The 144,179-nt window shown below is 38.2% G+C and overlaps 4 protein-coding genes and 1 long non-coding RNA gene across 8 annotated transcripts in view; 2 read left to right on the forward strand and 3 right to left on the reverse strand.

Moving 5' to 3' along the window:
• The first annotated feature begins 10,776 nt into the window (after positions 1–10,776).
• On the forward strand, positions 10,777–39,074 carry mcm6l (MCM6 minichromosome maintenance deficient 6, like). The gene is made up of 17 exons (XM_033993801.3): positions 10,777–11,096; positions 11,779–11,925; positions 13,545–13,655; positions 13,984–14,233; positions 14,563–14,728; positions 15,446–15,591; positions 21,118–21,268; positions 22,074–22,215; positions 23,639–23,780; positions 23,868–23,975; positions 24,616–24,771; positions 25,533–25,661; positions 34,839–35,000; positions 35,756–35,867; positions 37,539–37,715; positions 38,137–38,276; positions 38,701–39,074. Exons 1-17 carry the CDS (start codon positions 10,996–10,998, stop codon positions 38,821–38,823), a joined length of 2,463 nt encoding a protein of 820 aa, XP_033849692.3. The 5' UTR covers positions 10,777–10,995; the 3' UTR covers positions 38,824–39,074.
• Positions 39,075–39,341: 267 nt separating this feature from the next.
• On the forward strand, positions 39,342–63,546 carry LOC117435312 (ankyrin repeat and SAM domain-containing protein 6-like). Of its 3 annotated transcripts, XM_034058371.3 has the most exons (17): positions 39,342–39,416; positions 40,523–41,022; positions 44,126–44,637; positions 46,358–46,402; positions 47,320–47,524; positions 49,115–49,221; positions 51,917–52,065; positions 52,520–52,754; positions 53,566–53,615; positions 53,987–54,190; positions 55,108–55,276; positions 55,773–55,948; positions 58,278–58,467; positions 59,389–59,456; positions 60,983–61,099; positions 61,614–61,710; positions 62,221–63,546. In XM_034058371.3, the coding sequence occupies exons 2-17, from the start codon at positions 40,685–40,687 to the stop codon at positions 62,268–62,270; spliced, it is 2,712 nt and encodes a 903-aa protein (XP_033914262.2). In that variant the 5' UTR covers positions 39,342–39,416; positions 40,523–40,684; the 3' UTR covers positions 62,271–63,546. The 3 variants fall into 3 exon arrangements, 2 of the variants coding, with proteins under 2 accessions (XP_033914262.2, XP_058870717.1); XR_004549160.3 differs by lacking the exons at positions 39,342–39,416; positions 62,221–63,546 and adding an exon at positions 59,743–59,786 and having other exon boundaries at positions 40,384–41,022; XM_059014734.1 differs by lacking the exon at positions 39,342–39,416 and having other exon boundaries at positions 40,386–41,022.
• A 3,915-nt stretch (positions 63,547–67,461) lies between these two features.
• LOC117394920 (programmed cell death protein 6-like) lies at positions 67,462–87,024 on the reverse strand. 2 transcript variants are annotated; one of them, XM_033993659.3, is made up of 6 exons: positions 86,851–87,024; positions 74,790–74,851; positions 70,784–70,828; positions 69,886–70,053; positions 68,441–68,550; positions 67,462–68,075 (listed from the first exon to the last, which is right to left on the reverse strand). In XM_033993659.3, the coding sequence occupies exons 1-6, from the start codon at positions 86,919–86,921 to the stop codon at positions 67,977–67,979; spliced, it is 555 nt and encodes a 184-aa protein (XP_033849550.1). In that variant the 5' UTR covers positions 86,922–87,024; the 3' UTR covers positions 67,462–67,976. The 2 variants fall into 2 exon arrangements, with proteins under 2 accessions (XP_033849550.1, XP_033849551.1); XM_033993660.3 differs by having other exon boundaries at positions 69,895–70,053; positions 86,851–87,022.
• A 12,737-nt stretch (positions 87,025–99,761) lies between these two features.
• LOC131721430 (uncharacterized) lies at positions 99,762–105,836 on the reverse strand. Its single transcript, XR_009319920.1, has 4 exons — positions 105,608–105,836; positions 105,410–105,448; positions 100,169–100,287; positions 99,762–100,009 (listed from the first exon to the last, which is right to left on the reverse strand). It is a non-coding gene; the product is annotated as an uncharacterized LOC131721430 (long non-coding RNA).
• Positions 105,837–113,881: 8,045 nt separating this feature from the next.
• The window catches only part of LOC117394832 (exocyst complex component 3-like), a 52,918-nt gene continuing 22,620 nt past the window's right edge, over positions 113,882–144,179 (reverse strand). The window contains exons 4-13 of the mRNA XM_059014736.1: positions 139,518–140,199; positions 134,237–134,354; positions 131,134–131,259; positions 126,593–126,693; positions 126,150–126,260; positions 124,066–124,204; positions 121,839–121,961; positions 119,542–119,703; positions 114,772–114,899; positions 113,882–114,394 (exon numbers count right to left, since the gene is read on the reverse strand). Of these exons, the coding sequence (XP_058870719.1) occupies positions 114,223–114,394; positions 114,772–114,899; positions 119,542–119,703; positions 121,839–121,961; positions 124,066–124,204; positions 126,150–126,260; positions 126,593–126,693; positions 131,134–131,259; positions 134,237–134,354; positions 139,518–140,199 (1,862 nt within the window). The 3' untranslated portion in view covers positions 113,882–114,222. The remainder of the gene's footprint in view (positions 114,395–114,771; positions 114,900–119,541; positions 119,704–121,838; positions 121,962–124,065; positions 124,205–126,149; positions 126,261–126,592; positions 126,694–131,133; positions 131,260–134,236; positions 134,355–139,517; positions 140,200–144,179) is intronic.

Here is a 144,179-nt window from a genome sequence, read left to right on the forward strand (position 1 = left end):
TCTGTCCTTTGAAGAGTAAGTTCCATCCTTTGAGCTTTTGATCATGTTAGTAAACCACCTTTTTAATGTAGTCCTGTTGTGCATGATTATACTGAAAAACAAAAATAAAGTTACAGACTGGTGAAGAAAACCAGCTGTTGCAAGACTGGAAATGGAAATTACCGTTGAATAGCCAATAGATTTGAAATCAGGCACAAAATAAAAGACGGTTAAACAGAACACAAACAGTCAAACAAACACATGTAATTCTGTACTGCTTCACAGAATGTTGTAAGCTTCCCCCCCCCCCCCCCCCCCTTTGGTTGTGAACATAATAAAAAATATTCCTCTGCAACCACTAGGTGGTACCCTTAAATGTATTCAAAAATGTTTTGCAGCCCAATGCAACTCTAACAAATGTCTTGTTCATGCCAGGGAGTATAAACATTACCATTTATAGAAGCTTGTTTTGCTAATAAATCTACTGTCATGTAGAAAAAGAAAAAGAAAAAGAAAAGTTCATGTTTCTCAATAGCACACACACAGAAATAGAAGTATCTATTATAGAAATAGCGTAATAAGCACATGAGCATGGGAGAAAAAGAGAGTGTGTGCGTGTGTGGGTGTGTAAGATAGAGACAGAAGCGCTGGTGTCAATGGCAGTTCTAACAATCGGTCAGCTCCACTCATTCCGCCCTAATCGGAGTACTTTAATAGGGAAACTGTCGCTCCTTATGCTGCATGGTAGAGAAGGAGATTGTACTGCCAGTGAAACACTACCATAAGGCCTTCCAGCGTAATAGTTTTAGAAGCAGAAGCAATAGGAGGTGGATCAGAATGTACAATAGTTAACTAACCACATGCTAGACTGGCATTTTAGACTAGCCTTGACTACAGGTCTACCATAACTGTCTCTTTGTATTTCTGCCACCTTACCAGAGGCCTGACCCCTTCATTGTGAACTCGTAGTGTCTTTCTTCAAACACTTCAGTTCCTCTTTCAGGTCCTGATATGACACTTTTGGTTTGGGACAGTGATGGAAACTGTGTCCTTGTTTATCACAATTAAAGCATACATATGGTCCTCTCTGTTGCGCATTAGGATTGTAAGGTGGGGTTCTTTCACCCTTAGCCTGCCTTACTTCTTGTGGTACATGATGCTGTTTGTCTCTCCCTTCATTTTTCCATGTCACTCTCTTTTCTGTAGCTGCCGCTACAGGGTGATGCATTCCATTAGCTGCATAGAAACATCACATTTTATTCATGAGATCATCATACTGTGTGGTTGCCGAATACATGGATAGGGCTTGTCGCAATTTGTGCCCTGAGTTTTGAATTAAGAGCTACTTATATGCCTGCCTGGTGGTTGTGATCTGCTGCCTGAATACTGCTATAGTTTTGAAAAGTTTCCCACAGTCTAGAAGCATAGGCAGCTGGATGCTCCCCTTTTTCTCTTACTATTGGTTGTATTTTTGCCCAGTCTGTGGCGGGTGTTCCGAGAAGGGTGGTAAAACCATCCCTTCTTTGGGCTCGAGTTGCATTTTTATTCATAATATTAGCTTAAAGTTCTCAGTTTGCTTTCCTTTTCGTTAATGTAGAAATGTTAGAAAGCATGAAAGAATATGAAATCGAGTTTAAAACATGAGAAACAGGTCTTGTAGAGGCTCTGTTAAATCAGCAGGTTTCACTAGAAAACTAAACACAGCTGCGACAAGAAATCGCCCACACAGTTCAAGGGAAGAAACCGGATGGACAAAGCCTGGACGTTCAGCCAAAGGATCTTGACTTGTAACCACAGTCGCACAAACAAGACTAAAATAGGGCAGGGAAATAAAATGTCTGTGTTGTATCATACGAAGAGAAGCTTGTAAGCACTGTAGAAAAAAAAAACTTGCAGATTAGCAGAAAAGCAAAATAACCAGCACAAATTAAAGATAACGCAACCCACAAGGGAAACAGATGGGTATGCAGATAAAAGCCCTTAACTCCTGTTATATATAAATTTGCAGCCCCCATGGGAGTGGTTCAGGGCTAGGATAAGAAACTGGTTAGAAACCAGTACTTGGTACAAGGCAAGTTTAGTTTAGGGTGTTAGAGTCCAGTGAGAGCAGAATAACAATGAACAAGGGGTGTGGGATAATAAGATGCTGTCTTACACTCTGTATAAGCTATCGTTAGAATACTCAGGTCAAGTGCTTTTGAGGAGTTCTCCTGCATAATGTAATAAAAACGGCAACCGTATCAAAAGGACTTCAAGTTTCTTTATTTTACCATCTGTTTTTACTCACATTACTTTTCAACATCAGTTTTGAAGCCTTTATCAACTTCAAAATCTTGATCAACTTCACAGCCTATTACTGTTTCACTGCCTGTGTTATTTCACTTAATTGTGTTGTGGTCAAAGCATGTTCCTCACTTCAAAGCATAGCAGTCATGGGGATGAAGGTTGGTTATGGAAAGACTATTTCACTCTCCAGGTGAATGATCAATGCAAGACTAGCTGAAGTCTTACAAACTGACATTTCTAGTGAAGTACCAAATATCATGTTTTAAAGTGAAAATACATACTTGCAAGAGTATAGCATGTGTTTCTTTTAAAAACTGGACCGATATAGTCCACAAAAAAGGGTCAGCCCTGTAAACATGCAAAGTAAAAGTTAAACAAGACACAAATGGGGCCAATTTGGCCTACACTTTTTATGTTGCTATACCACAGGAGTATTCAATTACGTTGGTAACGCGTTATATTGCGTGGCATACAATAATATTAAATAGATATGCAATTGCATATTAAATTTACATTCATTTATTCCTTGTTACTTTCCATTAACATTTAAGTCAGATTAACTGTATTTTCAATAAGGACATGTAAACAATGGGAAATTATTACATATTTTCAATAGTAACAAAACGTAATATAAATGGACATGATATGCAATTACATTTTCAGTCGACATTTGGTTAACATTTTGCAAGAAACCAGCTATTGCATATTTATTAAATAGTAATTTAACTTTAATTTAATATGCAATTGCATATTTATTGAATATCTATTTAATATTAATTTATGCCACGAAATATAAAGCGTTACCATTACATTCACTGGAGGGCCAGATAAGGCAATGTCCAAATTTGGGGGGCCACCGGGGGGCCACATGTGCGTATCATTTAATAATACAAATACAAAGTAAATACATTTATCATTGTACTGCTATCAATTGTAATTTTATTAAAACTATTACATTAAAATGGACATCTAATTTCCTTTCTTTTTGTTTAAAATTTTTACACTAGCTCACACCATCTTTGTGTCCGGAAAATTACTGCACAACGAGCAATCAAATAATGAAATCGCGTCAATCAGTGGCGGTGACATGGCAAATTTGCCATGACAGCGGCGTCAGACTTTCCATGATGAGGTGGAAGGGGGGGCAGAACAAACAATTGAGGGGGCTACACCCCACTTTGTACAGGCATGCATAAATATATTTGAATAATTGTAAGTGGACCAGGGTGAACAGGAAGCATTTAAACAGCAACGTTAAGGAAAGATAGAAGTTCCAGGATAGGACTCATTATTTGAAGAAGTTAAATAATAATAGTAAACTGTTAGGTCATGGAGTGTACAGACGCGAATGGGAATGAATATGCATACCGAGTGTGTGACTAAACTAAAGTTTATTGATTGAAGGTAGCTTACATACAGAATTTTGTAAACAAGGAAGGAGAAGGCTTACTACCAGATAAATGTTAAGTGAACATTTGTTCCTGTATTATGGCATGTTGCCAATAAATATCAGTGGTTAGGGGACATAAATACCCTGTAGACAGCAGTGACCTTTCAACCATGCGTATCTGCAACTAGCATTTGTAACAAAGGACAACTACTTTTACAAAAACCTGCCTACTTCTTCCTGAAAGAAACCATAATAAAAAATTAAATTAAAAAGCATGGCCCCAGGACTGAATTTATCACTGCTGAGCACTAAGTTCTTTGCAGCTGAAATCGGTGCAGTTTGTGTCATTGTGACAGGTTTGAAAGGAGTCCCCGTCTTAATTCGCCCTCCCGACCACCGGCAGCGCTGTGTAGGGTTGACCGTGATTGGGTCAGGAGACTGAACTCTGACCATACAGGAAGTTCCGGGTCAGGCGGCCATCTTGGACCAAGGTGGAACCATGCGGCCGTCAGGTCCCATCATTGCAATCAGCTGTGCTGTTCTAGTCGATTGGCTGACGTGAGGCAGCGTGCTGATTGCAGGGGTGGGACTTGGTAGTATTTAAGCAGTATGGTTTTGCCATTCGGCTCCCTGTCCTGAACTGAAAACACACGCTGTGCTTTGTTGTTTTGTTTTTATCAAAACTGCTGTAATTCACAGAAGCTTGAAACTTTGGTGGATTGCCGCAGTGAAGAAAGCCCAGGACAAGCCAGTAATCTGTGGAAGGGAGCCAAGAGGCGGTGAGAGGAAACCCACTGCAGTAGCACGGAGAAACCCAGTGCTTCCTTTACTGTTGCTTTGTAACGAGATGTTTTTGTTTATTCTTTTTATTTGAAACCTGAGTTTACCATTGCTGGTATTCCAGGTGGTTTTCTTGTTTATTTTCTGCAATGCTGGACTGTTCTATTTTTGTTTGTTAAAATAAAATTCTGCCTGTTACCATTGATGGTACAGGGCTCCAAGGACTAAACGACACTTCTGGCTCCTGTGTGCTGTCATTTCTGGTCCTTACCTAAAGCTCCACCCACTACCCTCCCACAGTCATTTACAATGTCTTTGATGATCTTAGACAAACAATTCACAGTGGACATGGCGGTGTGATTTTCCAGTAGAAATGCTAGTTTCTGTGATTTTCTTTATCGCTTTTATTCAAACTTGCAATTCAACAGCTGAAATCACTCCATATCCCGTGTCCAATGCATATGCTTCAGTCATAGTCACTCAAGCGTGTCATAAGAACATAAGAACATAAGAAAGTTTACAAACGAGAGGAGGCCATTCAGCCCCTCTTGCTCGTTTCGTTGTTAGTAGCTTATTGATCCCAGAATCTCATCAAGCAGCTTGAAGGATCCCAGGGTGTCGGCTTCAACAACATTACTGGGGAGTTGGTTCCAGACTCTCACAATTCACTGTGTAAAAAAGTGCCTCCTATTTTCTGTTCTGAATGCCCCTTTGTCTAGTCTACATTTGTGACCCCTAGCCCTTGCTTCTTTTTTTTAGGTCAAAAAAGTCCCCTGGGTTGACATTGTCAATACCTTTTAGGATTTTGCAATCCTTGAATCAGATCACCGCGTACTCTTCTTTGTTCAAGACTGAATAGATTCAATTCTTTTAGCCTATCTGCATAAGACATACGAAACCCGGGATAACTCTGGTTGCTCTTCTTTGCACTCTTTCTAGAGCAGCAATATCCATTTTGTAACAAGGTGACCAGAATTGAACACAATATTCTAGATGAGGTCTTACTAATGCATTGTAAAGTTTTAACATTACTTTCCTTGATTTAAATTCAACACTTCTCACAATATATCTGAGCATCTTGTTGGCCTTTTTTATAGCTTCCCCACATTGTCTAGATGAAGACATTTCTGAGTCAACACTCCTAGGTCTTTTTCATAGATTACTTCTTCAATTTCAGTATCTCCCATATGATATTTATAATGCACATTCTTGTTGCCTGCGTGCAGTACTTTACACTTTTCTCTATTAAATGTCATTTGCCATGTGCCTGCCAAGTTCTGAATGCTTTCTAGATCATTTTGAATGACCTTTGCTGCAGCAAGTGTTTGCCACTCTTCCTATTTTTGTGTCGTCTGCAAATTTAAGTTTGCTTACTAAACGGGAAACCATTATTTTTTTTTTTTTAAATATCCCCTTCTGTTGACAAATTACATAGATAAAATTACTTTTTTTTTAAAAAAACAAACAATTTGCATAAGTTTACTGGTAAATTAAAGCCTATACATGATTTATTTACACTTATGTGTTCTCTCAGTTAATATTGAAAGACAAAATACTTCCTTTTAAAATCGTGTTATACGTATTCACAGGGATGTGAGGGCTAAATAAATGTCGGTCGCCATCTGTTTATTATGGATGTTTGCTTTTTACTGCCATCAGTAACTCCATCCACAGTAATTTCTGAATGTTTTCATTTCAAATAGGTTTATAGATCTTTATATTTAGGGCCATTTTGTGATGTAAAGAGCATTAGTAAGATAGTACTGATCATATATGCTGTTATATATATATATATATATATATATATATATATATATATATATATATATATATATATATATATATATATTGCTAATCAGGGTCTGTTAGACCTTAGAAAATGGGCTTTTATTTCCTGCCATTTCATTGGCTATTACCCTTGGCAGGGGGTACATTAACTTTCAATAGATGACCAGGAAATAAAAAGTACCAGCATTAGTGCCTTTTCACAAAGACAGATATCACTGTTAAACGATCACTTTTTTTTTGTTGCTTTGATAGATGCCATTTTCATTTACTGGAACCGGCTTTATTTAAAATATATCTCAGAACCTTCAACACTACTCTTCCCGTGATCAACGAATGCTGTACAGAAATGAAGGGTGTAGCTTCACGTTCTATTGGCTCCCTGTGGCAGGATAACTTGAGTAGATGATGTCAGACTAGATATGAAACCATAACAGGCAAGTACTGCAGTGCCAGATGCAAACATGCTTGTTTCTTTAAACAAAAAGGTTGAACAAAAACACAAACACTGGTACAAAACAAAACGGCACGATGGCCAAAACAGACACAAACAGGCACGGAACACACAAGTATCACGCTGGTATAAATCCAGCATGAATAGCAATTATAAATTATTTTATATTTTCTCTCTACCTCCCAACTCTCGTTCTGCGTCTGAACACACAACCTCTTTCTCACCCGTGATCACCCTATTTATACACCTGTGGCTGGAGCCTTAATTAACCATTTAATCATTTATTCAATTCACTACTCCAACCACATTCCCACATGTTTTTACAAGGAGGATTTTAACTGCCTCCCTGTCACCACTATTCCACACACTCACAAACCCACATCCCTGTGCTCACATACCAAAATACATTAACTCCCCCGTGATACATAACCCAAACTATACAAAATAAACCAAAAAATACACCCAGGGACGGGGGTACCCCATCACACTCACACATTATACACATACTCAAAATCATACATCAAGTCATATTGCTGCAGCAGTGGGAACAATACGCTTCTGCAATATGACTGGATATGACATTTGTCCATCAATTGACATCTGGTCATATGAACACAATCCCTGCCAGGCAGTGCACTGCACGAGGGTCAGCAGCCATAAAGAGAGAAAAAGAAAAAAAATGGTACGGCACAAGAGTGAACACCCGGGATGCAGGACATTTGCTAGGCTATTCAGACTGTCCCGGCCATATAGGGACTGTTGGCATGTATGCAACTGTAGGGAGAAGTGGAGCGTTCTTGCTGATTACTGTATATTCTTGTCAGATTTGTACAGATTTTCTGGTGGATTCGTTCCTGCTCGGCGCCGAAATATGAATGTTTTCATTGAATGCTCAGCTGATTCAAATCACCTAATGAAATGAATGCCTTTTTGAAATGCTATTTGACTGCTTGGCATTTACTATAGGACCTCAAAATCTATGTTACACAGCAAACCATCACAGAAAATTAAGGAGTTTATGTACTTTACTAGAATTTTTACATGAGCATCAGAATTTATGATGCAAAAAAACAACCTAGGACACGTCCTCTCTTAGTTACTATATATATATATATATATATATATATATATATATATATATATATATATATATATATATATATATTGATAACAATTTGCATTGCTGCCTTGTCTTTCCCGCCGTTTGTGTGTCACCCTGCATGAATCTGTGAGTAAAGAGCATTTTGTGTCTAGGCAGTACTGGCGAGCTGCCTGGAGTGTCACGTGCACAGTGCAGCGGTATGTAGATGGGGGTCTGTGTTTGCTGCACTGTGATTTGTGTTTGGTTCCGCTGGTCAGCTGCTTGCACGGAACCGAAGGTCTGAGCGATTGGTCAGTGTGTATGTAAATGTGCCCTTGTGTGTGTGAGCCAATAAGACTCGGGGGGCAGGGGGGGGGTCTCTATTTAGGAGCTGCCTGCGAGCAGCTCGGGCTGTGTTGTTGTGTCCTGACGTTGAATGAATAAATATCTGAATGAGATCTTGCTGCAGTCGTCTGGCTCTTGTTTGTTCCCCTGAAACGCTACAATACAATGCAACCGGGAGGTTACAGGACCTCATCTGTTTTTGATCAACTCTGAGGACAACCCATTTTTTAGTCCTGTGCGAATAGTACTTTTGATAAATCAGCAGAGCATGTGTAGTGACTGGTAAAAGATACCTCTGCACATGCGCACAATGAGCAAGATACATTGAATTCTATGGGGAACAGAATTCGATACTGCACCAGGGTCCGGGTACATAAAACTACATTAGACTAGTCTAAACAGCTAGACTGGTCTTAGTTTTGTCACTTAGACTAGTCTAATACAAGTTAGCCAGTTGCATAAAAATTAAGCCTGACTAAGTCTTAGCCTAAAAAGTTAGTCTTCTCACCCTCAGGTTAACTTAGAATTTAGGTCTACGTTTCCATGGAAACCATTAACTGTCAGAAACAAATAATGGCCTCCCACCGTAATCTCTGGCCGTATGAACACTGTCTGAGGAGAGAGAGAGTTTAAAGACAGAAACAATCCACTGGAAGTGTACTCTGACACTGAGGTAATTGAAAGGCTTTGTTTACCAAGGCAAACCATTCTAACAGTAGCAGAATACCTGGAATACTGCTTGGAGACAGTGGACATCAGCTGAAACCTTGTTTACTTACACCATTCATCAACCCAACAAATGAAGCTATAACAATGCTCACGCAAAATCAAGAAATGTGATAGAGAGGTGTTTTGGTGTGCTGAAGAGAAGGTTCCACTGTCTACATGGAGAACTGAGGATTGTGCCTGAGCGAGCCTGTAACATCATCTGTGGTGCTGTAGTCATGTATAACACTGCAAGGTAAGAGCAAATGTGCTTTCATGTTAATTTTCCTATTATGACAGGTGTAATCACATTTAAATGTAAATGTAGTTTGTCTTTAGTTAACTATTTGTATAGATACTCAAATAAGTATAAATAACTAATTAAAATAAATATTGTGGAAAATAAAATGTTGCTTACTTTTTTCAATGCAATACAGTACATTAAATTATTGTTCATGTAATGACAGGGAACTTGCACTGCCAGACCCAGAGGGACCAAATGGTGTACCTGAGTATGAAGAGGATGAACTGCCTGAGCAAGCAGGAGTGGATGAAGATGGCTCAGGAAGATACATTTGACAAATGACTGTGGAGAATTGTTTCTCCATTTAATGTTTTACACATTAGTATTTTCAAAGCCATATAAAATCTCCCGCATAATGTAAAACCACAACCCCCTGTATAAATTCCAAGTGTAAAACAAACCTGTTGCACCTCAGGGACTCTGATTTTTGCCTGTAGCAAGCCTCAAAATATCCTTTAGATCTTCAGCAAATGTTATAATGGTTTGCCTTTGGTAAACAAAGCCTTTCAATTACCTCAGTAAGTGAAATAATAATAATAATAATAATAATAATAATAATAATAATAATAATAATAAAACAACTTAGCTTGTAGTGATGTATTATACCTGCAATTACTTTTTATTAGGATAATACTTTTTATTAGGACAAATGTAGATATATTCAAATGGAACTTGTATTTAATACCTTAGTACATTTTCTGAAACATATCTAAATAAAGACCAACTGCACTCACTTAGTATTTTTATTTTAATTACTCATAACATTACTCACACATTTCTATAAATTGCTAACAATTACTATTCGTAAAAAAATGTACTAACATTTTACTAAAACATAGTAAATATTACTGTGGAATTGGAATTGGAACTTGGAGATTTATATATATATATATATATATATATATATATATATATATATATATATATATATATATATTATTTTTTAAAGTTGTATTACAAATAATTATTAAAACAAGTGTGTTGATAATCTGTTGCATTAAACTTGAAAGTTCTGACATTATTGCTATTTCCATGTGTAGTTTTTTTTTAGTCTCATTTTTCTATTTCTAAATTTAGCTTCCTCTCCTAAATAATTAAATTGTGGTATTGTTTCTCCATTATCATATCCGTGGTGATTGATGTTTTCTCTCTCCCTCTCCCGGTGCTGCACTCAGGTTGCTCCTGCTGTATAGCTCGCTGTATTGGGACCTCGCTTTCTTGCACTAAGTCTACTGAAATATGTGGAGTGAAAAACAAAAAATAGCTTACTTTACTAAAGCGTTATTTCAATAACTGTTTCAGGTTTTGAATACTACTTATAGTAGTGTTAATATCCTTTCTTTTAACTTTTAAAAAATGCTCAATAACACATTTAAATTAAATAGCCACCCAATCATGCATTTAACGTATATTATGAACAAAATATTAATGCATTTTAACGTATTATCAATATTTATCTAATAATAATACCTACTGTCCTTTATTTACAATTTGTGTATTCAGTTAGCATACAGCTAGGCCTATATACAACTCGCAAAATATAATAGAAGTGTACATTTTTGTGTACACCGTAAACTTAGTGTGACTAATGAAATCAAACTTCCGGTTGTTACAAATTGCCTGATTTATCTCGCAGGTCACGTGTAGGTTCAACGGAACCAAATTAACCTTGGCTTTGTTACTTGTTTGCCTCATTTGGTTCAGTCGAACCAGCTGAAGCTTCGTTCCCATCAGTTGCGCACTGTATTACACACTGATGTCAATAAATACGATTGCCGCCATGGGGCGATAGTTAAGAAATAGATAAGCTAGCAGTCAGGTGAGCTGCCGAGAGGGGACTTGACTATTGTTTTGGCGTCTGGCGCTGGAAGATTGTCTTTTGAAGGATGGAGCTCGTGCAGCCGGCTGAAAACACTGCAACAGGACTGCAAGTGAAGGACGAGTTATCTGAAAAGTGTCAAAAACTTTTCCTCGAATTCTTGGAAGAGTAAGTGTTGTAAATGAACATGTGAAATAATTATATTTTTGTTCATTAAAAGGAAATTAACCAAAATTCTTCTTCCGTAAAACAAGCTTTGCTATTTATGCAAATTTTAAGTACAAAACACAGACGATGGCAAACCAGTTGAATTTTAATTCGGGTTTAATCGCCTGTCTTTTTCTTGCCTTGGTAAGATACTTTAAAGTATTACAAATTGCAGTATATCCAGCATGCAGGGGGCTTACAGGATTAATACTTCCATTTAACTCAACTAAAGCATACATCTGTTCACTTTGTCAGGTAGTTGTTGGAACTTTTTTTGTAAAACATTTAAACTGTTTTCTTAACTCTCGACATAAAATACCTTAACACCTTTAGCTTTCTGTCGTTCTTTTGCATTTATACAATCATAATAGTGTGCATTTCTATATAATATTCAAGTTGGACAAATTAAAACGTAATATTTTGCTTTTATAAATGGTTTAAATAATGTATTTAAATGCTTATGTATGATCTATGTATAACTGAACAATTTCAATGAAATATTTTTATATGATCTTTTTGTTTCTTAAATGCAACTTTTTAAATGTGGATTTTCTTTCTATAAATACATCATGATGAATACATTTTGGATATAAGCATTGTAGCTCAATATTAAATCTGTATTATGTTCTTTCTGACAAACTAGGTTTCAGAACCCAAATGGAGAGATACATTACCTTCATGATGCAGAGGAACTAATTCGACCTGAAAGGAATACACTGACTGTGAACTTTACCAACATAGAACATTACAACCAACAGCTGGGAACAACCATTCAGGAAGAGTATTACAGGTAGCCTGTAGTGTTCACGGTTCTTGCAATTTTAGGCATCCCATAATGGAAGCTTAATTGCCATTCAACTGTGTTAGCAGAACACTAAGTTATTGTCTTAATAATTGGTACACAGATTTTTTTTTTCCATTACCATTGTTTTCCAGTAAAAGATTACTGTTTTACTGCCCTATCTATTTAACCTCACCTCTGGCTGTAGCAGTAATGCAGACCACACACTTTGGTATTCTTGCTGGCTTTGCACTTGGGACAGCTGTTCGTTTTTTTTTCTGTCAAGTTACCTTACCAATGTTGTCCAGTACTAATTAACTCTCTCCCTGCCCCTGTTGTAACCATGAGCCATAGCAATGAGACAGATCTTTTTCACACATCCATTTTACATTGTGTATAATCTCCCATCAGAGATGCTATTGCCTTGTGTTATACCCATGAGGATGCTTTGTTTTCTCCATGTGAAGTGCAAATTTTATAAAGGTACTAAGATGTGCTAAATTGTAATCTGAGAACTTGACATTAGCCATTCATTCATATATAGTACTGTACTGTATTTACAACTTAATCGCACCTTTACATTGACTATTGGTAATTAGTAGGTTTTAAAGAAATTAGTTACTCAGAGGTATTATCGTTAGACCAGTTTGTCAGAGTAAACGCAGCAAAGCAGCATTTTATATTGGGCCTAGATGTGGTCACTTTTCCATAGAGGGGCAGGTCCTTGAATAGCTTGGTCAGTTGACCTCCGTGCCACTTGGAGCATCCTTTCCTCAGTCAACTTCTAGTATCAAATGGAATAATGTATCCACCTACCCTTAACCCTTTGTGGTCCTATGTCGGACCTGGTCAGACATTGCAATTATTCCTAACCGGTCCAATGTCGGACCCTGTCCGACATCATCAAAAAGACGCAAAAAACAGGTTTCTAGTCGTTTTTTCTCTGGAAAAAGCTGAGAACCATTCAATGGCCGAGTGGGCGCGACAGGAGCCGAGACAAGCCGGAAAAAAGGGCGTATCTCATGATTAGTCATACTTGCCCCTGGGATCAGATAACAGCGGCCATAAGGAAACAAGCTGGCTGTAACTGCGTCAGCGCTCAGAGAATATCACAGACATTTGCAGAGCTTTTTTGAGATGTTATAGTAATAAAATAATGACTTGGATCGCATTATTGAGGTGTTTGGTGATAAAACGAGTGATCAGGAGATGATTGATTGGTATGTATGACTATTATTATTTTTTTTTCTTCGCATATGTGTTGGCTATAGCGAACGAAAGGGTGGGGCGGGGCTGGAGATGCCTAGTGAGTGCTTTGTTGACGTGCAGGGCCTTTTAAACCTGTTTGACTGTGGAAAAAAATACTTTTAAACAGCATGTCTAAAATTAACTGCGCGTGTGAAAATAAATTGGACCTGACGCGCCTGACACGCACTTAATAAATGGACTGCAAAGGGTTAAGGGAAGACCTTGCTTCTGGTCATTTGACACTGATGCATCAACTTTGGTGGTGTATCCTAGGTTCCATCTAAGTCATGCTAACAGAAGGATACAGCAGACATACAGACAGAAATGGTGTAATTTTGTTTGCGTTTAACATATTTTTATTTCTTTCTTCACTGATTCAGGGTCTACCCCCATCTCTGCAGAGCTGTGAGAAACTTTGCCAGGGATCATGGAAATATTCCTGCATCTAAAGAGTTCTATGTTTCTTTCTCGGATTTCCCAACTAGACAGAAGTAAACCACTTAATTTATTTTCAAGAACACTATTTTAAATTGAATTGGGACTTGTACAATTAAGCTCTGTTATACAGAGTTGTAAAATATGCATTTTTTTATTATGAATTATCAACATTTTGAGTGATTTCATTTTAATAGAATATTATATTTTTGTACATATTGGTTACATGAGTAACCCCCCCCCACCACAAAAAAAAGTTGGTTTTGATGCAAAAAAAGTAGTTGTGTATTGTGGATAACCTTACTGTAATAATGATTGTGTTGACATTGTCTTACGTATTTAAGTGTACAATATTAAAACTACAGTGTATTGTTCTGCTGACAGGATTAGAGAACTGACCGCTGCAAGGATTGGGACACTGCTTCGTATCAGTGGACAGGTAGTAAGAACTCACCCGGTGCATCCCGAACTTGTGAGTGGCACTTTCCTGTGTATGGATTGTCAGTCTGTTGTCAAAGACGTGGAGCAGCAGTTCAAGTACACCCAGCCAACTATTTGCAGAAACCCAGTCTGTTCAAATCGCCGCAGGTTTATGCTGGATACCAACAAGTCCCGTTTCGTCGACTTTCAGAAGGTTTGTGTTTTTTTGTGTGTGTGTGTGTGTTATTATATATATATATATATATATATATATATATATATATATATATATATATATATATATATATATATATATAATATTATATTATTATTGATTACACACACAGTGGTTTGCAGAAGTATTCACCCCCCCTGCAAAAGTTCTTTCGGCAATGTTTTTCAGTTAACTTTTTTTTCTTTTTTTTATGGCAGTTATTGAAACTCAAATGCTATTAAGTAGGGAAAAAACTGCTAGATTGTTGCATTCTAATGCCAATTCTTAGTACAGCTGATAATCTTCAGAGTGATTGCCTGTCTGAACAGGTGCGAATTCAGGAGACACAAGCAGAGTTGCCCAGAGGTGCCATTCCTCGCAGCGTTGAGGTCATTCTGCGGGCAGAGGCTGTCGAAACAGCACAGGCTGGGGACCGATGTGACTTTACTGGGACTCTCATTGTAGTACCAAATGTGTTTGCACTTTCAGCTGGAGGTAAGTTCAACTGTTTGCATCCCAGAAAATAGAATGACAGTAAATCTATGAATCCAGGGATTTTAATTATTTTTATAGCTTTTTACTACAGATTCAGCTTGCACCATTTTGTTTAGAGATATGGGTGGGTGAAATTAGATTACAATCCTTAATTACTGTGTTTATGTAAATAATAAAATAAGCTTGGCGAGTACCATTGTATCTCATTTCAGTTTGTACATGCTCTCCACTTCAGAAATATGACATGGCGAGTTCTGTGAGTTGTACCCAACCACAATGAAAGAAGCTTCCAGGTGCATTCGCTGAGTACCATCCACCATGTGCGCCCACCTATAGCCATATTAAGCCTTATGGCACTGTAATTTAAGCAGATGGGATGCAGTTAAAACAGTGATGGCAATGGGAATTGGTCTGCAATCGACCGTTTTTAGAAAGAGCATGTTTATGACATTTATACCCGCCATGTTGCAAATGCAAAATTTAGAGCATTAGTAACATGTAAAAGTAGATCACCATGATCTACGTTAACGTCAATTTTCTTGTTTATTCATTATTATAATACGGTTGTAAAGCCCTGTTTGAAAGGGCCAGAGTTTCCCATCCCTGCTCCAGTGTGACTTTCGGATACACTGTACGACTCTGCCACATTACATTTTAGTGACACGGCTGCTTCCTTTTTACAACCACTTTTCTGAATCCTGGCTACCTGTTTTATAGGGCCACGTACCGAGACGAGCAGCAGAGTGACTGGACCAGAGGGTTTCCAGGCAGATGGTGTCCAGGGTTTGAAGGCCCTGGGTGTTCGGGATCTTTCCTACCGACTGGCTTTCCTGGCTTGTAATGTAGCACCCACTAATCCTCGGGTAAGCAGCACAGGTTCAGCATTCATCTCATTACCAAAGATTTAATTTTTGTGGTTATCGCAAAGATACTCTATATACAGTAGTAATAAGAGATCCAAAAGAAAATGTTTTAATACATTCTCATCTGTTTACCTCCTCCTTTTTTTAATTTATATTTATATATATATATATAATTATACAGTACCAGTCAAAAGTTTGAGTACACGTGCTTGAAACCAGGTTTTTCATGATTATCTATGCTTTTAACTGTATAAACTTGTCTATAAACACTTAATATTTCATTATGATACGTGTACTTATATAAGTTGATTATAAGTGAATTGCATTCAAAAATTGTATTTTTAAATGAAAATGTAAATCTTGTCAATTTCAAAGAAATGGTCACCGAAAGCAAGGGGATTTCAGTCTGAAGCCCAAGTCAGTTAAAAGTCTGAAATGTGTATAACACGGTGTTAGAACACTGGCCTAAGTATAAAAGTGTCTTTGTGTCTTTATCTACACAGAAAGAGTACTTGGAACTGCAAACACAAGTCAAAAAGGAAGTTAGAAAGGCCAAGAGAGATAGAAATCAATATTGCTAAGGGGAAACCAATTCCAAAATGTTTTTCCAATATTGTAACAGCAAGAGAAAATTCAAAGAGGAGGTTAAATGTCTAAGAGACACAAATGGCAAAATCATAGATGAAGAAAAAAACAATAGCAAATATATTAAATGATTACTTTTCACAGGTTTTTACAAAGGAGGACACGGACAACATGCCCCACATGTCGACCTGTTCCTATCCAATTTTAAATAACTTTAGCATAATAGAGGCAGAAGTGTTGAAGGGACTAGGAACTCTTAAAATAAACAAATCCCCTGGGCCGGATGAGATCCTCCCAATAGTACTCCAAAGTTGTTATTTACAAACCTCTAACCAAGATCATGCAACAGTCTCTTGACACGGGGGTTGTACCGACAGACTGGAAAATAGCAAACATAATACCGATCCACAAAAAGGGAGACAAAACCAAACCAGGTAACTACAGTCCAATAAGCCTGACTTCTATTATATGTAAACTTATGGAAACTATAATGAGATCCAAAAAGGAAAATTACCTATATGGTAACAATATCCTGGGAGACAGTCAGCATGGTTTTAGGAAAGGGAGATTGTGTCTAACCTGCTTGAATTTTTTGAGGATGCAACATTGAAAATGGATAATAGCAAAGCATACGACATGGTTTATTTAGATTTCCAGAAAGCTTTTGACAAAGTCTCGCATAAAAGATTAATTCTCAAACTGAACGCAGTAGGGATTCAAGGAAATGCATGCACATGGATTAGGGAGTGGTTAACATGTAGAAAACAGAAAGTACTGATTAGAGGAGAAACCTCAAAATGGAGCGAGGTAACCAGTGGTGTACCACAGGGATCAGTATTAGGTCCTCTGCTATTCCTAATCTACATTAATGATTTAGATTCTGGTATAGTAAGCAAACTCGTTAAATTTGCAGACGACACAAAAATAGGAGTGGCAAAAACTGTTGCAGCAGCAAAAGTCATTCAAAATGATCTAGACAGCATTCAGAACTGGGCAGACACATAGCAAATGAATTTTAATAGAGAAAAGTGTAAAGTGTTACATGCAGGCAATAAAAATGTGCATTATAAATATCATATGGGAGATTCTGAAATTGAAGAAGGGAACTATGAAAAAGACCTAGGAGTTTATGTTGACTCAGAAATGTCTTCATCTAGACAATGTGGGGAAGCTATAAAAAAGGCCAACAAGATGCTCGAATACATTGTGAGAAGTGTTGCATTTAAATCTAGGGAAGTAATGTTAAAACTTTACAATGCATTAGTAAGACCTCACCTAGAATATTGTGTTCAGTTCTGGTCACCTCGTTACAAAAAGGATATTGCTGCTCTAGAAAGAGTGCAAAGAGAGCAACCAGAATTATCCCGGGTTTAAAAGGCATGTTGTATGCAGATAGGCTAAAAGAATTGAATCTGTTCAGTCTCGAACAAAGAAGACTACGCGGCGATCTGATTCAAATATTCAAAATCCTAAAAGGTATAGACAATGTCGACCCAGGGGACTTCTTTGACCTGAAAAAAGAAACACGGACCAGGGGTCATAAATGAAGATTTAGATAAAGGGGCATTCAGAACAGAAAATAGGAGGCACTTTTTTTACACAGAGAATTGTGAGGGTTTGGAACCAACTCCCCAGTAATGTTGTTGAAGCCGAAACCCTGGGATCCTTCAAGAAGCTGCTTGATGAGATTCTGGGATCAATAAGCTACTAACAACCGAACGAGCAAGATGGGCTGAATGGCCTCCTCTCGTTTGTAAACGTTCTTCTGTTCTTAGATGTTCTCCGAGTTAACTAGCATGTTACCTAATTAACCTTTTGTCACCAATTATTGTTAACAGGTGCGGGTCCATGATTACTATAAATATAGGTAGACTGAATGTAAGGGAGCAGAAAATGGCAAAATACGCTCAGTTAAGCAAAGAAAAAAGACTAATTTAAGAAATGAAGGTCAATCTTTAAGACAAATTGCAAGAACTTTGCAAGTGTCTGTAACTGCTGTGGCCAAGACCATCAAACGATTTGAAGAAACTGGCGCTCATGAGGACCGAACAAGGTCAGGCAGGCCAAGGGTGACCTCAGAATCAGAGAACAAGTTAATTCGAGTCACTAGTCTGCGAAACTGGCGATTAACTGCCCCTGAAATACAAGCTCAGCTAAATGCTATTAGAAGTACAGATGTTTCAACATCAGGTGTTCAGAGGAGATTGCGTGAAGCTGGCCTAACTGGAAGAATTGCTGCAAAGAAACCATTGTTAATAGTGCAGAATAAGAGGAAGAGACTTGCCTGGGCCAAAAAACACAGAAACTGGACGTTTGAGGAGTGGAAGTCGGTCTTATGGACCGATGAGTCAAAATTTGAAATATTTGGGTCCAACCGCCGAGTATTTGTAAGACGCAGAGAAGGTTTTCACATGAGTTGTGCATGTGTGGTTCCCACTGTCAAGCATGGAGGAGGCAGTTATTTGGTCTGGGGGTTGCTTTGCTGGTGACAGAGTTGGTGATCTTTACCAAGTCCATGGCAAGCTCAACCAGCATGGCTATCGTAGCATACTTCAGAGGCATGCCATTCCATCAGGATTACGGCTAGTTGGGCAGTCCTTCATTCTTCAGCAAGATAATGACCCAAAACACACCTCAAAGTTGTGCAAGAACTATCTGGCGAAGAAGGATAGTGAAGGACAACTCAATCTAATGACCTGGCCTGCCCAGTCTCCAGACCTCAATCCCATAGAACTTGTATGGGACGAACTGGACAGAAGAGTCGAAGCAAAGCTACGCACAAGTGCCCTACATCTCTGGGAATTGCTGCAGAAGAGCTGGGAAGACATGTCAGGTGATTTCCTGCTTAACCGAATGCCTCGTGTTTGTGAGGCTGTTAATAAGGCAAAGAGTGGCTATTTTGAGGAATCCAAGATTTAGAGACAATTTTCAATTTTCTTGAACATTGCTTTGATACTCCTTATGTTTTTTGTTTTGTATATTGTAACATGTGTTTTCATTTAAGTATTTACAGAAACGTATGCGACGTAAAACATTTGTCAATTATGAAAAAAACCTAGTTTCCAGCAAGTGTACTCAAACTTTTGACTGGTTGTGTGTGTGTGTGTGTATAATATAATATATATATATATATGTACAGTGCCTTGCAAAAGTATTCAGACCTCTGACCAATTCTCTCGTATTACTGAATTACAAATGGTACATTGAAATTTCGTTCTGTTTGATATTTTATTTTAAAACACTGAAACTCAATTATTGTAAGGTGACATTGGTTTTATGTTGGGAAATATTTAAGAAATAAAAAACTGAAATATCTTGCTTGCATAAGTATTCAACCCCCACACATTAATATTTGGTAGAGCCACCTTTCGCTGCAATAACACCTTTAAGTCTTTTGGGGTAAGTATGTACCAGCTTTGCACACAGTGTCAGAGTGATTTTGGCCCATTCTTCTTGGCAGATTTGCTCCAGGTTGTTCACGTTGGTTGGACGACACTTGTGGACCGCAATTTTCAGATAGTGCCACAGATTCTCAATGGGATTGAGATCAGGACTTTGACTGGGCCACTGTAGGACATTCACCTTTTTGTTCTTGAGCCACTCCAATGTTGATTTGGCCTTGTGCTTGGGATTATTGTCCTGCTGAAAGGTGAATTTCCTCCCAAGCTTCAGTTTTTTAGAAGACTGAAGCAGGTTCTCTTGCAGTATTTCCCTTTATTTTGCTCCATCCATTCTTCCTTCAATTTGAACAAGATGCCCAGTCCCTGCTGATGAGAAGCATCCCCACAGCATGATGCTGCCACCACCATACTTCACTGTAGGGATGGTGTGTCTTGAGGCATGGGCAGTGTTAGGTTTGCGCCACACATAGCGCTTTGAGTTTTGGCCAAAAAGCTCCATCTTGGTCTCATCTGACCACAAAACCTTTTCCCACATCACAGCTGGGTCACTCTCATGCTTTCTGGCAAACTCCAGACGTGCTTTCAGATGGTACTTTTTGAGTAACGGCTTCTTTCTTGCCACCCTCCCATACAGGCCAGTGTTATGCAGAGCTCTTGATATGGTTGACTGGTGCACCATTACTCCACTCCCAGCCACTGAACTCTGTAGCTCCTTCAAAGTGATTGTTGGCTTCTCTGTGGCTTCTCTCACAAGTCTCCTTCTTGCTTGAGTTTTGAGGGACGGCCTTTTCTTGGCAGTGCCTGGGTGGTGTGATGCAGCTTCCACTTCCTGATTATTGATCCAACTGTGCTCACTGGGCTATCCGAACACTTGGATATTATTTTGTACCCTTTCCCCAATCTATGCATTTGTATTACTTTATCTCTAACTTCTGTAGAATGCTCTTTGGTCTTCATTTTCCTTCAGATTCACAGCCTGACCAATGATCCTTCAACAGTGGGGTTTTTTTTTTAAATCTGCTGATCTTTCTGTTGGGTCTATTTTACCAAGTACAGCATTACTGGGGGCCACCGGGCAATACTATAATTACAGAACCGGTCCTTCAACAATGATGTAGATCCTCTGCTCTGACAAACTGGGGGGCTTAGCATACTAGAAATAAAGGCAAGTCAACAGATTACCCAGTAATAGTGCACACTGGGTCCGTGGGGTTACATTTATTTTATTTATTTTTTAGAAGGTGTTTAGGGTGATAAGTGAGCTTTTTTATGCTGCATAGTAGTAGAGGTAACTGGGGGGGGGGGGAGGTTGAGACAAATGCCAAGAAGTTACAGTAAACAGTCTTGGAACTGCTTTTGCTGCTTTCCCAAAATCTTCAGTAGCAGAATATTAAACAAGTTTATATATAAGAATGGTTGCCCAAGTAATGGGGTTCAGTTCAGTCATCCAGAAGTGAGCAAATGTTTAATTGCTAGTCATTTGCACAACTTATTGGTGAGCCAACCATGTATAACAAATTAACACAAGTAATGTTTCAAGTTTGGCGGCAAGGAGCTTCGAGAAGAAGACCAAACTGCTGAAAATATTAAGAACCAGATGACTATTCAAGAATGGGAACAGGTTTTTGACATGAGTCAGGATAAGAACCTCTACCACAACCTGTGTACCAGCCTCTTCCCTACCATACACGGTAAGCCATTTTCTCACTTTAATCTGTGGTAAACATTATCTTTTAGACCTGTTTTTAGTGTTATTTGGTTGGCATTATTATTTCCCTGCGATTAGTTCTACATCCGTAGTATATGTTGTAGGAACTCTGAAGTAGAGTTGCACCCAGGCTATAAAAACCCAGTTACAGCCTCTGGGGATCTGGGCTGAGTGAGTTTATTGGTGTTCAAGCCCTTCCTGGAACAAAGGTATTAAACATTATTCCCAATGACACGGTCAGGTGTTTTGTGCAATAAAACCGTGAGTTACTTGTCTTTGATTTTAAATAGATATACAGTAGGGCTCTAAACTGGCAATAAAAAGGGCAAGGCCAGAATGGCCTTCTGTTCGCTAAATTTTGTAGAGGGCACCAAGGCCACTAAACTTAAGTCAGGGCCAAAGTGTAGGATGTTGCATCATGGGTTCATGGTTTAAAAACCGTCATGTTACAGTATGAAAGCGGGTCATAGCGGCTGCCTATGGGTGCTGCTGTACTTGTATGCTGCTGGTAATTGATTAGTTTCACACACTTCCTGTCTCTACAGTATACTGTACCCAGTATGCATGTCAATGTGGGACCTGAGGTCTGAAGAGTATACTCTTACCTTGGGTAAAGTAGTCCAAGACTAGTTGCTAATCGTGATCTTGGGAACCAGTTCTAGACGGGTAGGAGCTGGTTCTCTTAGGAACCTTTGTTTTGTCAATAATGCTCTTGGTTTTTTATCTGAGATATTTACATTATCGCTAAACCACAGGAGACTCTTACGGTTTTGTGTTTTTGATTACAGGGAATGATGAGATAAAGAGAGGCATCCTGCTAATGTTGTTTGGGGGGGTTCCCAAGACCACAATGGAAGGCACTTCATTGCGGGGTGACATTAATATTTGTATTGTAGGGGACCCAAGTACATCTAAAAGCCAGTTCCTGAAGTAAGCCAGCTCAGTACATGTGTTTTCTAGAACAGTTACTTTTATTCATATTTATAATCAGGGGTTCACATAAGTGGTACGCATGCGCACCAATAAAATAAAATGCAGACTTCCATGTTTAAGACGCGAATCTGTACTGTCAGTCCTTTTTTAACAGGAAAGCATTTTGGCTGTGACCCATACCTGCCTAACCTCACGATTTTCCATTGAGTCTCAAGACCATAATTAAATACCAGTCCCCATATTGCTAGCGCTATCATTGGCTGTTTCAAGGTTTTATAAAAAATAAATGGAGAGCGATAGGTGGAAACTCAAGTTCGTAACATGAATGATTTTCTTTTATTGGACATTTGAAGCAACCAATGATAGAAGGGATCTTGATTTAGCTGTCCATTCAGAGAAGAGGGATGTAGTTACGGGGAGTGGCAGTGTGAAAGCTCACTGATGCTTCGCTTCCCAAACTCGGCGTGGATGAGAGGAGGGGTTGATGTTTGAGAGCCATTATATTTCAACGTGAGTTTAAAAAAAAAAAAAAAAGCATTTTACTTAAAATAATACTTAGTTTCCCACAGTTATATCCTTTTTATAAATACCGTTGTGCCGTCAAGCTAACGTGTTCAACACCAATACTGTGAAGACGTTTTTTTTACTTTTGAATCCCAGGGCTGGAATTTGGTGGTAGGCTATTGAAATAAACAGAGAATGCGTGGTGATTTGTTCGATTTTTAATAACCAGCAATCTGGACTCGTACTTCAACATCCATAAACTATTGTTGTCTCTGACACTGTCATTAACCAAAGTTTAAGGACCATGGTCTTGTAAACATGACGTAAATTTTTTTTTTTTACTTACAGGGCCACCGTACTTTGCAGTACAGGTTGGATAGAACTTCACTGCATGATTGTCTGTCATGTGATTTAATGTATATATTAAACACACATTTATTTTAAGACATTTTATAAATATCAAAAATCTAGCTCCAAATTTGCACTCCTGATCTTTGACATCCAAATTGTTTGAACTGTCAGAGGAGGTGAAAACCTAAAGTTATGTGACCCCCTGATTATAGTGTGTGTGTGGTTGTTTTTTGTTTGTTTTTAAATCTTTTTTGTTTTGAATTTAGGTGCAATTTAAGGAATACATGTTTAAAATAAATTATTACATAGAGGAAACCTCAATCTTAAATTATCCTTTATTTTTATATAGAATTGGTTTATAAAGGCAGTTACAACAAAATGTAATTTGCACTATTTGTTGAATCATGTACTGTGTGTGCAATACAAGCAATTGAGATTTTTTTCAGTGTCCAAAGTTCAATTATAATATTCATATTGCCCTTCTATGTTAAACAGGCTTAACAGAATCTGCTAAAAATGCATACAAACATTTTTTTAGTGTCCCTGATATTATTTTCCCCTTTAGACATGTTGAAGACTTTTCTCCTCGAGCAGTCTACACCAGTGGGAAAGCCAGCAGTGCTGCTGGTCTGACTGCAGCAGTTGTGAGAGATGAAGAGTCTCATGAGTTTGTGATTGAGGCTGGGGCCCTGATGCTGGCAGACAATGTATGTGAGGTTGCCAATAGATTTCCCTGAAACATGGCAAAACTAGTTTGAGTGGCTAAATGTTGTACATTTCTGTGATTTGATCAGGGTGTCTGCTGTATTGATGAGTTTGACAAAATGGATTTGAAAGATCAAGTGGCAATTCACGAAGCTATGGAGCAGCAAACTATTTCCATCACCAAGGCTGGAGTAAAGGTAATTCAGCTGATTTTAACTGAATTGTAAGATGTACTGTAGATACCCCAGGACTTCATGCATATTATTATAACCGTGAAGTAAACCAGCCACATCCCTAAATGTTTAGGGTAAGCCACGAAATGTAGTTACACATCCATAAGTAGTTTTCTATTCAGAGGATACCTTTTTTTTTAAAAAAAAAAAAAAAAAAGAGTATGCAAAAAAAAAACAGGGCTATTAGCCTGAGTATCGGCATCTCAGCCTTTTGAATTAAATGGAAAGCCAAAAGCTGGGCATGAACTGATAACCTCTTGGTTCAAAGGTGAATGTCTTAAAATTCAACTAATGTGTGAACTCTGTAGTCAGGAATTCTGGTTGGTTTATACATTTTTGTGTAATTTTATATATATATATATATATATATATATATATATATATATATATATATATATATATATATATATATATATATATATATATATATATATATATATATATATATATATATATATATATATAATAATGAACAGAGTAGCCACACATGCCATAAAGTTCTTCAGGTGTGTTTGTGCTGTATCAAAGTAATGGTATAAACTATAGTATTGTCAATCACATTTTGGTTGGATACAGGCTAATCGTTTGATCATTTGACATCTAGGCCACGCTTAATGCCCGCACATCCATCCTGGCAGCTGCAAACCCTGTTGATGGAAGATATAACCGATCAAAGTCCTTGAAGCAGAATGTTAATATGTCTGCTCCCATTATGTCAAGATTTGATCTGTTCTTTATATTAGTGGATGAGTGCAATGAGGTAAGAACTTACAGCTATTTGAAATTCATAACATGTTGACAATTCTAATTGTTTTCCAAATACAGTATCAACATGTAAGTGACAACATACAATGACCAAGAAATAATTTCTGGTAGTCTGTCAAGGATTTTTTTTTTTTTTACAATATATGTGATCATGTGTAAATATAATCAATTACAGAGAAATATCTGAATGTGTTCGTGGTATCTAAGCAAGAGCTAAAACCACTTTGCAAAGGGCACTCATAACTTGTCTTGTACAGTATACAGGGTTCAGCACCATCCATAATTCTACTGGAACATTTAATAGCTGGCTGAAGAGAGACAAAAAGCTAAACGTCTGTGGATGTTAAGATTTCAGCAACTTTACTAACAGACAGAATTGGGCCAGTGCTAAACTAGTTTTGTACCTCCGAAGGACAATGGATGAAGCAGGAAGTGGTGTTGGTGGCTCAGTTGGCTGGCTTCTTCTGGCAATGCCCCACCTTGGAATTAGGGGGAGCATTGTTGGTGGACATTTAAAGATTTCATGGTACTCTTTCAGTCAACAAATATGATTTTGTGGTGTTGAATTCTAATACAGGTATAGATCAGTGTTTTGGCCTTGAAAAATAAAATAAAGTTCCTTCACCCCATCACAACAGTCAATTTTTTTTAAAAGCCCTAATCTAAAATGTAGCAACCTGTTGACAATATACTAAGTAAAAGTTTAGATGTAGTATTTATCTTTCATGCTTGTAAATAAGTGTTACAAATTCTTAGGTTACAGATTATGCAATTGCCAGAAGGATAATTGACCTGCATTCCGGAAACCAGGAGTCCATAGAACGAGTGTTTTCTACTGAAGATGTGCAAAGATACTTACTGTTTGCTCGTCAATTTCAACCAAAAGTAAGTTTTATCTTTTTTTAACACCCCACCCCCCCCCCCACCCCCCTTGCTGTTATCTTTAAAATCAAGCATACTGTGTTTTCCTATTGTTTAAGTCCCTTTCACACTAGTATGATCTACCCGGTCAGGACCCGGTGTCATGTGGGTTGGTTAAAGCAGGGTTGACCTGGGTGACAGACGCAAGTACACAATGCACATATCCATGCCCCAGAAGCAGCTTGTTACTGATGGTTCAATCCATAGAAGCTTGGATGGAAACATCTGCCACATTTAATTAGAGCAAATGTTTCTACATCCCTCCTGCAATCTGACTCCATGCTGTGTCTCCGTCAACAAAAATATGGCTAAACAGAATAAACAGATGTTCCATGCGGAAGTGAAACCTTCACGCAGGCATGGCTGTTTGTTATTGCGTCAGCTCACGAACAGCCGTCAAGCATTTTGTCTCTCAACCCGGGTCAAAGCACGTCACCCCACGTCCTGAGGTTAACGTGGTTTCAAACTACGCAAGATTCTGACCTGGTTAGCCAGGACATGGATGACATGACAACCATGACTACAACAGTAGCCTGCACTAATCGGTATTGGGCAAATTAACCATTAACATTGAATGGGCACGAATGCAATTCAAGCCCAATAAATCAAGGAGCATCTCTATAAATAAAGGTAAAGTAGTAGATAAAATGTTCTTCATTAATGGTGAGGCAATACCAACAGTGTCAGAGAAGCCAGTGAAAAATCTTGGGAGATGGTACAACAGGGATCTAAAGTACACAGTTAGTGTGGGAGAAATTGGACAACAAGCAGTGGAAGGGTTGAAGAGCATAGACAGCAGCGCTTTACCTAAAACTGGTGCTTTCAGTTTGGTCTGCTGCTGTGGCCACTGACTGTGTACGAGGTTGCTTTGACAACAGTAGAGAAGCTGGAAGCTTTAATCAGTTCATACGTCAGGAAATGGTTGGGAGTTCCACACTGCCTCAGCAGAGTGGGACTTTATGGTAAAGGAATACTGCAGCTACCAGTATCCGCTCTAACCGAGGAGATTAAGTGCACCAAGGTCCGACTGAAAATGACATTAGTAGAGTCACGTGACAAATGCGTAAGGGAGGCAGCATCTGTGTTAAACTGGAAGAAAGTGGGCGGCAAAGAAAGCCGTGGAAGATGCAAAGGCTGCCCTTTGAATCGGTGATATTATGGGGCAAGTTCAGCATGGAAGAGGGGGTCTTGGTCTCAGTCCAGCTCCTCCTACATGGCACAAGGCAGCCCCAGCTCAATGGAGGAAGCTGGTAGTCAACGATGTGCAAAAGCAGGAAGAGACGATGAGGTGTATAAAGTCTGTTTCCCAGGCCAAGCAGGGAGAATGGATGAGATGGGAGAGTGTGGAACAACGCAAGATTGGCTGGCAAGACCTATGGACAATGGAACAGAGCAGGATCAGTTTCCTCATCAGGTCAACATATGATTTTCTCCCATCACCACAGAACCTAAACCTCTGGGTGGGTGAGGATCCCTCATGTCCTTTGTGTTCACCTCCAACATTTAAGGCACATTTTGACAGGATGTAAGGTGGGTCTTAGCCAAGGATGGTTTACTTTGGCGCCATGACCAAGTGCTATGATGTCTGGCCTTAGCATTGGAAGACAAGCGTAACATGACCAAAAAGTTGCCACCAGTTCCATCAAAGCATTACACACAAAAGACAATATTCCTCCATCCAGGAGAGCAACCATCAAGAAAAGGTGTTAAAGCCAATCCTCGCCCAGGACAACTGGAAGCTGCTAGAGACTGGAAAATGCTGGCAGATGTTGGTCAATGGCTTATTTTTCCACCTGAGATTGCCACCACTAACCTTCGACCAGACATTGTTTTGTGGCCTGGATCAGCACGCCTTGTTCATCTGGTAGTGTTAACAGTGCCATGGGAGGATGCTGTGGATGAGGCGTATGAGAGGAAGAAACTTCGGTATGCTCAACTAACTGCTGAAGCGGAACAGCGAGGATGGAGAGTCTGAGTTTACCCAGTGGAGGTGGGTTGTCGAGGATTTGTGGCACACTCTACAACCCGGTTTCTCAGATGTCGGGTTCAGTGGTCAAGAGTTGCGTTGCACAGTGAAGAACTTCTGAAGCAGCAGAAAGGAGCAGCAACTGGCTGTGTTTCAGACGGAAAGATTCTGGGTGGGGATCTCAAGCACGATAGAAAGAAAGCAACGCTGATGTACGGGTAAGTAAGCTGGGCTGAGTTGAGTTGGGGATGGAGTGGGGTGATGCTGGGACGCCAGAATCACTGTCGAGCCCTCTTGAGGTGTTGCGGGCTAGTCGACAAAACACAGAGGATAGAAGGTGCCCACTTGAAGACCCCAGAGATGTACCCTACTTGGCTCAATCCCGATGATTGTCATGCTGATGCGCTGGGGAGACCGCACTGTGGTTGATCCCCGGAGCCAGCATCGCAGCTGTTGTGTGTGCTGATGCGCTGCGGAGGCCAAATAAGCTGATCCCTGGAGCCACACTTCAGCCATCAACACCAGGCAGAAGGATATCTATGTTTTAGTTGGTGCTTATGTTGGTGAGAGCCAAGTTCAAATCAGCATGAAGTTAATATCTACTCTCATGTAATGGAAATCAGCCCTACACTGTATCCTAGGGTACAGCAGACGTTTAGACGTCAGATGATCAAGTAACGTTCAAATGTGGTTCTCTCTTCACAAACCCATTATCACCCGATTTATGTTGGCCAATCAAAGTCTGGTTATTGTGGCAATTGCTGGATGTGGTAACTACTAGCTTGATTGGAAACTAAATTGAAAGACTTAGATAAAATATAACATTTAGTGGATGAGGAATGGGGAGAAAACATAAATCAGTTTATGAATATACAAAAGAAAACAAATGTATTGATGTATTCAAAAATAGCAAAAGTTGGTCAGATGAGGCAGTGGACGCATAGCGCTGCAAATACTGCTGCATTGAGGTACGTGTTCACGCTGCCAATAAAAACATAATGAAAAATAAACGACACATTAAACTAAAACAAAGTGAACCGAGAGATGAGCAATCCATTTATGCAGCTTTTACACATGCTTTAATAAAAGAAAGCACAGAATGACTGTTAATGAGTTTGTCAGAGCGCTGTGCTTTGCTGGACAGCCGCTGTTTATTGCAGAGAGGTATGTATTGGTGACTTCATGCAACAGTACTGCTGTCCATCCGTTAAAACACTGCCTAACGCTGACAGTCTTAATCGTAAATATTTGACTGAAAATGGTGATGCTTTAGTTGGTAAACTTATGGAACGTATTGATGGAAATGTCCAGTGTTGTGTGTGTGTGTGTGTGTGTGTGTGTGTGTGTGTGTGTGTTTTTTTTTTTTTTTTTGCACCATCCCGTGCTGTCAATTCTTTTCTTTTTACGATTTAAGGTGAATAAACCTGTCTTGTTTTGTGTGGATGTCATGGTCATAACTTCTGCAGATACTGTTATTGTCAGCAAAGCGATTGCCCAAATGTTTGCAAAGTACCAACTAACTTAGGGTGAAAAATGTGGCTTTGACTTACACAGATTCTGCTTCAAAATACATGCCAGGGACATTAAACTTAATCGGAAACCAAAACTGCTACACATCATATTCCACATGTAAAGTGTGTGTACTGAGATTCTTCTCCCTGATTTTCACCAATGTTTCAATTAAACAGTTTTTTACCAATTGTATTGTTTGTTTGTTTGTTTATTTATTTATTTATTTATTTATTTATTCATCCCAATTAATATATCTAAAGTTTGTTTGTTTTATACATGAATAGTTTGGGTATTTCTCGTAATTGTTAGTCTGATTTTAAGGATGTTAAACGTCTTGTTCCCAAATCCAATAGCTACGCTATTATTGGGTTAAATGCATTTCCAAATGGAGCTGATCATGTCCGCCTGCCCTAAGCTTTGCTCCAGTACCAGTAATTGAGCATATGAATATGAATAAATAGAAAAAATGTCAATACAGACTAGCTGTGGTGAGCCTCTCCGTGCAGTGTTTAAATGTTTCTCGTTCAGAACTTTCTAAAATAATAATAGGTGAAATAACTGTTAAGACAACAGATTTTAGGACCACAATAACAATGCTAGGAGTCAGAACCAGAGCATGTGAGCGGAGTGGAGCGCTCATAAACGCTGCTCCTTGCTCTATTCCTCTTTTGAAACAACTCTCTCCAAGGCTTTTATTTTCCCCAGTCCTCTGGTCCGGTGCTTATAATTCTGCAGCCAGCTCCGCTCCACTGCTAGTGTAAATCGCTTCCAAAATGTAGAGATGTACGAACCAGTTCCTTTGAAATCGGATACCCAGTTCCTGCTTTGGAGCAGACAAACCGGATACAAATATCAGAGATCAGGTTCCAGTGAGGTACTATTTTTAATAAAACTGATTTATTAAAACATTAATTTCTGTCAAATACATTTGATAACTATAATTAACACATTAACAGGGTTTTTAAAGGGTGGGGTGTTGTGTGTTTTGTTTTTTTTAATTAAATTTCCCTGGAGAATTCAATCTCACTTTTACATGAAGTGATGAAAACGCTTTGGGTAAAGTGAATCTTCTGCACCGCAAAACAACCCTAAGCCAAACCCGACACTTTCAGCTATATAAAAAAAGTAATTTAACCCCAAGCCAATGGGGTCGTGTTTCAGCTTGGGATCCTAACATGCGGGCGATTTTCATAGATTTCACATTATCGTTGGAGCACTGCAAAAGCTGCATTGTTTATGGATCATATCTAGGGCGTCTGATTTTTTGGATGACTATTTTTCTAAATTCGGGTGAATGCTTTTTAAAAAATAAGAATTGGGTGAAATCGGGTGGATTTTTTTTTGTATATATAATCAAGGAAGAATAAATATTTGGGTAGAAATCGGGTTTTATTTAGAAAGAAATAAACAAATGCTTAAGCGCAAAGTGTTGACGACAAAGTTGTTGTCAACAGTTTTAAATCCTCAACGTATGTATATTTCCACACATTGGGGTATGCAAACTTGGGTGGCGCTTGGCCAATTGTGCGCCGCCCCCTGGGAGCTTCCGTCCTCGGTCGGCAAAGGAATAGCCTGGACTCGAACAGATGACGTCCAGACTATAGGGCGCATCCTGCACTGTACGCGAGTGCTTTTACTGGATGCGCCACTCAGGAGCCCCAGAAGCCACATTTCTAATAGGTAAATCAGCTTGCCGTCATCGGAGACAGTTCTGCACTGTTGCATTTGAATCGCAGACAACTGCGTTTTATTCATATACAGTATGTGCCTATTCAGGGAGTTTTCGGGTTTAACCCGAATGCAGAAAAAAGTATTCGGGGGGGGGGAGAAATTGGGTTAAATCGGGTAAAACCTGAAAATCAGATGCCCTAATCAAGTCTTGTATGTACCATGTCAAATATTTTTCCCTTGCAAAACATCTTTCGGAGCGGGAGTGGCGCCAGAAGCTTTTCATGCTCGCACTGTTCAGGCGCTTAACCCATTCCACTCCACGCTCCTAGCAAAACGGTCCCGCTCCACTCCACTCGCATGCTCTGGTCAGAAGTGGGTTTTAAAATGCAAATTGTTTATGACTTTACTGCTGACCTGCACATCAACAAAATTCTTATACTTAGGGCAGCAGTGTGGAGTAGTGGTTAGGGTTCTGGACTCTTGACCGGAGGGTCAAGGTTCAATCCCAGGTGGGGGACACTGCTGCTGTACCCTTGAGCAAGGTACTTTACCTAGATTGCTCCAATAAAAACCCAGCTGTATAAATGGGTAATTGTATGCAAATAAAAATAATGTGCGATCTGTATAATGTGAAATCATGTATAATGTGATATCTTGTAACAATTGTAAGTCGCCTTGGATAAGGGCGTCTGCTAAGAAATAAATAATAATAATTCAGTTAATGTTTGGAAATGCTAATATTTAGTTGAAAATAAATAATTAGATAACAGCCGCAAGGATATAGTGTGCGACGGAGCGTTTAGGGAGTAACCAAATATGTTGACGTTCCTGTTAGAATACACGCCATACTCACTATATCCTGTGTCTTTTTAAATAGTGTTCAAATGTTTGTCCTCCTTTAACTATGTAGCTAAAATATATATATAATATATATATATATATATATTGGTTTGTAATCCTAAAATGGGAATACTTAAACACATTAGGATTATTATACACGCAATTGGTTTTACTATCAACACTGTGTGCCTTACCGATGTTGCTTCTTTAGGTGGTGATCTAAATGCGTGAACATATCTGTCGTGTTGCTGCTCTTTGAAAGAACAGCTCGACAATTTACAAATTGGCCCTCTCTCTTCAATAACCTGACCATCATCATTTAAAAAAAAAAAAAAAAAAAAAAAAAAAAATCCCAGATAACTGATTGTATCCTTCTTGTAGGAGGAAAGAGTTTGTTTCTGTTCTTCTCGCTATCCTTCACATTTGTGGTGCGCTGCTCTTGTTGATTTTTGTGGCTACATAAAACCCAGTGAAAGGTTCATTATCGCCATCCTATTACAGTTTTTTTTTCTGCATTCTGTCCAGTTGATGCGTCCGAGTGGGCAAAATCATAAATAAAAATAAATTACAGCGATAATTAAAACTATTGACGATAGAATAATCATTAGAATTTATATCGGGATTATCTTTTTTTGTCGTCCTATCGCGACACCCCTAAATGCATGGTCTGAAATTACTGCATTTGTTTTCATATACATATTTTATGAAAAGGTATTGGATGCAGTGTTAAGGCTTCCTCAGTTTTTGGTACCCCCCCCTATACAAATATTTATTTAATTAAAAAAAAAAAAAAAAAAAAAAAAAAAAAGCATGCCACCCTAAGCTCTGAAAGACTATTAATTATAACCCGAGGGCTGAGTACACAAATGATTACAAAAGTGAGACTGCTTTCTGGAATACCATATTATGGCCTAAAGACCAGTGACATGATTTTTTTTTTTTTTTTTTTAAAAGGAGCAGCGTATGAGATTTATGGGGCTCTTGAGAATATTTGGGGATTTGTTATTTAATACAAGACTACAATTTTAGTTTATACAATTGATGCAATTTTGTGAAATATTTAATTAATAATTTTGCTTAAAAGATCTAATAGCTGACATTTCTGCTTAACTCCACTGACCTGAATTGCTTGTTATTATGAATGCTTTGATTTACAATATTTAGCTTCCTTTAGGCTCCTCCTGTTGTACTAGTGTAACTGAGTGAAATAAACTCCTTTTATGCCTTCACATCACATATTCAGGTAATTTGAGCATGCATATATTAACTTCATATTAAGATGATTTGTTAGGATGCTTATAATTTCCAGTCAATTTATTGTAATTAAGGTTTGTTCAAATATTATATAAGTTAATATGAACAGCTGACCTTGTGTCTTGAAGCTGAGCGGTTATGACACATTATGGCAAAATAATGCACTGGAATGTTTTGACTGGATGAGAGTGGCTTCCTTATTTATAATGCAATTACTTTGATAAGGGTCTGGGATTAAATTGATGGCGCCACTGTTTAAAATGTGTTTGAGCTAGGAAGAAAAAACTTTGTAACACCAAATACTCTTGCAGAGCAATCCTGGATCAAAAAATACTGCTTCTGTAGTATGTCCATTTTTCATATTTATAGTGCTACCTGTTTTAAGGCTACTTTTTCTAGGTTAAACTATTAAACTGCAGAATATTGGCTTTGATTCTCTTGTAAGTTGGTTTGAAAATTACTTACAAGATCACACTCAGAGTGACTGATAGGACTACATTTGACCTCAAAAAGCAGGTTAGTCAAGGTTCAATTCCTGGTCCATTTTGCTTTTTTTTTATCTATATAAATTAATTATTTGTTTATTAAACAGACGCCTTTAGCCAAGGCAACTTGCAGAAACTAGGGTGTGTGAACTATGCATCGGCTCCAGAGTCACTTACAATTACGTTTCACCTGAAAGACGGAGCACAAGGAGGTTAAGTGACTTGCTCAGGGTCACACAATGAGTCAGTGGCTGAGGTGGGATTTGAACCGGGGACCTGGTTACAAGCCCTTTTCTTTAACCACTGGACCACACAGCCTCTCTAAATGATGTGTAGTTGTCTTATAGTCCACATTTAATTTATATGTGGATGATAGTCCTCTGTCGGTGGATGTTTGAGAGATCCAACAATCTTCAAAAATACTTACAAAATGAACTAGTAAAATAGCAAGTTGGTTTTAAATAAAATTAAAATCATGCTATTTGGATCTGCACCTAAATAGCGCAATGTTAAAGCTAATCTTGCTCTTGTATCAAACTGTAACACTATATAAATGACTTGGTTTCTGGGTTTGATTCATTGCTAAATTTTCAATACAATATTGCACATCTGGTATGCAAATGCAGAGTAAAAACTTGGTTTTCTATACAGACACAGGCAGTGTTTTTCTCAAGAAGATTATTTTTGACTGGTAACCCAAACGAAATGACCTTTAATAGACTAAGCTGCTTCAGTATACATAAGTGCATCCCATACAGTTCTAACAAAGTTGGTTCCCATCTATATAGAGTTGCAAGATTTATACTGAATGCAGATTTACATGCAGCACCTCTGTATTCTCTGACACTTAGGGTGACTCAACCTGGAGAATATAAGACTCTTTGTCTAGTTTATAAGGTGTACACTGGAAATGCTCAGTTACCTTACATCTGTCAGAGGCATGTAACTCTATCTATGCACTAGATCATGGTTTGCCTACTTTTAAAATCTAATATGGGCCAACATGCCTTTTGTTCATCAAGCATCTCCTCTTTTAGAACTCATTTATCTTCAAACATAAAAACATCCTCTTCGCAATACCTTTTTAAAATTACTCATAAATATTTATTTTAAATCTGACCAGGGTTATAAATCCTGTAAATACTGACTGACCAGGACCATGAAAATTGTAACATCATTTTGTTTTTTTTGATTATTGAGTGTTTTTGTCCTGTTTTCATTCATTTGTTTACTTTTGCCATTTTATGTTTGTCGCCTTCTCTTGCCAGGACCACCTTTGTAAATGAGAAGTATATCTCAAGGGTTTTATACTGGTTGTATACATTTGAAAATGCAGTTGACTCCTGAGCATGTGTGTGTGCCATGGTAGAAATAGCTACTTTCAACATTTTCCTCTCTGCAAATGATCTACAGATTACTAAGGAAGCGGAGGAGTTTGTCGTGGAGCAGTACAAGCGTCTCCGGCAGAGGGATTGCAGTGGCGGGATGAAATCTGCTTGGCGCATTACAGTCAGACAGCTGGAGAGTATGATCCGACTCTCTGAAGCCATGGCTCGCATGTACTGCTCCGATGAGGTAAGCACAGTTTGGATTTATACATGTGTGTAAAATTGCAAACAAAATACTTTCAGGATTTAGGACAAAAACACCCAACTGCCAAGTGCAGGCTATCTGCATAAATAAATACTTGCATTGCATCAGAGGAGAGAAATGTGGCATTCTATATTGTTAATGGATATGATTTAAAGTTCATGGATATGAGTATAAACAGCAACATGTACAGAAACAGCCCAGTTGAAAAGGGATAAGCTGCAGTGATATAAAAATAGTAAAGTGATATAATGTAGGTCTTATGTAGCATGCATGTGGGTAAAAAGATGAACAAACTAGACTAAATATTGACAAATCATTATGAATGAATATACAAGTGAGAAATGACTTGTATTAATATCATGAAGTAAAGATTTGTATGTCAGATAATTAAGACTGTTGTAATGCAATTATTGCTGTGTATTTTGGGGGTACCTGTTCACTTCCTGTGCCGTAGGTCACATTGTCCAATTGTGCACAGAATGGAATTGGGTACGAAGAAGCAGCAGCTTTTAATCTGTAGTGCTGTACTTGAAACATCAGCTTGTTCTGCTGCAGATGTGTAAAGAACCAGGAAAATAACAGAATGCAGATATTTTCACATCTAGCTTTAGTTGCAGGCAGTATTACAGATTAAGTACATTTGTAAAATTGCCTTTTCACTGTATCGCTGAAGAAAAGCAGAGACTTAATGTCAAGTTTGATATACAGCTGAATTTTGGTATTTTATTGTTTAAAAGGTGCAACCAAAGCATGTGAAAGAGGCATTCCGCCTGCTAAATAAGTCCATTATTCGTGTTGATTCCCCAGACATCAATTTTGATCAAGAGAACAATGAAAATGATGTAAATGGTAAGTTGTTTTTTTTTGCCTTTTTCTTAAACTCTCCCATGCTGCCTTTTTTTAAACTTGGATTAAAAAAAAAAAAAAAAAGTACATCAATGATTTAGCAGACAGTCTGTCGTTCTTTTGGCGGAGATTCAATGGATGTAAAAGAGGATTCCTCATGCTATACTTGTTTTTGTCTTTCATTCTTTGTGAAGATGTTTGATATCTGAAGGTTGGGGTTTATTTAATCTACCCTGACTTGCCATTTTATGCTCTTCTAATCAATATTTGAATTAAAGAACTGTCACTCCCTACATCTGTCTTTGTTTATACAACCTAGATCAGTGTTTGTCAAATGTGGCCCCTAAGAACTCCCCAGACACCCCCAGACTGTTGTCAGCCATGGTAACTGGTATTCAGCTTTCATTTAGCACATATGGCTGTCGTCCGTGGAACTTGCATTTCTATTCCTGCTTACCCTTCCATTTTAGTTAATATTTTTATTATTATTATTATTTTTTTTTTTATTATGTTTATTATTTATTTCTTAGACGCTCTTACCCAGGGCGACCTTATAGTCATAAACAAAAAATCAATTTCAAGAATCACAGTACAAGTATTGATACAATTAAGAGCAAGACATAATACAAGGACTTCCGTTCTAGTAAGTACAAGTATATGACAAAATACAATTCAATATTAGAGCAGATAACCGTGTCAGTGATAGTTACATCAGGATACGATTAAATGCAAAATACTACAGATTGAATAACACTTGGGCAGATTACAGTACTCTGTAAATTACAGGATTAAATGCAGTAAAATAGGGAGCAGATAAGTGCAAGTAAAGCGCATTAAGGAAGAGTGATAGTGTCCAGAGGAAAAAGAGACGTTCTACAGGTGCTGTCTGAAGACATGAGTCTTGAGGAGGTGCCGGAAGGTGGTCAGGGACTGGGCAGTCCTGACATCTGTAGGAAGGTCATTCCACCACTGCGGGGCGAGGGTGGAGAAGGAGCTGGCTTTGGAGGCAGGGGAGCATAGAGGAGGTACAGGCTAGTATAGCACAGAATACCACAAAAATCATCTAAGATTTGGGGGCAACCAAATCTAGATTCCATTGCCTATGCATTCATCTGGAAGAACAGATTTCCATTTCCAATTAACGATTTATTTACTAGCATTTTCATACTGAAACAAATCTTTGTTTTTGCAGCTGTAGGGTTTTATTATTCTTTCTAGCATTAGGTGTTAGTTGAGGGCAGCTCTTTTGTTTCCAGTTTAATTTAAGGGATAAGTACATTGCTGTAGCATGTTGCTAGGCAACAATGGAGGGGTGTGTGTGTGGGTTTTTTTTTTTTGTTTTTTTTTAAACCTGCTTATCTTTTAAATCATTTGTAGACCACTGAAAGTTAACTGAGAGCCGGGCTCGTGTTTCCCTGTGAAGCATTTTGTCAGTAAGCAGTGGTTTTATGACAGCTGTCATTTTAAATAGGGTAATCTTTTTTACATTATTGAGTAATAACAGAGCTGACTTCCATAGAAAATAATAGAGCAGTGTCTGGTTGTTATATCGTACAAAATGGATTGGGTCAATAATGCTGTATTACAGTGTTTATAAGAAGAAAAAAAAAAAAAAAAAACTCAACATAACAAATATAATTTATTTTCTAAATGTGTTTAAAAAATCTCCTCTAGATAAAGCTATTAATGACGAGGCCAACGCTGCGAATAGTGAAGACGCTATGGAAACTGAAGAGGAAGCTGTCAAGCCTGAAAAACTGAGTTCTCAGAAGCCTGCTGTTAGGATGTCATTTGCAGAATACAAAAAAATCTCAAACCTTCTGGTTTTACACATGCATAAGATGGAGGATGGTGAGTAATACCCGATTTTGAAATGTCTACTTAATGTTTCAAATGTTTTCTATGATAAAAGCCGTAATTGGCATTGGCTTCTTGGCTTGCAAGACTGGAAAATTCTAAATATGGGAGGCAAACTGATGTTGCCCTTGTGTTGCACATTACGCCCCCTGTGTCTTCTGTAAATAACTCATACTGAAATTATTTAGGGGCATACTCAAGACTAGGACTAATTAACGGAGCAATTTTTTTTCCCCTAGACTGCACAAACAGTCTGCCTTTTGATTTGGTGTTATTTTGAAAGAGTTAAAATTCACAACCATTCAGTTTTGAAATATCAACACTTTGGCACCCTCTTGTGTCTGCACTGCTGCAAATGTCTGATTTCAGTTTCTTAAAAGCAAAATGACTTTATATACTGTAATCCCTGTTACAGCTGATGATGAGTCTTCATTAAAAAAAAGTGAGCTGGTCAATTGGTATTTGAAAGAAGTGGAAAGTGAGATTGATTCAGAGACGGAACTAATTGCAAAGAAGAATTTAATAGAAAAAGTTCTTCACAGACTGATCCATTATGTAAGTATAGAAGAGGTATTTTTGGGTTGACTTCTATCACACAAATATCATATTTCTACACAATCAGCAAATAAGTTATGAAATGCAGTTAGTTTACTTTCCAGTATTACAATGCATCCCAGCTACAGTGTCACCATGACTGATGGTAGTCCAAAAATGTGCCATGTTTCTATTAATTGTACACTGTATGTTCCTAATTGGTGCAGTAGCCCAGTTCTTAGCAGACTCCCAGTTTTTGAATACTGATTACTATAGTGATGAACAGTCCCTTTAATCAGATATACCTGCATTTACAACATGATTAATCATTTCAGCTTGAAATTACAGTACAGTATTTTTTCCTCAACCGCCATCAGCTCTTGACTTTAGAATTGGTAAAGTGGGCAGTTCTTTGTATTAAGACATGTGTATCTCTTCACTGCAGGATCATGTTATTATCGAGCTGACCAAAACAGGACTGAAAAAGGTGACTGATGAAGGGGAAGAGCCTACCATGGAGGAAGACCCGTTTTTGGTTGTCAACCCAAACTATACCCTGGATGATTAACAGAACTTTGATTTTTCTCAATAAAACAGTTTTTCTCTTTTCTAAAGGCTGCTGATCAGTATTGTATAAAATGCATTTATTAAATGTACAATTTTGGTATCCAGTGTGTGCTGTGAGGCTGACTAAACATTTGTTTATAAAAAAAAAAAAAAAGTAATTATAACTTTACCTGTATTTTGTGGATACCAGAAACCTGTGAATTGACAGATTTATTAAAAAAATAACAAAATAAAGCATTCATATTTTCATAATCTGCTTGAGGTTGTGTTTCTTTTTTTATGTTTTTTTTATATTCAAAACTATCTCTGAATACAAACAAAATATGCACCAAAACATATTGTAAAGGAAACAAACTGATGTCTTTTGGTTCTGGTGTTTATATTTACTATGAGATCACTAGTTAATACCATTAGGCCTGGTAAAAAGATGTGCTAGATATAAACTACTTTTTTTTTTTTTTTCCCCCTGTAAAGCGGCACTTAGAGAAAATATACTTAAGATAATGCAGTACAAATTCTCAGTAGTTTCTTGAGTCTCCTCGGGAGACAGGAGATCACTCCTCTGTGTCAGAGTCCAGTCGGGAGACTTGGCAGGTATGAAAATGTGGTTTTACTTTTTAACTTAAACAGAACAACAAACTATTGTTCAAAGCTGAATTTGAATGATTTCATATATTTTGTATGGTCGTACAGTTATTCACTTCAAATGCCCACAAGATGATTTGATCACAGTAAAATATTTACAATAAACAAAACCGTGGATTTTGTTTTGGGTGAATTGCAAAGGGGTTCTCGGATGTTCATCTCCATCTAGCCATTTACGGCAGTGTATTTTCACTTTAAAACACGGAAGTGTACAAAACAAACATGTAATTCAAACAGCAGCAGAAAGAAAACCTACATTACCAGGGGTTTAATCAAATATTCAGTTTCTGTTTAAAGGCTTTTCGCAGAGATTTGGGAATATTTCATTAAAATACATTCTGGTTGTTTTTTAGGAGCGAGACGAATAATATTTATAAACGACTCACAGTTCACGAGAGACCTACTCAACTCTGCTTATTTATCAATGGGCACTTCCGTCACGGTGCGATATGAAAAATAGCTCTGGGGAAAATGCTCTATTAAACATTTGAAGTTTTGCCCAAGGTCTCGAAGAAAACCCCAACATCGACAAGTTATGAGTCTCAAAATGTTACATTATTTAGTGTGTGTTTAACACAAATATTTCTACATGTGTTGAAATTGTGGGGTTTTTTCGCCAGCATTTGTTTGGTTCTATTTTGTAATATATATATATATATATATATATATATATATATATATATATATATATATATATAATGATTTTTTTTTTTTTTTTAAACCCCTGAAAATCCGGATGTACGTGTATCAAAACCCTAGTTTTGTCAACTCACAAGCGCCAAACTAGTGCTTTGTTTTAGGTGGATATCTCGGTTTCTCCTGTAACTTCCCATGTTATCTGATTGGCTAGCCCGAAAGATTTTCACAAACCATTGGTTTCTAGTTGTGATGGTTTCAAAGCGTTTTGTGTTGACACTACGGTCGATGTTTGCTATTGGTTACCCCTTTTGTAAATCAGTATGTGAATGAATGCGCTGATTTCCGGTAACCGAGCAGTCGCTAAATCAATACTAGTCTAATTGGAGCTGCTGTGATTTTTGTTCTGTTTGTCTCAGTGTCATATCAGGTTCTGCCACCTTTCATCCTGGAGAGTAAATAAAGGCAATGTCTGTTCAACAGCTGCCAGCGGTAGACATCAGGAACTGCAGGGAACCAGTTTTAGGAACTCACAGGATTCCAGAGAAGCACAGTATCATTAATATTGAGAAACACGTGAAATGGATTACGGAATTCCAGCAAATTCGCAACTTTTATTCCGAGCATGTGATGAGGGTGATTACGAGTGTGCCAGACGAATCCTAGAACCAGGTGCAGCTGAAACCGCGACACCGGGAAGGCTCCGTTCCGATGTGGTCTCCGAGTGCAACGCAGACAGCTCGGGCCCCAGGTCAGCTTCGCTTGTCCCGGTTGATTGCACAGATGAAGAAGGAAACACAGCGCTCCAGTTCGCAGCTGCTAGTGGACACGATAATCTAGTTCGGTTCCTGCTAAGGAAAGGAGCTTCGGTGGACAGCCGGAATCACTATGGTTGGACCCCGCTTATGCAAGCAGCAAGGTGTGTATCATCAGTTTTGTAATGTAAACTGTTTCTTAAGCACGTTTTGTACTGAATATTGTTTGATGTCAGTGCATCCTACATTTTCAATGACTTATTGCAACAGTTCTGAAGGATAGATGCGTGCACGTTTAAGAAGTTCGTGTCTAACTTAAATGTTTTTAAATATACATTTTTGGCTGTTGGATATGTAAACGCCGACATAAGGTGTGATTTGGTAGGAATGCACACCGTTTTGATAATGAATTAGGTTTTATTGTAAGCAAGCAAAAATAAGTGACCATTTGCCTGAAATGAAAAGCAATCTACGTTTTCTTAATATTACATTTCCCACCTTTCTAATAACATTGTGTGTGTTTTATTATTATTCCTGTTATTATTGTTTACCAAGCCCAATGTTCATTTTCAACTTGAGGTGAGGAAGTTGGAAAAATGTCCACTACCTGAGTGCAATTTCTGTGCCCTTTTTAAATGAATGTTTTATAGGGATTTAATATGTACTTACTCAGATTTAGATGTATAGAAATTACAATTGCACACCTCACTTAACATATCGATATACCCGAGTCCTATGTAGGGTTGCCACCTTTTCCACTGACCAAACCCGGACATATTTCTCAGTCACCCATGGTCTACCAAAACTTCATTATACTGTAATACAGTTTAACACAATTAAGCAGGTTGGTGATTCCCAGTCCTTACATAAAATATGCCTTTACAGGTAACAGAATGCATTATGCTACATTTAGTATTTTACTTAACTAATATGAAATCACAGAAACATCACAATTTATAATCTATTTAAAAGCACAATACTTGCAAACAGCATCCATCTACCTGTAATTTTAGGCAATTTGAAAACAGAACAGAAATCATTATGCACGTACCTTATATGTTGTTCACGCTGTGCCCCTTTTTGCACAGCATAGTCCTTTTAGTTCAGTCTCCTTAGCTTAACCATTTAGCTGTTACTCGCTGAAACTGATTTTACAGGAAATCTACTGATTCTAGTTACTGACGCTTCGTAAAACAATTTTTTTTTTATCACTGTACAGAATTATGATATTCTTATACCAAATATGTCATATACATATCTGCACGCACCTCTGCTGTTGCTTTCAACAGCCTCACTTCCCCCCCACCCCCTACCCCCTACCCCCTACCCCCTCCCCTCTGACTGTCGGAGTCCCTCAGGGCTCTGTCCTGGGACCCTTGCAATTCTCCTGATACACCTCACCCCTTGAAGCTCTTATTTCCTCCTTTAACTTCCCCCATCATTTTTTTGCTGACGACACCCAGATTTTCTTTTCGTTCCCCTCCTTTACCCCTGACTTTGCTGCCCGTATATCAGCTTGCTTGGCTGCTATCCAATTTTGGATGGCGTGCCAATACCTCCTCATCAATCCATTAATCCATTTCTTCCCTTCCCGCTCCTCACCCCCACCCTGTCCTACTATCTCATTCCCTCCCTTGTCCCTCATTCCATCCCCCTCTGCTCATAACCTCGGCGTCATCTTCGACTCCACCCTCTCCCTCTCTGATCATATCTCGGCCATAACACGCACCTGCCGTTTCCATCTATTTAACATCCGCAAAATACGCCCCTCCATTTCCCTTTCTGCTACTAAACTCCTAGTCCACTCTCATCTTCACCCGTCTTGACTATTGTAATTCCATCCTCCTTGGCCTTCCCTCTTACGCTTTTACACCATTACAACAAATTCAAAACGCCTCTGCCCGTATCATATTTAACCTCCCCCACTCCGTTCATACTTCCCCTCTCCTCCTTCAGCTTCACTGGCTCCCTGTTTATTATCGTTGTCTGTTCAAATTCCTTAGCCTTGTGTATAAATCTCTTCATGATCTTGCCCCACCTTATCTGGCTGCATTGATTACCTACTATATTCCCTCACGTCCCTTACGCTCCCAGTCACTATTGTTCCTCTCTGTCCCACCCTCACCCTGTGCCCAATCCCATTTCCGTTCCTTTTCCCTTGCTCCCCTTCATTGGAATTGACTCCCACTTATCAGAAAACACCCACACTGCGTAGTTTCTGCTCCTCCCTCAAAACGCATCTCTTCTCCCTAACCCATCCTACTGCTACTTCTGGCCTCTGATCTCCTGTTATGACCCTGCTTTCCTGACCCTGACCTAGCCTTTGGCCCTCTGCTTTCATTCAAGCAACTATTCTGTCTCCCCACCCTAGCCCTATAAACTTAAATTCTTTTCATCCATTTTCCTGGTTGTATCGCTTTGTTTAAACTTGTAAAGCGCCTTGGCTAAGGGCGCTATAGAAATGTAACTAACTAAATAAATAAATAAATATACAAACAACATAGAAATACTGTATATAATTCTGGATCACCGGTGGTGCACAGTAGGGATCACAAATTCCTAGTATCTGGCATATCATAAATTTATATCTTTCCAATTCCCTTGACTGGAAGTAAGAAGTATGCTCTGTGGTTGCAAATACATTACATTTTGCAGTGGAAGATACCGTTTTTGCATTAGCCGCAACCGTTGTTTTGACCGCCAGTATGTAACCTGCTGGGGTCACGTGACTGCAACCCCTCACTGGGATTGCTTACATTACGTGGATATGTTCGTTATTCAAATGGTGGGGACAAAGTAGAATGTACAGATCAGTACTAAACAGTACAGATCTAATACTATAGTGGAAATTGTTTAAGCAACTAATGTATGGCAAAGAAAATATTATAGGAAGGTTGGTGTTATGCGTTTCACTTAAAAACCGCATATTACGTCTGGGTTTGTTAATTCCTGCCACACAGACACAGATGCCAATTCCCGGACTGTCTGGGTCATATGAATGGAAAAAAGACTTAAATTGTTACACTCCCACCAGGTGTCAGTTCTGTGAAAAAGGTTAATAAACATAACCTGCATTACCAGTACATAAAGAACACTTCTCAGTGGTCACTGGACACGCACATTGTGTCATTTCTAGTGTTCATAGTAGATGCATTGTGTCATTTCTAGTGTTCGTAGTGTGTGTGTGTTGCATTTTGTTTTTAATTCTTATGTTTTACTTCTATTGTGAGCAATGTATGTTAATGGTATTTTCCCTTTTCCATTTAGATTTGGCCATTTGAATGTTGCCCACATGTTGTTGGAAAATGGTGCTGAAATAAATGCCAGAAATAGAATCGGGGCCAGCGTCCTTACAATGGCATCAAGGGGTGGTCACGTCAGTGTTGTGAAACTGTTAATGGAGAGTGGAGCCTTTGTCGACGATTACGATCATTTGGATGTTAACATGGGGAATAACAACAATAACAATACCAAAGGAGAATTCCCAGACATCACTGCCCTGATGACTGGAGCACAGCACGGGCATGAAGCCGTCGTGAGGTTGTTGCTGGAGTGGGGTGCGGATCCAAATTACTGCATCAAAACAACAGGATGGAGCCCACTTATGCTGGTAACACTTAATGGGAAAGTAAGTGTGGCACAGCAGCTAGTGGAACGAGGAGCAGACCCAGACAACAAAAATGTGCTGGCTAAAACCTCATTTGAGATTGCACTGAACTATAAACAAAAGGAGATGACAAATTACCTGGATGCCATAACCACTATCCGCCCACAGTCAGGTAGTATATGTTTTTCTTTGATTGTCTTTGAGGCCAGGTTGCATATTGACACTATCAGTAATGTGTAGACCAACAATGGCACTGATTTGACTTGCAAGGTGTTTACATTTTTCTACAGGGATACATGAAGATTTCTAAATAACTACTGTACCTCCAACTTCTTGTGGACAATTGACTAATAGATTTATTAATTGTTTTTAGGACAGCAAATATGACAGACTTTGAGAGAGCTGGTAACAGGTGCTTCCGTATCACAGACACATGCTATCAGCTCTCTGTCAAAGTCAGTCATAGCTGCTGTCCTGCCTGGTATTGTGACAGAAACTTACTTGGAAGAGGAAGATGCAGATTTTATTTAATGTTTTAGCCAATTGGATCTTAGAGCCATTCATTTAATATGCTGCAATGGCACACATTCAACTCATATCATGTAGTGTAGTGCCATGGTTCAGTTCAAGCACAACACATCTGTTTTGTTACTAAAGTTTTGTCCGCCTCCTTAAACATGAGTAGGTTTCTGGAGCTGTTTTTACTTATTCAAATATCCTCTAGTAACCAGATGCTGCTGCTTGAATATGCCATTTATAAAGAATGTACAAATGAATCTCCATATTATTGTCTAACTTTGGAAATCACTAAACTTACTGCAGAAATAAAAGAGCCGTTTGTTAAACAGCTATGTATTTTATAATGAATTGTAACCCCATACCTCAGGAAAATACAATCTCCAGCCCTGGATTACAGTATAGGTGCAGTAACTCTAAATTTACAAAGCTGTTATCTGTTAAGTAACAAGCGATTGAAACAGGTAAGGCCCAAAAGTAAGCTTCCAAGATGCTCTAAGGTGTTGTATGTCATTTGAAAAATGAATGAAGAAATGCATTTATTTTACTGAACTAATGTTCTAGTTTTGTCATTTTATTATACAGAAAATAGCTTTTTCATCCATTTTGTTGAAGCTGTAGAATTATGTGTCTAATGTCTTGTGCAAATGAATCATCCTATTCAGAGAGTGAATATGCAATTGTTAACTCAGCTGGGTGTTAACAATCCTGTCCACATTAGCAAGTAAATACATTCAATACAGCAATAAACCTCAGCTGGTATTGTTTAAAATGTAGATTCTACATAGAAATCCTGATGTACAGTACTTCCAGGTTGAGAGATATGTTTTACTGCCCCCCCCCCCCCCCACCCCCCACCCTTTTTTAATGCATCCTGTAAATCTTAAATTTATTTTTAAAATGCAGATGGATTAGTGTTAACAGTTTTATTAAAAATATGTCAATATGGGACTTTGCACTCTGGTTGTAAAGGGTTCACATATTTGAAGTGTGTCTTTACCTGTTGCCTAGCACCCAGAAAGAGTCTCTTCCCAGAAGAAATTACCCCATGGTTGGGGGAAACAGACTGTGAAGTTAACACGTGTTAATGTAGTGAAGTCTGCTTATTATCATTTGCAGAATATATCTCAAGTCCGTTTGTATCTTGCAGAATCTGACGTAGAAATTTTAATTGCGTTTGTTTCATCCCGTCTGGACTACTGTAACGCCCTATTGGCTGGTCTACCTTGTAAACTTATCAGTCGCTTACAGCAGGTTCAGAATAAAGTATAAAATAATTATAAAAAAGAATCCGTATAAAAATGAATGACCACCACTAGGGATCTTTCAAATGAAAAATAGTTAAAGACTGTTTTGTGTTTAATTGTCTATTTCAGGAGAAGAGAAGAGGAGGCCAGATGTCTTTCATGCTCTGAAACTTGGTAAATCCCATAGCATTTACCTTATTTTTGTTTTTAACACTGTCGGTCTAAAGAGTTAATCTGTCTGTTTAAATATACCTGTTATCCCTAATGTGGAATGAATTCCGAGCACTTAAGAATTGTTATGAATGCCAGTTGAAATAGTTTGTTGTTGTCGTGTTTATGATTCTTAAAAGGTTCTCGGGATCAATTTATTTCAGTTGATTCACCGTCAGTGAAGTAAGAAGTCTGCTGCCTTTGCATCAGTGATTTATTACTTTCACAAACGATTTGGCAGGAACCAGTATCCCAAACTTGTTTAGTGAAATGTAGTTTCCAGTTATTTGGAAATACTGAAGTATATTGTCAGGAATTGACTGTGCAATAAAGCCAAACAAATAGCAGCACGTTTTTTTTTGTACGCATCAGCAACAGAAAGAGTACCAGTAAACCTGACTAAGCAATTAATTCACCAAAGAGAGAAACTAGTGACATGTTTAAATCTTAACTTAATTTGGTAAATGTTTGAGAATTTAGTTTCAGCCATCACCAAGATATAACATAAAATGTGTGTACCCTAAATTTTGGTTTTGTACCCCTAGTTTATATACAAAGAGGGTTACACTCTACCTCTAAATGAAAATCAGTGCAGTGTGAACCCTGCATATATATGTAGGTAGAGTAACATATATATTTTTTTTGATATCTAGATGATTTTTGGCTTGTGCTTTGTTATGCTTATTAAGAATATTTCTTGGAAATTGTTTTCCTCTGAATTGTATGAAGCTTTGCATGGGAGTTTGTTATACAAATTTCTTGGAAGACTATCCAAGCATTCAAAATGTGTTATTACTTTTTTTCACAGGGCATATGCAAGTTCTTAATTTGATTTTTTACTGAATAATTATGCCTGTCTCATTGCTGTATTCACTCTCCAGGAAACTGCCAGTTAGTTAAGGAGATCTTAGATGAAGATCCTGGCCAGGTGAACATTGCTAATCCTGATGGCGCCTCTCCCCTGATGATCGCTGCAGTGAATGGGCAGCTGGATGTTGTTCAATTGCTTGTGGATGGAAATGCTGACATTGACAAGCAGGACAGTGTTCACGGGTGGACAGCACTGATGCAAGCTACATATCACGGGTACTTTTTAATTATACACTTATTATTTTCTACCCAGTTTGGAATAGCCAATTATTTTTAGGCTCAGCTCACTGCTACCAACCCTGCGCTGACTCGGGAGGGCGAAGACGAACACACGCTGTCCTCAGAAGTGTGTGCCGTCAGCCGACCGCTTCCTTTACACACTGCACGCCCACCGTGCAGCCGCTTCGGAGTTACAGCGTCGGAGGACAACGCAGCTCTGGGCAACTTACAGGCAAGCCCGCAGGCACCCGGCCAGACTACAGGGGTCGCTGGTGCGCGGTGAGCTGCGGACTCAAAACGGCAACGTCCAGCCTATAGGGCACATCCTGCACTCCGCACGCAGCGCCTTCACCAGATGTGCCACTCGGCAAATCAGTTGCTATTTTGAGTATCTAGGTGTTGCTATGCAGGGTAGCAGAATGTTCAAAATCTTCTAAGCACAGGCTCCAAACCTTCCAGAAATAATAATTATCCATTTATAATTAACACAAGTTATAGGCTAGGCTTAACATTTCTATTTCACTTCGAATCTGTTAAGACAAAAAACATAATTCTTTTAAAACAACATGATTGGCTGTGCCCCGCTGGGACTTAAAATACTATGTTATTACCATGGTATGTTTACTACAGTAACTTTTATCTGGGGGAAATCTAAATATGATGCCTAGCATTACTTATACGTAGGCTTGCTACTATTCGATTTTTATTTTTTTGCCAAATCAACGATTAATATCAACGTTTGTTTTAGAAATAATTTACGGGTTTTTTTCGATTTTTTATTTTTCAATTCAAGAAGAGAATGGGTGAAATAGACCATTATGCTTTTAAAAAGAAACAAACAGACATTTAGCGAAACCCCTTTATCATTTTCAACATGCAACAAAACCATGGTAACCAACATTTTTATTGAAATTACCAGTTATAGCTCCGCTGTAACCAAATGTTAAGATAAAGGTCCTACAAATGTTTATCTTAGTTTATTCACTACTATTATAAATATTATCACTGAGGGCTCTATTTCGAAGCAATGGAGCAAGGTAAAGCTAAGGAACTGTTTCTTGTTTTTCTATAGAGCAGTGGTTCCCAACCTTTTTTCAATGTAGGGATCACCTTGGTGTTTGGATTTTTCCCACATATCACTTGCCACACATTTTTTCACTACAATATTGTAACTGTATAAAACCAGTAGGTCGGCCAGGGTGTCCTTGGCTCAATGTGCACCAGCAACCCCTGTAGTCTGCGGGCTTGCCTATAAGCTGCCCAGAGCTGCGTTGTCCTCCGACGCTGTAGCTCTGAGGTGGGCCTGCAGTGTGTAAAAGAAGCGGTCGGCTGACGGCACACGCTTCGGAAGACAGCGTGTGTTCGTCTTTGCCCTCCCAAGTCAGCGCAGGGGCGGTAGCGGTGAGCTGAGCCTAAAAATAATTGGCTATACCAAATTGGGGAGAAAATAATAAAAATAATTGGCAACTACTACATTTAAAAACAAAACAAAAAAATATTTTCAGCACCAAGGGGTAAGTAGGTTTTGTTATTTGGTTTAATTAAGCTAATGGTCTCTAATTATGTTTTTAATCCTATTTCTTTTAGGAATAAAGACGTTGTTAAGTATTTGTTAAATCAAGGTGCTGATGTCAATCTTCGGGCCAAAAATGGATACACGGCATTTGATCTAGTTATGCTGCTTAATGATCCAGGTAAATGAAAAATTTAAAAAGTATTCAGAGCTGAGTGGATTATCCCAGGGCAGAAGTGGTCACAGCTTTTCTGTGCATATATATCTGTGCATTATTCTGTGATAAGTTATTGTTTCCCCTTGAAAGATGAATTTGATTAGTTGTCTCCAGTTTGTACATAATTTTTTTGTAGATCACTTCATGTTCGGAGCTTAATAGACTAAAGAAGTCATTAGCTGAGATGTTTGTGTACTTAACTTAGTTTTACCTTGTGGTCTCACTTACCATTTGCCACTGTTCTAATGAAAAAAACACAGTGTATTAACTTAAACAAAATCCAGCAGTATATTTTACTAATTAGCTTTAATGGAACCTATATTCATTTTATGATTGCCTTATTTTTTTGTTGAGGATATAGATATGAAAAAAACATTTCTGTATTAAAAAAAAAAAAAAAAATTAAAAAAATTAAGGGCAATATTCATAAAGCATTTTAGGATCTCTTAGACGCGTGTACAATTTTTAGCTGTGCCTGTGGTTATTTTTAATCGCTTATTCATAAAGCATGTTTATCTCTGCATGCGCTTAAGTCTGTTCTAAATTTTAGATAGGGCTAACTAAAATGCAGTACAATATAATTTATTAAACAAGACTAGGGCTTGTTAATTTTAACAAATCTCTATAAAAAATCAAACTTATTTCATCGAAAGTATTCGTTCAGGACAAGTGTTGGCATCCTTGCTTTAGTATTTTGTGTGGCCTTTTGCTTTTATTATGGCTTTCAGACATTTATAATAATTCTTAACCGGTCTTGTTGCTGAAATCTGGGCCCATTCAGTCGTGCATAATTCTTTCAGCTCAGACAGATTGGATACACAATGCTTGGCTACAGCTTTTTTTCAGATCAGTCCAAAGCGTTTCTATTGGATTGAGTTCTGGTGATTGCAAAGGCCATTACAGAACTTTTGTCTTGTTTTCTTCAAGAATTCCACAGTTGACTTCACCGTATGCTTTGGGCTGTTGACGTACTTTGCAGAATGTGTTGTACACAACTGCATTCATTCGATCTTCAATCACATGAATGTCTCCAGTCCCTGAACTGCTAACTGCTGTACAAGTCTTTCTTCATTGAAGGCTTCCCTTTTTTTTCTCCAAACATACTGTGGTCCATTTTTGGGGAAAAGTAGCATTTTATTCTCACTGGTCCAGAAAAATCTGTTGAAGAATGCTTCAGATTCCTGTTCATATTTCTTGGCAAATTTTAGAGGGTTTGTTTTATGAATTTTCTTTAAAGCTGGTTTGCAGTGAGGTCTAAGTGTATACAACTGTTCTGTGTTCAGGTGCCTTTGGACAGTTCTTTCATGTACTATTGTGTCTGGTGCTTTTAAATCTTTCTTTAAGTCCTTGGCTATAAATCTTCGATTTTAGCTGCTTGGACGATTCTCCTACCTGCTGTACCCATCATTTTCTTTGGATATCCACTTCTTTCATGCGTTTCAGTAATTTTTTTTCTGTGGTACTTCTTGATTATTCCTCTGATTGTGGATTTTGGTATTCCACATTTCTTTGCTACTGTTCTGCAGCCATTTCCTTTGTTGTAGTTTGCTACGAGTGCTTTAATCAAACGTGAATCCAACTTGTTTGTGTTGACCATCGACCCTAACCCCCCGCACACACAAAAAAAGGGTCCTAAAAATGTCCCAAAATGTAAAATGTGCTGATTGGAACAGCATTGGTGTGCAAGCATAGCCACTTGTATCTGAAAGCACATAGCTAAGCAGTGCCTGTATCACATTCAGACATGTTCTTCTAAAAGGGTGTTTTAAAATACTGGTTGAAGTTCCATTGAAAGCCCTTTTAGCCTATTAGCTTAACTCCAATTTTGTATGCGTGTAACTCTTTTTTTTTAATATATAAATTTAGTCGTTGCCAATTATTTTTTTATTATTTTCTCCCAATTTGGAATGGCCAGTTGTTTTATTATGCTCAGCTCACAGCTACCACCCCTGTGCTGACTCGGGAGAGCGAAGACGAACACGTTGTCCTCCGAAGCGTGTGCCGTCAGCCGACCGCTTTTTTTCGCCCTGCGGACTCACCATGCAGCCACCCAAGAGCTACAACGTCGGAGGACAACGCAGCTCTCGGGCAGCTTACAGGCAAGCCCGCAGGCGCCCGGCCAGACTACAGGGGTCACTGGTGCGCAGTGAGCGGAGGACACCCTGGCTGACCTAGCCCTCCCTCCCCCTGGGGGCGCTTGGCCAGTTGAGCGCCGCCCCCTGGAAGCTCCCGTCCTCAGTCGGCAAAGGAATAGCCTGGAATCGAACTTAAGACGTCCAGACTATGGAGCGCATCCTGCACTCCACGTGGTGCGCCTTTACTGGATGCATCACTCGAGAGCCTCTATGCGTGTAACTCTTAGCCACGTCTAAAGTTAAACGTCTGTTAAACACCCTTTATGAATGCGATCCTTACATTTTCTGCCCACATACTGTCCATTGGAATAAGAGGTTTTGTTAGTTTTATTTCGATTTTTTGAGCATTTAGATTTATTAATTGTTGACTGTGAGACAAGACTGATTGTACATTTCTTTATTTATTGTTCATTTACAGTACACAGGTGTTCATACAGAATAAACCATATATTGTTGTAAGTATGATCTTAACTGTTAGGTTTAAGTATTTTCATTTAATGATATGTTGTTTTTTGTTTACATAGATACAGAACTTGTGAGGTTGCTGGCCTCTGTGTGTATGCAAGTAGACAAAGACAAGGGCAAGCAGAAATCCAAGTCATCACTACCACGCTCAAAAAGCAGGCTGTCTTTAAACATACCTGTGCCTCCGGATGATAAAGGGGGGCTAAAGGTAAGAAACCATTTGTGGAGATCTAAAAAGGGCAAGCTCAAAGAATCTTTCAAGTTGTCCTTCAGTAGGGTGTCAGCCTCAACCAACAGGGGTCTTGGGCAAATGAGGTTCAATGTTCTTTTGGAAAAATGAATTATAAATAAAAATACACAGCAGCCCATTCACTTAGACTTGAACCCTTTATTAAATACAGAGCCAGATGTATCAAATTCTACGCCAAACTGCAATCTGCATATTTTATTTATCAACGAAAAAAACAGTTTTGGTTGTTTGGAAGATTCATACATGAGCATAATATTACCACCCATGGTGGACCCTTGTTACCTTCTGTTTTATTTTCCACTAAATAATTCAGATACCTTAGTCATTAACTGGTTTCAGTGATCTGTGCTTTTATATTAGTGAGGAATAGTTCCAGAATTTTTCAAAGCTCTAACTTGATCTGATTCTGCAGTCCTGGTGGAACAGAATGTCCAATAGGTTCCGGAAGCTCAAGCTGACTAGGACACTGAGGCACGGCTTCTCCACTAGTCGTCTGGCACCGTTTCCAGATGATACTGATGTGTCCCTAGATTCTACAATGAAGGCAGACCAGAAGAACAGTGGGAACAATGGACCGATAGTGCTGCCTCCACTCTTAGGAACTGCTGACATGACCACAGCCTGGGCAGTGAAAAGCAAAGATAGCGGTAGGCAATAAAGAAAAATACTATTGCTGCTTTTTATATTCTTACTTACATTTTTTAAAGCAGGCGGACGCTATTGATAATTCATGGCTACAATATTTTTTTTCACTGTTTGCTGGACAAGTAAATGTGTAGTGTGTTTAGTCATAACGCTACAAGGTTAAAATCAATGTTCACTGGGACTTTAAGACTCCTCCTAGTTCGTTTTTCAGACAGTTTTGATTTAAATCTTGTTGGAAGTATCAGACCTACTTTGTTTTTACAAAGTCATTTAATTATGGTACCTGACCTTTTAAAAGTCTTACCCCACTTTCTGATAACTAAAGTTAAAACCAACAAATACAATTGCATCAACAAGATTATACACTTAGTACCTAGTATAACACATCAACAAGATTATACACTTAGTACCTAGTATAACACATCAACAAGATTATACACTTAGTACCTAGTATAACACATCAACAAGATTATACACTTAGTACCTAGTATAACACATCAACAAGATTATACACTTAGTACCTAGTATAACACTAAATCTACAGTAAATGTTAGTTACAACATTTGTTAGCAAAATCCTTCTTGAAGCAGTGTGTGTTGAGCATGTGTGTTGCTTCTGATAAAGGACACATGAAAATTTGGTACCCAGGGTAATCCTGTGGAGTTAGCAAGTATGCAGTACAGCCTTGCGTGACCACTGACAATATGATCATATGAAATTGAGAAGGCAAAGGGATGGATTTTCAAAAACGGCAGAATATTACAGTTTTACCCCGGGACCATTGAGTTGAACTATTGTCTTTCTTTTTTTCAGGACTTGGCAGTACTAGCACAGAAAAGGATGATACCCTAATAACAACTATGGTATGTCTCCACATGAGAAAAAATAAAAACTGAATTAAGCTACATGTTGCGGTAGAAGAGGATGTTGGTTTGTCCAAATGTGTATAAGAAATAATATGTGGTGTTATGTTACTAAAGCTTCCTTTTTTTAAGATAAAGCATCAAACACTGCCCAGCATACAAGTCTCTTTAAATAAACACGTTTTGTTGGTATTATACAAACCCACCAACAGGTAAAAAATATGTATTCATAGATTACATCTACAAAATGTATTATAGCGTCTAATAAGAAATACCCAGGCATTAGTTTAATCAAAGCCAGGCTGACTTCCAAAATATTAATAATGTCAGTATATTTTGTGGTAAAAGTGCTATCTCATTAACGCTTCCAGCTCAGAAACGGTGCTCCCTCCACCCGACTCCCCAACGACAAGCTGAAAGCTGTGATTCCTCCATTCCTTCCTCTCTCAAACTTCGAACTGTGGGACTCTGACCGGTCGCGGATCAACAAAGAATGCAAGAGCGAACAAACAAGGCACTCCATGCCACAGAGACCTGGTAAAGGCAACTTCAACAGCAGCGGAAACTCTGACATAGTAAGCAGGGTTTTATTAAAAGTGTTGTTATTAATGGGATTCAAGGACGTTATTAATGGGATTAAATGATGCATCACCTAGTACAGCATAGGGACAAGAGTTATGTGAGGGCACAGAATAAACTCACAGGCTCAATCCTGCTGTGTATAATGAGGTGGATGATATATTGCCTGTGTTATTGAAAAACAACAGCTCCAAAGAACTGGAGTCTATTTTAATAAACAATTAGTTTATTAAAAAAAATGATTGGATAAAGATGAGATTATATATTAATATAAATATTACTCCAATAATATTTGGGTCCTCATGCTTTTTAATAACTCAGTGGAATATAACAGTGATGTGTGTGTTTGGGGGGCACCTCTGGTTAATGACCAAAAACAGATGATTACTGGTAGTTGTAATGAGATAGTTAGGCACTGATGGTACTTACAAAGCAGGTGAGGATAATGCCTGCACAACTTCACAAAAAAATCACACTGGTGTCAAGTTTAGCGCAAATGTAAATGTCCATTTGTAACATGTTTGTTATAAACAGTGGATTCTGACACCCCCTTGCGACCATTGGATTATCTTGTCTGCCCTTTCCCCTTTGAGTTTCAGTTTTGCTATTTCTTCAAAGGAGTAAGCAGGTGAAGACTGTCCAGAAGAGCAAATACTTTAATAAGATGGGTCCTATTTACTCTAACACTGGAAGAGAATGTGCTGAGAACTTTCTAACCTCAAAGATTCACTGAAGTAAAAACAAAGTGAAATAAATATATCTACATTTTTTAAAGGTTTTGTTATTGCCCCTTATAATTCTTTGTGTTCTTAAATTTAAACCTTGCACTGTTACTTGAAACATAAAAAGTATGTTATTTAAAAAAAGAAAAAGTCTGTTTCCAAAGTTGAGGTTTGTGCACTTTTTATCGCAGACGTCTGTTAGCCGTGTTGTGGCCAGGCCAATTAAGTTTCCGAGTATTGTCAGAAGTCCATCCTCTCCTTCAAACTCTGGCAATTTCAACTACTCCCCTCACTCTTCAGGAGGTTCCAATGGTATAGCTGGCATTAACAGGCATGGAGGTGATCCACATAATCGATCAGGTATTTCATTATAGTATTTTAAAATCAGTGAATAACATGAAAGATGCCAAGTAAGAAGCTCTCCGCTGACTGTCAAGCGAGTATAAAGCATCACGTTGGAAGGTGGATTTTTATACTCTAGACACTATTGGCATGAAGCTTACTTGTACTGTAAACCATACATGTACCAGTACAACACCTAAAACCTGTAAAAAACAAAAATAAAACAAATCTCTTTGCAACACTGCATTGTAATAGAAAATCGTAGCATGTAGTAATATTTTTAGCATGGATTTATTGATTTTATCATGAGAAATAATTTGATGAGTTTGGAATATATGGCCAAACTTAGAATTTGTCTGTAGATATTCAGTTTTGTACACCGCACTGTAGCTGTATATAGTTTTTATAATTTGGTGCATTTTTAGCTGAGTTGTGAACTTCTGTATAGGTGTTTGCTGCCTTTGTGCAGAGAGCATATGCTCTGTAATAGTGCTGCTGTCTCACTCTTTCCCAGGTGGCAGTGCTGATAGTGTCCTATCACAGATTGCAGCCCAAAGAAAGAAGGCAGCTGGTTTGTCGGAACAGAAAGCTCCCACCTTGGACAGCCAGACACCCACAGTTCCAGATATCAGCTTGCCCAGCCTGCATGGTACCCACAGCTTAGTGGGCAGCAGCTGTCACAGTGAAAAGGTATCACCTGGAACAGAACATAGAGTAGGGGGGATGAGGTGGAATTCTCAATATAGATAAGGGAGGCTATTATAGTGAACTTACCAGGGTCTGGATCTTAATTGTGGACCTCATATCGCTGTTATTTTGTTTAGTCGAGTAAATGAATGTGATTAATATAGAGATCAACACAGAGTTAAAGAGCAGCATTACATGTTAAAATAGACCACAATGTAAAAGCCTAGGTTGGCTGCATGTGTATTTGTATTGAAAGTGTTCTGCTGAACAACCCACATATTTTTTTTCAAAATATGCTATGCTTAAGAATCAAGTGAAAACTTGTTTCCCTTTTTTTTTGGTGGGGGGCGGGGGGAAGAGAGTTTCTTTCTCAAGTTAAGTTTCATAAATTATGAAATGCAGCAGTACATATTTCCATATATTTGAATGTATTATTTGTGCATTTCTTGTCTGTGATGCATATTCTATAGAAATCTGTTCAGGCTGCCACCTGCTGCATCTTATTAGAACCGCAATGTAGTTGGTTTTATTACTTCTTTCATAGAAAACATGATTTTTTTGTCCACATTACTGGTATTTAATAAAATATGTACTAGACTGTGGCTATAGAGGTATCCAGAAATAAGAATAACTACTACAACTGGGGGATACAGAATACAAAGGGGAAAACCTTTTAAACAGCTAGTATCATTTTTAAATTATGAACCTTACACGCTGCTTTCAAAATGTTTTTGTGCTGTTTTTCACTTTTTTGCTCATACCAGAGCGCCCCACATCCAGCAGGCTGAGCTGAAAAATATGTTGTCATTTTTTTTTAACTTTTTTCAAAAGTAGCTGCAAGAGTGGATGTTCATCTGCAAACTAAAGAGTGTAGGAATCAAGACTTACCTGCTCACCGCAATAGAACTAACCTGGCATTCAAATATTGCCACAACATTCTGTGTGCTATTTCTTACATTAATAAATGACTGACTACCGTGTGCACATGTTTTATTAGACACACACAAAATAATAGCATTTTTACACGCACCGTTTGGAGATTAGCCGAGGGGTTCTCAACCTTTTTTGAATCAAACCCCACCCTGCCACAACAGCAAGATTTGTAAATCGCACCTCAGAAATCAAGCAATCGCAGTGAATTATTTGCCAGATTTCCAGTACCTCTTATCCTGGGTACAGATGTCATCCCTTTCATAGAACACCACACCTACTTCCAACATTCAAACATCAACACAAAATAAAACACACATACCCAGGGACCGTTTGTAAAATGGATCATCCTATGAACTTCACTGTTTCTTTAAAAAATGTTCTTAACACTAGTTTCTCCAAAGAAAATATTACTGAAATCGCTGCAAACGTTTAAAAGCACACATTTCTCCAGCTGCACTTCAGTTTTTTAATAAATAGTCTGTTATTCCAGAATAAATAAGTACCAGTATCAGAGGTAAAATAAAACCATACATTATTTTTTTTAATTGTGAGTTTGTGTACATTAAGAAAATGATTTATATTTTTTTATTATTACTATAATTACTGTATTATTAGAATGCTCACCATGCCCCCCTAGAAAGTTTGACATGCCCGTCCCTGGTTGAGAAAAACATTTCTGAATTTCTGGTGTGTACAACCTTATAATGAGATACATATTTGAGCTGAATGCCCATGTGTCTGTGTACAATATAGGATACAGTAAACTCGTCCAAAGTCTGTTTTCACTTTCACTATGAGGAGTAATTACATTTTGAAAATATGACCTGCTTCGGGGGGCTGTATTTGATGAAAATTTTGGATGGTCTTTATTTCCTGTGATTGACATTAAATATGTTAGTCTAACTGGTATTTTACAAAAATGTAAATATAAATAAATAAGATAGATTGGAATTGCCCGAAACTGTCCAAAATCCCGAAAAAGTTATAAAAGCTATTTCAAGTGATTTGATAAGATAGAGCACAGCAAATTCCAATGCATCCAATGCGTCTCTCAGGTATTGTTATAACTAGGGGTGGGCACCAATGTCGATATTTTGATATGATATCGATAATTTCCATATCGCGATATCGTGGGATTAAAACAAAATTCATGTACGCTCGCAGAGACATACTGCTAAAAATAAGATGCAACAAACCCTATACGTACCAATCATTGTTGGTCTCGCAAGTAAATACCACACATAATTGGCGTCCATTGATTGGCGTTTTTCTTTTTCTAAGAGCCTGATTAACAAACAACCCGTACACCCTCTCTCATGTGCTCTACTCCCGTTTCCTTCACCTGTTGCCACTCACCGGCCAGTCCCTTACCGGAAACTATATGTCCTTCATTTTATAGAAATCGGACAACAGAAAGAGGCCTCAGTCTGGGACCTCCTCCACGTCCAAGAGCACCTCTCCCACGCTGACCCCTTCAGCCTCCCCCACTCCTAAAGGCCCCCAGGCAGAGTCCTCCTTATCCTCCTCCTCCTCCAATCGACGCTCCAAGAGCAGCGGAGGCTCAAGCAGTGGCACCATCACCGACGAAGGTAATGCAGCACTAAATACTGGCTTTTAGGGTAACCATTCAGGCCCTGAGTAACCTTAACCAGGATTAACAAAACGGACATGCTTGAAAATGTCACTAGGTGCCTTTCTGAAAAAGGTTCATTGAAGCCTTGAATTGGGTTATGTGTTTAAATTGTTGTGTAGCGATGCAGGAGCATTCCTCAATGATTACTGGCTCTAGTTCCTTCACTGTTATTTTAGATGTCCTTAGCAGTACTGAAAAATGAGCTGATTCCAGATGGCAGTAATTTTGTTCAGAGGTGGAAAGGCTTTTAAACATAGCCTTGGACCATGTGATTCTCACTGGGTACAATTTAAACACTATTTTACATTGTGTTGTACTCTATATTTCCAGTAGGTAACGTGTATTAGGTACATAGCCAACATTATACTGTGTTTGTACCCTTCATTTTCCAGGATGATACTGTCATAAAACATGTATTTTTAAAGCAAAAAGTTAAATAACAAGTAGCAGTAAACAAACACACTTTTGCACTTAATTTCAAGAAAGAAATAACCATTTCAAAACGTTTAAATTGGTCAGGAAGTGCCATCTACTTGAGAGGTTGTGTGACACATCAAGGGTGTTATAATGTGGTTGTATAATCCACTTGTAAGACTGCACCTAGAACACTACAAAAAATGCAATCCACCGAACAGCAAATAGACTAATCCTAGGGAGAAAATATGAGTTATGAAATAGTTTGTGGGAACCTAGAGCCCTAACAAAGCAGGATTAGGGGAGGCTTGAATGTAATGCAAGTTTTTAAAAGTTGTTTTACATTTCTACACAAATATAGATATTACAGTTCAGCCAAGACTCATGTCTTTTATGCAATACATTTTACTCTTGTCAACCATATGATCATTTGATGTTATCCAACTGTGTGTTTTTGCTACAGATGAACTCTCTGGGATCCTAAAGAAGCTTTCTCTGGAGAAATACCAGCCAATATTTGAAGAGCAAGAGGTAAGACTGATTGCATCAGAGGACTATGCTGTGGACTTTCTGTTCTTTTCAAATACCCAAACGCATGCATTTTGTTTTAGTCTCTTTCCTTTTACTTCCATTTTTTTAGTGAGTCATTAAAATTGCCAACTTTAACTTCCTTAAATGGTGTTTTTTTGCATTGGCTAGTGTGAAAATGCAAATAGAAAAGATTCACATTTGCTTTGTTGGCTCAGATCAGCGAAGCAGTTATGTTTCTTTGTGCTCTAGTTCTTCCTCTGCTTTCTTCTGTGCTGTCTTTCTGCAGTCTCCTCAACAATCTGTTCTGTTTTCTGTGGAGGCCTCATTTTGGTAAGTGCAGGTTCATTCACTGGTCCTAATTGTTAATGTAGATCTGATTTAGGGCTTCACTCAGCAGCGAGTTGTTATTACCAGATACATAGATGTTGCAGAAAATAATGTAGAACTTGAACTAGTGTAACATATTGTTAGTGTAGATATAAAAAAAAAAAAAAAAAAAGTACTGGATATTTCTACTTAAATCAAGTAATCAGAACTATCCCAGTTCTAACTGTGATATAGTAAAGCTGCTGTCATTAGTATCTCTGATGCCTGTTTTAATATATTATTTATAGTTATGTTTTCTATGTGTATTTTTTTTTTTTTAAGAAAACATTTAGTTGAAAGTCCAGTTTCTTTACAATCTCCAAACTAAATTTTGCAATAGGAATCCAAATAACCTCACAACTTGAAACCTATTTCCCAGTACTACTTGCAGTATCAGTGTTATTATTAATTTCTTAGCAGATGCCCTTTTCCAGGACGACTTGCAACTGTTACAAGATATCACATTATTTTTACATACAGTTACCCATTTATACAGTTGGGTTTTTACTGTAGCAATCTAGGTAAAGTACCTTGCTCAAGGGTACAGCAGCAGTGTCCCCCACCTGGGATTGAACCCACGACCCTCCGGTCAAGAGTCCAGAGCCCTAACCACTACTCCATACTTTTATACACAGTACTTTAATTTTTTTTTCTGGACTGATAAGTTTACAACCGTCTAAATAAAACTGTTTTTTTTTTTTTTAAATCACGTGGGGGCGTTTTGCTGTTTAAACAATAGCATGACATCATGAAATCGCCGCTGAAGTCTCACAAAATTTTTTTTTTTTTTTGGTGTGTATCACAGACAAGAACCTCACCTCTTTAGTGTTTATATCCCTTTGAGACCCTATATTATAATGTACACTTTTTTTATAAAACGGATGCCATTGAGTCTCCAACATGTAGTAATCCATATGTAACTGGAACTAACATTACCAACTCCATCATTCAGTTTCATAACCTTCTCCGCTGCTCTTTCTGCATGAAGGGAACAGTTTGGGTTACATCTTGTTTCAAGTTACATCAGTCCTTATAAATTGGATGCAAAAGACTTGATTCCTTATATATACATATTTTCAACAACCCTTTTTTATTTTATTTTTGTAAAGTATTAGATATTATAATGGCTTGGTTATAGGGTATAGTATTTGTTTCTGCAGGTGGACATGGAAGCATTCCTCACACTCAGTGATGGGGATTTGAAGGAGCTGGGTATAAAAACAGATGGGCCTAGACAACAAATCTTAGCAGCCATCTCGGAGTTAAATGCTGGAAAGGTATGCCTTAAATCTCAAATACTTGCAATTTGATGTATGCAAGAAGTCACTTGGTTCAATCAAACACTGTTCATCATTAAAAACAGTGATTGAAACACTCGTCCAGCTGTTAGATGAGTTACCTGTTGGGCAGTTCATGTATTCCAGTGAATCAGATTTCTTTAAACAAGAAGATCTTGAGTAGAAAGCTCATACCAAAATAGTGACTAAATTGTACTTATACCAAATACGTTTGCCAGTCAGTATAGATACCTTGGCAATAACTTCCAAGATAAGAAAACTACTTAATGCATTTCACTAAGGTAATGCCCCAATGCTTTAAAATTCTCTACAAATCCTGCTTGTGTATAGAGAGTTTTTAAAGTTATGGATGGTTACTTTCCCTTTCATGGGCATCAACATTTATCACAAAATGTAATAACTAATTTAATAAATGCCTTCAAAAGAAGTAACAATCTGGGCATTCCTGGGTCTGTGGCTAAATATATGATAAATGTGATGTTTATTTTTATAGGGCAGAGAAAGACAGATTTTACAAGAAACTATTCACAACTTCCATTCTTCCTTTGGGAGCAGTGCCAGCAATCCTCGACCACCTGGTTATCCTCGCTGTAAGTAACATAAATGCATTGTACCTTACTGTAAGCTTTCTAAAATCAAGGTTGTGTGACATTTAAAGTTCCAGATCCATAGAGACAATATACTTTTTTTAATGTTTGGTAAACAGCTGTATTCTTTGATTTCCTGACACAGTTATTTCCATTACCAATGTTACCTTGTAAAAAGAACCCTATCATTACCACATTGCTTTAAACTATTGCCATATTAATGATACAGAATATATGCTTTGCCAATGGTCTCTATAATTGGTACACTTTGTGATTTATCACATTTCTTTAAACTAGTTAATTTAGGTGCAGTCCGTTTACCATTTCAGTGCCAGTGTTTTTAACATCTGAATATATCTATGCGCTTTTTTACATTTCCATTTGACTTCATGTTAGATTATGCTACCAGGGATTTTTGTTGAGAAAAAAACCCAATTTCTAGTTATTTCATGCCTCTAAATACATTCAAATAATTGATGAATTCTCTGTTTTTCTTTAATGTTTTCTCCAAAGCACCAGCAGGCTGGGTTAGACAACAAGTGCGGACGTCCAGCAAGAGGTAACACTCAACAGGACCAAGCCCCTGCGGGGAAATTGTGAAATCAGAGTTATGGGTAATGGAGCCCAGGTGAAAGGAAGACTGCTCTCAAGCTCTTCTCAACGCCAGTGTTTCAGTGCATGAGACTGTGCAGGAAGACACTGAAGAAAGCCTCCAATGTGACTGCATGCCCAGACAAGATTAAGGACGTGGACATCTCCACCTGTATTGGATACAAATAACAGCTACAGGTGGTGCAGGATTGTCATTTTTGGAAGAACTTGTAACAGAGTGCTAAGGAATGTTCTGCATCACAATAATAATAAATAAGATGAGAGGTGGTGTTGGTAAGGAATTCAGGAAAACCTGGATTTGGTCTTTTAGGGTTCTTTTGAAGAAACCAGCACAAGTGAAAAGACTAGCAAGATACAAATGATCCTTAGCGGCTAAGTGAACATGGCAGAAGACAGCCTTTGAAACACACCCTGGGGGAACCGCCACAGGAATGCTATGATGTAATATGAGCATCAAAATAATGATCTACAATCACAAGTATACATAATGCTGTATTATAAAAGACACTGTTCTGTGACATTATTTGTTTTCTGATGGGCTCCCCTTCCTTTTTGCTAACTATTCTTTGTTGTAGCTGACCCATATTCATCGCCTGTGTTGATTGGATGACTTGCAGGATGATATTAACTGGCGATCTAGAATTGTTTCCATGGTCATCCTGGTTTATGTCACAGTATCTTACTGTTGTTCAGCCCTTCCTTCTGTTTGATAGCTGCAAATGACTGAAAAGGTTGTCTAAAAAAAATTACCAGGACTTTTAAACAAAGAAATTGAGCGAATAAGTACAATTCTTTTGGAGCAAATTTTTTATTGAAAAAAGAAAAGTATCAGTGTTTTGTCTTTTCAATTAATGATATAATTATCATTTCTCTTAAATTTGCCTTTCATCTTGAAATGTTCCAAAAACTTACATATGCCAATATACCAGATTGTAACCATTTCTGGTTTACTTATGGCTTTTGTAAGAAGGTAAAAAGCACCCTAATGATTGGAATAATGTAATTTTCTTTTAATCAAATCACATTTCTTTCTGTATGTCCTATATGAATTGGGTTTGTAGTATTAACCAGTACATAACACTTTTTTCATTACAAAATACCTGGACAAAGATTGCAGTTTCAGTAAGTCTTTCATAAATTTTAAACTGATAAAAGGTGTTTATAGAAAGTGCTCATTTTTGTATTAAGTGTTACTGAATGTGTAATTAATTAAATCCATAATCAGAAGCTGTGTATCTTATTTGTCTGTATATCTCTGTAGGTAACTGTTGTTTTATAGTCACAGTGCAGAAAAAGACAAACCATGATGCTTTCAAGAAACTGTCTCTAGTGTTAAATAAGCGTTACCTGTATGTCCATTTCAAATCAGACCGCAGCCAGCTTCTTCATTTTAAGAAATTGATTGTTGCAGTGGAGCCATTCAGATCTGTGTTGTCCTCCGGCACTATAGGTCTGATGGCTTTACTGTGGATCTGCAGTACGAAAAAAGATGGCTTTGCAGGGGCATGTTTCGGAGGACGCGTGTGTCAGCCCGTTTCCCAGGAGGTTGCAGCGGTGAACTGGGATTAATAATAACACAACTGGCAATTCTAAATTGGGGAGAAAAACTGGGTAACATTTAAAAAAAGAAAGACTTACTGTTTCCCTTCAAATTTAAGACACACTTTAAAACCAAATTTTTCTTCACAAAAATGGCCTGCGTCTTATATTCGAGGATAGTGATGCGTGTTTTAAAATTGCCAACAAAAGATGTGACTGGTGAGTACGCAAACAGCAACATGACTGACTGCGGAGAGAAGATGAACAAAAACGTCACTGCCCGATTTCAAATCAACCATACAGGCAGCCATTTTCAAAGTTTCATTAGGCTCAGTTCTAACAAACAGTACCAGCTTGGACAGATTGGTAATGCTGATCAGACCCCTCTATTTTTTTTTGACATGCCAAGCAAGAACAGTTTGAAAAAGGGAGAAAAGCAGGTGAGCAATCACAACCGGAAATGAGAAGCAGCACATCACTATAATGCTTTGTGTAACAGCAGATGGCCACAAACTGCCTCCATACATTGTTTTCTTTTATGCATAATTGATATTTGTAAATGCATCTGGGTCATGCCACGCCAACTCAATCAGAAAAGGGACATTTTGTTGCCCGTCCGTCTCAGATTTTCCTAGAAAAATTCACCTGGCGGTTTTTTGACATGCCGAGATCAGAAATGCTAGACGTTATTTTTTTTAAAAATGACCTTTTTGACCTGGGTGCATTTAGATGCTACCATCATGTGTAGCACCTTGTTCTACTCGTAATGAATAGGGCTTTTCAGAAAAAAATACTAGGAGCACCCTACTCACTTCTAGCAAATTGCCAGACGAAGGGTAACTGACCAGTTTTATTCGGACTTCAGCCTAACCTTTTACCCTGTAGGGGATGTCGGTCCTAAAATGTAAATATTGCTGTAAGAACCTTAGGAACCTTAGTCTTCCCAAATTTTGTGAAAAACACTTGATTTCAAGTCCCACCACTGGTCATTAAAATTTGAATTTTTGCAGTTTATACCAAGTTTAGGCCATAATAACTTGGGGGGGGGGGGGGGGGGAGTGCTCCAAAAAATCACCCAAAGATATGTTTGGCTAGATGATGAGATCTGCAAGTATCAAGCAAAATATAATGATATCAGGGGATTTGGGATTTTTGGCAGGTGTTTGAAGCTGCATTCGTCATGCATTCAAGCATTGCTTATGGCCACTTTGGTGAGGCTAAAGTGCCCATAGTTCTATCCAAACTGGCTATTTCTTCAACTTTGCATTCTCTGAGGATTGATCTAGAGGAAAAAGTAACAGTATGTGCTTCCACTGGCACTAGCTTGGAGCTGAGGGGTTATGAACTTGCATGGGACTTGGGACTTTTGTTACGATGACACATGTGAAACTACCAAAAACCTTACTTAGTTGGGTTTTAAAAACTAAATTCATGATTTTTCTTTAAAAAGAAAAATAATTCTTCCCTGTTTACAGCACCGTTTAAATATACCTGTCTCTATCATCGAAGACTTCCTAAACCAAAGACTTTCAGTGGTGCCTGAAATTGACTGATTGACTAGCATGAGAATGCAGCAAATGGCCTTTTCACAAATGGTTGGTCAGTCAATCAATTATCCCCCTAGGTAGGCACTACAAATTATGAAAAAAAAAAACACTTTACTATCACTTTTTTGTTTTTAAAATCCAACTAAGTAAGGTTTTGGTAGTTTCAAATGTGTCATCATAACAATGACGTCCCAAGTCCCATATGCAAGTTCATAACCCTTCAGCCCATCCAAGCTAGTGCCATTGGAAGCCCACATTGTTTTTTTTCCCCTCTAGATCAATCCTCCGAGAATGCACAACTGAAGAAATAGCCAGTTTAGATAGATCCCAGGGTGTCGGCTTCAACAACATTACTGGGGAGTTGGTTACAGACCCTCACAATTCTCTGTGTAAAAAAAGTGCCTCCTATTTCTGTTCTGAATGACCCTTTATCTAATCTCCATTTGTGACCCCTGGTCCTTGTTTTTTTTTTCAGATCAAAAAAGTCCAGCGTCAACATTGTCAATACTTTTTAGAATTTTGAATGCTTGAATCAGATCACAGCGTAGTCTTCTTTGTTCAAGACTGAACAGATTCAATTCTTTTAGCCTGTCTGCATACGACATGCCTTTTAAACCCGGGATAATTCTGGTCACTCTTCTTTGCACTCTTTCTAGAGCAGCAATATCCTTTTTGTAATGAGGTGACCAGAACTGAACACAATATTCTAGATGAGGTCTTACTAATGCATTGTAAAGTTTTAACATTACTTCCCTTGATTTAAATTCAACACTTTTCACAATATATCCAAGCATCTTGTTGGCCTTTTTTATAGCTTCCCCACACTGTCTAGATGAAGACATTTCTGAGTCAACATAAACTCCTAGGTCTTTATCAAAGATTCCTTCTTCAATTTCAGTATCTCCCATGATATTTATAATGCACATTTGTATTGCCTGCGTGCAGTACCTTACACTTTTCTCTATTGTCATTTGCCATGTTTCTGTCCAGTTCTGAATGCTGTCTAGATCATTTTGAATGACCTTTGCCACTCCTCCTATTTTGGTGTCATCTGCAAATTTAACAAGTTTGCTTACTATACCAGAATCTAAATCATTAATGTAGATTAGGAATAGCAGAGGACCTAATACTGATCCCTGTGGTACACCACAGGTTACCTTGCTCCATTTTGAGGTTTCTCCTCTAATCAGTACTTTCTGTTTTCTACATGTTAACCACTCCCTAAACCATGTGCATGCATTTCCTTGAATCCCTACTGTGTTCAGTTTGAGAATTAATCTTTTATGCGGGACTTTGTCAAAAGCTTTCTGGAAATCTAAACAAACCATGTCATATGCTTTGCAATTATCCATTGTCGATGTTGCATCCTCAAAAAAATCAAGCAGGTTAGTTAGACACGATCTCCCTTTCCTAAAACCATGCTGACTGTCTCCCAGGATACTGTTACCATATAGGTAATTTTCCATTTTGGATCTTATTATAGTTTACATATAATAGAAGTCAGGCTTATTGGACTGTAGTTACCTGGTTCGGTTTTGTCTCCCTTTTTGTGGATCGGTATTACGTTTGCTATTTTCCAGTCTGTCGGTACAACCCCCGTGTCAAGAGACTGTTGCATGATCTTGGTTAGCGGTTTGTAAATAACTTCTTTCATTTCTTTGAGTACTATTGGGAGGATCTCATCCGGCCCAGGGGATTTGTTTATTTTAAGAGCTCCTAGTCCCTTTAAAGCTTCTGCCTCTGTTATGCTAAAGTTATTTAAAACTGGATAGGAACAGGTTGACATGTGGGGCATGTTGTCCATATCCTCCTTTGTAAAAACTTGTGAAAAGTAATCATTTAATATATTTGCTATTTTTTTTTTCTTCATCTATGATTTTTCCTTTTGTATCTCTTTGGTACAAATGGCATGGAATGACCCATCTTTATTATTTATAGGGTGGGAAATTTGGGCTTAAATTCGAAGGAATACTGCATTTAGCTGCATAAAACCAAAATAGCAAAAAAAGATAAATTGGATGAGCTTCAGAAATTAGACAATTTGGATAACACAAAATTCTGATTTCAGCTTGATCAATATTTTATTTTAAAAATAAGTGTACAATATTTAGTAATTCTACAATATAAGGCACCATGCATAATGAAAAAGATTAAAACTATGGTTATATGAAAGCATGTATTCCCCCTACCTGGCTTTTGTCAGCTTCATGGTATAAAATTGTTATAGTTCCATAGAATATATAAATAGGTTAGACTATAACATAAGTAGCTATAAAGCAGGCTTTCTACCTAAAACCTACTTTCAGAGTATTTATATGTAAACCTTTGCCAGAAGAGATGACATCTGTTTTAATATTGTAGTCTGGTTGCTACAAACACATTTTCATGCAAATTCTAACAAAAATGTACATGCCATTAAGTGCTGACATTCGTATGTAAGTATATGCTACTTATTTGAAAAAAAAAAAAAACCTTCCATACATTTCATTTGAGATGAGTGCTATAAACATGGTGAACATTTCAGATTTGGCATCCCGCACAGTCATTGGTCCCAGTATTTTCTTTTTTTTTCTATACAACATTGAAGACCATGGATAAGTACTGTTCATATGACACTTGAATCCAGCCATCTTGATCTGTATCATATCTTCTGAATACATCTGTCAATCTCTGAAAACACACAATATTGATCATATACATGTTAATGAAAGAAACAATGCGAGTTACAGTACTTCTTAAAACAACTGAATTTTAGAATATGTAAAAATTCTTCAAAATGCAGTAGCTGCCAAAAACAGGCTTTCCAACATACACCCCCCCCCCCCCCCCCCCCCCAAAAAAAAAAAAACATGCTTTTTTTTTATTTTAGTCATAGCCAACGGTTTTTTTTACCCCAGGTTTTCTCAATACCAAACTGAGTCTCCCTGTCCTGTCTCCCTGTCCTGTCCGGGGGCACAGACAGCCATCTTTAAAAAAGCATGCACTACATTACAGTATATACAATATCTCCTGTAAACCAAGATGTGTTTCCTTACCTGCAGTACAATACAACACTGAACAAAGTCATCAAAAGCCACCTGGCCCCTTCTCTGTCTGTCAAACTTCTGAATGAGAACATCATAGAACTGATCGGTGAGACGATAACCTTAAAAATCAAGAATCATTTACGTCATTAGTTAGACCGACTATCGCATGCTACTATCAACATTTGGCATTATGGTAGTTTCCTTCATTTAAACACAGTATCAATGTTAATCTTACAAATAAATATTTCTCCACATTCAGATAATTTGCATAGACTTGCCTGTTAACTCTATAAAGCCCTCTTTGATACTGAACTCAATAAATACAGAGATATTTAAACATTTTAATTATTCCCTGTACTTCTGAAAAGTATTGGCACAAATTATGGAAGCAACAAATAATTTACACAAAGACTGGGTGGGGATTTGATTGCCCATTTGTCCTCACTCATATCCCTTACTAAATACCTGTGATTCAATATGAAGTCATATTAGAATGAAGTTGCATAATATGAAATCATGCAAAAAAATTTAAAAAAAAACACACTTAGCAGCACAAAGAACTTGCATACATAGCAAAATATAAAGGCTCAAAACCTCCACAAATAAAGAACGGCAATTGAAATAAAGCTGTTATAATGGTGGCACATTGATAGCCTCTCTCAGCCATTGATTCTGCAAGTCAACATGGCAGAACTGAGTGAAAACCCCCAAAATGTACCATGTGCACTATATAGAAGGATAACTCCAATTCCTGCTTGATATCAAAATAAAAGGTAATCTAAGAACTATTAAATCACATAAGGTGCAGCTGACAAAGGGTTAGAAACGATTTCCATCCTATCATAAGCAAACTGTTAATTGTGTAGGATAGGTTAAAGTAGGCTACTACAGAAGAAGACATTCCTTGTTTATCATTTTAAACCAGGGGAAGGCATTCAGTATCTGAATCTTAATATATTATATATTGGCTTTCATGATACAATATGACATCAAGTTAACTTCTTTGCAAACAAGTACAATAAAATTGGGCCTCAAGACTAGCTGAGGTCAGTGCAAACAGAAATCCTCTGGCTGTGTTTCAGTCACTCAAGATCCTAAAAACTGGATTTTCCACGAAAGCTATAATAAAGAAATATAAACTCTGACAGGGGAAGTGCTTCAAGGAAGGAAACTACCATTTTGCCAGATTGGAGTAACATTGCAGTATAAAATCGATGATTTTACAATATTGTGGAATTTCAAAGATTACCACAAAGTAGGTCAGAGGCAAAATTGTCTTTATAAATATCTATACTACAAGAACAATAATATCTTATAAGTAACAGAAATGTATTTCTATTAGTTAGTGTTGTCACTTTGCTTGGCTGTCAATAACCTAGCTACCTTGAATGGCGGTACAGCTAATAAGATAAGAGTACACTTAATTGATATTACAAGCAAAACTCAAAGCCTACTTTGCTCACCAAACCCAGTCAGTGCTTGCTTGAGTTCATTTTTGTCGATCAGCCCAGAGTTGTCTCGGTCGTATGTTCGGAAGATGTTTTGCCAGTCGGTGATATATTTCCATACACCGGCAAATTCATTAAAATTCACTCCACCTTTGTTGTCCCTGTCAAACATGGCTAAACGAAAATAATATTTTTTTTTTGACTGCTTAAAACATACAGGGAAAAAATACAATTCACAGTTAACATTTTAATGGTGAGTGTACCCTTGCACATCAAAAACATGTGTAAGTAGCATCCTTCAAAAATAAAAAAAAGATGCTTTTAAAAATAAATATGGAAAGCAGGAGTAATCAGAATGTTGTGTTTTCAATTCTCAACTGGTAATTACTTGTAATAAATGGAATGCAATGTACTGCTGCTGCAGGTCATGTCAATAAGGGGATTTATTGATCAGGTCCAATACATTTCATAAAAAATAACCCTGTGGTAGTTATTTCAGTGCGTAGAGTCTGTCAAGTTATTACAGTAAACAAATACAGTAGCCATATTGTGCCTGGAGTCAATGTGGGACAGTATGTACTACTCTGTCCTATTTGAAATGTTGTAGCTTCAGAACTTGAGTTTATATTTTCAAGTGATACACTTTATAACTACAATAATTTACGGGTTTCATTTTGCTGTTTTTTTTTCGTAAAGTTGTTTACTGTACTTTGGCTAAACCAAAATGAAATATGTGTTTGAGTACTCCAAGAATATACACATCTTTTGATCACAAAAAGTCTGGGGTTTGAAAAAAAAAAACAAAAAAAAACACATGAAATGGCAAATGTGTGGTTGATTAAATAACCATTGATTACAAGAACCGTTTTTCTCAGTGTGTACATTTAGACAATAAAAATCTTACAAATGATTGATCTGACTGTCACTGGATTAAAGGGGGTCCACGTTCCTAAAAAACAGAAAAAAAAGAACAACATTAAAGGAATATAATAAAAAATGTTTAAGAAAGACTTCATTTCACAATCTGGAAAGGAGGTCTCAAGGGGACTGAATGGATTTAAACAAAAAAAAACTTTTAAAACAGCCAGCCCACATTGTATATGGCTAACATAAGCAGCTGTGCCCATATCCTTTTTGCTTTCCATGCAGTGTTCTATCAGTTTTAAAATGATGAGGAATGACGAAACAACACCCCGAGATGTGCAGTGACATATTAAGTTATAAAAAGTAATTCCTTGTGAATTCCTTGTGTTCTTTATGAAAATGTTTAATCCCCATGCCAAGTCACTCATTTTATTTTTGTACTTAGTTTATTTTACTCTGCAGGGTAAGGGGTATGGGGTAAGGTACAGTTAACTTGCACACTCAAAAACACAAAATTCTACCAAACTTCTCATCCTTAACCTTTATTAATGAATATAAAAAAAAAAAAAAATGCAGAATAACATTCTAAACTTATTCACAAAAATACAACTACAGCTCTCACACAGTTTTTTTTTTTTTTTTTTAAAAACACCCAAAAAACAAAAACTATCCTTAAACAGGATATCTTTGGCAAATGTGGCAAATCATATTTTTAAACCCTTGTTTTTTTCCCCTTCAACAGAACTAACTGAACTAAACGTCATGTTACTCCATCATTCACCTTACCTCATTTACAATTACAATCACCATGTATTTATCCATGTGCAACTTTAGTCCGTGCAACATCATATGCGACTTACACCTAACTCCTAAACTTAACCTCTAAACCTAATATCACTACTAAACTGTTACTATTATTTCAACATCGTTTGTTTTGTGCCCTCTAGATAAATTTATATTTCTGAGTGTGCGAGTTAAGTGTACCGTGATCGGGGTATGTTCCTGCAACATATTTAATCTTCATTATTTATACTTTATATAAGCATCATTTTGAAAGCTCTTTTAAATCCAGTGACAGAATAAATGGTTGAAATCACACTGTTACAAGTTACACTGCATTGCTAAGCACATTAAGTTCTTGATCTAAAGAAAGTCCTTTTCTGAATTCAGCTCTTTAGGTTAAAAACATTATTTTCTATACATTGTACTTTTGATATCAAATACTCCATGTTTATTTCTCATAGTAATAGCCTTTATGAATCCAACATGTATCCAAGACCTGTATATACACTGTAGTGTTAATATTATGTAATGTTATGAACCCCTTTGTAGTCTCCATCGCCTATGTTTGATTCCCTTAGTGGTCTCTGACATGTTCGATTTCACTCCGTGTCCCTTCTTCGCTGTGGAACTACAGTATTCCGTCATTAAACTGCACCAGTAGAGATAGTCAAGCCCTTTGCGAACCTGCCATTTACTCACACAGCTTGTTCGGCAAGTTGTTCGCTTTGAAGACAGCAGCTTTGTTAGTAGCACTTGAATGAGAGGAGGAAGAGATTTGCACTTTTAATATTTCCACCAGCCCCATTATGCTTTCTTTTCTCATACAAAATCTATTTCTACCAAGTGGAACACACTGAATTAAAGAAACACAGTTCAGAAAACCTTAGTAAATTTTATTAAAAAACACACACATGCACAAACTCACACAGTTAAGTAATATTCTATGCCTGTTACAGCACCTGTGCAGGAAGTTAAACCTAAAATTTCTGAACAGAGTTGTACTGTGCTAAGAACAAAGAGTGTTCACTTCTCTGCTTATACAGTAGTCATGGAGCACAGCAAAGCAAGCAGAAATACTTATTCCACATTCAGCCAATTCGTATTCCTCCCAAAGCATCATCAACAGTAATGTTCTGCTCTGAAAAATAGTGAGGTGCAAAAAGCCTTTTATGAACATGCTCCTTTAACACTGGCTACACAAGCAAAGGATTTTTTTTTTGTCACAAAATGTTACGGAATTTCTACTTTAGGCACCAACATGAGAGAAGAAGCTTAAAGAACAAGCTGGTATGGGTCTGAAATATCAAGTTATCTTAACTAATGGAATCATATGCGTCCCTTCTTAGCTATGTAACTACGTCATTCCATCATTAAAATGCACCAAACCTCTTAGAGATAGTCAGGCCCTTTGCGAACCTGCCAGACTTCTCTCGGTTTACTTACACAGCTTGATTGACAGGCTGTCCGTGTTGAAGATAGTGGCTTTAATTGGAGTTTTAGCTGTCACTCTCTCACACACCCACATTCCCAGAGTGTCTGCAGTTTGTTTTTTCAGCCCAACAAAAAAATGTCCTACTACATGCAAGTCATTAATTTAGCAATATCTTCTTTTTTTTTAAATTAATATATGTTTGCATTGTAAGCAACCTGTTGGCATATTCATTGCAGATGTTTACTATTTTACCATGTGGTGAAGTTAGCTATGTTGAAAATAATAACTACAGGTTCAATAATTACATGTTAAATTGTGAAAGAAAATCCATTTGGTTTACACCAGAGTACCTAAAAGTAACAACATATATATATATATTTTTTTAAGTGCTGAAAAAAATGCCTCCTAAAAAAGGTAGAATATATTTTTTTTTAAAAATGAAAATGTAGTAGTGTGTTCTGGTGTGTTTTTATAGCACTATAAAGACTGGAATGGGATTAAAGTACCCCTGTGGCCTGAAAGGGCTCTCAAATATGTCTTCTCTCTATGTTCAACTAGTACACCAGTGTGTAACCATTAACATGCTCCCCTCACACCTTCTCCCCATTCTGGATGCAAGAAATACACCAGTAAGAACACGTAGAGAAAAACTAGCATGCCTTGCATCCACTGGGGTCAGGGGCAGATTACGAGTTACACTTTTGTGTACTGGTTGAACAACACAGAAGACATGTCAGACAGCCCTTTTGAGAGTTTTTTAAAGTTGCCCGGGCCAATCTACTTTCGCCAATGCCTTCTGGATGAATCCCGAAGTTGCCACTTTTTTTCGGGACTTGCCCGTGTCCAGTCGGGCGAATCTAGATTGGCCCAGAACTTGAAAAAAATTTTCAGCAGTTTTCAGTGAATTTCGGGGCTAGCCCAGGTGAGTCTAGTTTTGCCCAGTGCTTCAACATCAATGCTGGGCCAATCTAGTTTTGCCTATGCCAATTATTTGGGCGAGTCTGGTTTTGCTTTTCTACACTCTCCTCTGAGAGGTACCTGCCTCACCTCCACTTCTGACAACAATGGAGCAACAGTGTTCTGGGTTTCCAGCGGCGGTGCAGAAAAGGCAGGACACCAGGGCTGGTTTTAATAGCAGTTAAAAGCACTCTTTATCAGCTCTCTCTCCCAAAAAGAGAAGTAAAAAAAAAAAATCTTGCTCCTCCATACGCGTTACTTCTTTTTTTCAAATGATCAATATAGTTTCCAGCTTTGTTGCAACATAAAATGATTTGTTTCAGAGGTACAGTTACAGTTAAAAAAGAGTCGACTTCACTGCAGAGTTGGCATCCCATGCGTTCAGACCAGGATGTTGACAGTGTGTGTTTATATAATTTTTTATTTTTTTTTGGGGGGGTCCAGGGGCCAGGTCTGTTATAGCCAAAGGTTTGTTACAATGAAAGGCTTTACAGTGAGGGTGTACTGTACTTAAAATGAAAACCTGTAACACTTCTCATAACCTGTGATTTCACCCTATTTGATAAAGAGAATTTTGACGAATAGTATTTAAAACAATGCACAATGAAAATAATTGAATTTATTTAAAATAAATAAATAAATAAATAAATAAATAAATAAATAATAATAATAATAATAATAATAATAATTTCCAGCTGCACACCCTGGCTGTGAATCATAACTTTGCCGTAAGCTAGGATTTCCTGGCACTTAGTTTTCCATTATTAACAGGTGCTTTTACCATACTGTCAGTTTAATATGAATATTCTACAATTTTCAACATGTTTTAAATACTGTCAGCTATCCGTTGACTTTTTTTTCCCCCCACACTTACCATTGGACAAGGCCTGCTGAAGTTCTGAATCTGATATCGATCCACTTCTGTCTTTATCCACTCTGCAAATCAAAAGGAAGAATTATATTTAAACCCATGAAACTAAGATTCAGACCCCTTGTAGCTTAAACGCAACAGGTAGGCCAACGTGACCATGGAGACTGTTGAAACAGACCTACTGTTAAATACTTTCTCTGACTTGCTCTCCATTAAGAATTGTTATTTATCAGACAGAATGTGTCTAAATAGGACATGAATATTTATAATATAGAGCTACAGGTTATTTTGTCCAGATACGCAGAGTTGCTAACACAGGAACACACTTGTCCTTAGGCCTAGAATATTGCGTGAGAAGGTATGTACAAGAATGTATGAGAAAGGAATCTATGGTAATCAATTTAGCACAGTGACCTTGTAAAGAGAGAAGTTTGTGGTTGATTGCACCTGAGTGGAGTAACTGCTGAATAACTCATTCTAGTCCTGACAACTATAACTACCAAGATAACAGAAACAAACTGTACCAGTAATCATATATCAGGCGTAAAGGCATACACAGACAAGAAGTTCCCAATACCTCCAGATCATCAGATGTAGTGCCTGAAAGCGTCTACCAGTGTATGGGTAAATTGATCACTTACTTTCTCTCATGTTCTGCTAGTGGCACATTATTGTGTAACAAAGTAGTTAATTCCAGGTTTACCCTGATTTTTAAACCTTACATGTCAGCTAAGTAATTCATGAGTTTAATGCAGATTCTACTCCAGTGTAAAGTTTGCGTATGCATAGCACTCATGTTGGTGTCAACGCTAAGTTAAAGCAGTTTAATGCTGTGATAACAAGCTGAATTTAACGTGGTAGAACTGCAACTGAACTCAAAACACTGTACACCGCCTCTGAGTTTATGAAACCATTATCTCTAATCCCCCAACTTTTCTTTTTGATAAACCGTTTACCTTTGGTGACTTAAAACCATTTACCATAACTATAAATATTTGTATTAAATAATTGGGCCAAATTACACAATCTACATCCATTACAATGATATATTTAAATAGATTTATCAGCCTTATGAAGCCCTGCAGACGCTTGATATAAGGGGCTTCAGTGTAAACTCCAAAAGTCCTGCGTGGCACAGGCTCACAGCAGTTTATTTTAAATTGTCTTTTCCGTGGCTCATTCTCCTGCAGTCTTGGATGAAGCCGAATTTAAAAAAGATTCTCTCCACATCAGCTGAGCCAGGCGGGGCACTGAAGATGCGATAAGCAGCACAGTGCAAATTTGGAAAGTCATGTGGGGGATTTTTTCAGAATTTAAAACAGTGATGTCGCCATTGTCTGGAGAAGACATTGTCATCTACACATAGAATTCACTTTCCAGTTTATACCGTTTTTCTTTTTCTACCCATTTTAGCATTAAAATGAGTTCATCAACATAAACTGCAATTGCTTTGAAAGTTGTTAACTATCCGCACAATCTGTAAAGCGTGAAATGTGTACAGGGTGGGGTGAGATTCATTAACCGTACATACAGATAGGCACGTGCGTGTGTGGATATCTTCCACTACATTACCTTACTTTAACAGACAGCTTTGCATATACATATAGCCTAATTTATTATTAACATACACATCTAAAGAAATGTATTGCATTTTCTTAATATAAATCATCTATTTTTATGCACTTGAGTGGTCCAAAATTCAGGTAAAAATCAGTAAAAAAAACCCTGAATAGTTCTTTTTGAAATCTGTATAAACCGAAAACGAAGGGCCCTACCTGTACGTTACACTACATAGCTTTTTTATTGAACTGGAGTATACTTCTGAAGTGAGATTTAATCTATAGCTTTATAAAATATGTACACATATTTTCAAGTGTATACCTATGTGACAATAGTGACTCCATATATCAGGGCTGAGGATTCTGCTACATTATATTTATAAACATACCACGTGGTTACAAATACTGCATAGTGCAATCCTGTCATCACACTACTTTCAGCCTGACAACTAGTAAACTCTAGGCTATCTGACTAATCTTCAAAGTCAAGAATTCCCTGAAACATAATGAGATGAAATACATATGTTTGAATCAAATTGGATAGCTTTTAAAGACTGAAATTGGATAATTCAAAGATCAATTAGGCTGTTTGGAGCTCTATTTAAAAAGACAGACTGAACAGGCTGAAAGTGCTGTCATGTGAAGGCAGGGTTTGAGATAGTTGTGTGCTGGAACCAAAGAGGATGACAAAACCCATCTTATTGGCCTGACCCATGAGGAAATTGTGTTTATTTTTATCTGTGCAAATACATTTTCCTTAAAATAACTAGTTAATGTACTATTTTAACAAAACAAACTATAATACAGTAAAACCTGTATTTAGAGCCTCCTGAACTAAGCAGTCACCAGAACAGATTTTCTTTGTTCAATAAGGAACAAACTGTCTTACTGTAAGCAGATACAAATGTTTGGGCCATTTCACATATACGACAGTTTAGGTTACAGTACAGTATGAGGTACATATACTACCCAAACTATATATATACATATATATATATATATATATACATATATATATATATATATATATATATATATATATATATATATATATATATATATATATATATATATATATATAGTTTGACCTCAGATTTGGAAGTACTGTAAATTGATTACAGCCTCACTAGGAAATATTCTGTAGTAGGGGCACTTACCTAGTAACACACCTACATGCAGTCACTGAGGCAATACGAAAGGAATGCATTTGCGTATAACTGTAAAATGGAGTCATTTGTGCTTTTAAATGCACAGATATTTGTTTTTAATGCACAAGACAGTCCTCACTAGCAACCGTCTGAGTCACTACCACCTGACTTGATCTGAGGCCTGGATACCAGAACAACACTAGCTAAACTGAAACTGTAAGAAGAATGAACCCTATTCAGGTTTCATTCTAGGATTTCTATATCATTTTTTGAATAAACATTCCCGTTTGTCTGCATTAAGTGTTTCTGCTATGCAATGACTGCATTAGAAATATACAATACATTTTTCAGACAGCTTGTCCATTTCAGATGTATGGTGATTAAATCAACTTTAAAAAATAAAAAATAAAAAAAAATACTATAATGGTGCAGAGATTAAACCCATCTTCCCCATTTAGTACAGGAAAAACCAGTGGAAGTGCTTGAATGTATTCTTGGTTGAACAATAACATTGATCATATACACACTAAACATACTTTTGTCCATGAAAAAGCACAATATTCCACCCTTTGCATATTTTGTTGAGAGGACTAGTGGAAACAAATGACTAGATCGCTTCCCCAAATGGAAAAAAAGTGTAATCCCCCAATGACAATTTTGTTTCTATGACAACTCTGGCATCTCTGCCAATAAACACATCCAACACAAAAACAACTAGAACTTTGAAGAGCTGTCTATTTGTTATCCAGTAGTGCTATCAATCACAGACAGTTTTGTGCCATTTAACATTGGTATTATGTAATGTTAGGTTACGTTTTGAAATTAAATCATACCCTTGGCCTTATGCATTTTAGGGCTGCAACGAAGGGTACATTTTGACCTTCGAAGGTTCGGAACACATTACCAAAGAAAGGTTCAAACCATCAATGGTACTAATTTACATAATTTACTGGTGACGTCACCATAGCTACTTGTTTATATTTGATTGAAAATCCTATTATTTTACAGGTAATCCATGTAAATGGAATAAAACATTCACATGTAGTTTAAAAATATGTTATATAGAAAGGTAATCACGTTTTTATAATTTAAATAAAATAAATAAATACATGTTTATTTAAACGTAATTGAGGCCGCTCGCGATGTATACAGTAGCTTGCATTGCACAACTACAGCGGACTTAGGCAAAACAAAACTATTTAACAGTCACCGTTATCAGTCACATTTTACTACTACTAAAAATATTATTATTATTATTATTATTATTATTATTATTTGAACTTACGACCCCAGAAATATTATTATTTGAACTTACAACCCCAGAAATATGAACTTTTAGTGTTAGTGTATATTTTGTATGTTTCAAACGTATTCTACCATAGCACTTCTCTTAGACTGTCTTGTACATTAGGTACTCTGCATGTATTTTACTGAAGCAATACAGCCATAGAGGTACCAGCCCACTGCTTTGGATACTATATCCTGCTCCATACACTGCAGCGGCGCCATGTAGAGTATATGTATACGATTTGGTAGCGGATTTTAATAACAACTTTTGTTTACGTAATATGCATCACACAAATATAAAGATCGAATTTTGCATGGAAGTGACATTTAATGTGTGATTTATAGTATTCACACATTGTCGAACAGTTTCTGTTAACAGGAAGGAAAAAAAAACACATACAGTGCATGAATGGCGTCTGACGAACCTTCGAAGTTTTAAAACAATCTTCGAATACTTGGCTAGCGAACGAACCTTCGGACACAGCCCTAATGCATTTTAATGTGTATTTGTACAAAATGATATCCAAAATAGGAAACAAATACAATCACAGGTTACACTCTTATTACCTTTACAAAAAGGTACCATGAGATTACAATGGTACTGTAGTACCACGGTAAGGCATGGTATTTCATAGTGCAAGACAGTACAAGATGGTAATACAATGGTACAAGCATTTAGTACCTTTGGGTACCAAGGTATTACTACTGTACTGGACAAGATATAGAGTAAGTACTATGGCACATCATGGAATACAATAGTACACCCTGAGGGCACCATGGTATTACTACTGGACAATATACAAGTACCATGGTACAGCATTGAATAATTATCTGTCCAGGTGGGGTACCACCACTATATAAAGACTTTAATCAGTCGACAGCAAGTCACAATCCATCACAAGTCTCATTCAAAAACATGTCATAAAACCGATATCTGTTCTGCCCATATAATTTTAAAGTCGGATTTCAAGAACATTGTCACACGCAGTTGTACCTGTAATTTAGATATCTGAAAATTGCATGAAATACCTTTTCTAAAGCACTGGAAAAAACAGATGGAGACTAATTACCAAGTCAATTCTTTCACCACAAGTCCTTCAAAATGCTCACCTATAACCCATGAACGCTTGTTTCAGAACTTTGCAATAATCAATTTTTAAAGATGGCAACAACAAATAAATGAGGTCAACAGTACCTCTGCAGCCCTATGACAAACCACTTGCACATAAAGATTATACACATTTTATGGTTTTAGTTTTATGAATTTATTTATTTATACACGTTTTATGGGTTATTTTGGTGTAAACTCAAACCATTTGCTAATATTGTACAATATAAGTGAAATCTCTTCTATTTCAGAAGGAACATGCACTTAAAAATCACTCAAGAATTTGACAATTGGACAATATTTCAATTTTAATGCCCCCAGCAAGCGTGGTACATTTTGCATGAATTCTACAGAATACCTACCTGGCTATCTGTACAGCATTCATAGGGCTACTGGCATTCTAAATACATTTTTTAGATCCTCAAAGTCACTCCAAAATGAGATGTGTTTTTAAGTACGATGCTCTCTTAGTTGATGAAGAGTTGAGATGCTCTCAGTTGATTATGTTGGAGAGTTGAGATGTTCTCTTAGTTGACAATGTTGAAGAGTTGAGATGCTCTCTTAGTTGATAATGTTGGAGAGTTGAGATGCCCTCTTAGTTGATGATGAAGAGTTGAGATGCTCTGTTAGTTGATAATGTTGGAGAGTTGAGATGCTCTCTTAGTTGATAATGTTGGAGAGTTGAGATGCCCTCTTAGTTGACGATGTTGGAGAGTTGAGATGTTCACATTTGTTTTGTAGTTGTTGGCATCTTTTCCAGTACTTTTTTTTCTCAGTTTCTTTCCTCTTTTTTTTTAAATCATGGAGTTTTGATTCCATTTTATGTTTATTTTCCTTTATTATTTTTTCTCCTGAAGTTTTTTTTTTTTTTCTTGGTGGTGCACATTCAAAGCATCTGGTGTTGAAGTATTTACCAATACCCGAGGTATTGGTTGGAGCGCATTAGAATTTTCTGGGCTTTCTGGTGGCGATATAGGTTTTCGAGTAATTTAGTGCTCGAGTACTCGAGAGTTAAAAATGTTGAGTACTCGAACCTAATGCCACTGTACAAACAAAAGTTGTTTTTAATTTAAAAACGAAAGTACATGTGTTGGCTCTTGTGCGTGTCATTCGGTGCAGCACAGAATCCAGGTTGAGCTGCTGCAGCCTGCTGCTTTGCAGTTTTCATCGTAACGTTTCTGCTGAAGTGCTGTGGCTAGCATCAAGATGAAATCTCTCCTACTGATAATTTCCCTGGTGCATTCCTTGTACAAAACGAAGGAATTGATGGCTGCCAGGTCCAGTAGAGATAACAGGATTGTGTGTGTGTGTATATTTATATATATATATATATATATATATATATATATATATATATATATATATACACACACACACACACACACACACACACACACACACACATATACTGAGCATCAGAAGAAACTTATCACTTATATTTGAGCATCAAAAGAAACTTATCACTTATATTGAAAAATGACAAACTTTGTTTTAGAGCAGGTGCAGTGACTTTTTATTGTGCTGATTAACAACTGACATCACGAAGATGCTGCAAAAAGATCTGTCGACCTTGGGCAGGTGTTGTGACTCTTGGTCTTCCAATTCGTGGCCTGTCATTGACAGAGTGTGTCTGGTTATACTGTCTCACCAGGTTTGAAATTGCTGTCTGTGAGCACCCAAGAAGACGAGCCACAGTACGCTGCCCTAGTTCAGCCTCAAACATGCCAATTGCACGAAGATGCTGCTCTCTGACAGACGTAGCATATTTTTTTTTTTTTCTGTGATTTTCTTTATTGCTTTTATTCAAGCTTGCAATTCAACAGCTGAAATCACTCCATATCCAGTGTCCAATCAACTGTCTCACTAATTAGGTGATTAAGTGCATATACTTCAGTCACAGTCACGCAAGCGTGTCATGGTTAAGGATGAATGATCGAGTGATTAAAGAGAAACCAAAAACATTTCGTCAATGTCCATCATTTATATACATTATTTTTTTCGAAAATAAATGTGTTATAATAGTGAGTGATAAGTTTCTTTTGATGCTCGGTATATATATAGACCTATGAAATCAGTATTATTATTTTGAATTTTGGGATTTATTTTTTCCTGATTTCAGATTTTTCGGTTTTAAAAATCTGTAATTTGTTTTTTATAACCACAAGTGTTTGATACATTGACATCAATGATAAAGCTAGAAATGTATGAAAAAATGACACAAAAAAAACCCTTCTAAATGGTTTTAATTAAACACCGTGCTATTTCAATGTAATATTTTGTTTGTTTAAACTGATTTTGTGGTAATCTCCTCGGGTGCCTAATTCAGTATTTTTCTCTGAATTCCCCGATTCCATCTGTGTTCTCCGCAATGCGGATTTCATAGGGCCCTATATATAATATATTGAATATTCAAAATAAAAACATGTATTAAAGTCAGTCAAAATTACGGCTTTGTTGCTAGGTGGGCGGGCTTATAACTTCCTGCTTTCAAACGCCGTCAGGGTATTTATTTAGGAAAAGTCATAAACGGACAACCATATAACTTTCAGACACGCAGAGTAATTTAAATTTGAAATCCTCAACCCGTCAAAATGACTTCCGTGGTTAAGGTGGTATACGTGAATAAAATATTGTAACAACCCCTGGTTGGCTCAAAGCAGGAGACGGAAACGGGATTCAGGCGCTAACAAAACTACTTTATTAATTAAACAGGGTCCGTGTTTGGGTCAGGACCACACCACAAAAACAATAAATCCTTCCTCCTGTCTCTATCCTAAAAACTTGCTCACTTTCTCGCTCGCTCTATTCCACACACACACACACAGGCTCCAGCTTTATCAGTCCCCTCACACACAGAGAAGAGAGCAGACCACTACTCTCATGGGGGGGGGGGGCAAAGCAAGGGCGTCTAGATGACATGGTCCACACCCAACAGCGACTCACCCACACCCACACTACCAAGACTAGTAGTATGGTCCCACCCCGGAACAATACAGATAACGTGAATGCACAGGACCAGATGACACAAAAGTCTGCCAACCTGAACTGACCGGGTCGCTACAATATATTGAACTTACATTCATGAAGAGATATTATTTACATTTTTTCGAGTACTAAATTACGGCTCGAGTAATTATAATTATTTCGAGTACTCTAACTCACCCCTAGTTCGGTTTCCTTTTTTTTCTGGATTCTTGTTGTTTTAGTTTTCAATATTGATGCTTAGATCTAACTTTCCTAGGTGTGACAAGCTTCTTTATCTTTCCTTCTAACACATCATTTCTCAATAGTTCTCGGTTTCATATGCTGCTTTTCTGATAGCATAAGCTTGATTTTTGCCCTTCTTTATCATTCTGCTTTTTTTTTTCTCAATTGATTTACCTTATTTATTGTATTGCCTTCAAAAACTAAGAATTTGTTACCGACTGATATTCTCAATGTAAAGTTTATTATGCACGTACACTGTATTGTAAGTGTAAACACGAGGGTGTTTAAAGATTACACAGAAGAAAGAATTCCTCTACAACATCCCAAAACAGAATAAAAACAAGAGTAACGTTATCTGTTCTGCTATATTCAGTGTGACAGTGTTAATTAACAGTATACTAATTTAAAAACCACATCTAAATGTAAATTTAAAGTATTGATAAATCAGTGTAAAATGATAATAAATTGCTGGCAGGCTGTATTCCAAACTCCACCTACAGTACAGCTGAGCAAAGACGCATTGCTGCAGTCAGATAGGTACATTTACAGAACCAGGAAAACCTACTATTAACACACCATCCTACTATTAATATTATAAAAAGACTAAATTTCCTGATTGTACAAATAAATAAATAAATAAATAAAATAAAATAAAATGAAATACAGTACTTCTGCCAGACAATCAGGAATGGTATTTTGTTACAATTAATCAATTTAGCAAGGTTTACACGCATCTAGACAGCAAATAACTGATGTAACAGCAAACTGTGGTATCCAGGGATGGAAATAAGACTTCCATTGCGTATCAGTTTTATCCATTCCTGTTACTAGGAGTTTAATAGAACACACCTGGCTTGTTACCCATACATTGTGGCAAATCAAGCTTGTAGTAAAACCTGGAATGGGTGAAACAGCTATGCAATAGGAGTCTTATTTCCATCCCTGGTGGTATCTATGTAAATGTTATTAGCTAAACGATCTACAGTACTGTGTGTAGTTTGGTAACATTGTAATTGTAGACACCTATTGGGGAGACTGGACCATATGGCAAGATAGAAAGGTATTCTAGGTCAGCCATTTCAGTTGTTTGAAATAATGTACTAAAATAATCATGTGTCAGCAATGTGAGCAATCTGGCACCTGATCACTTTATAGGTTATCTAAACACAGAAATCAATCTCACCTGAATCTGTATGTCTTGAATTGATTTACCTGTTGAAAGAGATCCAGGCAACCATAAAGGGAAAGCAATTTACCTTAACCAGTTCACAGCATGTTTAGCATGTGCTTGACGCTCACTTTGCTGGCACATGATTATTTTACTATATTTTTTTCAAAAAACAAAAATGGCTTACCTAGAATACCTTTCTGTGCTACCATAGGTACCAGTCTCCCCAAGAGATGGATACGAACACAATGTTGCCAAACTAGGTATACAATACTGTATACAATGCTGTGGATGCATGACATAGTTTAACTTAACCCTTTTCGGTCCTTTGTTGGACCTGGTCCGACATCGCAAAAAAAACCCTGTTTTAACAGATCATGTGTCGGCTCTGAGTGGAGAAAGTTGACAGAGGGTGTTTCCCAATCGTCTCTGATCGGAAAGAAGGCGGAACCAGCCAAGTATCTCTTCAAAAGCCGGAGAAAAACGATTTAAACAGAGAACCGCAGAGACAGACTTGGAGAGAGCATCATGGCAGAGAAAGACACGACAGCCTGAAGAACTTGCAGAGATGATGTAGGAAGAAGGCAGCGACTATGAGAAAGTAGTTCAGATGAAGATTTCGAAAAATCCAGTGAAGGAAGACATTTATGAGTGACGAGTCAGAGAAGGAAAATAAAGAAAGCGATCACGACGAGCCAGACGTGGAGGGGGGTGAAGACGCGCACTTGTAAGCGCAGCTAGTTTTGTGTTAGATAGGTGTCTGCTTTGAAAAGTATCACACACTGGATACTTACAGATAAATCTGTGAATAGCATGTACACCAGTTATATTTGTTAACTGTTGTTGGTTCAGATTTGTGCACTTTCTTTTGTATTTTGCAGTTCTCAAATAGTTATAAAATACATAATTTGTTTTTGGTTATTTTTTTCACTTCTTTTCATTTGTTTGGGGTGTCATTGATTTACAATAAGTCTGGAACCTGAGTGATTGCTCTAAAGTCACTAACTCAGCAAAACCAATAACTGATTTTTGTTACAGGTTTTTTTTTCAATGTTCTCCTCATAAATAGTAAAAAAAAAAATGAATAAAAACTTGTTTTTGGTTGAAAAGAATGGTGTGATACTTTCCTCTGAGTATCACTTTGATTATATAGTGATTTGAAACATGTTTTATGTAAATAAAGTCACATTAAAGTCACTTTAATGCAATTTGAACAGCACATGGTCTAAAGTGTTACTTTGTTCCCCAAAATTAAAATAAGACCTGACCAGCCTGACAGGGTCAAAATAATTGGCCTGCAAATGGTTAAATAATTATGATTTGTTACCTAGATCCACCAAAATCTACAAAATAGCATTACTGAGGTTATAAACAGTAGAACACATACACATTTTACCACCCTTTTCCCCCCAAAACATAGCTTTATGACATATTAAAAGCCCAGCTGTGTATCTGCTATCCATTTTTAATTCTCGGGTGCTGAATGGCTACTATTTCTGTCCTGACGTCCCATAACTCATTAACCATTTACCTTGTGATGATGACAATGCATAAAGAGAACGCGATAACTACACTGGTTCAGGAGTAATCACAAGTACACGATGTCATTAAATTGCACTTTTTTCTACATGTGGCTCCATCTCATTAACATCTATGGGTAATGCGTTGACATGTTGCTGTATTAAACTAGAAAAGCAGTTCTGTGTGTGCAGCGAGTTTCAACAAGAAATCTAACCTCTCAAACATGTCCCCTTTTCAGTGCTCGTTGAGAGCTAACGTTTGGGGATTCTTCCTAAAACACTTCCAGGTAGACCCATACGTTCTCAAAAAAATCTGAGCCGGTCCATTTGATGTCGAATGACCCTGCTGTTAATGTGTTTGGAAAGAGATATATATATATATATATATATATATATATATATATAGATATATATATATATATATATATAGATATAGATATAGATATAGATATAGATAGATATAGATATAGATATATATATATATATATATATTTATTTATATATATGATAGATAGATAGATAGATAGATAGATTGATAGTGTAAACACGAGGGTGTTTAAAGATTACACAGAAGATAGGATTCCTCTACAACATCCCAAAACAAAGTAAAACAGAGTGACGTCATCTGTTTTGCTACTGTACATTCAGTGTGATAGTGTTAAATAACAGTATACTAATTTAACAACCACGTCTAATGTAAATTTAAATTACTGATTAACCACTGTAAAATGTTAATAAATTGCTGGCTGGGTATATTCCAAACTCCACCTAACACAAGTACGTCCGAGCAAAGACGCGTCGATACCCGCTGCCTGCAGTCAGATCGGCACATTATTACATAACCAAAGAAAAATCCCCAGTGAATACACACCAATCTACTACTAAGACCATAAAAAAGACTACATTATCTGATTGTTTGGCAGAAATACTCTTATTATTTATATTTAAAACTCTACACACGATTTCAAATGACTTAATTTAATGAAATCATCGCCTACACTATTCAGAACGTGCTACATTAACTACATGTTAATCATTTACCTCGTTAAAAATGTACATTTCCTTACCTTTGAAATATATTCCATAGAAAGCCTTGATCGACCGGACTGTTATGCTGCGGTCGGTATTGATATGCCATTTTAGTTGAAATTTCAATTAAAACCAAACTGATAACTACTTTCTTCAGTCCTTCCACTCCAAGACAGACTCAACACTGTGCTGAATTACTTCCTGCTCCGGGGTTCAGTGATTCGTCAGCAGCCTGATAGATTCGTAATACAACGAATAGACGCGCATTTTCCAATTCATGGTTCGCTTATTGACTCAAATAATCAAATATTGCAATTACTTATCCTGTACAGTAACGCTGTGAGCGTTTGCGGGAAACATACACGTAGTACGACAATAATATTTTCTGCACATGATATTGCGCTTAGATTCGCAATACAACGGTAAAGTTTTGACGCAGTCGTCACGGTTACACTGACAACTGATGCAGTGAAGCCCAGCAAGCAGAGATCGATCATGTGACAGTGAACCATTCGCTTCCTGGTGTTTGAATGGAATGATTTCCATATGACGGTGGTACGTAGTAATCCATACTTAATAATCACGTTGTGTTACTGCAATTTAACAGATGTATTCGTTGGTTATAACTGCACACGATGCCTGACATTTCTAGGGTGCTGTCGAAATAAAAAATAAAAAAATAAAAAACGTTGTTTATTATTAATTCGTTGATATCTATTAATAATGCTTCAGTTATATCCAGAATACATTTTAATTAATAATATTAAACCACGAAACTAAATAACATTAATCCAATAATCTATTAAACAACTTATCTTTATTTTCACCCAAACATTACTTTACATTTTTAATGTTATGTTCAACATGTTTTCAACAGTTCTATTAATCATCCAGATCCAACTTAATATATCAATTGTACTAGTTTAGACTGTGTGGTGTATATAGTGTTAAATAAACATGTGCCCACAGAATGCAGCGTTTAACTCTGAACTCCGAAACTCGGACCTTGCACAGTATTAGAACACTTTAATAATGTTTTGAAAAACAAATAATATTATTACAGTAACCCGTCGTGTATCCACGCTAACCGTTTATCCTCCATGATCAAGCGCCTCAGCAACGTCACCCATGTACAGCGCTAATGCAAAATGGCTACAGGAAAGCGAAATAGAGTTGTGTTTACAACTGAAAGGTTTTTTTTGTTTGTTTTTTTGTTTTTTTCCCCCTAAACCTATAAATTTTGCTACTGTGTAAATCACCCGACACTAATGTAAGTGTATAGAGCACTGTGGCAGGGCAGGAGCCCTGCGCATGAAGAGTTTTTTTTTGTTTGTTTGTTTTTTGTTTGTGTGTGTGTGTGTGTAAATGTATGTTGTAAATAGTGTGTATTTATTGTAATTAATTAATAAGTACCTGGCGCTCCTGCAGAATTCGAAATTACGTTAATTTGGTCTGTGGCGGGCACATTTCACATACTTACACACCACAGCCGCAGATCTTTTTTTTTTTTTTTTTTTTGGCTTGGCTTGAGTTTAAATGATTTTGCCCCCTCTAGTTTTATATCCAAATACTTTACTGTACACTTTGCAATCAAGCGATCTGTGGTAAATACTGTATTATCTTTATACACATCATGTGGAGACATTTTGAAGTTACCAAAAAAGCCCCTGGAAGAAAACAGATGGGTTTTTTTTATAAAGGACTCTAAGGGACAATGGAAATCAGTACTTCATAAACGAAGTACGTGGTAAACACAGTAAGTAGTACCATTTTTAGAATTTATATTTTCGCAAAATGTAATTAAAATTGTATATTGTAAAAAAAATGTGTGGTAGGAACAATTAACTGAAAGTTGGAGAGTGTCAAAGAGCATGAATAAAAGGTGCGTGATGCCGGATGGTTCTACAGATAGTGCTGTCATGGAAGAGGAGCCAGTAGTATATGTTGATTGTTTTTGAAGTTTCTTTTGTTCCCTTATTTAATATATTGAACACACATTGCAGCACATGTTAAAACTGCATTATAGTGAAATATCAACAAGCATTATGCTGGGCCGGTAAAATGTCTGTGAGGCTGGTGAATTTTTCCATCCACTAGCCCTGGTGGCTAGTGCATGGAAAAGTTAATTTCATGCCCTGCTCCTGGGAGTCTGACTGTTGTATGTGATTACCAGGTGTGGAATTTAACCAGCAGGTAGGTGTGTTCCAGTGGGGCGTCAGGTATAAAAAATTATTCACCTCAGGGCTGCTGTGAAACCAAAGCCAACTGGGCTAAAGAAGCTGAAATTCACCGTCGTGTGACCGAAGAGTGAGTAAGCAAGTCAAAACCGGCAACACCCGGGCAACTAGCCAGAGTTCATATTAAACAGAGAAGATCAGTTCAGAGATTGCAGATCCCCAACAAAGTTTTCATACACTGTGTTGTACGTACTCTGTTGCTGGTAGTGTCACGTGAGCTGTTCACTGTTGATATGTAAATAAATCCTGTTTGCCTGCGGGGCGTATCAACTTCAACCTCTGTCTCGATCTCCTGCCTGTCACTCAGCAGCGAATGCAAGCACCCACACAGCAGATGGCTACCCTGTCACAAGCATTAATAACCTGTATCTTTCTAAACAAGGGATTTAGGGGAGCTCCCTAATAGAAGTTGAATCTCAAAACAAGAATTTTATGAATATAGTAATTGTTACAGCTGTGTAGAATGGTATTTAAAACAGGATTCATTTGTCCTCCCTTACTCTGGTCCCACCACAGTTGGATACACAACAGACAACTGTATTATTATTATTATTATTATTATTATTATTATTATTATTATTATTATTATTATTATTATTATTTATTTGGCCAAGGTGACTCACAGGTGTTACAGGGCATAAAAGTATTATAGTGCAAGATTAATATTTAGTTTACAGTAAGTGCAAATAATATTACTAAAATGCAATACGAACTAGGATGCAACAAGTAAGAATTACAGCAAGTTAAATATACAAAGATGTATTAATAGTGCAAGGATAGTGCATTAGCTGAGGATCCAGTAACGTGGTGCTTAGGTCAGGCAAGTCCAGTGCACAGTAGGAGGTGTAGCTCAAGATCTACAAGTGCAGTCTAAACAGGTGGGTCTTGAGGAGGCAGCGGAAGGCAGTGAGAGACGGAGCAGTCCTGAAGTTCTCTGTTAGCTGGTTCCACCACAGAGGGGCTAGGGAAGAGAAGGAGTGGGCATGGGAGGATGGAGAGTGGATGGAAGGCATGACCAGTCAACCTGTAGAGGAGGAGCGTAGAGGGTGAGAGGAGGTGTAGGGAGACGAGGGATTGGAGGTAGGAGGGGGCAGTGTGGTGGAGAGAGCGGTAGGCAAGAACAAGGGTCTTGAATTTAATGCAAGCAGAGATAGGTAGCCAGTGGAGGATGCAAAGCAGAGGGGTAGCATGAGAGTAGCGAGGTTGGGAGAATAGAAGATGAGCAGCAGAATTATTGAATGAGCTGGAGGGGGTGGATAGCCGAAGCAGGGAGACCAGCATGGAGAGTACAAGAGCTTGGACCAGGAGTTGGGTGGGATAAGTAGTGAGAAAAGGACGCATTCGATAAATGTTGCTAAGAAAGAAGCGGCAAGTGTGTGTCAGGGAAGAGATGTGTTGAGAGAAGGAGAGGGAGGGGTCAAGAATAAAACCTAGGTTTTTACAAAAACAGCATGCAGATATGGCACAGATAGCACATTTCAGCTTCTTATTGGCATACAGCAAATGTAACACAAATTGAATAAGTAACTGGGGTATTTCAGGGGCTTAATTGCTTTGGACCACTTATTTCAAAGTTGGTTCTCACAAAGGGGGACTAGGTAACCCATATGTATTTATCCCGAACCAAAACGGATTTTGATGCACTACTACTACTTAAATTACCAGCTTTCCGAAGCCTAAATCCGGGAGTCACAATTTGCAGACTTAAGGGGCGTTCACACCGGACACGGCGCGGCAAAAACAATTGTTTTCAATGAAGGTGGTCCAAAGCTGTGGCAGAGGGAAAGGGCACTCAAGCGGCACTGCAGAGTGGCATGCAGGAGATAAAATATTTTCAACTTTCGCCGTGCTGTGACGTAAACAACCAGCAGCCAATCGGGGGAAAGTAGGAGGTTCCTTTGCGATGAAGAAATAAAAAAGAAAATAAAAAAAGGAGGAAAAGCTCATGGTTCTGATTTCAGATTTTCCAGAGTTGAATAATAATAATCATTAAGTAGGTTTGAAATCTGCCATCATCAAACCGGAGCTCCTGTTTCAGCCGATGATATTCACCGTACCTTTCTCTTTTCTTGAGGCCGTCATGGACCCACAGCGATCTAACATTTCTTTCTCCAGTAGAGCAGGGCGATCGCAATTATCTTTCTTTCTTTGCTGTTCATTGCTCCAGGTATTGTACAGTTCCACTGATTGTTGCCACTTTTACAGTTTCCCCCCCAATATGATATGATGGGATGGCAGTAGTTGCATTTTTTAATCATGTGTATACGATAATGCTCAATAATATCAATTTATAATGATGCCTTTAACTCACACTCTCTTTGCCTAACAAAACTCACAAAGAAAGAAAGAAAGAAAATATCTGAATTTTTAAAAGCAACATGTTTTTATTTTATTTTAAACAAGACAGTTGCCTGATATTTTGGGTAATTGTGGGGAGATTATTATGGGGGGGGGGGGGGGGGGGGGTTAAAATTAGGTTTTATAAAAAAAAATTATAATGTTTTGCTCCTCATTACTTGAAAAAAAGAGTTTTCCCTTCCCGCTGGCATTTACTGTTTGTTGCTTGGCAATCAAAAGTCACTGTACATGCAGCCATGACGTAACAACAGACCCCCCACTGACTTTCCCCTGCCGCATTCGGTGTGAACAGTGGTCTGCAGCAACTGCAGAGCAGCACGCAAGGAGGCGGCATGCGCGTCGCGTCTGGTGTGAACGCCCCTTAACTCAGTGTGTGTTTCCACACTCATTCAGTCTGCAGTACCGAGGTGTGAACTCATATCATATAGGAGGCTGTGTGGTCCAGTGGTTAAAGAAAAGGGCTTATAACAAGGAGGTCCCCAGTTCAAATCCCACCTCAGCCACTGACTCATTGTGTGACCCTGAGCAAGTCACTAACCCCCTTGTGCTCTGTCTTTCGGGTGAGACGTAATTGTAAGTGACTCTGCAGCTGATGCATAATTCACATGCCATAATCTCTGTAAGTCGCCTTGGATAAAGGTGTCTGCTAAATAAACAAATAATAATAATAATATCGTAAGAAAACAACCGCAAGTTTAATTTTATTTAATATATAAGTCATTCTAAAAACAATGGCAACTTTCCTTCTATGAAAACTTTTCCTCACCTCGGTTTAATAATATTTTATGTGCGGAGTGTCTAGATAAGTCACTGCAAGCTGACTGGCAGGAAACATATTTTGTGTTTTAAGTTGCAATAAGTGAAGTCGATCTGCGCTGTGTGCTGAATTCAACTAATATCTCTAGTTGTTGTTTTGCATTTTATTCTATATATATATATCTCAGCTCCCACATAAAATACTAATGTAAATAAAAAGATTCAATGTGCATTTTACTATTGTATCGTCATGCTGCCTCGCAGTAATTAAGCAACACTATCAATGTTGCAAAGGTTTAACACTTCATTTACAGATTAATTTCTTTAAGTTAAGGGTCAATTTTACAAACTTTGTCCTGTCTTACAGTGTCTTGGGGATTATGGGGCCAGTTGGTTTTTGATTTACCTCGGTCCATCAGGGTGCTGCTTAATTACAGTTGAGCCTATGGCCAAACACAGACGTTCATGAAAAATGGTACAACTAGCCAAAAGTGGGACAAAATAAGATTTGACTAAACTTGTGGGGACACCGGAACATGCTACCTAAAAAGAGGACTCCTGGGAAAATCGGGAGGGTTGGTAGCATTACTACTACCAGTACTACTACTATTGCTGCTACTACTACTAATAATAATAGTAATCATATTATAATAACAATAACTTTTGAATATTTGTGAATATTGTATTTTCTATAATAATACACCTAAGCTGCCTTGGATAAAGGTGACAGCTAAATTAATAAATAATAATAATACTAATAAACACAAATGTCTTCTCAGTTCATGAAAATTAGTACTGTGGTATAATTAAATGTAATTTTGGATCATTCATAAGTCATATATTTCCTCACAGATACCTTTAAAATAGTTTTTATACTTTTCCAAAAGGTTAATGAACCATGGCAAAATATCTAATTTGTAGGTTTAAAACCTAATCATATAACAACGACAGCATATGGATAAATCACCATCTACAAAGTGGCAAGATGGCTTGAAGGATGGAGGAGGTTTGTGTACCCACAGCTGATAGTACCTTTAGGGAATATAAACAAACGAAAAGCCAACAAGATCTGCTATCTGAAGATGAAGAGTCTGCAGAATACCTAGCCTGAGGAAGAATGTAGTAAACTATTACCAAGAAAGTAGATTTCAATGTAAAACTGAAGCTGAGTGACAGACTGTGGCTTTTTTGTCTGCATCGGCTCATCTGCACAATGACAGTAGTTATTGTCTTGGTATGATGATGATTGATTGGGTGGAATGTGGCTGCAAATCAATTTCCAATCAATCAATCATCTAACCTACTGTTTAAAAGAGAGGTGATCCTCAATAACAAAGGGCAGCAGGTAGGAACCAGATACACACAGAAACGGCTCAGTGTGTTTTGACGGACTTGTAGAAAATAACTTGCTTATGGGATTTTGCAAACCCAAAATACTGTCTTGATCAAGAGAATCATTCTTAATCACAGCTCAGCTCTAATACTGATTGTGGCTTTTAGAGAGCGCCAAATACTCAGTTTTATGCACGAGAACCCGCATCATAGTAGTACTTTATAACAGCAGTAACGTGCTGAGGACATTAAAGGACAGGGGCTCATTGAGAAAAAATGTCACTTTTCAAGCATCACAATATTTTTATGACTGAGAAGCAGGGCGCTTTTGGGTCATGTAACGGTGTCAGTCACTTTAGAGTATTTTCCATCATGCCTGTGCATGGTAACCATTCATTTTACAGTTTCAAACCAAAATTAGGCACTTTTAGGTTTTGCAGACTACAGAATTGCATTTAAAAAAAATAAATAACTAAAACAAAAACTTTTATATTCAATGCGATTGGTGTTGCACTTTACAATTCATTATAAATTATAATTAACTTTATAATCAGGCAGCAGTGTGGAGTAGTGGTTAGGGCTCTGGACTCTTGACCGGAGGGTCATGGGTTCAATCCCAGGTGGGGGACACTGCTGTACCCTTGAGCAAGGTACTTTACCTAGATTGCTCCAGTAAAAACCCAACTGTATAAATGGGTAATTGTATGTAAAAAATAATGTGATATCTTGTAATAATTGTAAGTCGCCCCGGATAAGGGCGTCTGCTAAGAAATAAGTAATAATTCAAATATATATTCTCCCCATTGTTTAGCTGCCAAAATGTGAGAAACGTCATCAGTACGTCCATCTGTCTGCTTTTATTACATAGCCTATATTGTTCTTATACAAACAAACACAGTATAAAGCTAATTTTATACGAATCATATGCAAAGTTTGAAATATGTGAGTGCAGTTCACGACAACGTAGGAACCTGTTAAAAACCTGTTAATTGCAAGATGATATTTCCTAACTTCTACTTTATTTTCAATTTGCGCGTTTTTTATGTGAAAGCGTCTTCGAATTGAATTAGATAACTTATCTAAACACTTTATGTAGGCTTTTTTCTTTGCTGATCAGAGCTGAGCATAAGGCTGGGTGGTCCAGTGGTTAAAGAAAAGGGCTTGCAACCAGGAGACTCCTGATTCAAATCCCACCTCAGCCACTGACTCACTGTGTGGCCCTGAGCAAGTCACTTAACCTCCTTGTGCTCCGTCTTTTGGGTGAGACGTAGTTGTAAGTGACTCTACAGTATAGTTCAGACACCCTAGTCTCTGTAATTCGCCTTGGATAAAGGCGTCTGCTAAATAAACAAATAATAATGAGGCTTGTTAAACTATGTATGCCTTTATTGCCTTGTACCATACGACAGAAATCAAATGCAAGTGATAATAATTAAATCTCGATGTTGTTAATGATCATTTTAAATTAACATTCAAACATCAGTGGGAACATAGAAGACACAATGATGCAATATGACATACAGACATAAAAAAAGCTTCAATCCCAAGCAGTAAAGTGCAAATGCATTAGAAGGTACATAATATAACATCTACTGAGGTTAATGGGTCAGTGGTTTTGTACGTTTACCAGAAACTCCAGCACCTAATATAATAGCAGCAGAATTATATGTATATAGCAAAACAATTTTTTTTTTTTCCAACCCTGTTTGTAGATTCCTTATACGGACCAGTAGTAGCATTGCATTCAACAGAACAAAACAATGTAGTTTTAACAAAAAAAGGGAATAACTTTTCAGTCCTTCTTTTTTTTTTGGAGCGAGAGAAACAAACAGTATGGACTTAAACCATTCTTGCCGGCTGCAAACATCCACGTTTGAATCTCCTTCATCCTCCCACATTATACATGTACAAAAAGGAAAATTTCTCAAATTTAAAGAGTCATACTGTGCACATTTAAGACAGGACACTTTTTTAAATTGCCCCTAAAACTGAAATAAATGAATACGTAAATTGAGACTGATTCATACATTTTATCCTGCAGACTGATGCCTGAAGTAGTAGGAGTAGGAATGGATCTCTCCCAGGAGGTAGAGGGCGTGTGGAGCTGCTTGCGTGAGAGACTCAGAGACCTCTGCTGTAATCGATAAAGAAATGCCTATCCTTCATAAAATAACAAAATTAACTGAAAGCAAGCTTCTGTGTGCCTCTCTTCCTGTGTGCGTGGGCCCGTCCGCCTGCATGCAGTTTTTGTAAAATGTCTCAAACAAACGGCGGCCTCGTGGTGGCCCCAATTCTGCTGGGGACCCTATGATATCGTGTAATTTGCATATAGGTTAATCCGGCCCTGTATATATGTATGGGTTCGTTGTACCTGTCTTTTTTCAATGGCCCGTCTAGGATTTTGTGGTAATTCTTCCTCGGCACAGTTTTGCTTTTTCTCCAGAGTTACTTACCTGAAAGGGGCCAGGCTTTTAGCGGGGTGACTGTTTCCTGCCTGTAGTTAGTTTAACATAGGGGAAGAAGGACGCTATTGCCATTCTGAATTCCTTGTGTTATTATGGCTTCACTGAGGCAGTATATTGATAACAGGTTTCAGAGGGTTGAAGGCTATGTGAATACCATTGTCCTTCAGCTGGACAAGGCAGTAGTTGACTGTCTCCATAGGCGAGACGAATATTGGGAAAATGAACTTAAAAAAACTAGAGAGAAGGGTAAGAACACCGAAAGTGTCTATAATACCCCTGTAACAGGGGGAGACCTGTACTGACTCTTCTGATGTGTTCGAAGTGCTGCAGGAAGGAGGCAGCAGCCCATCAATATTCGCCTGTCAGTCATGGCAGTGACACGGAGAGGTGGGAGAGTGGGTGTGTGGGCTTTCCTTCTCTCTGAATGGCTGAGAGGTGGGTCTTGGGGGAATTGCTGGACCTATAAGTTAACATTCTGCTGTTCCCTCAGGTCTGCCCTCTGAGACGTACTAGGCTTGCGGAAGCGCTGGTTCGAGAACTGCGGGGACGGAAATCCCAATAACAAGAGAAGGAAGAAAACGAAAAAGAATTAGCGGTAGCGGGGAAAACTTTGGGCAGCCCCGATAAATATTTGTATAACAGGCTGAGGGAGCCGTGAGTGTAGGACGGAGACCCGGGCCGTGCGGGTAGCGACGGTTGGGGTGAAGCTGCCGAGCGCAGCACCTTTTATTTGTAGTTTTGTTTATTGTGCTTTATTTTTCCTGTTCCTTTCGCCTTTTGATTAATCTTGTGTTTAAGCATCTATACTCTGTACCGCTCCCGGTATAGTTGTGGCTCTGTCGGTACCATCATTGGTACGGCAGACCACAGACAACAGCGCCCTCTGCGGGCTGAAAAGAAATTACGCTCCCATAATAAAACTGGGCACCTGTGCGGTGTTCCCAAATTAATTTTGTTTCTCCTGTGTGTCAGTGAACTACCCACCACCCTTTCACAACCCCCTTATTCTGAACAGCATTGTTCAAGCCAACCGGTGGGGTGATGGAAGTTTGGTGATGTGGGGAGGAATCTCCTTTAACACAAGAATGCCTTTGGTGCAGATTGAGGGCAACCTTACTGCTCAGCGATACATTGACGTAGTCCTTGAGGCAACAGTGTTTCCGTTCCTGCAAGCCAATCCGGAAGTGTCGATTTTCCAGCAGGACAATGCAAGACCACACAGTGCTAGGATTACAATTGCACGACTTCAAGAAAACAATGTCGAGGACTTACCGTGGCCAGCTTTTTCTCCTGATCTGAGTCCAATAGAACATCTGTGGGACCAAATCAGCAGTGCCATCCACAGGAGACAACTGCGACCAGCCAGCCTTCACCAGCTGGCTGCAGCTGCACAGGAAGAGTGGCGGAATATCCCACTGCAGCCTATCCAGAGGCTGATCAGGTCTATGTGTCAACACAATGCGGATTGCGTTAATGCTCAGTGAGGTCATACCAATACTAACTTTGTAATGTTTTCATTCTGACAGTGTGTTACGTTTCATACTGAAAACTTATCATGATTTTTTTATCTGTATTTTTGTTCACATTTTCTGTGATTTTGTTTGATATCTATGTTTAAAATATTTGATTAAATCCATTAGACCTGAGTGTTCCGAGGGTCGCAAGGCACTGTATATATACAGTGCCTTGCAAAAGTATTCAGACCCCTGACCAATTCTCTCATATTACTGAATTACAAATGGTACATTGAAATTTCGTTCTGTTTGATATTTTATTTTAAAACACTGAAACTCAAAATCAATTATTGTAAGGTGACATTCGTTTTATGTTGGGAAATATTTTTAAGGAAAATAAAAAACTGAAATATCTTGCTTGCATAAGTATTCAACCCCTGTGCTGTGGAAGCTCCCAGTTTACACCGATGAAAGAAAATACACTAACGAGGACACAATTATCTTACCATTGGCCTCCACCTGTGAACCATTAAAGGAGCTACAGAGTTCAGTGGCTGGGAGTGGAGTAATGGTGCACCAGTCAACCATATCAAGAGCTCTGCATAACACTGGCCTGTATGGGAGGGTGGCAAGAAAGAAGCCGTTACTCAAAAAGTACCATCTGAAAGCACGTCTGGAGTTTGCCAGAAAGCCTGAGAGTGACCCAGCTGCGATGTGGGAAAAGGTTTTGTGGTCAGATGAGACCAAGATAGAGCTTTTTGGCCAAAACTCAAAGCGCTATGTGTGGCGCAAACCTAACACTGCCCATGCCTCAAGACACACCATCCCTACAGTGAAGTATGGTGGTGGCAGCATCATGCTGTGGGGATGCTTCTCATCAGCAGGGACTGGGCATCTTGTTAAAATTGAAGGAAGAATGGATGGAACAAAATACAGGGAAATACTGCAAGAGAACCTGCTTCAGTCCGCTAAAAAACTGAAGCTTGGGAGGAAATTCACCTTTCAGCAGGACAATAATCCCAAGCACAAGGCCAAATCAACATTGGAGTGGCTCAAGAACAAAAAGGTGAATGTCCTACAGTGGCCCAGTCAAAGTCCTGATCTCAATCCCATTGAGAATCTGTGGCACTATTTGAAAATTGCGGTCCACAAGCGTCGTCCAACCAACCTGAACAACCTGGAGCAAATCTGCCAAGAAGAATGGGCCAAAATCACTCCGACACTGTGTGCAAAGCTGGTACATACTTACCCCAAAAGACTTAAAGCTGTTATTGCAGCGAAAGGTGGCTCTACCAAATATTAATGTGTGGGGGTTGAATACTTATGCAAAGCAAGACATTTCAGTTTTTTTATTTTTCTTAAAAATATTTCCCAACATAAAACCAATGTCACCTTACAATAATTGATTTTGAGTTTCAGTGTTTTAAAATAAAATATCAAATAGAACAAAATTTCAATGTACCATTTGTAATTCAGTGATATGAGAGAATTGGTCAGGGGGTCTGAATACTTTTGCAAGGCACTGTATATATATATATATATATATATAAAGAGATCCGGGTCGGGTCATTTAAAACCCAACGGGTACCCGGGTTTTCAGGTACTCTTGCTGACCTATCTTATATATATATATATATATATATATATATATATATATATATATATATATATATATATATGGGGTCTGTTCATGTCGTTATTCATGACCTTATTCATGATGTTATTCATGCACTATTCATTACTCCTATGACCCAATTCTTAACCCCCCCACCCCTCACCCCCATAATCATAACCATATTCAAGTTTATACACAGTTCATAAGGTCACAGGAAGTAATCAATCAAATCTTTAGGTAAATAAGTTGTTCTCCAAAACAGTCTATAGAGGCATCACTTTTGAGACAAATTTAAATCAATCATGTAAGAGAGAACCAATTTACACTATTATTATTATTTATTTCTTAGCCGATGCCCTTATCCAGGGCGACTTACAATTGTTACAAGATATCACATTATTTTTACATACAATTCCCCATTTATACAGTTGGGTTTTTACTGGAGCAATCTAGGTAAAGTACCTTGCTCAAGGGTACAGCAGCAGTGTCCCCCACCTGGGATTGAACCCACGACCCTCCAGAGCCCTAACCACTACTCCACACTTACACAAAAGTATGTGCTACATGCTGCAGTGGTTTCCAGTTGTGCATGTAGGTGTAGTCATTAAAAATGGAAGTGAATAATAATATGCTAAATTGTATTTACTGAAACAGGGTTCATACAGTCATGAAAATCCTGGAAAAGTCATGGATTTGAAAATTATGATTTCTAGTCCTGGAAATACCCTGGAAAAAGAATACATTTTAAAAAAGTATTGGAAAAGACATGAAAAAATTGCTGAGAAAATGTTTAATATTATATGTTTGTGAGGGAGGAGACCCTCACATTTGTCTCAGTATGTATCTGGACATTTTCTGCAAATTGTTTTTTAACTGTTTGTGTATTGTGTTGCTGAACCTTGGGTCTAGTAAGGAAAATAATAAAAACAAAATTCACTTACCTGGGGTATCAGGACTGGAGGCCTGTGGTTGGGAGTGTCCTGAAAAACAAAAGAGAGGGTTAATCAAGAGTACCGTTTAGACAGTTGGTTTGGAAGGGTGCACACTTCCAGAACAATGTATTGCAGTACTATTGTTAAGCTAAAATGAACAACAGTTATTTTAATATGCATGTTTTGATATGCAATGGTTTAGGCAACCTGAGTTGGGTGTGGTGGTATGGTCCTCCATCTTGACAGGAAGTGGGGAACCAGCCATGTTGGTGAGGGAAGCTTTTATTGACTTCCCTGGGTACTGACTTCCTGTAGCAGGGCAGTACCTGTAGAAGATATTGAAAGGGGGGATAGTTGATTTTAATTAAGTTTCCCTCTGTTTGTTTTAAAGCATAGTATTAATGCATGTGTTAGATTAATGTTTAGTATATATACATATTCATTGATTTTGTTTCTTTTTGAATACTTTATTTATTATTGATAACTGTTTGCTGTTTTGTTCTTATATAACCACCTGCATAATGGTTTATCCTGGGGGAGGGGTAGGCCTGGAAAGGTATAAAGGCTGTCACTTGGTTCAGTCAGGATCTTCCTTTTGTGTAGATCAGAGAGCAGTTTTGCAGCTCTATGGCTGGACTCATTTATTGAAGTCAGTACCTGTGACTATAAATAGTTATTTTTGGTTTCCACTTTTTCTTTCTTCAAGTTGTTTGATATTTGGTTCAATTAGCTTTTTGTTTAATTATTGTTCTTAAATAAAAATAATTGGTTTTACATCAAACTTCTCTGTGCTCTGCGTGCTTCCCTGCGAATCAACACCAGCCGCTGGCTGCACTCTCCAACATTTGGTGGCAGCGGTGGGATGCATCAGTGGCCAGCAGGAGGCACTCTAAAATTACATCAGCACAGAAGAGAGGTGGAAAGCAGCAGAAAGTTTGCAACATGCCTGCAAAGCGGAGAAGAGAGAGACCAGAGGATTCTGAAGAAGGAGCCATGGCAAGTGGAGTTGCAACTTCCCAAGCTGCGGTGCAACCAGTATCTGGCGGTGATCAAGTGGTGAATGAACTAGCATTGATGTTCAAAAGCTATCTTGAGGTGCAGAGAGCCAGAGAGGAGCGAATAGAACAAGAGAGTGTCAGACAGGATGAAAGATATCGACATTTACATCATCAGTTCACCCAGCTTCAAGGAGAAGTGCATCACAGCCTTCAAGGAGGAGTCCTTGAGAGCAGCAGTGAGGGCAGAAGAGTAGAGGACACTTCTGCTGATATTAGGCAAGGTTGGTCCAGGGGCTGGAGAGAGCCAAAGCTGCAGAAACTAGAAGACTCAGATGACATAGAGCACTTTCTAACCACATTTGAGCGCATGGCGGTGGCTTGCGCATGGGAGAAAACTAACTGGGCTGTGAGGCTGGTTCCACTTTTAACAGGGAAAGCCAGAAGCGCCTTTGTGGCTATGCACCCTGACGAGACATTTGACTATGAGAAAGTGAAAGCTGCTATACTAAGAAAATATGAAATAAATACAGAGACTTACCGTCAACGATTCAGAGCGTTGGAGGTCCAGGAAGGGGAGACCCCAAAAGAACTCTATGTGCGTCTCAAAGAAATGTATGAGAAATGGATAAAACCAGACAATCACACAGTGCAACAGATCGGTGAAACTATCATCCTGGAGCAGTTCCTGAAGATGATGAATCCAGAGGTTGGCACCTGGATTAAAGAACACGACCCATCAACTGCTATGGAGGCCGCCCATCTAGCTGATGTCTATGTCTCGGCTCGGAGAGGAATGAAGGCCTACCGTTACACCAGGGGGTCCGTAACACCAACACCGGGTAAGTCTGCAGGGTGGAGGAAGGGTTGTGGTCCATTTGTTAAAAATCAGTTTCTACCCAATCAGCCTGGTAAATCTGCTAGGGAACAAGTAATATGCCATCACTGTGGTCAGGCAGGTCACTATAGACCAGAATGCCCATTGAGGAAACCTAAACCATCAAACTTGTGTTATGTGCCTAGACCTACTAAACCAGTGGAGGAAAAGTGTGTGTATGAGAATTTAGTGCAAGTCTCTGTTAATGGTAAATGGGTTCAAGCTCTTCTAGACACTGGGAGTTTCCAGACTCTGGTCGTGAGTAGTTTGATCTCTAGAGGGAGTTTGAATGAGGGAGCTAGCATTAGGATCCTCTGTGTGCATGGTGAAGAGAAAATGTATCCGACAGCAGATGTTTATCTGGTTATTCAGGATCAGACATTTTTAGTAACTGTGGGTGTGGTTGATGAGTTGCCATACAGTGTAATTTTGGGGAGAGATATACCTATACTAGGGGAGTTGCTGGGAGTAGCTAGACCCTGTAATGTAGTGACTACTAGAGCACAGAGTAGAAAGCAACTTGAGTCTCTGAATCACTTGCCATTTTTTGATGCAGAGATTGAAACATCAGAAATAAGGCCTAAGAAGTCAAGGATTCAGAGGCGCCAAGAAAAGTTGAGAGGAACCACTCGGTTAACGCAGAGTGACAAGTTGAGTCAGAACCAACCTCCTGTGTCTGTGGAGTGGGAAGTTCCTGACAACCTAGAACAGTTACAGAGAGCTGATGGGACATTGAAGTCTCTGTACACGAGATTGTCTAGTATTGAGGGGGAGCAGGGAAGCCATCATTTAAACGATGCTTGGTTTGTGTTAATTAAAGGCCTACTGTACCGTCAGAGTAAGGAAGGAGAGCAACTGGTCATTCCCGAAGCCTTAAGAAGGAAGATTTTGACGTTGGGACATACAATCCCCTGGGCGGGTCATTTGGGGAAGCAGAAAACTCTTGCCCGTATTGCAAGTCGTTTTTTTTGGCCAGGCCTATACACAGAAGTTGGGGATTTTGTTAAGTCTTGTCCTGAGTGTCAGTTTTCATGTGCAGGGGGGAAGGGGACTAAGGCCCACCTCTCACCTCTTCCTATAATCAGTACACCTTTTGAACGCATAGCCATGGATGTGGTTGGTCCATTGGAGAGGAGTAGATCAGGCCATAAATATATACTGGTCATATGTGATTATGCAACTCGCTATCCTGAGGCATTTCCCTTGAGGAATGTCAAGGCTAGGCCAATAGCTAATGTATTGATACAATTGTTTTCAAGGGTAGGGATCCCAAGAGAAATTCTTACGGATCAGGGTACAAATTTTAGATCGAAACTATTACACCAGGTTTACAGGCTGATGGGAATTAAAAGTATTAGGACCACACCTTACCACCCTCAGACAGATGGCCTGGTGGAGCGTTTTAATCGAACCCTGAAGGCGATGCTGGGAAAATTTGTGTCCACGACAGGAGGAGATTGGGATCAATGGATACCATACCTTCTCTTTGCCTATAGAGAAGTCCCTCAGGCATCAACTGGGTTTTCACCTTTTGAACTCTTGTATGGCAGGCAGGTGCGAGGGCCGCTGGATATCCTAAAAGAGACCTGGGAGTCGAGCCATGCGGAAGACCAAACGGTTGTTAGCTACGTGCTGCAAATGCGCGACCAGCTGCAAAAGATGACGACATTGGCACAGGAAAACATGGAGCAAGCACAACAAAACCAGAAGGCCTGGTATGACAAATCAGCACGTACCAGAGAGTTCCAGCGTGGTCAAGATGTGTTGTTGCTATTGCCATCTCAAGAAAACAAGCTGCTGGCTAAATGGCAAGGTCCATATAGAGTCTTGCAGAAGATGGGCCCGCTGACTTATGAGATTGCCATGCCAGACCGCCGCAAGACTAGGCAGGTTTACCATGTTAACCTATTAAAACCATGGTATAGTCGTCCTGAACAGCCTCAGCCGCATCTCTTGATTAGAGCTGTAGAGGAGGAGGAAGATCGGACTGAGCAATACTTTCCTACAGATGAAAGGTCACATGGCCCAAACTTGAGCCATCTATCAGCAGATCACCAGAGAGAGATCTCTAGTTGTTTAATTCCTGGCTTGTTCCAAGAAAGACCAGGATACACTAGACTAGTGGAGCATCGGATCCCATTGAAGGATGTTGACCCCATCAGACAGCAGTTCTACAGGGTGCCAGAAAAACTGATTCCACGGTTGCGTGATGAGTTGGAAAGTATGAAGTCCTTGGGAGTCATAGAAGCTACCAGCAGTGAGTGGAGCAGCCCCGTCGTACTTGTCCCAAAGAAGGATGGCAGCCTCCGATTTTGCATCGATTTTCGGAAAGTCAATGCAATGTCTAAATTCGACCCCTATCCTATGCCTCGAATTGACGAGATGATAGAGAAGGTTGGGAAAGCCCAGTTTATCACCACCTTGGACTTGTGTAAGGGATATTGGCAGGTTCCCTTAGCAGAGGATTCCAGAGAATATACAGCCTTCCGTACTCCTTTTGGGCACTATCAGTTTACGGTTATGCCGTTTGGGCTTCATGGGGCCCCTGCGACTTTTCAAAGGCTCATGGATCGAGTTCTACGAGGTATGCAAGACTTTGCAGCAGCCTATCTGGACGATGTGGTTGTTTATAGTACTTCCTGGGAAGATCATCTGACACATTTAAAAGTTGTGTTTAAAAGCATCAAAGATGCTGGACTTACCATCAATCCTGCAAAGTGTGACATTGCCCAAAGAGAGGTCAAGTATCTTGGATACCACCTGGGTAATGGGGTCATCAAACCACAAGTGGCAAAGGTGGAGGTAGTTCAGAACTGTGGTCCACCCAAGACCAAGAAGGAAGTGAGATCATTCCTTGGCTTAATAGGATGGTACCGTAGGTTCATCCCTGATTTCTCCACCAGAGCAGCTATCCTCACTGATCTTACTCGGAAGAGTGAACCGAATAAGGTTAATTGGACTGTGGCCTGTGACAAAGCATTCCAAGATCTTAAGGAAGCTTTGTGTAGGGAACCTGTGTTGCAGAGCCCAGACTTTTCTAAGCCCTTTGTTGTCCAAACTGACGCTTCCAATGCAGGACTTGGAGCTGTATTGCTGCAAGGGGAGTCAGAGAACTTGAGACCAGTACTGTACATTAGCCGGAAATTGTTTCCAAGAGAAACTCGTTATTCCACAGTTGAGAAGGAGTGCCTGGCAATCAAATGGGCCCTTGATTCACTACGGTACTATCTGATCGGCCGTGAGTTTACTTTGGAGACAGATCATCGAGCGTTGCAGTGGCTTGGGAAGATGAGGGACTCCAATGCGCGTATCACTCGTTGGTACCTGGCAATGCAACCATTTCAATATACAGTAAAGTACAGGGCAGGAGCCTTGAATCAGATTGCAGACTTTCTTTCTCGTGTCCCTGTAGAACACGGGAAAGCTTAAGGAGGGGGATATGTGAGGGAGGAGACCCTCACATTTGTCTCAGTATGTATCTGGACATTTTCTGCAAATTGTTTTTTAACTGTTTGTGTATTGTGTTGCTGAACCTTGGGTCTAGTAAGGAAAATAATAAAAACAAAATTCACTTACCTGGGGTATCAGGACTGGAGGCCTGTGGTTGGGAGTGTCCTGAAAAACAAAAGAGAGGGTTAATCAAGAGTACCGTTTAGACAGTTGGTTTGGAAGGGTGCACACTTCCAGAACAATGTATTGCAGTACTATTGTTAAGCTAAAATGAACAACAGTTATTTTAATATGCATGTTTTGATATGCAATGGTTTAGGCAACCTGAGTTGGGTGTGGTGGTATGGTCCTCCATCTTGACAGGAAGTGGGGAACCAGCCATGTTGGTGAGGGAAGCTTTTATTGACTTCCCTGGGTACTGACTTCCTGTAGCAGGGCAGTACCTGTAGAAGATATTGAAAGGGGGGATAGTTGATTTTAATTAAGTTTCCCTCTGTTTGTTTTAAAGCATAGTATTAATGCATGTGTTAGATTAATGTTTAGTATATATACATATTCATTGATTTTGTTTCTTTTTGAATACTTTATTTATTATTGATAACTGTTTGCTGTTTTGTTCTTATATAACCACCTGCATAATGGTTTATCCTGGGGGAGGGGTAGGCCTGGAAAGGTATAAAGGCTGTCACTTGGTTCAGTCAGGATCTTCCTTTTGTGTAGATCAGAGAGCAGTTTTGCAGCTCTATGGCTGGACTCATTTATTGAAGTCAGTACCTGTGACTATAAATAGTTATTTTTGGTTTCCACTTTTTCTTTCTTCAAGTTGTTTGATATTTGGTTCAATTAGCTTTTTGTTTAATTATTGTTCTTAAATAAAAATAATTGGTTTTACATCAAACTTCTCTGTGCTCTGCGTGCTTCCCTGCGAATCAACACCAGCCGCTGGCTGCACTCTCCAACAATGTTGTTAAAGACTATTGTTTTGTTTTCTGTGTCTCTGTCTGTTTCCTTGGCTGCGTCTGCAGATTTTTAATTTTTTTTTACGGTTGCTAAGTAACAAACTTGGCAGCGAAGGCATATACGTCATTGCTTAACCTTTGCAAAGGGCAATACTAGGATGTACAGTACGCATGGGTGAAAAATTTAAAATGGCCTCACCCAGGTCCATTCCTATGATTCGTGTAGAAATGCCAAAAAGTGTATGTTATATATATATATATATATATATATATATATATATATATATATATATATATATATATATATATATATATATATATATATATATATATATATAATATGTATTTATTTTTTTATTGTGGAAAACTGTAAAAAAGTTTTACAGGCACTTGATTTTTGTGACCTTTTAGATTTTTTTTCTCTTGTTGAACTGTAACTTGATTGATACCGTAGGCGCCTAAGCCATAGGCCACAGAGGAGGCAAACTACTGGTGTAGTGTTATAAAGTGGTACATCGTCACAATGTGGTATACGTACCAAAACTTGACCCATGTAATGTTAGAAAGTCGTACACCATCACATTGAAAGTGGTATGCTGTGAGATTTTGCTGTGAGACTGTGATGTGTTTTTCTATTGTCAAACATTTACCATTAATTATACATAATTTTTTTGGCAAACCGTTAATTATACATACTTTTTTTGCAGGAAACTGGAAACTGAATTTATCTAAAAAGAAAAAACAATTCACGACAAACAAGACAAAATGAGAAGTCCACCGCAAAGTTGCATCAGTAAAAAAAAATGTACAAGACCCAGTGTATTGCATATGATAAATATTCACATACTATTTTCTTAATGGTTGAATAATATGATAAATTAAATTAAAAAAAAGATGCAAAAGATCAAAAACAGCATAACGTACCAGATTTGAATGGGCACTTGATGTTTAGAAGTGGTTTAGGCTTGCACAAGCAAACACACACGTTTTACCCTCGTACCTGAAAATAACACTACAGCGCTATACATTTTGCCCCTCTTTGTATACACACTATTATTTTGTTATGTTTCTGCCTTTAAAAGGTTTAATGTAATAAAAAACGGAAAGTCATTCAGAAGACAGCAAAAGTCTGACAGTGATGTTACATACTGTATCATTACATAATGTCAAAACCATATGGAGTTTACTGACAGCACAAAACATTCTAAAAGTTTGGGTCAATAAGATGAGATACATTATCCTTTGACTATTTTGAGCATTTCTGTTGGACATGGTTTATTGTAAAGAGAAACCAATGTTGATCCAACATTAATAAGGTCACCCTTATAAAAGTTTCCCATAGTAAAAAAACATAGCAAAGTGGAATAAATCATAGTAAAAGCATGGTCAAGCTCAGGTAAGCACTTTAAAGCCCGGAGAGGTATGGTAACTTTGGTAAATTAGTATAACCATGGGAAAAGCATGGGAAAACCACAAAATGTTCATGCAATAATACCATGGTAAACATTTATAAGGGCAATGATAAACGTTTAAACTAAAAGTCTTTTTCAATGTGTTCCTTTTTCAGGTTGCATGTAAGCAATACAGATTGAAATTGAAGACTTTCACTGTATTTTGTAGGATGTATAGTTAGATGTGGTTAACCTATGTGAAACATTCTTCAACAGCTCTGACAGCAACAATAGTTTATTCAGTTAGATTGAGCCAAGTGCTTGAATTGAATTAATTATTTGATAAGTTAGTTGAAAATGTGAGGTAACCTCTGTTAATGAATGCTGCTTTGTTTTTTTCTGAATCACTTTTTTCTGCTTTGACACTTCTTGGTGGTGTTGTTGAAGGTATGGTTGGGATTTTCTGGAACACACTTACTTGTATCACCTGACTTGGAGGGATATCCGCCAGAACTTCTCCACTTCTACATGCTGCATTTGACTGCAAAGAGTGAGTGGAGCTCCTGCTGCTTCTTATCACATCCTTTGCCTAATGCAAAGATTTGGCCTTTTGCTGCTTCCTACACACTGTGATTTTTGTCAGCATTAACCAAGTTTGCACTTCACAGGTAAGACTAGATCTCACTAACACGGATGTTTTCCCAAGAGCCTGAAGAGCTGAGAAACATTCCAAACCCAATTGCATTTCAGTAGTGACAAACTTGCAAGAAACCTGGCATCTTCTATTCATATGCATTAGCTTTGTTTTTGCATACAATTGTAGAGATCAGGTGCTCTGCTTACAGAGCGAATGTAACAATGTAGTTTTGTATACCGTAAGAAACCGTAAACTAAATCTAGCAGTACTTCCTATGGTACCTTTGTTTGTTGCTGCTAGTATTGCCCTCCCTGACACTGTCAATTGAACAAGGAGCAATGCTCCTCTTCCTGTGGTTTGCTGGACAGGTAACCTGTTATTTTCTGCTCTTTAATCACATTCTGTATGTTCAACAGTAAACCTGAAGGACTGAAGCTTTTACACTATACCCTCCCAATTTAACAAGCATCCACATTCAGATGGTGAGATTTGTTCTCTTTAAATCGTTTTTGTAAGAGTTACTCTGGAGGGCAAGCCCATCGTCCTCACCCGTACACTAATTACTTCCATGTGTGTGTTAGATAGCTAGACACCTCCCTGCCAATAAGAACTGCACACACTGTTTCAGTACCTTGTGATTGAAGTGCATGAAGGCTAGGTTCAGTTTTATTTCTAATATCCAAGTATTATTTATCTTATAATTATTTATTCATATTTCTATTATAAATTTTTGAGTCAGTCATGCTAAGTGCTTACTAGGGGTGTAACCAAAGCCGTAGCTAGCTATGAGGCAGGCACACGAGGCACGGGTCTCGGTCAAAATCATACTAATCATTATTTAGGCTCTCTTACATGTTGCTTTGCTGCAAAACAAAATGCATTTCATCCCTAGTTGCGTGCATGCATTATTTCCCAAGTCCCGCTGATATCTATAGCCTCTTCAAACTATTTGACTGGCATTGCAGACTACAGTGACACCGCTCAGTTCACACAGTGCACGGGCAAGTGCCTCAGTGATTTTTCATGGCTATGGCCCTGGGTGTAGCTAACATCACAATATGATATGTATTATGATCTGCAGGTTGCAATACAATATGTATCACAATACTTCTGATGAATGGCTACTAGTATGTTGTATAATACAATCAAACGATCATTTAATGATGTACTATTTTGTTAAAAGACATTTAAATGAGGGAGAGTCAGAGTATGTATTCATACATACTATAAAACACACATTCATCATTCAAGAGCCTTTGCAATGAGCTATGTTGTGCTTTTGATCTTCTATCATACAAACAATACATATCTTTATTACAATACAATATGTAAAGAAAGTATCACCTCCTGCCTTTCAATCCTGGGTCTCTCTAATGCAACTGCCAATTGTGACAAATTGGGTGGTGGTTTTATGAAATATACTAATGTGCACTGGGGACAAAACTGAGACCACCACTTACAACTAGGGCTTGAACTCAGGCCTACTAAATTAGACATCAGCACCTCTAAGTCTATGATGTTACTTAAGATGGAAAAGGGATGAAACAGTGTTACATTGGTTCATGTGATTATGTAGCAGTGCTTTGCAATATTTTTAGTTCTGCTAAAAGACTTTATATATTTATATTCTTTGTTTAGGCACTGTGGTTGGCACCTGCATACTTCTTATAGTTTGAAGGACAGAATACTTTTCTACTCATCTGGCTGAAAGGATTGTTCTTTCTCTTCATCAACTCCCTTGTTCTGTACAGATAATCTCTCATTACAAACTGAGGAGTGCTCTGCAAAAATATTAAGTGGCTAATATAAATAGACATTTTTGAAAAACCGTAATAGTAAATAACGTAAAAAGAAAATCTTGAAATGGTAGTGTATTTTTTTTTTACTTACTCTTCAGCAAGAATACTTAATATTGTATATAGTTATGTTGTTATCAGTGGTCATATACCAAAGGCTATTACTGGCACTAGAAACTGGCTACTACAACAAGGCCATTATAAATGATGTCCCCATTTTATATATGGTAACAAAAACATGAAATTTATTATTTTAACAGCAAGCCCATTATATCTTTACAGTTGCTTTCTCTGACAATAAAGAACAAGCAGCACACAAATAATATTTGAATGGCTTCTTATCACTGTCTCAACTCCATACTGAATTTGGATGTTTTGCATTTTGATTGCTTTGCAGACAGGAAAGAGATGCCAGTTCTCTTTATTTAAACACTACCCCACAACTTCTCTTATAAAGGGATGATTACGTATATAATCTCTTCAGACCGTCCCTTCCCTGGTATGTTCTGATTCTGGGGGCCGTTTCCCAAAAGCTACTTGAACCAAACTAGCGTTGTAAGTCCATCATAAGATGAATGGTTTGAAACTGCAGTGTTTCCCAAACATTATCGAACTCCAGTAACTCTTGAACATCTACTTGAGTCAACAAGTGGTCTGAGATAATTGTAAAATGTTCGTGGATGTATTTACGCTTTAAAAAAAAAAAAAATATATATATATATATATATTATATATATATATACACACACACACACACACACACACACACACATACAGTACATTTAATTGCACAGCCCACTGCTTTAATCATTGTGGATCTAACTTTATGCAATCGACGTGCATTTAAATTGAATGAATGAAAAATAATTGATTAGTATTGCAAATATGATTAGTGCAGTTTGGTTTACTGTTTGTGTGTAAATAAAATTAAGTTTTGTAGACTGAACATGTATGCTTTATTGACTATCAGCAATGGTGAGTCCTGGGGCTGCTTCACTGGTTATGGGAACACTGGGTTTGACAGGAACTCTGCAAAAGAAAAAGGGGGTGAGGGGTGTAGGGGCAGAACTTATGTACATGCTTTATTACACACACACACACACACACACACACGCTAGAAAAATCTTGACGTTTTTTGCAGTTGTCTTTTCCTTCTCTTGGAGGGCCAGTATTTGAGGCATTCATTTTCTGAGCAATATCTGCCTACTTTTTGTTTGATTTATAAAACTTTTTTCAGTTTGCCAAATAAAATCACCTTATTTGCTTGTATTTCTATTTCATTTTTTTTTAATTATATTTTTTGTAAGATTATTTTGCCCCCATCTTCAAACACTTTTTTTTTCTTTTGGCTTTTTGTTTTCAAAAGCAAACAATCCTTAAGACCACTTATATGTGTTTCAAACATGCCTACGCCCTTAGTGCGAATCAGACACCACCATACGATGCACTTCAAGATCGCTAGTTAAATTGTAGTTCCACGTGGCGTTTTGGGAAAGGCACATGGAAGACCGATCGAAAGCAGCTGCAGCAAATCGTAAGAATCATCTTCCAACACCAAGTACTACCATTATCAGGAAACGGCCCATTGATTAGTAAGTCATCATTTTGGTAGATTATATAATTTGGTCAGTTCATTATAGTTAAACAACTGTAAAAATATTGGTGCTATACATTGGATAGTCTTCAGGTGGCAGTCACTAGTCACTGACATGTAAACCTGTACAAAGGTGGAACATTTATTTTGACATCAAGCATTATATAAATACCTGTGCAGTTGAAGAATAAAACTGCCATTTCATTTCAGATAAATAGAATTACCTTGAGAGCAGGTTCATTTTGCCAAGTGGCTATATAGCGCCCTTTATGGAAACATCATTGTTTTACAGTGTATTTAGCTTTTTTTTGCTTATATAAGTATGTTAAAATGGTTTTATTCCTCTCATATAATGTGCCTTTGCCTCTGGACTTGCTTCAGAATAGTACCAAGAAATGTGAAACTATTACTTCTTTGGACCTAAGACTTTTCTATAAAACAGATTACAGTTTGACCACTGTAGTGAACCTGACCCACAGAAAACATGACATGTTGGAGCACCAGAAGGAACAGTAACATTTCATCTATAGCATTCCATTTAAAGTAAGTAATAAATAAATAAATAAATAAATAAATAAATAAAAACCCAGCAGCTTTGCACCCATTAATATAATATTTTATATTGTTCTCGATCAGGAACCAAGCTACAATATATAGGGCAGCAGTGTGGAGTAGTGGTTAGGGCTCTGGACTCTTGACTGGAGGGTCGTGGGTTCAATCCCCGCTGGGGGCACTGCTGCTGTACCCTTGAGCAAGGTACTTTACCTAGATTGCTCCAATAAAAACCCAACTGTTTAAATGGGTAATTGTATGTAAAAATAATGTGATATCTTGTAACAATTGTAACTCGCCCTGGATAAGGGCATCAGCTAAGAAATAAATATAGTATATGAGAGGTCTATCTAAGGTTATGCTTCCAGTTAGAGAACAGTGTAAACTATTGTATCAATGAGAAAATAGCATATTTTACACGTCAGTATCCATATATTTTATTCCTGTAATGACTCTTACTCATAAAAAGAAAGTTTATTTTATATTACCCGCCAATTTTGCCACTTTCATAGAATCCCATCATTTTATCATTGATTTTAAAATGATAAAAAAGTATATGAACCACAAAAGAACATTTCATAAAACTCTTAAGATTTATCCTGTTTTTTTGTGTATGGAATTCATAAATGGATATATAGATGATGATGGTAATAATAATAATAATTGTGTTAGTGCTAATAAAAGGTAAGAGAATGGATTTAAAAGATTATTAAGCACTATACAAGTCTGAACTGGCTAAAGATAGGCCATAATGTTTTCTGCCGTGATTGTCAGAAGCAAGAAATAAAGAGAAAAAGTACAGTTTGTAAAAACATTACAAAGAACACTGGGGAGTGAAAATGAAATCAGAGCAGGTACAGCGAGTACAAATGTTGAGAGTCATCCCACACTTCCATTAACATCTCAATAGGTAAACTCTCCATAACACTGTGACTGCAAATCAGGCGATACGCCAGACTTTTAGAACTACAATTCAAAGTCCCACTAGAAAGATAGAGTGCAGTTCCTTTGACATTTCTCAAGATTAAACATTTAAAAACTTAGTGTACATAATGACCCAAAGAGCTTAAAATTGTATATATTATAACATAACTACACAATCAAAATGCTCCGATTTCATGGAGCCATCTCCTTTGGGGGGTTGAGTAAGTTTTTGCCAAAATCCATTTGTTCCCATGAGGAAAACACTGATGTTTAATTTCACTTCTCCCACTAAAACCGGATGTGAATTCCTTTAGTTTTTTTTGGTTTTAGTTTTGATATTTGACTCGCATCATACTACAATGAGTGCTTATTTTGGGACACAATGATAGAGATTACTTCTTACATACTTAGGTTGAACTGCCTGGTATATTTTACAGAATGAAGGAAAAAACGATAAACAGTCAGATGCTGACGACAACTAAATGTCACCCCACACTAGACCAACCTGATAAGACACCGACACAGTGTCTTATCGGGTCGGTCTAGTGTGCGATGGCCTTAAGTCAATATCAGACCAATTCTTCCATATAATCTTAAAGCCATGGCTCAACAGGAAAATAAAATATTAAAATCATGGGTTAAAAAATGGTGTAGGTGTATCTAAAATGACAGTCACCCCAAGTAGGGCTATTGTTGATATAGTATAAAACTGTAAATTAAGAGAAGATCCCCCAGAGACTGAACATACATGCACCAACACCAAATTTATTTGTGAAAATTAACAAATGTTTTCAAAATGTGCCTTTTTAGTCAAATCACATATGAAAAAAGGTGAAAACTATTTTCTGTACACCAAGTATGAAATGTTAACAGGTAATCCATATATAATCTTTAACTAAAACAGTAATTCATTAAATCTTATGGCACCTATATTATGTTTCAACAATATTAAAATCTCACAAGTTTCCCCTTACCCGCATTTAATTTTCAAAGTGCACACACAAATACAATTCATTAAAATCTGTTGATTCTTTTCCCTCAAATCCATATTGTAATTCAGAATAATGTATTCTCATGTTCTCACTACTATTTAAGTAGTTTATTCACGGTCATAGTTGGGACAACAATATCTCTGAAAACTGGCTGTATATTTACAGTCGACAAGGGTTTGTTTTGATTCAGAGTTTCGATAATCATCTGCTTCATCTCCCGATTGGCATCTCCACGCACCGCCAACAAAGCTAAAACATGGTCTTCCCTGAAGATTAGAAGAAAACAGTTGTGGATAAACTCACAATGTCAGCAGAGACAGCAGGTTTCACAAACTGAACACTTTCATACATTCTAATAAATTAAACCATACAAACAGGTTACAGCTGCTTTGAGACAACACACTATTGTTGTTTATTTGTTTAGTTTTTTACTGTAACATGGCAGATAAATTGGTATGCCGTCACTGTAGGGCATGCTACACAAAAATAAAAATAAATAATAGTACATTGCCTGAAAGCAACATTTTGCAGTAACAGCTTAAGTTGTTACACTAGTTTGTTTGGAATTATGTAAGTGGACATTTTTTAAGATTAAGATGTCAGCACGATGCACCAGTTATAATTTAAATTGACGCCAACTTACCTGATATCCGGGTATTTAGAGACAAGTGTAGATACTTCAAGATACAGCAAGGTAGGGTCAGTGAGTTTAAAAACTTCTGCCAATGCAACAATGGTATCACACAACCTATCAGTATCCTCACCTAAACCCTGTAAAGGCAGAAAGTATTTAGCTTTATTTATAATCAGAGAATACAGATAACAAATATAGAAAAGGTAGGTGTTTAAAAAAATCTCTCTGGCATTCGATCCATTCTAGTTAGAACTAACTCCCATTCTGTGGGCTGCATTGAGCCTTGAATCACACAGAAGAGGTGGTATAAAACATGCAGTCTGTGGAACTGAAGCCAGCATCCTACCAGCATGAATCAGCCTTGCACATCAAATAACAGTGTCAGCCAGTCAATCCAAAATGGACTGATTAAAAGATACCGTAGTAGGTTAATAAAAGATGAAACAGTGCCACCATGTATGAAGAAAACTGAGTATATTAGTCAAATAAACGTTGCACATACTCAGTCAACAAGCAGTTGCAGGGTATATTTTTGGAATGCAATATGTTTCTTAAGACTTAAATGATGACAATCAGGACAACTGAATTAAATGCAACGACTGCAAGAATGAAATGGAATTAGGATCAGCGATAAGCAACTAACGTAATTTGTCACGTCTGTTTGAAATAAAAATTAAGAGAAACAGAATCAGGCTCAGTCAAGATATGAAGGTAAAAACAAGTGGCATTGTTTTGCAATTAATAGCTTTTTCTGAGTGTAATTAGGAAACAGAATCGGCTCATAATACATTTAAAGGGACGTCATGTGAACCCTGAAAACTTAAAGACCAAGTTATAATTCAAATGCTTCCCTAGCATAATTATTTTTTTCAAAACTTGTACTTTCTCCTAAGCAACAGGAATTAGAAGTAATAATTACTGTAGGGAATGGGTAATACAATAACCTGCAATTCACGGTAATACCTGCGATAAATTCAATTTTCTTTTTTTTTGTGTGTGTATTAAAAATAACAACTAAATAGGTGAACATTACTTAGCAACACTTTTTAATACTCATAGAACATCAGAGCATTGTTTAAGTATATTTATTGAAATGATAAGGTGCCACGAGGTTGAATGAATAGGCCCCTATAAAGAAGGAATCATTTATTTAACATCAAATTCCTGACTCCTGATCATTTAAATCATATAGTTGAATGAAGTTATACATATCATATCATAGAATAGACCCTATTCGTTAACTCTTTTTTTAAGAATTAAATTACATTTGGATATCCATGAAAATGTTCTAAACTATTTTTGGATTCTCCAAGTAAAAAACGTTACTTTTTTCATGAAAAAAAGACATTGAAAAAACGAAGTGTAAATTGTAGTTAAATAACGTTAGGTTATTATCATAATCCTGGTTCCCTGAAACAGAAACGTAACCATTACCGCATGGGTGTTTACCTCCTAAAAACCCGGAACCTGAATATTCTATACCACAGCTGCTCAGATCTCAGCGTAATTTTTCCTTCAAGCCTGCTGCAATAATGGACGCAGCAACCTTGAAGGTTAATGGTTACATTTCTATTTCAGGGAACCAGGGTTATAATAATAACCTAACATTCCCTTTCAAGTACATAATGTAACCATTACAGCATGGGTGAGCTGTCGCAAGGGCAATATTGCGAACGACTGGAATGCTACAAGGCTAAGCCAAGAGGCTGCCTTGTGTGTTACCATACGGAAAAGCTGCCTTTTTCAAAACCAGAGTGTGGCAGGATGACAGAGGTTTGAGGCTCAGAGACAGTGAAAAGGGCAAAATAATGATCTTTATTAAACAAAAAATAATCAAATAAATAGGCACAAGGGCCAACAAAAAGGTTCAAATACAAATAATACACGTGAAAACTTACAAAATAAATGGTCAGGTTCCAAGGCTTTTCAAACACAAAACTCCCCAAAACCCAGCACTGCCAAACAAAAAAACACCCCTACACAATGGGTTTCACCTGCCCTTTATATTCTGTGGCTGGAGCCCAATTAACTAATAATTAACAATTAAGCACTTAAGGCTCCAGCCACATTCTCACATGTATTTTCACAGGGAGGGACTTAACCCCCTTCCTGCTGATCCAAACCAAAACAAGAATCACAAAAAACATAATGAAAACAGTAAAAATAACAATAATAACAAACACAAATTTATAGGGGCGAGCTAGCACCCCATCACACAGGGTTTTAAGGATCCACAACATTAAGTCTGTAGAAACTAGTGAAGGTACGGGGATTAGCCCACACCACGGCACTGCAAATGTCCTTGACAGATGCACCCTGGAATAAAGCTCACGAAGTTGCCTTGCCATTGGAGGAATGGACAGTGAGCTTTTACTGGAGGGGCAAAGTTGGCTAACTCATAGGCAGTCCTGACTATCTGCTATCCATTTGGACAGTGTCTGCTTAGGACAGGGCTTGACCATGGGACTTCGCCCCATAGCAGACAAAAAATTGTTCGGACTGCCTCCAACTTTTCATCCTGTCAACGTGCAGAGTGTCACTCTGTCAGACTGGAAAGGAGGTGGATGGAAAGCCTCCAATTCCACAGACTGGTTGACATGGAATGCCGAGATCGTCTTCTGCAAAAAGGTAGGATTGGTATGGAGTGTAAACTATGTCCTGGCCGCCGTAAAAATTAAGAAGGCTCTCACTATGGAGAATGAATGCATCTCATTCACCCGCCTTGTGGAGGTGATAGAAAGCAAAAAAGCCGCTTTGAGCGATCAATAATTTCAGCTTAGCTGAATGCATGGGCTCAGATAGAGGCCTCCAGTTTAGCCTCCAGTGAGGAACAATGTCTTTCACAGGTGGCCAACTTTCACAGGTGGCCAACGAGCCACTTTCAAAATCGCTCTGCCAGGAAGTGAGCTCAAGTGAGCTCAATTTTGACATGGCAATCCTAAATGGCTGCCAGATAGACCTTTAAATGTAGAGGGGGATTTCCCCTTGTCAAACAGGTACTGCAAAAATTGCAGTATCACTGCTAACTGCCATGGGACAAGTGGTGGGGTTGAACGTCCCATTTGTACCTGTACCGGGAACGTGGGGACGCTGCTCTGGTATTTTCTAGGGTGTCAATACCCAGACGGCTCAAATGCAGCTGTTCAGGGGCAGACCCAGAGCTGTAGGCTTGATGGGTCGTGATGCCATAAGGTCCCCCGAGCCTGATTGTAGCGCCTGGGCAGTCTCCACGGCTGTCCGCTCAGGAACTACATCAGGGATGAAAACCAGTCTTTTGGGCCAATATGGAGCTACTAGGAGCACCCTGGCCTGGTCCTAACGCCAGTGGGTCCCCGCCTCCTATTATGGAGAACAAGAGGGGACAATGGGTTGATTCCTGGGAAGCAAAGAGATAAATCTCTGCTCTCCCAAACCTCTCCCAAATGAGGCTCACCACCTCGGGGTGAAGCCTCCACTCTGAGGCACTGGGAACTTTCCTTGACAGGAGGTCCACCGCCCTATTTGTCACCCCGGGCAGATGTACTGCCCACAGTGACAGTAGATTCTCATGTACCCAGAGCAAAAAATGCTCTGCAAAAAATGCTGCAAGGCCTGGGAAACTGCCTGAAGCTCCAAAACACTGATGTGGAGACCCTGCCATTCTACACAGAGCCCCAGCCCAGGCTGGATGCGTCCATGGTGATGACTTCCCTTCTGGTGACACTGCCCAGCGCTACGCCGAAGCATAGATGGGCCGGTTGTTTCCACCAAGAGAGAACCTTTAGACCATGATGAGACCCTGCTGTTGAACCAGGCCTGCAGAGGGCGCATGCGCAGGCGACCCAAAGGAAGGGTCTGGAAAGCTGCTGCCATCAAGCCCAGAAGTTTCAGGAACGTCACTACCGTAAGCGATCTATTGAGCTGAAAGAGCTCCAAACAGGCGTCTATTCTCTGGACTCTGCTGACCGACCGACAGTGGACAGCATGGACCTGGAGTCCAAGCACACTCCTAGACAGAAGGCTATCTGAGAAGGCGTGAGCTGGCTCTTCACATGATTCACTGTAAGGCCCAACCGTTGAAGGTGGTCGGTGACAAATTCTATGTGGGCCTCTGCCTGTGCTGGAGACAACGAGCCAGTCATCCAGATAATAGAGCACGCTGATGCATTTGCGTATCAATGGGGCCAGAATAGCTTCCATGCACTTCGAGAAGGCATGGGGAGCTAGAGAGAGGCCAAATGGCAAGACACAGAACTCATACGCTGTTCCCTGAAAAGCAAACCGTAGGCACTTACTGTGCGCTGCTTTTATGGGGATGTGGAAATAGGCGTTTTTGAGATCCACTGTGGTGAACCTGTTGCCTGGCCTGATTGACCGCAACAGCTGTTGATTTTGAGCCTACTTCGGCTCAGATACAGGTTGAGCTATCTGAGGTAGAGGATCGGTCTGAGGCCGCTATCCCGCTTTGGCCTCTGGAGGGGGTCTATCATGCAAATAGCCAGTTTTTGCAGCAGCGCTGCTATCTCCTAAGACACCAGGACTCACAAGTTAAAACTTTGTGAACAGGGCCCAATATTTCCTAATTCTTCTGTTTGACCTAAACTTGATGCATTTGCTTCACTTTGGGCACAAAGTGAATTTGTTCAAAAGATAAAGCTGTTCTCCAACAATGAATATACTTTGACACAAAAATAACTGATGGTTATCCTGTCTGAGTCGGTTAAGCTATGAAAGCAATGCCTTCAGTATGAAAGCCTAAGGACTACGTATTGACGACTATGTGAAACATCAAAAACTTACTGCTGAAAGTTTCCTAAAAAGAAATTTAAACTGTTCCGCTTCCTTGATCATTCTTTCTGCTCCCTCTTTTCGCTCATCTGGATTTTTGAAAGATATTCTTTTTTGCATGACTGCCTTGATGTACTCAATGACCACCCTCCGATGGGCATCAAATGTCATCTCCTGTAATAAAAACAACAACAACAACGCTTTAGGTATAACAGTGTCAGGAGTATTAACATCAAAAAACTTTCTCCTTGTACAGTAGGCCTGTATACAGAGACATTTCAGATGTAAATAAAAACACACCTGAACACAGATATATGAAATGTTTATTCTGCCTAAACTAAAGGAGTGAATAACTCTTTGAAGATCGCAGGATATCCTTACATGTGATTAAACTTTAAATTGCTTACCTTTTTTTTTTTTTATACCAAGGGCATCCTTGTCTGACTCGTTTATCTGATAGTTATTTAGCCAATAGTTATTTTCATGAAACTATGCGTCTATGTGTGTGCCATCCACTAGTTTCCAGCTTTGTATTTGATCACTGCATTCTTTACAGTAGCCTGCTTATTACCTTCTACGGTACAAAAAAATATGATTTTATTCTGCATCTTTTATATATTAGGCTACCACTACTGTGCAACCCGTTGACTTGTAGAATCCATGCCTGAGAGACGAGAGGCAATTTGAAGTAAATGCACCCCCCCCCCCCCCCTCCCCCTTTACAGGACTTTGGCATTATATTTTTCAAAGGATGGAGCCTACTGTTTTTTTCTTATGTATGCCAGTTCTCTTTGAACAATGTTTATTTGTATTTGATTAAATGACTATAGCTGCTTTTTTTAATTGATAAAATATGCTAAGCACTTCAAAACTGCATTTATTCAATATATAACTTTTTAAATACTATAAACGAGTTTTGTGTTGTTCTTTTGCGTGACGAATCCCTGACAACTTCTACTGGATAAACCCAAACTCTCCACCCCTGCTGTTCCACCTCAGCATACAGGAGTTTCACCCTCGTGTATGCCTCACCCAGACCAAAACTGAAGTCGCGCGACACGGTTGCAAACTCGGTATGGGCCCAAGTTATGATTAAGCCCTTGTTTTTTTCTCGGTTTGCTCCACCTCCTTCCACTTGGGAGTAGTATTACATTTGGTATTCTGGTGGAATATCACAGGGAATCGACACAGGCTCCCCTATTCTTAGATCAGTGTGTGACTCCTCAAGATACCTCTCTAGCTCGGGCTTAGTTGCTGTAAGTATACCATTCTTTTCCCTGGTTCTTTGAACAGATCTTTATAAAAGCTGGTTCATGCATGCTCCTTCTTTTTACAAGCAAGTGCTCCACTCCACTTTGTGTTTTAGATCATTTTGCAGAAGACAAGGGCTTCCTTCTGACTTTCTTCAGCCCTCCACCACTGCTTCCTTGGTTGCCTCCTTTCTCAATCCAGGCATTCAGTCTCAAGCCGCCGTCTATCCGTTGCTTTCTATGTTCTACTTCAAACCTTACACCAATACGCGTAGATGGTATCCTTAAATTTGTCAACCGTGTGCCAAGCCATTTTCTCAGAGGCTCTTCCCCACTTAACCATTGGTTTGCACCCATTAAGGTTCCTTTCTCTCTTAGGCTGGTTCACCTGACTAGGCTCACCAGGATCATTGGTTTCCCCACTATCTGTAGTCACATTGGAACTACTCTGGTCTATAACAGGGATGCTGATATCCTGCGAACTGCGGTGTCATCCTGTTGCAGGATTTCTCTTGTCTGACTTGACTGGCTTCGTAAGAAGTACTGATCAATGCGAGGCCCTTGACCCTTCTCCCTCGAGCAACTTTTTGTTCCATTATTCAAGGGCTGAATCACTGCTTGGTTTGGACGAACGCTTCCAAAGGCTGGCAAGTAGCAAACATTATCTATGGGATTTATATCCGGTGACTGACTTTCTCACAGTAAAGTGAAATTCCTCAACTTTCCACTGGGTGACCATGTGCTGTGTGTGTTAGGATTGAAACACAAGAGTCAATGCCTGAAATGATGACCACACGCCACCTAGGTGAGTATTTACATTTAACATGTCTGTATGTAACTTCCAGAGAAATACCTCTGTTCAAATTGGTAAACTGTTGTCCAGGGCACCTCATTGATTTCACCCCTTTTATACAATTGATACATTTCAATGTATAGTTATAGTAAACAATATTATAATAAACCTCAACCATTTTTCTAATGTTTTATTATAATGGTAACACTCTTAAGTTGCTTGTTCAGTAGGATTTAATGAAGAAGAACCTCCCCCCCAGGACCTACCTTGTTGTATGGCTTTTTAATTTTGGCAAAGTCGTTAAAATAATCCTCTATTGTGACGCAAATGGTATCCACAGCATTGGATCCTGTCAGCCATTTTCTAGTCATGAGTTCGTTGAGATGTTGCTATGAAGAAATTGATTTGTATTAAGCATTGAATTCTATAAAAAGTCAGTAATGCTAACTGCACATAATCTTTTTTAGCGCTGTTATTCACAAAAAGGCTGAACTTTCCCATATGCACAAATTTGTCAATTCTTTAACCCAGATTTTTACATTTCTGTTTGCGTTTTTCCCTTTGTACTTCGTAGTTCATAACTGCGACATCTTGGTGGGGAAAAAGACAGCATTGGGCATAGAGTACAAACTGTCAACTAAAGTGTTGACTTCAATAATGTCTGCCTTTTTTATACAGTAAGATGGGATAGGATTACTTCCATAACAGTAAATTGATTTTAGATAGGTTAGAGTGCTGGGTCCTTTTGAAACTCATCTTGCACACACTGCAAAGGCATATTCAAACAACACTCTCCAGGTCTCAATCAGCAGATTCATCTAAAAACAGGTTTGTCAATATATTTTACAATAAGACAATATTACTCACAAACAGGGACATTAGGGACATGTGTGCAATATCTGGTTTATCAAATTGAGATTAATGCGCTGTCAAACACAACAGCATTTCAAAACTACTCTTTGTGTAGAAATTAAAGTATTTATATAACGTACCTAACATAATGAGTTCCTGTTTCTTTTGTTAATTTTAGGTTAATTTTTTTTTTCACTTTCTGAATGCTTTGTAGATAAATGGTGTCTCAATTTCACAGGTTTAAGAGTTTTGTTTGACAAAACCTAACAAATAATGCACTGGGGCTTGGGTCGTCCTCGGATCCAGTAAATGTAAATACGTGCTGGTCCCTGCAACCGTTACCTCATGTACCAAATTAATCTGTCCATTTCTAACACAACTTATTGCACTCACTGAGTCACCAACTTCGCTCGATGTACATATAAAAAAACACACCGGAATACGAAGACGAGGTGGGTGGGAAGCAATTTGAAAAATTTTAAAATGATTGGAAAGTGTACAGGATGTTACATACGACTTCTGGTGGGCTGTGACATGTAAATTAAATGGGATTGGTGGCACAGGTGATTGGATTTATCGCATTTTGGTTAAATATGACTCAAGAACAGACTGAACACATTATTTCCAGAAGTAGTGTTAATAGAATTTCCTATTGGCATATAGTCTTGTGAGATATTAAACTTGGCTGAATAAACCAGTACAACCCTATATAACCCTGGCTGAATAAACCGGTACAGTTCACAAGTCAAGTCAAGCTACAAATATAGGCTTTTTTTGTTTCACATTAACTTCTGTTACTATATGCAGCTAACCTCTCCAAAAATTTATGGAAATAATAGGTACATTACTATATCCCTGGCAACACTGTAGCACATATTTTATATTGTTGAAAATGAAAGTACTAAATCTGGTTTTAATGTTTTTTTTTTATTATTTAATTTAGTCATTCGAACCGAGTTAGGAATATTCAATGCAGTGCACTACTTTTATGCGGAGTGAAAAGGCTGGGACAGCCAGATTACTTTTTTTTTCCCCTGAACAGTGAAGAATGAGCATAGATTAGAAAGATATGTAGTTTTTTTTTTTTTTAAATGCTGGATAAAGACAAATGTGCCTTCACAATGTGTAAGTTATTCAGTTAGTATTTGTTTCACATTAAAAAGCTGCTTCAGTTGGAAGGTGATGCTTGATAGTGCATCAAAGGGAGCTGTAATTTATATATATATACACCTGTAATAGAAAACAGATAAAGGGGAAAAATGCAGACTGCCTACATATCTTATAATTATGTATCACGTGGTTGAAGCTGTTTGTTGTGTTGCTTAGTAGTAGCACGACGTGTGATTGTGTAGAAATGGGTTTTTGAAAGAACTGCATAACCGAACTTTGGGAGTTGTTTGTGGACCACCTCGAGTTTACACAAGGGCCACAGGTTGGGAACCACTGGTCTAGTGTACGAAAACAGAATTGTTTTTTTGCTTAATTACATTAGTTACAGTAATTTAGAGCTTGTAAAATAGTATTTTTTTTATTATTATTATTTGTTTGGCTACCAGCTGTGCTTTAATTTCCAATAAATTGTGTCTAGTATTACTAAAAAGCCCAGGCTGTTTGAAGGCTTTTGTTTCTACATTAACTGACCTCCAGATCCATAAAGACTTCATCCAACAGATACACACATCCATCTTTTGCCACACTGTCTAATGTTGAGTCGATGGCAGCGTCATTTTCATCAAACTCTGTTTTGGAATACTTCTTCTTTAAGCTTCTTATGGACTCTCTGTCAAAAATAAAAAAAGGAAATGCAATTAGCACATGCATATGTAAAATGTTATGGTGACATGTTTCACTGTACGTTATTTATTTTAGATTTTTTTACCCTTCTAATGTTTAGTGCAGCATGCTGATCTTAAAGGTCTTGTCCCATCAATGTGAGTCCTGAACCAAAACCATTTGAGATCCACTGCCTCCAACACACAAATAACATGCTCTACATCTCCATACAGTGAATAAACTGTACAGCAATTCAACCTTCTTTGTACTACCTTACTAATTAGCCATACCCTAGAGGAACAGCTCAATATCAATACCTACTTCTAAAATCTGAACTGTGTTTAAACATTAGTCAGAGTGTAATGTCGCACATTGTCATGACCTTCAAGTAGGTCTTCTTACAAATACAGTATGATGATCTACCTCATGTCTATACATAAACATATGTAATGACTTTTAAATAAAACAAATCAGAACACACTGACTTCAGTGATGAAAGGTACAAAGATTTGTACCTTTATAAATGCCTGGCTTTGTTTGTTTTAAAGGAATTTAAAACTTACAGAACATGAAGCACTTTGTACACAAGAGGGAGCTACAGTGTAGGTTTTTTTTTATTCTGAATGATACTACTTGTGGATGCACTGTTAGAAACTATGGAATGTGTGAGTTAACAAAATTAAGCCCCTTTCACACAGACAAGTTATTATGGACAGCAGTGTGGAGTAGTGGTTAGGGCTTTGGACTCTTGACCGGAGGGTTGTGGGTTCAATCCCAGGTGGAGGACACTGCTGCTGTACCCTTGAGCAAGGTACTTTACCTTGATTGCTCCAGTAAAAAAAAAACAAAAAAAAAACTGTATAAATGGGTAATTATATGTAAAAATAATGTGATATCTTGTAACAATTGTAAGTCGCCCTGGATAAGGGCGTCTGCTAAGAAATAAAATAATAATAATTATGTCTCAAAGACAGAATTGAAGCAGCATGTTGGGCTGTGTGAATTGCCTATACCAGCACAGAGTCGACATATTTAATGACGGTTCTGAACCACCTCGCAAGGCTGTTCAGAGACGGCACAGACCCGTCTTAAAGGTCTGTGTGAAGAACTCTGCAGGAACTGAAATGCTATAGTGGTCGTGGCTTAAAAAGCACCAAACCACATGACTGTGTGTGTATATCTATATACACACACACACACACACACACGAGAACTCCCCATAGCCGCAATAATTGGGGCCGAACCCTGTGCGGTTGTGAAAACATGTGGCTGACCAGAACATAATCTGTTCATTAATATATAACTCCAAAATGAAACAAAATATTGGCAGATTAAATGCAGATGGACCCGCTTTACATCACAATCACCTAGGACAGCTCATCGTGAGTGTGAGAATAAAAAGATCATTACTATTTTGTAAATAGTGTTATTTTTAAATGATATGCAGTAACTTAACTGCTTAGCAATGGAATGTATTTGCCGTGTAGTATGTCACAATGAAGAAAAAAGATCCAGTAAAGCAAACAAAATTCAGCTAAATCCACTTTGGTCGAAGGCGGTGCCATTTCTTGAAGTGGTTTCCATTGCCATGAGAAAGATTTTAACTGACAGGTTTGAAAGTTGGTCTCTCATGATTCCTTTGGTTATGTGAAGAGGTTATGATGGTGTTATACCAGCATAGATGGCACGATTTTGTGGTGTGTGAATGGGTATTTTTAACATATCTTGACATATTCCCGCTAGTGGCATTAACCCACTAAGGCATTTTCTGTCAGGGGTGGTTCTGCTAAGAACAAGGGCAACAGGATTTATTTATTCTTTTAAATTCTCAAATAGAATTACATGCATCTGCTGGCGCTGATCAATTCAAAAGCAAACACAGTTGCAATACCAAGTTTACAGAACCAAAAAAATATGACAAATCATCAGCCTATACCTAGCAACTCACTTACTTAAAGGTTTGGCAGTTGTTGATAATGGCAATCATATACTGAACATAGCACTGAGGATGTTGTCTATCTCTCATATGATCTTCTTTGTAAGCAATTGCTTCTTCCCTGTACCTACAAAACAGAAAAACAAGCCATTTCCTGTATGTGCAAATCAGAAATTACTAAAGTTTGTGAAATGCAGACATAAAATCAATGTGGTCTGTTTACTACATTCTGACCTGACATTTTTTGCACTCTTATACTGCATTGGAAGTCCAGTTTGTTTACATTCCACAAAGCTAGCTTAGGGACACAAGTTTCATTCAACTTGAAAAACAGCTGGAGAAGGTAAAACTTATAGAAATGCAAAGTAACACACATCTTGGCTTAGTTACGGTTAAAACTATACTACTGAATTAAAAAAAAGTAAAGCATAAGAGAAGTAAGCAATATAAGCTTCTTACCTAATTAAAAAGGAGGTCATCTGTTTCAAACACAGACGCAGCACCTCCTGCTTAAATATTTCATCAATCTGAGCAGCCACTTGGAGATTTTGCTCAAACATCTAGAGACAATAAAAAACATTAATTATGGTCTGGTGAAAATGCACAGCAAGAATCATAACAATGTTCTGAATGAAAGATGTGTCAATAAGTGAATACTCGGGGTTCATTATATGCAAAGTAGTGCCAAATCTAATGAATGATATGATTGTGAGACAATTTATAGGAAATTATACTTTACCATGTATAACAACAACAATCACCACCATATTCCTTAAAAAGCAGCACTTGAAGAGTTCCTTTCAAATGGCTTATGTCCCAGGGAATTCTGGGTATAAAGTAAGCATGACATTAGGTAGAAGAATTCGGAGTCGGTTCTAGGCCTTCTAGGAACCGGGTTACCAGATTCCTGAAAAGGGTTAATTACACCATTTTTGCCACTAAAGCACTACAAACTAATGTGCGTGTGTTTATGGCCGTAGGTCCAAATAATCAAGTTTGAAGGTCGTTGTATGTCATGGCCGGAGCAGGGAAGAAGGGAAGGGAATGCAAGCCAGCTGACCGCATGCATTTCTGTGTGTTCTGCTTTCACATTTTTTAAATAGTCTGTTTGTTCAACAGCTGACCCTGCCTTAGTATAGAGCTCACGCTACATACTGTTTTACATAATGGTAACATGGCTCTTAAATTACTGTGGCTGATTCTTTGGCTGAAGAGATATTATCAGCTCATCATCCAACCATGGAATCTTGTCAATTAAATCACTTAAACTCCTGATAGTAAACAATGTAACAAAATCTACTGGGATGCATGACACAAGAGACGAAAAAAATCTATTTGTGTTGACTCTATTTAGGCACACTACGATTTGACTGGTGAAAGAAAACACTGGTTTATGGAAGTTCACAAAGACAACTTTTTTCAACTTGGCACGGTACCCTTTTCACATCCTCGTTTGTTTAATTCTTGCTCTTGTTGCTGCATTACTGCAGCATTTTCATTAATTACGTTAAGTTTTCAGGGCATTTTGTTAATGGCACGTGTGCAAGACACAAAATTTAAGTGTATTTATTTGTTGCTGTTCTTGTTCTACATTTCCTAAACTACTGTTCATTTTAAGCTACTTTTTTTTACACAACAGTATTCACACGTTTGGTCATCATCACAACTGTTGCAAGAAACTGGGGTTCACGTATTCTGCTGGCGTTAATATACCCGATGAAGACACGTTAGTGTAGAAACACGTTGTTTGCTTTATGTCCTTTTTAAAAATCAATAAAGAGATTTTGATGAAGAATATAAACGAGTGGGAGTCAAGTATTTAAACCTCTTTGAAGCAAAATGATGAATTACATTTGGTAAGCCATTTAAATATAGGTTGGCTGAAAGAAATTTGAACACTTGCACTGCCGTAGAGACTTTCATTGTGTGTGTGTGTGTGTGTGTATATATATATTTTTTTTTTACAGTGCCGTGAAAAAGTATTTGCCCTCTGTCTGATTTTCTGCATTTTTGCATATTTTTGACACTGAATGTTATCAGATCTTCAACCAAAACCTAATATTAGATAAAAGGGACACCCAATGCCCCCGTGTGAAAAAATAATCGCCCCCTTAGACTCAATAACTGGTTATGTCACCTTTAGCAGCAATAACTGCAACCAAACACTTCCTATAGTTATTGATTAGTCTCTCACAGCGCCATGGAGGAATTTTGGCCCACTCCTCCATGCAGAACTGCTTCAACTCAGTGACATTTGTGCTCATTTCAGGTCCTGCCACAACATCTCAGTGGGGTTTAGGACTGGACTTTGACTAGGCCATTCCAAAACTTTAAATTTCTTGTTCTTCAACCATTGTGATGCAGACTTGCTTGTGTGTTTCAGATCATTGTCTTGCTGCATTTTTGCCCAGTGTCTTTCTGATGGTGGAGTCATGAACACTGACCTTAGCCGAGGTGAGAGGCCTGCAGATCCCTGGATGTTGTTCTAGGGTTCTTTGTGACTTCCTGGACAATTTTACGCCTTGCTCTTGGAGAGATTTTGGCTGCACAGCCACTCCTGGGAAGATTCACTACTGTTCCAAACTTTCTCCATTTGGACAATATGGCTCTGACTGTGGTTCGGTGGAGCCCCAGAGCCTTAGAAATGGCTTTGTAACCCTTTCCAGACTGATAGGCATCAACAACTTTTTTTCCGGAGGTCTTCAGGAATTTCTTTTGTTCGTGGCATGATGTGCCTCTAGAACCTGTGTGCTGACAACTCACTCTGATGGTAAGGGCCAAAGTTAGTCAGATTTATATTGGGTAGGGCTGGCCCAATCAGGCCTGGTTGTTAACCAAAGTACTCAAACAGCTGATCCTAATTATCCCTTTAATTGGGTTGAGTTAACTAGGGGGGGCAATAACTTTTTCACACCTGAAGATTGCATGTTTGATTACTTTGCACACCAAACAAAATGAAAGAAGCACCAAACTTTGGTGTCATTTTTTCTCTCAGACTCCCTCTATATACCACTACAAGCCACAAAAAAATCTGACCAAATACAATGTGAAAAATGTGCAAAAATGCAGAAAATCAGACAGGGGGCAAAGGCCGTCATGTCGCATTCGTAAATACTGACACTTGCTTTTAAAGGGAAATGCGGCATTTTTGTGCCTAACCCCTGAAAAAGTTGTCAAAATGTTTGTTTTTTTTGTACTTGCATTTCTAACCATTTTAAATTGCAGTCTGCATTATAATTTCTCATTTCTCTGTACTTCAGTGGTACTAACAGATTGATACACAATGGTGCGATTGAAAGAGCATTGTGTTTTAAGGAATCATATTGTCATAAAGAACTGTCGGCGCGTACCAGTGGCAAGCCTGTCGCATACCAGTAAAGGTTCACGTACCACAGGTTGAAAACCACTGGTCAAGTCGAGTGGCTCCGCTACAACAGGTCACGTGGAAAATGGAAACGTTCAATTTTAGCAAAAAGGGATTCGAAGAGAAATCGAATCCTGAAAATGGATTTGGGTAATAGAGAACCGGGTAACACGGATACCCGAGTACCCTATGCCATCCCTAGTACATAGCATCACCTAACATTTTAGGATTGAGATACAATTAAAAAAATATAAAATAAAATAAAATTATGAACATAATTTAGATACTTTATTTAACATCATGTAATGAAACAAACTACAAAATTATATAGTAAAAGTCTACCGGAAGCCATAATAGCAGTACAGTATTTCATGATAGATTTCAAAATGTCATTTTTCAATTTGTCAGTTATTTGTTAAAAGTATATGGAAAACTACAAAGCAGTATGTAATTCAATGTTAACATAACATTATTCAGCAGGTTTCATTTGACTTTATGAAGTAAACTTAGTTAATTATATAAGGTGATGCAAAACTTTTGGCCATAGCTGTACATTGGCAATCCTATATTATCCGATTGCCCCACCCCAACTTTTGCTTAAAGTCAGATTTTCACCATTCATTTCCAGTTTTTAATAACAATGCGCAAATAATGCCACAGGGGAAATATAGCGGCTCACATGAATATAAAAAACTGTCTAAGTAATTGCTCTGTGCATTGAATGGTTCAGGGTTAGGGTATCTTCGGCTCAGATAACGAAGATCAGAGGTTTTCTATCAGATGATACAGACTTCGCAGTCTGATTGATTACGCTTTCCTGTTACACTACAATCCATATTTCTGATTTTTCTTTTCTTTTTTAGACCACTGCAAGAGCTTGTAACTCAGACACCATTTTTTTGTATTGAACATTTTATGCTATATTGCTACTTTAAAAAGTCTGCTTCAAAGCTTTTTTCAAAATGTCTGCTTTAGTGCACTGTGGTTTGAGATCTGTCCTCTAAATCACTGCAGCAAGTGCTCTGTTTCATACCACATCATGAATCGCTACTACTGTGTTACCTGTTTGACAATGTGGGCAATAATCCTTACACTATCAGTGCACTAGAGCGGACATTTTGAAAACAGCTTTGAAACAGACTTTAAAGATAAGTGTAAAAAGTTGTCAAAATATTAATGGAAAGAAAAATTACAGGTATGTTATTTAAACAGTTGTAGCAACACGTGAGGACTTGTAACGCTGTATTTTTCGGAACCCCGCTACTTACTCTTTAAAATGGTCCTCCCTGCATAGCAGAAGATTTATGCATGCAAACAATAGAGCTGATCATCAATTTGACCAAGGCTTGAACGGATTGTTATGAATTCACTAGAATCCTGAGATGCAAAGTATAACCCTTTGCAGCCCAGGCTTTCTGTAATAACATATGTACCTGCTTTTGTTAATAGGTTTTGAATTGTAAAAACGCTGTCAGCACTGGTTGTCTGATTTCTCAAGCCATGCAAATTATGCTACAGGAGTATTCAAGTGGCGAGAGCCGTTCATTGAAGCCACAAGCAAAATATAGTCATGGTTGCAAAATTGTAGCCCTGATATCACGTAACTATATAAATGATAATGCAAATATAACTGTACCTGGAAGACAATGGCAGGCAGTGTGGTCTGATAGTAACCATCTTGGTCAGCTTCTGGTTCTGTATCTTTCTTCCAGTCCTTCTTGTCAGTTTCTAGAGCTTTCCGTAACCAGCCAGTGATGTTTGACTATAATAAAAACATGACTTGTGTTAAAACATTTTGTAATTGACAATTATAGAATAGTATGTAGTCATAAAGCATGTACAGACGTGCTCAAATTTGTTGGTACCCCTCCACAAAAAACGAAGAATGCACAATTTTCTCTGAAATAACTTGAAACTGACAAAAGTAATTGGCATCCGCCATTGTTTATTCCATATTTAATAGAAATCAGACTTTGCTTTTGATTTTTTATTCAACATAATATTGTAAATAATAAAAAAATGAAAATGGCATGGACAAAAATGATGGGACCGCTAACCTAATATTTTGTTGCACAACCTTTAGAGGCAATCACTGCAATCAAACGTTTTCTGTAGCTCTCAATGAGACTTCTGCACCTGTTAACAGGTAGTTTGGCCCACTCTTCCTGAGCAAACTGCTCCACCTGTCTCAGGTTTGATGGATGCCTTCTCCAGACTGCAAGTTTCAGCTCTTTCCATAGATCTTCGATAGGATTCAGATCAGGACTCATAGAAGGCCACTTCAGAATAGTCCAATGTTTTGTTCTTATCCATTCTTGGGTGCTTTTAGCTGTGTGTTTTGGGTCATTATCCTGTAGGAGGACCCATGACCTGCAACTGAGACAGAGCTTTCTGACACTGGGCAGTACGTTTCGCTTCAGAATGCCTTGATAGTCTTGAGATTTCATTGTGCCCTGCACAGATTCAAGGCACCCTGTGCCAGGCGCAGCAAAGCAGCCCCAAAACATAACCGAGCCTCCTCCATGTTTCACTGTAGGTATGGTGTTCTTTTCTTTGAAAGCTTCATTTTTTCGTCTGTGAACATAGAGCTGATGTGACTTGCCAAAAAGCTCCAGTTTTGACTCATCTGTCCAAAGGACATTCTCCCAGAAGGATTGTGGCTTGTCAATATGCATTTTAGCAAATTCCAGTCTGGCTTTATGTTTTTCTGTCAAAAGTGGAGTCCTCCTGGGTCTTCTTCCATGGAGCCCACTTTCGCTCAAAAAGCGACGGATGGTGCGATCAGAAACTGACGTACCTTCACCTTGGAGTTCAGCTTGTATCTCTTTGGCAGTTATCCTTGGTTCTTTTTCTACCATTCGCACTATCCTTCTGTTCAATCTGGGGTCGATTTTCCTCTTGCGGCCGCGCCCAGGGAGGTTGGCTACAGTTCCATGGACTTTAAACTTCTTAATAATATTTGCAACTGTTGTCACAGGAACATCAAGCTGCTTGGAGATGGTCTTGTAGCCTTTACCTTTACCATGCTTGTCTATTATTTTCTTTCTGATCTCCTCAGACAACTCTCTCCTTTGCTTTCTCTGGTCCATTTTCAGTGTGGTGCACACAATGATACCAAACAGCACAGTGAATACTTTTCTCCATTTAAATAGGCTGAATGACTGATTACAAGATTGGAGACATGTGTGATACTAATTAAAGAAACTAATTAGTTTGAAATATCACTACAATCCAATTATTTATTATCTTTTCTAAGGGGTACCAACAAATGTGTCCAGGCCATTTTAGAATATCTTTGTAGAATAAGCAATAATTTCTCTTTTCACAGCTTCTTTGCTTTATTCTATGACATACCAAAGGCATGCAAGTATACATGATAAAATAGCTTTTAATTTCATCACTTTTCAGGAGGAATGAAGCATTATTTCAATGAGCTGTAAGGGTACCAACAAATTTGAGCATGTCTGTACATGCCAGTAAATTCTCTGAAGCTATATACGGGTGTTGGCACACTTAGGATTTATGAAAACAGTTCAAAATAGCATTTTAGTACATGGAGTACTAACGCTAAATCAGCATCAACACCCATAGCTGACATATAAATTGACTAAAGGTTAACTGTATAATACAAGTTTATATTTTTAGGGCCAAGAGAAACTTAAAATTAAGCCTTGAAATCTGTTCACTGTCCAACAAGTCTCAGAAGCTTTACCACTTTATGCAATTAAAATTCAGTTTACTGATCAGCTGCATAAAACTGTGCCTGACTAAGTGGGTCAATGCTGAGATTATTCAAGATGTACGTCAATCATATACCTGCCTTATTGGTACAATTCTCTGATAAGGACCTAGGATACACACTTAAGCTAAAATCAGAAAGACTTACAGGACTTGATCACTAAAGTTATTTTCTGTTCAGTATAAGCAAGTTAGACAAGCTATCTACTGTAGGTCCTTAAAAGGAGAATAGTGCTGAAACCTACAAACAGCCACATAAAACTGTGTGCCCAAATGTTTAATGCAGTGACAGTCAGCTGTGTTGACTCCCTATGTAGAAGTTATCAAGTGCTACTGTAAAACAACAAAGGAAATCCAAAAACAGTGGCTTTCTGGATATCTTACAATTCAAAACATGTAATTATTTTGGCACACATCAGTAATGCCCACTGCTTTCTTAAACAGTTCTCATTATGCATGACTGTTAACAGTTGCATAATATATTGCACAAAAATGAACTATATAAAGGCTATAAAGTTACTCGTTATAAAAATGTATACTATGTATGCTATAGCCCATACATATAGCCCAGGGGTGTGCAATTCATATAGCCCAACGCCCGGGACAACAAGTTTTACCGTTATACCTGTCGGACAAGTAGTTTTTATTTATTTATTTTTCCTTTGTTCGTTCTGTTGCTAGAAAAACACTCCAGGTATATTTTTAGATAGCCACGCAAGATTCTAAAAAATGAATTGCGGAAGTCTGGCACCTACACACAAACATTTTTAAAAGTGTTTACGTCCCACCCCTATCACTTCTGAATAAAATACACATAAATGCCTGTTGTATGAAAACACACATTTATAAAATAGGAATTAATTACAGTCATGGAACCTGATTGGCACACTGAAGCTGTTCTGAATGTATATTAAAGTATAATACATATGCAATGAATCTACCTCATCCTCTGTGCATTATGTTCCAGACTCACAAGACCTTGCAACTGGAAGTGAACTCACCGTAAAAATCTGTATGTACTTGCTGAGTAGCTGATCTACCACCTCCTTTGGAAGCAGAGGGCCCATGCTGTTCACATCCATTTCTGAGATTAGTTCTGGGTGTCCCATCATCTCTGCACTGCACAGGAACAGAGGAGAATACAGTCAACTTTCCAACGACAGACGATGTCATGTAAACGTTTAATGCACCGTTTATAAAGGCTTATTGTTTAAAGCTTTTTTTGGACCCTGTGAAAACAGAGGCTTCAATAGAACATGTACCGTTAATACCAAACTCTAGGACACATTGAGGGTTATTTTCAAAAGGAGATCTGCTGTAGGATAGTACTATACGCCATTATTTCGACCGTTTATTCTGCACCAATTGAGTATTTTCTAAAGCTGCAGAAAACATGAATCTATCCACTAGTTTGGTTCATTAGTTATTCAGACGCTTTCTTTCTCTTGGAATATATAACGATCTAAGAATCCGTGTCTCTTTTCCATAGACCAAAGTGGTGGATACTTTAAACTTCCACTAGTTTGCTTTCCGCCAGCTTCGGAATGGTCAATACATACATCTGACAGGATAAAAAGAGTTTCAGCACTTCAGATCGAGTCACCCTGACTTTCAACATGTATCCTATGTTAGTAAAAGCTGCTACTATCACTGAGGAAACACAAGCAAATCCAAGAAGAGTTTATAGACTGCATAAGTTTAGGCAAATAATGCATTTTTTGCATTCAGAAGCAGTGTTACGGGGGCCATTTTTAGTGGGGGTGCAGAAAGCGTGTCGATCTAGGCTTTTAAGAAGTAATATCAACTGTTCAATACTGTGAAAATATGGAAGGGAATCTAAGGGTGAGTGATTTATTTGTTTGCATTAATAAACAAAAACAACTTGATCCCTAAGAAGAGATAAAGATGGTAAAGCAATACAAATGTTAGCTATGAAGGCTAATCACGTCTTTGAATTAAAAGCAGCAAAACGCTCAATTGTATATAAAACAATGTTGCCGTTCCAGTTTGGGTACGCTTCCAATAAATTAATTTACAGGTAGGCCAATATAAAACAATTATTTTTTAACACATTCAAAGGTAAAATCAGTTCAACAGGTGTTTATGAATGTCATCTGCAAACTTTGTTGTAAAGTTCATTGGGAAGCAAAAAATGTTTTTTTCCATATGCTTCTTGTTTTATATATTGATAAAAATGTAGACGTCAAACTTAGTATTAAATTAAGAGCTGACGAGTATGTTTTTGTTGACTTCTAGTTAAATGAATCAGTAACTTAATAAATCTTTTCCACATATCACAATGTATCAAATTATTTTAAGCATACAGCTCAACCTTCAGTGACTGTACAAAAGCTGGGACAGCAACAAAGTCGGCTTTCTAATATTAAACTGGAATAATGGATCTCAAAACAAAACATGTAGCCCATACAAGATACAGAAAAACGCCACCACTTGAAATTGGTAAGCGTTTCAGACAAAGGTGTGTCAAGGCAGAGAGAGACAGAGACAGGAATTAATTGAAATCATTTTAATATGCATGCTTTTTTTTTTTTTTTTTGCCTATAAAGTTTCATAACAGCGTGCACCTATAAATAAATGTTTGGGATGCTCGGAGCCTATATGAAATGTATATATCTGTACACATTCTTCCTATATATTTTTTTATTTTTGTATCTAGCGTTCAAGGTAAAACGTTACTTTTTGTTTCTTGGTGCATCTAAAATAACTAACCATTACTAGAATAAGATGTAATTTTGATAGGAATGAATGAAAGCAGCTGCTTTATGATCGCTGTACTATATTGCTTCTTGTATCCTTTAATTTGATCAAAATACTGTAACTTTATTGTAATTGTTAATGTGGGGAGCAATATTGTTTCTGGCTGCCAGAGTAATGAACGGCAATGATCATTTGTATATGCACACAAACATTTCTATTGGTAAATGTCTTTACATTTGCCAGTATATTATAAATATTTAATGACAATTTACATTTATTACAAACAGTCTGTTAAGATTACACTGTTGCACTGTCCTGCAATTTTACAGATTTTCGTAACTGTGTCCATATAAAAATAATAAAAAAAAAAGAATAATAAAAATATATATGTTTGCACTGGCGTGACTAGTTTTTTCCCTGCTGTTTTGGGACAGGTTTCAATTGTGCTTATATAATATTGCCAAAGCATTTGAACCAGAACAATACTTTCGGTGGATTGCACCGCTTAAATGCTCATTACTTATTCATCTAATGCTCCTAAGAACCATAGAAAATTATGCATGAAATGCGATCCACCTGCAGAGGATTGTTTTAGAAATTAATAGGTGAACAAAACATGTAGATTTTGCCGTTTCCACCGAAAATGAAACCTCTTTCCAAAATCGGGCCCATTGTCTGATAGACCATGATAGTAAAATGAATGCCATTTATTGACTGTAATATATATATATATACATATATATATATATATATATATATATATATATATATATATATATATATAGTACGAGTGGTGCGAGTATTAAAATAGCCAAAAAAAGATGAGTACACAAGCAGGAAAGTGACAGACTGCCCAGAAGAGACAAACAAAAACATAAAAATGTCACTGCCCGATCTCGAATCAGCCATGACATACAGGCAGCCATTTTCAAAGAAGCGAGAGTCATTGTCTAGGAGATGTCAAGTAATAAAGGGGACTCCTACAATTCAGAAGATGATGACTAGGAGAGATGGGTTGTTGTTACAGGCAGGAATGTTAATTTACCAATATACCGTAAAGAACATTGTATAAGTCGATTTTCTAGGCATTTCTGAGGGCGCCTTAAAAGGGTGGAGTGACTAATATACCCATGTGACGTATGCGCAAACTTAACTGTCAACAACCCGATCATTTTTTCAGGATCTACAGCATCACGTCATGTTGCTAGCTAGAAACACAAAACCACTATTCTAATTAATTAAATTATTTTAATGTGTTACTCTCATTACCCCTGGTCATTTTGAATGTTAAACGCAAGCTTTCAGACTCTAGACTGACCTCCTCTCGACCCAGACTCGTGTACACGACGAACTGCAATGCAACATTAACTGCAATGCAACATTATAATGCAGGTGTCTTTGAGACTGGATAAAGTAGGACAGTCAGACAAAAAACGAAAATGCTACACAACAGATTTGAAACTGCTTGTTGCTGAATTTGCCGAAATGCATGGCAATCGCAATGCTGAAAAAACAGTAAGTGACTGGAGATGAAACAAAGACAAACTTAAAACTTAAGAAAAATGACCTGATAGATGAGGAACGCGTTTATGGCCCGATGTAGAAAACATTTTGTTTGAATGGAGTACTTTGAATGACTAATACATACATACATACATACTGTAACTTGTTCTACATGTCAGTGCAACGCAGTGGGACACTTGTAAAGTATGTACATGGTTATGTTTCTGATTAACAAAACAAAATGAATGTATTTGTACAGCTGGAAATTTTACGTAATTGTACTACACTGTATGCAACACTATGATGTTTTGTTTACTAGTTATCAGATGGTGCACGGTTTAGTTTATTGTTTTTTTTTGCTTTTTTAATTACTGTAAGCAGCACTGTTTGATACTTTTCTTTTACATTTGTATTAATACAACAAATTTGTAAAACTATTGTCTAAGTATGGTTTTGGAAAAAAATGTTCAATAAAGCAAAGAAGATGTTCTTGAAGTGTTTGGGTACTTGATAATTTAAAATAAAAATTGGTTAATACAGATGTGATGTGGGATGTATAACTTGATTTTACACTCTGTTAATTATTACTTTGTAAATCCATTCAAATACCATTTGCCAGTGGTTTACACTGTTACTACTGGAATGTACAGCTGTAGTAGTATTAGATCTGTATTTTGACATTGCACTAATTTACTTAAACCAATTATTTAGAAATGTTGAAAAACAATTGTTTCTAGCAGTTTAACCAAAAACAAAAAACAACACTGTAAAATTATTAATGGAATAAAATGTTGCAAACAAGGGTTATTTCAAAACTAAACCTGTGTTTATCGGTGTTGAGCATGTAGGAAAAAATCAATTGTAAAAAAAAGTATTTTAAAACAAAAAAATTGTGTTTTCCTAAAATTGAAGTCTAAAAAGAGGGGGGGGGGGGGGGGGGTGGTAGCTTTTACGCGAGCGTGACCTATACAATGATGTTTACGGTACAATATGCTTTACCAATATGCCTAACAGACAAGTTTGTAGCATTTCATTGCAAATAATGTAGTATTCCTAACAAGTATGATAATAGATAATGTTGAATGGTGATCTCGATTGTCTGATTTTGTTATGCATTTTGAGAAGCAGCAATAGACGTTCGCAAGAGATTTGAGGTGTTATAGATGCAATATAAGCTTTTGTTTTAAAAAAAAACAACTGAAAATTAGCATTGAAATATTGGTTGTTTTGAAAAATAAAACCTTACGAATCGGACACCAAATCTCTTGATTTCTAAGAGTTTGTCTCATGATTTCTGCAGAGGTGTGGTTGGCAATACTGACAATGTACACACAAATACCTAAAATATACTGAAATACAATTTCTGTCCAATTCTTTTTTCAGTTGAGTCATCTACTTTTGTCTGCATCACACAGAAGTAATAGGGATTTATATAGATATATATTTGTTATGACCGTTTCTTTTTTTTGTTCCCTTCCTTTTATGAGGTTGATCCCTTCAGGGCAGGTCATAGCAATGTGGTTAGTGTTACTGAACACAGTCTGTAGGGTTCAAAATACAACATTACTTTCTCTAGCTTTCTGCTTTGTTGTATGGATACTTGCAATATCTTTTTCAACTTAATTAAGGTTGTTTCGATATTTTTATTAACATATCGCCAGTCATAAATCAGTTTTGACTAGTTATTCACATCTGTTATGCTTCGGGTGCTAAAATCCAACCTGTTCAAATCAGAAACATTGTATTGGTTCCTGACTGTTAAAGAAAATCAATACATTCAAGATGCGGTACAGAAATAAATAAGTCAATAAATATCCTTATATACAAATATAAATGAACAATTAATTAAGCAGCATTTCCTGGGTGGTTGAACATACTCAACTTTGACTACCAATGCACCCAGGGCATGCAGTAATTACTGCACACCTATTGTGTGCTATTGCTTGCATAATTCACAGCCACAGTTACTGGAACACCACAACCAATTTTCTGAAATATTAATTACATAATGTAAATGTTTTTGTTGTTATGCGTGTATTTTGTTCTTTCAAATGAAAATACCTTTTGTATGTGTTTAGAACCCAGGTGAGAAGGGAAACAATTTCGTTAGCCTCAAGGTCTTCTGAAGCAAGTTCCTCGATACGCACCGACAGTGCCTTGTGATACAGTGTGAAGAATTTGTTTAAAATGTCGTAGTTAGGCGGGAAACACTGGATCATCAGGTTCTTCACCACAATAAGATCGTCCTGCACGTATTTGCGAGTGATCTCCAGGAGGCGCACAAGCCACATTTTATCCGATTCGCGGGTGTCTGACTGGCTACCCTCAATCCTGGTGCTCACTGTCCCTTCCAGGACCTCAAACATCTTCTCCTTCCACTTCTTGGGTCTACCGGGTGGGATGAAGGCTGTCTGCTTCTTGCGGTCAAGCATTCGCCTGTCAATCTTCTCCTCGCGTTCAATGATACGCACTACAGAGACCACCATTGTGGGGTCCCGGCGGACGGTGAGCATAGACCTCTGGAGCACCATCCACAGCTGCTTGGCCAGCTCCTCTGAGAGATTCTGCACCTCCCCAAAGTAATTGCGGATGAGATTCATGTCGTGCGTGTTCTTGACGTCCATGCGGTACTGCTCGTACATGAGGTCGTCCCGTGAGCACTCCAGGTCCATCAGCTTGCGGTGGGCTTGTAGGAGCTCCGCTCGCTCAATCAGGTTATGAGCCTCCTGGACTATCTCTGGCACTGTGAAAAACAAAATACATTTTGATTTAACAATTAAATCAACATTGAAAATATAGATGTTAGATACCAGTACACTACTAAATCCCTGTTGAAGGGTAAAAGTAAAAGTAAATAAAACTGATGCATTCCAAATATCAATAAAAAGCTCTGCATTATTTCAGCTGCTAGTGTTAATTAGATGAGCACAGACCTTGGAACTCCTCACACACCAAGCAATCAAGGATGCAACAAATGATTTTCCCAAACTGAAACTGGCATTTTCATAAAATTCCAAATTTCCAAACCGAACAATACCGATAAAAGACATAACGTTATGATTTATCATAACCCTGGTTCCCTGAAATAGAAATGTAACCATTACCTCATGGGTATTAATCCTTTGATACCATCTAACCTGAATTGACATTCCAAAGCTGCAAGGCCAAGGCTACCTTGAGCATTATCATGAGAAACCCAGTACAAGCAACGGCTAAAAAATTGTGGGGAACTCACCTCTAATTTTATGCTGTAAGGGTCGAGCTCGAGGCCACCCTAAACACTTTTGTTCCAAAACCAGGGTTTTGCTGATCCACGACATTCAGCCGATAGAACTGTGTAAAAGTGTGTGGCCTAGTCCACACTGCATCGCAAATGTCTCTGACAGCTGCGCCCTGGAATAAAGCCCATGAAGTTGCCATGCCCCTGGTAGAATGGGCAGTGAGCTTCTCAGGAGAGGGCAAGTTGGCTCAGTCATATGCAGTGTGAACAGTATCTGTGAATCATCCTAATAGCCTCTGTTTATACAGAGCTTTCCATGGGACTTAGCCCCATAACAGATAAAAAAAAGCACCAGGCAAAGTGTATGGAGCTGCCGCTGTCTATCAGACAGGAAAGGAGGTGGATGAAAAGACTGTGACGTTCGCCCTGGCTTCTGCAAAAATTAAGCAAGTTTTTGCAACTGAAAATGCTTGCATCTCACTCACCCGCTTAGCAGATGTAAAAGCGAGCAAGAAAGCTGCTTTCATTGACAAATATTTCAGCTCCTTTGAATGCAAAGGCTCAAAGGGAGGCTTCATAAGCTCTTCCAGCACCACATTAAGCCTCCAACAAGCGACAATGTCCTTCACAGGCGGCCAAAGCCGCCGAGCACCCTTTAAAAATTGCCCCACCAGGAAATGAGCTCCTGGGGAGACTGAATCAATTCTATTAGAGAAGCCGAAATGGCAGCCAAATAGACCTTTAATATAAAGGGAGATTTCCCCTCATCAAATATGTCCTGTAAAAACTGCAGCATAACTGCTATGGGACAGATTGTAGGGTCTAATCCCTTAGGCAGGCACCACATTTGAAAAACGCCCCACTTGCTCCCATACTGGGAACGTGTGGATTGCGCTCTGGCATTCTATAGAGTGATAATGACTCTATTAGAAAGCCCCAGATGGCTCAAATGGTGCCGTTCAGGGGCCAGACCCAGAGCTGCAGGCTCGATGTGTTGGGATGCCACAACGTACCCCGAGCCTGACTGAGCAGGTCACAGCATTTCAGTAGACTCCACAACTAGCCTCTCAGGAGCTGTATCACAGTTGAAGACCACAGTCTCCTGGGCCAATAAGGGGCTATTAATAACACCCTGGCCCGGTCTTGTCTGATCTTTTCCAAGCACAGTGGGAGCATGGCGAGTGGAGGAAAGGCATACAGAAGCTGCCTCGGCCACTGGTGTGCCAAGGCATCTACTGCCAGCGGGTACCCGGCTCTCGTTATTGAGAACCAAAGGGGGCAATAGGTCGATTCTTGGGAGGCAAACAGGTCCACTTGTGCTCTCCCGAACCGTTTCCAAATGAGGCTCACCACTTCTGGATGAAGCCTCCATTCTGAGACACTGGGGACTGTCCTTGAAAGGAGGTCCGCTGCCCAACCCAGTGGAGACTGTTGGACCTGAGGCCGCCCTGGTGGTTAATGTATGCCACCACAGTAGTGTTGTCTGCCCTGCACCTCCTGTAAAAAATTCTGCAAGGCTAGAAAAACTGCCTGCAGTTTCAGAAGATTTATATGGAGACCCTGCCACGGGGGTCTGCAAACTCCTTGCTCTCCCCTGCCTTTCCACACGGCACCCCAGTCGAGCCTGGACGTATCTGTGGTGACAACCGCTCTCCTGGTATCGCAGCCCAGTGAGACATGTATGCAGCTAGCAGTGCGATAACAGTGGTAAATTACTCTAAATAGTGCTGATTAGATCAAAGACTGTACTGTCTGGTATGGAATATACACCTGCACTGTTTACTACAGTACAAAGTACAGTACACATAGAACGTGTCTATAGTGCACAAGCACAGTACATAAAGTACAGTGCAACAAGCACAGTGCAGTACAGTATGGTGGGCAATGCACAGTACGGTATAAACAATATGGTATAGTACTAATCATATTATAATGCCCAATGTACGGTATATACAGTCAGTATATAGCACAAAGTACCCCTGGTACGGTACACACGGTACAGTGAACAGTATGGTGTACGGTATGGTACAAGAACGGTGCACAGGGTATGGTACGGTGCAGAGCACGGTCCACTACCATTACAGTAACCTCATTCACTGAGGACAGTAGTAGATCAGTGACCTAGTTACTGAAGAAGCAATATGCGGGGATGCCCACCCGTATAGCTTCTGGCTTAACACAACACAGCCCTAAGACTGAAGGAAGCCTGCTGTCAGCCGTGACAGCCCTCGCAATAGTACTGCAAGCAGAGACCAGAGTGGCAACGAAACACTGCGGGAAGGACTGCAAGCAATCAGACCCAAAGCAGAGCTGAGCCCAGCAACTGCTAGTGAATCGGAAGGGTAACCTCGTTCATTGTACAAAAGTACCGACGGGAAAGGAAGCAGGTCTGGACCTACAGTTACCATGGGAGCGATAAAGGGATGCCCACCTATAACGCATATTTTGGCTAACCAACAGATCGAAACCCAAGGAAAGCCTACTGCTAGAGCCCTAACAGTCTTCACACTAATTCTGTAAGCAGATCTTAACGTGGTACAGAGACACTGTGGGAAAAGCTTCAGGCAGATAGACCCAGTGTGCGCGTCTCTGTTCAACGCAGGACAGCTGAGCCGAGCAGCCGTGTTGGTATTTCTGTGGAAAAGGTAGAAAATACAACAGAGAAAACTATTTCTTCTCAAACAAAACTGTAATCAATCAATCAGTTACCAATATTTTAATATATTTTTTTTATTTTACGCTTCAACTTAAGCTAGTAGCTTACGAGAGAGCACCAGTAGTCGGCTTAAGGCGTTTGATCCTGGGGAAGGGGCAGCGGAGCACAAAGCCGTTGAGGGACTAACGAACAGCCATGGCTGAGTGCACAATATGTTAAGTAATTTTTACTAAAACACGTAAAAAACAATTTGCAATAAGTGATAAACACAAGCGAACAATAATAATACAATCAGATATAACACTATGTGTCACTTATGTGTTCATAGATCTCTCTCTCACGACTCCACACTGCAGGTTAGATGGTATCAAATGATTACTACCCATAAGGTAATGGTTACAGTTCGTACTTGAAACCAAACAAAAACAACATTTTTGTACAAAGAAAGAGTGTTGGCAGCCGGATTTACTGAATGCAGGTATGATGCTGAGCTCCGGGGGGGGGGGGGGGGGGGGTCATATACCTTTCGGGTATTGTGGTGATTTAAGTTCTGCGCTGGTGATGAACTCATAAAATCAAAAGCAATAGAAAAAAATACATGCTAGATCTGCCCACTAGATGCTTTCAAAACAAGCCAAATTTGTCAGCACTGACTGACATGTGCGGTTAGCAAAAGCAGAGCAGAGGTCAACTACATTACCCACAATCTTGTGTGTCAGCTACACAAACATCAGTCTCTCTCACTGACTCGGCGAGAGAGAGAGAGAGGCTGATGCACATGTTTGGCTGACATATGATTCGGGGTAATGTAGTTACATTTGGCTTGTTTTGAAATCATCCAGCAGCT

This window comes from Acipenser ruthenus, chromosome 3 (genome assembly GCF_902713425.1).
Source record: "Acipenser ruthenus chromosome 3, fAciRut3.2 maternal haplotype, whole genome shotgun sequence".
Lineage (NCBI taxonomy): Eukaryota > Metazoa > Chordata > Actinopteri > Acipenseriformes > Acipenseridae > Acipenser > Acipenser ruthenus.

Excerpts from the sequence above, each read along its gene's own strand:
- mcm6l (XM_033993801.3), top strand. The coding sequence starts at position 10,996 with ATGGAGCTCGTGCAGCCGGCTGAAAACACTGCAACAGGACTGCAAGTG. Across the intron at positions 23,976-24,615 it reads TCACCAAGGCTGGAGTAAAG|GCCACGCTTAATGCCCGCAC; the intron begins GTAATTCAGCTG and ends TTTGACATCTAG. Across the intron at positions 37,716-38,136 it reads CATGCATAAGATGGAGGATG|CTGATGATGAGTCTTCATTA; the intron begins GTGAGTAATACC and ends TCCCTGTTACAG.
- LOC117435312 (XM_034058371.3), top strand. The coding sequence starts at position 40,685 with ATGGATTACGGAATTCCAGCAAATTCGCAACTTTTATTCCGAGCATGT. Across the intron at positions 41,023-44,125 it reads CCGCTTATGCAAGCAGCAAG|ATTTGGCCATTTGAATGTTG; the intron begins GTGTGTATCATC and ends TTTTCCATTTAG. Across the intron at positions 52,066-52,519 it reads ATGATAAAGGGGGGCTAAAG|TCCTGGTGGAACAGAATGTC; the intron begins GTAAGAAACCAT and ends CTGATTCTGCAG.
- LOC117394920 (XM_033993659.3), bottom strand. The coding sequence starts at position 86,921 with ATGGCATATCAATACCGACCGCAGCATAACAGTCCGGTCGATCAAGGC. Across the intron at positions 74,852-86,850 it reads CTATGGAATATATTTCAAAG|AGTGGATAAAGACAGAAGTG; the intron begins GTAAGGAAATGT and ends TTTGATTTGCAG. Across the intron at positions 68,076-68,440 it reads AGTGTTGTATTGTACTGCAG|AGATTGACAGATGTATTCAG; the intron begins GTAAGGAAACAC and ends GTGTGTTTTCAG.